This window comes from Callorhinchus milii, unplaced genomic scaffold (assembly GCF_018977255.1).
Source record: "Callorhinchus milii isolate IMCB2004 unplaced genomic scaffold, IMCB_Cmil_1.0 Scaffold1, whole genome shotgun sequence".
Lineage (NCBI taxonomy): Eukaryota > Metazoa > Chordata > Chondrichthyes > Chimaeriformes > Callorhinchidae > Callorhinchus > Callorhinchus milii.
This window is the reverse complement of record NW_024704742.1, coordinates 101,923,662-102,067,840: the sequence shown is the minus strand read 5'-3', so window position 1 is coordinate 102,067,840 and position 144,179 is coordinate 101,923,662. Positions and strand designations below refer to the sequence as shown.

General features: G+C 40.9%; 1 protein-coding gene across 1 annotated transcript; it reads right to left on the bottom strand.

Annotated features, from left to right (window-relative positions):
* Window positions 1–63,845: 63,845 nt before the first annotated feature.
* On the bottom strand, window positions 63,846–127,054 carry dtwd2 (DTW domain containing 2). Its single transcript, XM_007897366.2, has 6 exons — window positions 126,861–127,054; window positions 124,702–124,792; window positions 121,135–121,229; window positions 95,790–95,982; window positions 69,890–70,018; window positions 63,846–65,773 (listed from the first exon to the last, which is right to left on the bottom strand). The coding sequence occupies exons 1-6, from the start codon at window positions 127,052–127,054 to the stop codon at window positions 65,603–65,605; spliced, it is 873 nt and encodes a 290-aa protein (XP_007895557.2). The 3' UTR covers window positions 63,846–65,602.
* Between the last annotated feature and the right edge of the window lie 17,125 nt (window positions 127,055–144,179).

Genomic DNA, 144,179 nt, shown 5'->3' with positions numbered 1-144,179 from the left:
CATTGGACACCAATATCTGTGTCTATTAATAATAATAACCCTTCCATTTGATATAGCGCTTTTCAAGTCTTCTAGACGTCTCATTGTATAAATCAGTTGTACGCATTCTTTTTGCAGCATCAACAGTGAGAGTGTGCAGCTGCCTGTTTCTGTGGGAACAAGCTGAGAGAGAGAGAAAGAGATGGTTCCTATCTTCTCCCATCTAAAACGTAAGCCATTCTGATCCCAGTGTCTCCTGCGCCACAATGTATTAATTCCTTGGACAGACATTTGAATCAGTTAGGTTTATTCTCTTCGACACAAAGCAACTTTAATGTGGCAGCCATGAGTTGGCGAATTGCCTTCGACAGGTTTAAATCTGGTGCTTGTTTTCAGACTACCTGGAGAATTCATCTTCAATTTAACATCAATTATTTGAGTGCTGTATAATTAAGTTTCCACGTGTGCAAGAAGCACATAACAGTTACAATGACTCAATATCTTTACCTTGCCAGGCTGTGGCAACTTTGACTCTCATGCTTGAAGAATTCATCCACATCAATGATTGGAATCCAATACGAAGCCTCGTAAGCAGAGTGCAGCCACTCTCTCAGTAATTCATGCTGAAGCTTTCAGGTTATTTTTGGTCAGGGTGCAAAGGAAGGCATGAAGCTAGTTCCTGGAGGGTCTTTTAGCATGAGTTTTCAATGCGTTTCCACATCGGTATTCCACAAATCAATCAGACTACTCCTGAGCAATTGGTCTGATACCTTGAATAGTATGAACAAGAGGTTCACCCGTGTCTTCCTTTCTTCACTAAGTGACTTGACACATTCCTTAATGACAGACAAAAAGGAAGAGACTTGCTTGGCACACAATCTACCCGCTCATTGCAAGCTGTATTAGTTTCTTTCATTGCTCCACGAGCAGCTTCAAAGACTCACAGTCTTGCCATATCTGGACTAGCCAGCATCCATTCTATCACAGCACCTGAGTTATCAGTGAAGCCAGCTGCTTGCCAACATTCACTGACAAGGACATTATTCTGTTTCTGGGCTCAGTGGAGCAGCATTCTGGAGAAAATGGGTTTAGTCTTTGCACAGCAAAATTGTCTGCCAAATATATTGTGAGTACAACATCAGGAAGCTTATTAATTAACTTACCACGTCTCTCATGTGAAGATGACTGCCTGTTCCAGTGGACGTTAAAGATTCTGTTGAACTATTTGAAAAGGGAAGGGAGTTTCTAGTTGTGTCCTGGCCAACAACCCTCCAGATACAATTGATGATTCACTTCGTAAGTGTTGTCAACTAATTGGCTGGTGCTTTCATCTGGTTTTGACAAATTGTGCAAGTGTTAATTGGAAACAAACTCAGATATGCAAGGCAGCACTCCCCTCCCAGTCCTCACCCTGACATAGCTCTCAATGCTAATGCCCATCAAGCTACATTCCATTTTACTTCCTGCCCACAACATTTGATGTCCATGCAGGGTAGAGGAGAGGAACAAGTCTGATCCCCAGTGTAAATGGGATAAGCTCTGAAGACCGAGTAGATAAAATAGGACTCCTCAGCCTTGAATAGAGACATTTCAAATGGGAATTTATAAGAGGTATATATAATGCTAAATGGGATTGAGCATGTAACCCAAAAGCAATACTTTGAGATGTGCCAAAGAAGCAGGATAAGAGGCCACATTTGAGGCAAGCACCAGGAAATATTTCTTTACATAGAGGCACACAACAGCTGACAGGTTACCAATTAGTAATATAAGAAATAACATGATGCTGTAACAGTGTTCTGGAGGGATGAGATCAGAGCTGTATATGTGTCAGTAGCACTCTTGCCTCTGAGTCAGAATGTTGTAGGTACAAGCCCTTCATTGTAACTTTGAACATAGTCTAGGTTGGCAATTCAGTACATTGCTGGGAGAACCATCAAGCAAGGTTTTCTTGGTTTGTTCAGGTGGGCATTAAAGATCCTATGGCACTATTTAAAAAAGAGAAGGGGGTTTCTAGTGGTGTCCTGGCAGCTGTCAAAAACCCTCCAGATAACAGTGGTCATTCATGTCATGAATATTGTGAACCAACTGGCTGGTGCGTTCAACCACAAAATACACAGACATTACAATTTTTGCAGTAAATCCAAAAGCGCTTTGAGAATTCCTCCCAACTCTGTCTGTTAAACCTCCACCACAATTTGACTTGCTCCATTTGACTTGCCAGAATTCAGTTCACCGATGAGGAATTGCCACTTGGGTGAGGTATTGGAGAGCACTCAAAATTCCTTTCCCTTATTCAGTGGAAAAAACTGGGTGAGAAAACCAAAGGTGATGTGTATTAAAGCACTCCCTGTGTTAAAGAAGGAAGGCTCGATAATTACCAGAAGCAGTGCACCCCTCTCTAACTAAGTGGACTCTTCCTCCTTCAGCTCTCCCCACACCATTTCTGTCTCTGGCCTTGGGATCAATTCAATGTTATTTCTGTGAGACAGAGAGTTTAGATTTCATCCCTTTTCATCAAATCAAGCCCTGAAAATATATATTAAACAAAGATAATCAGTTAAAGTAAAATTTGCATTTAAAGAAATTGCATGGTTCAAAATAAATGGCATTAACTGTGCTGCACGGGGACAATTCCACTTACCTGGGAAGGGGTGCTCCACCTCTATATACATTCCTTGAATAAAAAAAGGAACCCTTTAAAACAACTGTACATTTTACCACACAATATCATAGAAATTACACAAAGTTCATGATTAGGCAATAAAGCCTGGCTCAGTTGGTAGCACTCCTGCTTCTGAGTCAAAATGCTGTGGGTTCAATTCCTGCACTTTGAACACATTTCTTCCAGACTGGCACTCCAGTGAAATGCTGAGGAAATGCTGCATTGTTAGAGGTGACACCAAAGCAAGGTCCTGTCTGCCTGTTGTTGAAGGTCCCATGTCACAACGAGAAAAGAGATTCACTTCATGGCTGTTTGTTGGACATTGTGGTGTTCAAATTGGCGGCTGATTTGCCTATAAAATACCCAGACACTACATTTTACAGTAAATCAAGTGAAGCGCTTTGAGACGTCCTCATGACCTGAAAGCTGTTGCATCAAATGCAAGGATTATATATTTTTATTATAAAATATTGGAGCATTCACATACTAATCTGCTGTGATTTGAGAGAGTTGATAACAGAGGTAAGACTGAAGGAGTTAAATGCGTTGTGCTGTCCAACTGTTGGATTTGAGTGGCTGTGCCTGTCAGGACAGCTGTCATAGCAATCTCAGCCACCCTAATCCCAGGCACATGATCCTCAGCTGTTATCATACCAGATCATCCCACAGTTCAGTCTCCTGCTTGGGGATATGGATACCTGAAGCATCTGTGCTGACTGCTGGCCAAGAAGCGGGGCTGCGATCTGTTGTTCACTTGTTTCCTGACTCAATTGGATTTCCTGTCCAATTTAAAAATAGTCAGAAGTATTCTGCCAGCGTATTTTATCAGTGGAATGAAACACAAACTGTCCATGGCCGTCAGGATGTCTCAATAAATGACATTTCATTTAAACTCAAATGTGTAGGAGAAAGGTATCAGTACTTACTCTTTGCTGCTGAATACATATTGCTATGTAGTGATATATCACTGGAAAACTGATTATATAATAAGACCAAATAAAATCTGCAGTTGACCTCATTGTCTTGGGTTCAGGAACAAAATATTTAGACAAGATACCCACTCCTGATTATTATTCAGCGAGCCCTGTTAGAGATGTTTGGAGCTGGATACAGAGGACAGAATCAGGCCTGGTGCTAAGGCTGCCACACAGTTGGTTGAGTAGCCTCCCAATCAACTACCTTCAAGGGTCACACGTAAATAATAGACTTTTAGGTATGGTACCAGAGGGTCACTTGTGGAGGTTTGCTCAAGAGGAAGGGAAAAATGAATCAGGGGTCTTTGGAAGAGAAGGGATTATATAATTTGTGCAGAAAAAGAATCAGCAAGATAAAAAAATTTATAGCTTGAATAGAGGATCTTATGAATCCATTATGTTGCACTAAGGGGACCGAGGACTTTTATGTTGCACAAATCACTGCACATTACTAAATGTGAAATATAAATCAGGGTTAATTCATCCCAATTCATTTCAGAGCCCCACTCGTGACACCCCTGGAATCTTGTTTGCAAATATATTAACTTAGATCTCATTTAAACTGTTGGAGAATACAGAAAGCAACCATTCAATTTACTTGGAATGCCACAAACAATTATAAACACACCACTTGTATTGCTTTGATGAAGATTTGTAAGATTTTGCTGTCGATTGTTGGAATAAAAACATTAGAAAATGCGATCTTCTTGGGTGTAAGAATCAAAGACAGGAAAACAAATTCAGCAGCAGACTCTGTCAGAAGTTCTTCCTTAGATTGTAGAATCAGCTTCTCAGATCATGTGGGATGTTTCTTTGATGAGCTTTGGCTTTTTTTGCTTGATATTCCTCTTCTGTTCTTGTTACATTAATTTTGTAATCGAAGATCTTTTTGTTCTGCAGCTGTGGACATATGCTCTTTTGAATGTTGACTGGCAATTTTCACATGTTCACATTGCCGCCCTTTGTCATAGTAAAATCCATGATTTCTTAAACAACCATTTTTGACCATTTTTTCCATTTCGAACAGTGTGAAAACTTTCATTTCAGAGTAGTAATGTTGTCTGTGCAAAGTCTCAGGTGGCATCTTCACCCTTGACAGCCACTAGTGTAAATAAATCACATTACTTGCAGCCTGGCTCCATTGGTAATGGGTTAACCTCTATCACAGAAGGTTGTGGGTTCAAGCCCTATATCAGGATGTTGAATTCACATAGTCTAGGCTGATACTTCAATGCATACTGGGAAAGTGCTGCATTGTCTGAGAGGCGGTCTTTTAGATGTAACTTTGAAGCTAGGTCCCATCCACCTGTTCAGGTGTATATTAAAGATCCCATGGCACTATTTGAAAGAGAAGAGAATGTTTCCTGGTGTCTTGGCCAACTATCAACCAAATAAAATTGGTAATCCATTTCATGGCTGTTTGGGGGACATTGCTGTGTGTAGATCAACTGCCACACTTGCCTTGAAATACACAATCATTAGACTTTACAGTGAAGTGCTTGAGACCTCTCTGCTGCCAGTCAATCACGCCATCTTCCTTGATCGCTACTCGTCCATCATCCACCTTAGTGGGACTGTTCAAGTCCTGCTTGAACCGTTATCATCACTTTAGGCTTTTTCCCTAGGTATTAGGACATCCTCCTGACGTGAAAGGCGCTTTACAAATATAACTTTGTCGTTATTTGTCTCCGCAAACAGTTTTTCCTCTCAGACCCTCCGGGTCATCTGCAGAATACCCGAGGGCTCCATCCCCGGCCACTTTCTCTTCCTTATTTATATGCTCCCTCTCGGTGACATCAGCTGCAGACATGGGGTCAACTTCCACAATTATGTGGATGACAACAACAACAAATTATATTTGTATAGCACCTTTCACATTGGGAGAACGTCCCAAGGCGCTGACGTACTCAAATCTACTCCTCCAGCCATAACCCCAGATTCACTGATGTTTTGTTCAGCTTGCTTGTCAGACATCAAGGCTTGAATGAGTGCCAACATTCTACAGCTGAATATTGACAAGATGGAAACCATACTCCTTGTTCCATCAATGTCTTCTCACCTACAGCTTTGATCTCCTCAACTTCCCTGGTCGATCCCTCAGACTTATTGAATCTGCCCACAGCCTTGGCATGAGGTTCGATTCTGAGCTGTCCTTTCTAACCCACATCCTGTACCTGACCTGGACTGTTTTCCTTCACCTCCACCACATGCCTGCCTCTGACCGTACCTCACATTAAATGCAACCGAAACCATTATCCATGCATTCATCACTTCCCACCTCAATTTTTTCAATTGGCCTCCTTGCCAATCTCCCCAGCACCAGCATTCATAAAATCCACTTAATCCTTGCCCATATCCTCATCAGTATTAAACTTCGACCACCCAACTCCCCAATCCTTGCCAGGCTCCATTAGCTCCCTATAGTAAAATGTATTGATTTCAAGATCTTCACACTCATGTATAGATCATTTCATGCCCTGACACCTTCCTACTTCTCTGACCTGCTTACACCCACTCCATGACCCGCTGCCTTGACCTCAGCTGGCTCCAGCCTTCTGCATGTCCTTCATTCCCTCCACTCCACCATTGGCAGCTGTGCTTTCAGCCATTACACCCCAAAAATATGGAACTCGCTGCCTCAATCCTTTAGGTTGCCTCCTCCTTGCCAGTCCAGATTCCCCTGAAGACCTTATTCTTCAACCATGCCTATGGTCACATCCCCCCGCTCAGAGTTAAGCTCCGTGTCAAGCGCTCCCAGACGTTACCACACATGAAGAGCACTATATAAATGCAAGTTGTTGTAGCTGAGACATTTTAACAAGGTGCTAAATCAAATGAAAATATAATTATTATCTTCAACAATAACTTGCAATTATATATGCCTTTCAGGTGGGTAGCACCATGTAAATCTTATTGTCATTTGTATACATTAAAAAGTTTACTTCTCCAGTTTCAACTAACTTATGGATACAATTGCAACTACTTGAAAAGCAGATCATCGGGTGGCGATGCAGTTGAGGAAAAAAGCCACTAATTTGTATTTCTGGAGGAATATGCTGAGAGGGTGAATAAACAGAGTTCAGAATAAAATGAATAGCAACTCATTGGCATGAACAGGCTTTTTCTAATGCTATAATTATTTTCTTCAGTAAACTGTAATCTGCAGGATGCTGCTCTTCATTACAGACCTGCCAAAGGGGAATGAGATTTTTGCAGATTACTCCAGCGAGAGAATTGGCACCAGCACAGACATGGTGGGGTGAATGGCTATCCTTCTGTGCTGTAAACATTCTACAATCTACATCTAGTTGGCATGGCAACCAATATACAAATATACAAAACTTTGTTTTCAATTAAAAGGATGAGGGAGTTAACCACAAGAATATATTCTTTAGACCAGATTGATCTTTCATGTACATAAATTTCAGAACTGCTCTTGCAAAATATCATCTGAACTCCTTATACAAGTTAAGGCTGTACGTTTAAGATATGTTTAAGTTATTCTTCCCATGTGAAGAGTGCTATAAAATGTTATTGTTGCTGAATTGGTGTACAGAAAATCCCTCTTCTCTCTCATCCATGAAACTGGAGAAATCTAGAATTATCCCTGTATGTGTTAAATTTGACAATTGAAATAAAATCAAGACAATGTTATAAAATGTTCATTTTCCTTCCAACCCTAAGTGAAACAGAATTATAAAAGTATGAAGTAAATCGCACAATGCATCTTATTGATGTTTTTCCACCATTCTCCCCAGTCCCTCCCTTTTAAACACTGCCACCATCTGGAGCGAATGAGTAAATTCATCCAGGTATGAAAAGGCTTTTAACTTAAGGCTCTAACCAGCTAACTACTGACAATTACAATTAGCAATCTTACCAACGGAGATAACTAGCGTCTTAAAATGTATCATGAAGCAGAATCATTTTCTAGACTTTCTATTTGGATCAATAGTCCTGTAGCTTAGTGGTTATAGCACTCGCCTCGCAAGCAAGAGTACCTGGGTTTGATTCCTAGCAGGGCAAAACCTTGGGTAAGTTTCCTTACTCCACACGCCTGTTTACCTAACAGTAAGTAAGAACCCAGTTGTTAGTTGTTTGGCGAATTGCTTTTCCAGTGGTAATAATGCCTCAAAAAAAAATATGGTCACTCAATCCACGACTTGTGTTTGTGGAACTTTACTGTGTGCAATTGGTTGCCGTGTTTCACCCACAAAATATACACTCAATTCACTTTATAGTATGTTCTGTGCAGTGCTTTGAGATGTCTCGAAGACATGATAAGACACTTTTTCAAATGCAAGGATGATTATTACTATCAACAATGCATTCCAATTCTCTAGTTTTGAAAGGATTGATTTATTGTTAGCTAAAACACAGTCATTGAAACAGTAGATTTCACTTTTTCACCAGGGACTTGACACTCCATTCATAAAAAGGCTTTTTCCTATAAACTTTGCATGAGAAAACTGTCAGCCTGGCTCAGTTGGTTACACTCCCGTCTCTGAGTCAGAAGGCTGTAGGTTCAAGCACCAAGTCAGGTTTTCCAATTCGCAGTCTTTTCTGACACTCCAATGCAGTGCTAAGGGTGTGCTACATTGTTGGAAGTGCCATCTTTCAGATGAGATGTTAACCCAAGGCCCCATATTCCTGTCCAGGCGGGTATTAAAGATTCCAAGGATCCTTTTGAAAAGAGGAGTTTCTCCTAGACACCAATCCCCCAAAAGAAAATTGGTCATGCACTCCATGGCTATGCGTGGGACATTAGTCTGTGCAAATTGGCTGGCCATGTTTGCCTACAACATACACAGTCACTACCCTTTACAATATATCCTGTGAAGCGGTTTGAGAGGTCCTTCCAATCTGCACCACCAAATTCCATATACAGGTGTAAAAACAAATTTGGAATGTTTTTTATAGATTTTCTCTCTCTGCAGCTGGCTTCTAAAATAGCTGACATTCAAAATCGCTTGCTTGAATAAGAAACCTATTCTTCTTACCTTTAAAATAAAGAAATAAATAACACTTACTAGTGCTTACAATTATTATTATTTTGCTTCTGAATCAGAAGGTTGTGGGTTCAATCCCTATGTTGGGAATTTGAACTTATATAGGCTAGGCTAATACTGCAATTTGTAGCTGGGCGTGTGCTGTCCTTCAGATGAGATGGTAAACTGATGTCCTATCTGCCTGTTCAGGTGGATGTTGGACGAATGTTTTGGCTTATTATGAACAAACACATAATATATAAAAATATGAAGAAAAAGTATATGTACAATATAAGCTGCACATTGTACCATAATGTGTCATTGAGTCACTCGGGGCATTGAATCCTAGATCAGTCAATTCAGAGCAGGATTTGAACCTGACACCTTCCTGGTATACATGGCTCAGAATCAAACAACAACAAGATTACATTTGTATCGCGCCTATCACAACAATAACAACAACAGCAAAATTACATTTGTATAGTGCCTTTCACATCGGGAAGACATCCCAAGCCATTGGACAGACAGAGTTTCGGACCTGAACTTGGGGTCGGAGAGGGTAGAGGCAGGGGGGATGCAGGGGGATCGAGCGCACGGTCAAAGAGGAAGGTCTTGACATGGGTCTTGAAGATAGCAACAGAGAGGGCGAGGTGGAGGGACTGCGGGATGGAGTTCCAGAGGGTGGAGGCAGAGTGGCAGAAGGCTTGCATGCCAATAGTGGGGCGGGCAAGGCGGGGGACGTGAAGCAGGCCGGAGCCCGCTGAGTGGAGGGAGCGAGCAGGATGGTGGAGGGTTAAGAGGTCGCAGAGGTAGGGGGGAGCAAGACCATGGAAGGCTTTGAAGGTGAGGACCAAGATCTTGAACTGTATCCTCTGTGTGATGGGAAGCCAGTGGAGTTGGGGAGAATGGGGTGATAGAGTTGCTGAACCTGGTGAGGGAGAAGACACAGTTTGTAGAGTTTTGGATGATCTGCAGCCTATGGAGGGAGGAGTTGGGGGGGCTGACAAGCAAGCAATTTGCAGAGTCAAGCCTCGATGTAATGGAAGCTGGGCGATGTTATGGAGGAAGGCAGAGTGGGTCATGGCGCAGATGTGGGGTAGAAAGGATAGTTGAGGATCAAACAAGATGCCAAGGTTCTGGACTTGCTTAGTAAGGTGGAGTGTGCAACCCTGGATAGTGATGCTGTCAGCACCTGAGGTGTGGAGGGCTGATGGGAGCCAATTAGGAGAGCCTCGGTCTTGTTGACATTCAATTAAAGAAAGTTAGCTCTCATCTAAGACTTGATGTTCGACAGACATTCTCTCAGGACAGCAGTGGTCCTGGAGTCAAGGGTGGAGGCAGAGAGTAGAGTTGGGTGTCATCCGCATACATGTGGAAATTGACCCCCATGTATGCGGATGATGTCACCAAGATGGTGATGTCCTAGACTAGGCGAAATAGAACATTAATTATCCCATTGCAGTTTTGAAAAAGAGAAGAGAGTTTTTCCCAATGTCCTCGTCAACAATCTCCCAAATAAAAATGCATTTCATGACTGGTACTCTGTAACACCACATTAGTGCATCCCATGAAAAGAGGCATACATGGGGGATAGGGTTTAGGAGGAGTGCAGGATCATGGTGAATATAAACATGGCTTAGAACTAGTTGGGCCAAATGGCCTGTTTGTGTGCTGTAATGTCCAATGTAATTCTTAGTAATGCAATGTCAAAAGTCCACTTCCAGGTCATAAGATGGTAGTTAATAATAATATAATAATAATCCTTGCATTTGATATAGTGCCTTATCACATCTTTGAGATGTCTCAAAGCGCTTCACAGAATATACTGTAAAGTGAATTAATTGTATATTTTGTGGGTAGCAGCAGCCAATTGGGCACAGCAGTGTCCCACAAATAGTCGTGGATTGAGTGACCAAATTTTTTTTTTAAGGAATTATTACCCCTGGAAAAGCGATCCGCCAATCGACTAACAACCAGGTTTTTACTTACTTTTACTTACTGCTAGGTAAACAGTGGCGTGTGGAGTAAGGAAACTTGCCCAAGGTTTCGTCCTGTCAGGAATTGAACCCAAATCTTTTGCTTGCAAGGCGAGTACTCTAACCACTTTAACAGTCAGGGGCATGTGCATTAGCCAAACACTGTCACATTAAAACATGGCATTACAGTTTGAATGAAAAGCGTGTTTGCCAGCTGTGATATCCAATTGCTGAATTGGATGAATGTGACGGTTCATGAATTACTCCAGTAGTTTTTTTTCCCCAAAAAATCCATATGTTTCATATTATTTAGAAAACGTGGTGTGCCTATTTTATTAAAGAATAATTTGTATAGGGCTATTGCCCTGCAGATACCATTAAATGTCTCCACAGATGTCATGAGGATAAAAAAAAGTGCAGAATTTGCCAAACTTCTTTGTAGAGTTTGACTGAGCCTTTTAATTGCTTCTCTTTATCAGAAACAGCCTCAACTGTGCTTGTTCTGCATTACAATTTTACTGCAAATCAGCAGCAAATTCACATAAGGTACAAATTTACAAGAACTGGGAGCTTCAATAGGCCTAATTGCTGTGAGGCTGCAATTCATGTTCAGCATCTCTTAAAGTGTAATTTACCGCAGTAAAATATGGCTATATTAAGTAACATACTCTATTAGCTTCCTTTTATGCATTGCAAAATAAGGCTCTCAATATCTATTGAGATTCCCCCTTTGTTCATGTCACCTTAGCTGTCTCAGCTCTGGTGTTGCACTCAGTTTCAGGCATTGGAAGACACTTTGCTTTTTCAGAAGAAATTATTATATTCCTTAAAAAACTATAAATAAACCATGTCAGGAACACATTTGATAAGTGTCAATTTGTAGGTACTTATACCTGAATTTAAATGCCCTTATTTGTACATAGCTTCAGTGCACAAACAGTGCTGTACAACCAGAGGAAATGCAGTGAGTATGGCAACTTGGAAAAACAATGCGTCATTCTGTCATTCTCTTGTTGCTAATGATCTGTTACAGTAAAATCCTAAGATCAATTCTTATGCATCATTTATATCAAAAAAAATTGATCTCAAGGGATTCTTGTCAAGTGTCATAAAATGAACAGTCACACAGTCCTAATGAAATGTGAAAGAAGCTTCCTCTTCCCAAATAATCTTCTCTCATCTCCTCTCCACAATAATCCAAATTCTCCAATATCTTACTTTAGTCGTCATTTTCCATGTGTAAAAATTCCACCGTTATCTAATAAACTAGTGGATGAGGATCAATCAGCTGAATGACCAATTCCTATGTATCAGCTTCATAAGGATTATCACGAAAGGCATCAAAGTTGAACCCAAACCTGCCCTCAACCAACAAAACCCAAGTTTATTTTAGAAACAGAGATAACATTCATTCATTATTATATGATCGGTTTACAGGAGATTGAGAATGTTTGGTTGAGTCCTGAGGTATTACACATCAACATCTTTAAGACAAAGGACTGATGACAAAATGGAGGCTCAGAATAGGTGTCCACAAAATATACAGTCAATTCAGTTTGCAGTATATTCTGTGAAGCGCTTTGAGACGTCGTGAAGACGTGATAAGACGCCATATCAAATGCAAGAATTATTACTATTTATTATTATAGGTGGGGCAAGGAAACTAATTTTGACTGAAGCTGCTTTGTACTGAAAATACGCAGATGTAAGTGAAACGTGATCTCCTCAGAGTTGCTGTTACCTGGGCTCTGTCCCTAATGTGATTGGTTCTATTGTATATATAATCCACTATTTCATAAGGTTTACTGCACACTATAGTTTCTCATGTTACAAATTGGCCTGGTTAAAGTACATTGGTTATTCCTGCTCAACAATCATATTCAAGCCTCAGCTCATAAAGTGTTTGTTTGGCTTAAAAACAAATGGTTTTCCAAAAAGTATTCTGAAAAAAAGCTCAATCACTTACACAAAGGCATCAATTGTGCAGTGTTTGTTAATATGCTTCTTAATTGAGTAGTGCGAGCTGAGACTTCTTTTGGTAACTGGGAGTACTTCCTCTTCATCTCTCCAACTCAAGGGAACCATGCTCTGAAAATAAATTCAGTTGCAACGGCATTCCCGTAAGTCACAAACAACCGGATTTCTTAATTAAGAAATCAATCAAGATATAACACAAACAACCCAATTACGTTAAAAGTTTGTTAGGTCTGAAATTCAGACTGACATATGACTGGCTTGATCCCAGTTTAAGTTAAGTTTCCCTTTCTACATTATTGTACGGCAATGCAAATATAAATTGGAAGATGTGCTTCTTATACTTTTTCCATATTGTTTCCACATGTGCAAGTGTCAGCCATAGATCCCACACACAAAGTCAGAGACCTGCATTGTTACCTAAATGTTAATATTAATGGTAATATTAATGCAAATGACACAAGTGCAAATCTTTCATATGCTGGTGTTTAATTCATACCAAGGAAGAGATAAGTTCTTTAATTCCTACTTTGATTCCTGTCTGAAAACTCCAAAGCTTAAAATACAATGGGAATGATAAGTGGTACGGATAGCTAATACTGTGGCCTAATGCAATTCTCATCATCTCTAAAGAGCTGAGTTTAAGTTGGATCCAGTTTTATTTTAAAAATGATTCATTCAGTACGGATAAGTGTTCCTTATATGAAACAAGTCAGTATGGCTCTCAGGAGACACAGACCTGCAACATCCAGGACCTTAAGTTCTTATACTACTTTTATTATACATATCACAACCTTTTGATCCTGTATATTTTAGACTTAAATTGCCTAGACATTTAATTAAACACTAGTTCCTTATGAGAGCTCTGCTTCTCAGTGGGACATAAAATGCAGCAAAGTATTCATTGCATTTATTGTGACTTCGTATTTCCAAATCTTGGATTGTGAGAAACCTGAATGGTGAATCGCAATTTATCAGCCAGAAAAATTCAAAAAAATTTCAGAGTGAAACAGTTTGTTCATGAATCTCCCTGCAAATTTGAGAATCCAATATGTAAATAATGTGTCAAAATCAATTTGCAACTATCGCATTTTAGACCCTAATAGGTAAAAAAATCGGGTCAAGTTTGCATTACCACACTCTCCATAAACCTAGAATAGTCATTTACTGAATAGTCAGCCAGGCTCATTTGGTAGTACTCTCAATTCTGAGTAAGGAGTTTGTTGGTTCAAGCCTTAGATCAAGACTTTGAACTAATAGTCTAGGTTGACATTCTGGTGTTGAAGAAGTGCTTCATTGTTGGAGGTGCCATTCTTTAGATGAACAACCAAACAAGACCTCAGTTTAACAATTAAAACAGAAGTAGCTGGGAACACGCATCTATGGAGAGAGGAAAATAGAGTTTCAGTTTGATAACCTTTCGGCAGTTTAACATCTCATTCCAAATGATGGCAACACTAACAATGCAGCACACCCCAAGCACTGCATTACGGTGCCTAGACTAAGAGTTCAAAGTCTTAAGGGGGACATTTGAACCTACAATCTTCTGACTCAGAGGCAATAGTGCTACCATCTAAGCCTGGCTGACATGAAAGAAAGAAATTCCATTTTATAGTGCCTTACATGTCCAAAATCTCAAAGTGCTTTACAGTAATTATTACCACAGAGAGAGTGCTCATTTCATTCCAACAATCTATCACTGGGATTTCCATGTGTAGATGGGATGCATGGAAACCTCAGCTTGGTTTGGATACTCTTGAGCACGGTGATTGGTTTCCACATATGTCAGACACGCAGCTGACCAAAACCAAAAAAAAATCAAGTGGTTCCCTGCTTTTCGTAGGCAGAGAAGAAAGTTGAAATCATAACATTTTCTCTTAGGCAAAAGATCTGAGAAGAACTACAGTGAAGTTGGAGACACAAACAGCTCTTTCCTTATATCAAGTGTTAGTGTCTAATTCTACTGCTGGTGCAACTCAAAGTGGCAACTGTAGTGTGCCCGCACGACAGTTGAATCTCAGTCGGAGTGACAGCTAGTACTAAATAGCACTGGCAGTAATTAAAGGGAACATTTTGCCCATTACCTTCTGCGAAAGTATTGTTTGAGGGTGAAAGCTGATTCATTCATTTGAGCTGAACTCACAACATTAAATGAGCTGAACATTGAAAGCACAAAGCATTGGAAAATCTTACATATTTAAAAATTAGGCTAGATCAAAAATTATAAATAATGGGAGTGAATGGAAGTGATTTTGTGAGATTGGATTGCTAAGGCTGGGTAAGTATGTGTTTATTTAGCTGGCATAGTGCTGTGCAAATATCCGGCTCATTATATCCCCTTACTGCTTAAAATCATTTATTTCTATGTCAACTGCAGCTCTGTATCTAGAGGGAGTCAAGGCAGAAAAGGAAATATGCTACTGGCAGAGAATAAAACTAAACTTGGTGACATTTTATATAATCTAAGTAAATGTTCAATGAAGTCACGCTGCAGCAAATTGTAGCTCCAAATTAATTCACTTCAGAGCTGCATTGATTAATGTTAGATTAACACCCAGATGCATTGTGCCTCTTTTGACATCCATTGGACACACTTTATTTTTGCTTTCCTGTTCAGGCTCCTACAAGGTCATTTATTCTGAACATTATGTACTGTACTACCTTAAAGTCCTGTTCCCATACTAATAACAAGTAATAGTTACGAATAGTCAAAAAGAGAAGGGAAGTGAGCAGTGGAGAGGTATATCTATAGCTATAATTTATCCATCTTGTAGAAGAAGCCATCAAAAGCCACCACTTCCCACTTTGGGATGAAAACATATTGGTGTGATTACAGGTTACCCAACAAAACATCTTAACATACCTGCACTAAATATGGAATATTGCTTTAAAATAATTGCCACATTTGCAAAGAGCAGATCATTGGTGAAAGCACTGAAAAACATTGAAATAAAGTGTGCTTTTTCCAACAGTCATTTTTTTTATTTTTAATGTAAATTATGGAGTCCTGTAGCTTGGTGATTTAAGCACTTATCTCGGAAGCGAGAGAATGTGGGTTTGATTCCTGGGCAGGGCGAAACGTTGGGCAAGTTTTCTTACTCCACCTGCCTCTGTTTACCTAGCAATAAGTAGGAACCCAGTTGTTAGTTGATCGGCAGATCACTTTTCTGGGTGTAATAAGCCCTTCAAAAAAATTAAAATAATAATAATTTGGTCACTTGGTCATTTGACTGATATGGAATTAGGAGCTCGGAGAGGTAGGGTGGAGCAAGACCATGGAGGGCTTTGAAGGTGAGAACAAGGGTTTTGTATTCAACTCTCTGAGGGATGGGGAGCCAGTGAAGCTGGACAAGAATGGGGGTGATTGAACCCACAACGTTATGACCCAGAGGTGACCAACTGAGCCAGGCTGACACCAATTGAGCCGAGTGGAAAGTGCATGAGACAGGTCATGTCCAGATTGCTAATTGCAAACGTTGATGTAAATGAACTCACTATCAACCTGTCCAAACCAATTATAATAATATAATAATAATCCTTGCATTTGATATAGAGCTTTTCATGTCTTCGAGACGTCTCAAAGCACTTCACAGAATAGACTGTAAAGTGAATTGACTGTATATTTGTGGGCGAAATGCGGCAGCCAATTGCGCACAGCAGTGTCCCACAAACAGTCGTGGTTTAAAGTGACTAATTTATTATTGTTTTATTTTCTTGAGGGATTATTATCAAGCATGTGGAGTAAGGAAACTTGCCCAAGGTTTCACCCTGCTGGGAATCGAACCCAGGTCTCTCACTTGCAAAGCAAGTGCTCTAACCACTGAGCTACAGGACTCTACAATTATCTGAAAGCACCACAATGTAGAACTTGTCCAACAATGGTACAATGCAGGCTGCATTTCCAGCACAAAAATACAGTCACTACACTTTATCATATATGCTATGAAGTGCTTTGAGACATGCTTCTGACATGAAAGCGCTATATCAAATGTAAGGCTGATGCTGATTATTATTATAATTCTCGCAACTTCCAGGAAAACAGATCTGCACCAAAATAGAGCATGATTATTTGTTTGTTTGTTTAGAAAAAACTATGATTTGACTAAAATCTGCTTTGTCAATACCCTGAATTTACAAGGCATAAATATATCCATGAGGTGTGACTCATACCAGATTTTACGATAAAAAGTATTCTATGATTCTATTCATTCAATCTGTCACCAGCCCTTCGGAACATAATCACTATTAAAGACAATTGTTTGTTTTCTCTAACACTGTTAAACATGTATAACCCATTCTGTGTTACCCATGCTCCACTATCTGATGCTAATTAGTCAACTTTGTTTTACTTCCTTGCATTTTCCCTTGTACCACCTCTGTGCACCTTGTTTGCTCTCCCCCGTCTGTTCAAATGTATATGGCCAACTCAAACTATAGGCACATCCTGTATTACCTCTACATCTGTGATGCATCTTGCAAGCCAGTCAACTGACTTGATGTTATGAGCTCCATTAGTGGTATTGGATACTTGTAAGCATCGTGATGGGGGTTTCTGCATGATCCAAAAAAGATGGTATTTTAGAAGCATAAATGAGTGAGAAGGGAATAGGGGATTAGGAGGGACGAATTGGGCAAAATGGTCTGTTTCCGTGGTGTAATGGTCTATGTCAATCCATATAAAATACTGTCACATAAAGGAGATAGACAGGGTAAGGAAGGAGAACTTCTGTTGAGGACACACTAAGAGAGCTAAATTAGATTAACAACATTTCTACCCAGTAATTATTGTGCGTTGGAAAATTGCATGAATGTTGTGAGGTTACATGAGGAGCATGATAAAAGATAGCACAGCCAATCCGAGAGTCAGTCTCCCAAACAACCTTTACTGGCTATTTATTGAATTGATCCCAAGGACATACCATCTCGGCAGCACACCTTCACCATTGAAAATTACTGAATTACTGAAGAGGAAATTACGTAATGTCTTTACACATTTGCCCTGAGAGGTCATCAAAGTAGGAAATCTAATATATATATGCATTTCGTTCCTGTCATAGAAATGACCCATTTCTTGCAGCAGCAGAGTTTTAAATGAAAGAAGTGTGTGTTTTGGGGGCGGTGAGGGGAGTGAGAGACTCCCACAAATGTAGCACATGGAATGGATTAATTATTTGGGGCACTGAAAATGAAATGAGATTTAGCAGGTGTTCAGTTTGATAGAGTTCTAAATGAGAAGACATAATTTATGGCCATAAACCTTGGCACTGATAAATGCTTGCAAGTATAATTTATTTTCCAAAGTGTCAGGTATTGCACTTATAAATGACCTTCTCTCCCTGCTTACAAGACTACAAAAATCAATAAAACTAACTAAGGTGTTAAAAATATTCTGAAGTATGGGATTCTGTGAGTAATCTCATAGTGAGTCATTCCTGAGTACTCTACTGGACTTTAACTCATTTAGTCTAAGATGATACTCCAAAGCAGTCCTGAGGGTGTGTTGCATTTGCAGAGGTGCCGTCCTTCAGATGAGACGTTGAACTGAGGATCTGTCTGCCTGTTCAAATGCACCTTAAAGATCGCATGGCACTTCTCCCTGGCCAACAATCCCCCAAGTAAAATTGGTCATTCATTTCATGGCTGTTTGTGGGACATTGTTGTGTGAAATTGGGCTACCGTGATCACCTACAAATATACAGTCACTTCACAATAAGTCCTCTTGAATGTTTTGAGACATCCTCCCAAAATAAAATTACAATTATATCAAATACAAGGATTAATAGATGGTCCAGTTAGCAGTTTTCCTGGTTTACCGATTGTTTTCTTCAACCCAAAAAGGCGTAAAAAAAAGTCCTATTTTTGAAAGACTTTACAATTTCCTGTCACATCCTAATTAATGGTCAAAATGTATTGTACAGAATATTGGTGGATACTGGTATCATTTAATTTTCATCTAAGAAATCCATCTTAATTAAGAGTGGATATTTTTCAAGGTTTTCTTTTATAATACTATTTATGCTGTGCTTTTTGAAAGACCAGCAGTAATGTGTTTTAAGAACTTCCAAACTTCTACATGTCAATGGGCCTCAGGCACATTCATGTCCATAATGTAAAGGTACAATCTCAGGAGAACAAGTGCAATTTCCAGTGCAACCTCAACAGAACAAGTGCTCTAAGAACCAGTCTTCACTTTACCACACATCTGAATGATAAAGATTTCTCACACTTTGCAAAAATGAATGATGAGCAGGGCAGAAATTCAGTCTCCTCACCAGCCGCAATAGAGAGAATAAAGGGTCTCAGGTTGTCAGTATACCACAAGTAATGTCTTTCTAATCAATTAGGCTCAGCAGTCAGATAGACTTCTATCACATCTTGGTTATAAAGCAGATATATATTTAATTTAAGAGTCATCAACCCAATGCCTTTCAACTACACTAACATACAAAAAGCATTTTGGTGGTTATATACTCAACAATCATCAATGATAAAGACCAATAAAAATGCTGAAGATGGGAAGCTGGCCATCAGATACTCGTGATAAATAATTATACCATTTGATACAGCGCCATTCACATCGGGAGGACGCCTCAAAGTGCTTTACAGGATTTTTCCTGTCGGACCTTTACTCCAGAGTAGATCACCTCAGAGCAGAATTCCAATGGGTCTGCATGACATACCACTTGTTACCAAAAGGAGTTCCCATTTGCAAGTCTCAAATTGCTTATTAATGAATCATCTGGAAAATTCCTCAAGAAATACCACAATAAATGAAAATAACTAATCAAGGCATTACTATACAAGGCACAATATTTTTACCAGTTTTCATGCCACATATGAGTTTTCAGAATGACTGTTAAAATACTTGAGATTTCCAAAAGAATAATAATGATTTTAAGTTCTGAAAAAAAAATCGAGGTTCTTCTCTTTTCAAAACAGAATTCACTGATTATGCCATTGAGCTCATGTAATGCTCCACTTGTTTGTAAATCTTGTTAGGCTGTGCTTATAATGGGATTTAATAATAATAAACCTTGCATTTGATACGTTGAAACATCTCAAAGCACTTCACAGAAATTGTTGTCAAGTGAAGTGACCGTGTATTTACTTGTAGGCAACTGCAGCAGCCAGTTTGCACACAGCAGAGCCCCAAATCAATGATGAAGTGAACAACTTGCCAGTAATAATAATAATAATCCTTGCATTTGATATAGCGCCTTATAACATCATTGAGACATCTCAAAGCGCTTTACAGAATATATTGTAAAGTGGATTGACTGTGGAGTCCTGTAGCTCAGTGGTTAGAGCACTCGCTTTGCAAGCGAGAGACCTGAGTTCAATTCCAGGCAGGACGAAACCTTGGGCAAGTTTCCTTACTCCACACGCCTAATAATAATCCCTCCAAAACAAAAAACAATAATAAATTGGTCATTTTCAATCTACGACTGTTTGTGGGACATTGCTGTGCGAAATTGGCTGCCGCGTTCGCCCACAAATATACAGTCAATTCACTTTACAGTGTGTTCTGTGAAGCGCTTTGGGACGTCCTCCCGACGTGAAAAACGCTATATCAAATGCAAGGATTATTATTATTATTATTTTGTATACAGTACATAAAAAGAAGTTCCCTTCTCTTTTCGAATAGTGATTTAACCTAAGCTTTATTTAAAAGCATTCAGCATAGTTAGAAAAGTTACCGACAAGCAGACCCTCTGAAATCTTGAAATTACTGCAACACAGTTTCTCTAGCAAGAGTGCTTAGCTTTGTATTACAAGTATTCTCCAATCAATGACAAACTCATGGGATCAGGAACAGTAGTTTTTCTCATCAACGGATCATGAGATCAATGTCTGACTTTTGCGTCCTCTGTAGCTGAGCTTTTCCTGTGATCAGGGGAATACAACTGTCATAATGAGGCTTGGAGTAATGCAGAGTTAACATTAATAAAGCTGCCAGTATATCAGGTTCCATCTACCCTGTGTAAAATCAATACAAGTACAACAAAAGACTTTTCATCACTATGTACGTTGTAAGACCCAGGTGGGTCTCCAAGTGTTGCATTACTTCATAGGGAAAGTGTTCAAACTATCTATGCAAGGCACAGCCAAATCAGTGTAAAATCCATGTACATTTCTTCATCGATTTTTTTAAAATCCTCAGATGGCATGTTTAATATGCATTAAACAGGAGTTGAAGTTGATATTCTGTATGGGTACACTAAAATGCATGAGAGCAAATCTAATTAGCCAAGACCTTCTCTGTTTCAAGAGCCACTCTTGGTATACTTAGTTTGGGAGGAAGAAAGAACACTTTTACAGGATTCATTCTAGTTGCTGGGTTTTCAGAAAAAACACAGTTATTAAATCACAAGAGAGGTATGACTGATGAAGGTTCTTTGTCCCATTTGATTTTACCCATCCAGAATATCAAACCAGTGTAGCATTACACATTTTGAATGCTACAGACAATTTCCTTTATATTTTTCAGCTTTGATTTTCATTACCACTTGAGCTGGCTGGAATGTGCAGATTCTTGTGCAGCTCAGCATTTAAGTTTTTTTTGTCAGCCAGGTGGCTAACACATGCAGAAACCCATCACCATGCTTACGAGCATCTAAACCAAACTAAGATTTCCATGAATCCCACCTACACATGGAAATCCCATAGATAGATTGTTGGAATGGAATGCACACTCCATCCTGCTTACCTAATTCCGGCGTAGATTTGCAAGAGCCAAGGCTCAGGGACCCTGGAATGTGCATCGGGGTACTGCTGGAGTCTAACAAGCTAAAGCCTGCCATTGATATTGCGGTCTGGCAAGCTTTCCTGCTGCCTGTCCAGCTGGGACAACCCAACCCGTTAGGGCTGTAGCTTGTAGGGTTAACAGGATCTGAGCGGGATTTTAAATTTCACATCTTTGTGAGAATTCAGGAGAATAACATGTTTCCTTAAGCTCATTATAATTATAATCGTTATACTATTCAGGGGAGTCAGAAAATTGTGGGTTCAAGCACTACGTCAGGACCTTGGAACTCATATAGTCTATGCTGACATTGCAATGCAGTGCTGAGGGTGTGCTGCATTGTTGGAGGTGCCGTATTTCGATGTGATGTTAAACCGAGGCCCTGTCTGCTCATGGAGATGGATGTTAAATATCTCATGACAGTACTCAAAAAGAGGAGCGATTGTCTCCTGGTCAACAATCCCCCCAAAAATTGGTCATTCACTTCACTAGCTATTGTGTGACATGCTGTGTGCTATTAGGATGCAGTGTTTGCCTGCAAAACACTGTACAGTATATATTGTGAAGCGCTTTGGGACTTTCTCCCGAAATGAAAGACGTTATATTAAAGGTAAGGATTATAACTGTTGGCTTCTACAAATGCATCATTAGAACTTAAAACAAGAACAGAAAGAAGTTGAAGTAAGGAAATGTCAAAAGTGGTAGTGCAGAATGTGGACTAAAGGTCTGCACTTCTCTACGTGACAAATTTATAGCCTTAGCCAAGGTGTGAAAGGAAGTGTCAAAGAAAACCAGGATTCTTTGGCAGAAGAGGAACAGTTGGGCAAATGTAAAGTGTAAAGTGAAATCATTCAGAACCTGGGAGGGTGAAATGAACACGTTACTTCCTGATCCAAGTCAACTTTAATCTGCATTGTGGGAGCTGAAGCAGAGCTAATCAGCCACCTTCTCCAATGTAAACATAATTCCTGACTCTTGACAAAGTAGCCTTTCTCTGTGTGTAAAGAGAAACTGCTCAGTGAAAGTTGGAATAATGTGTGCTCATGCCTCTTTTACCAGAACATGAATAAAATGCTGCTAACTAAACCGCGAACTGTAAACATCCACACAAGCAGCTTGCATTACAGGACAAAGAAACACTCTGGAAATATTTGTACTGGCTCACTGTGAGCATAAAGATATATGGGACATTTTGAGCTGCATTTCCTTATTTATACATCTCGGATTAACGCAGTCGACACTTATAATTTACAAGAGTCTAATTTACAACATCATGCATCTCAGGAAGAATTGCTTCCTCTCTGTGACTTGCCTTCCTTTAAAACTATTTGTTTAAACAAAGATTTTAATCAGAAATGATAGAGTAATGGGCGACCGAGGACTTTTTTTCCACATAATAACAAAAGAACCTTTGCTTAGACCATTTCCTCCAGACAACCAAATCCATGTTACTTTATGAGCTGTGGGACTTCTGACTTTCCACAGTTTGGGTTCAGCATTAGAAGTTTGCACATTTTCAGGAAGCCCCTCTGGCCAACAACACTGCCTTGCTCCTGGCAAACTTATAATAATATAATCCTTGAATTTTGTATAGCACGTCATTGAGACGTCTCAAAGCACTTCACAGGAAATACAGTAAAGTGATTTTGACTATGTGTATGTTGTGGGGACACAAGGAAACCAATAATAGTCGCTGGGAACACTCAGCAGGTCAGGCAGCATCTATCAAGAAAGGAAAGTGAGTCAATGTTTCGGGTCCACAACCCTTCGTCAGAACAGACCCAAAATGTTGACTCACTTTCCTTTCTCCATAGATGCTGCCTGATCTGCTGAGAGTTCTCAGCGACTTCTGTTTTTGTTTCAGATTTCCAGCATCTGCAGTATTTTGCATTTTGAATATACGCATATATATTTGCAATATGTGCAAAAAGCCAAGGAGCGAGTGACCAAATTTTATTTGGGGATTGTTGATGAGGATACCGGGAGAAACTCCCTTCTCCTTTTGAATAGTACTATAATAATAATAATAATAATCCTTGCATTTGATATAGCGCTTGTCACGTCGGGAGGACGTCCCAAAGTGCTTCACAGAACACACGGTAAAGTGAATTGACTGTATATTTGTGGGCGAACGCGGCAGTCAATTGCGTACATCAATGTCCCACAAACAGTTGTAGATTGAAAATGACCAATTTATTATTGTTTTTGGTTTTGGAGGGATTATTATTAGGCTCTGTGTGGAGTAAGGAAACTTGCCCAAGGTTTCGCCCTCTGCCTGGAATTGAACTCAGGTCTCTCACTTGCAAAGCGAGTGCTCTAACCACTGAGCTATAGGACTCCACAAATGGGATCTTTAACATCCACCTAAACAGGTAGACAAGTCCTCAGTTTAAAGTCTCATCCGAAAGGCAGCACCTCTGACAATGACACACGTCTCCAATATATTGAAGTATCAGCTTAGACTATGTGACTTCAATGTCAGGTTTGAAATTACTTAATATAAACAACAACAACAACAACACGATTCCATTTATAGAGCGCCTTTCATGTCGGGAGGACGTGAAACTGACACTCCAAAGCGGTGCTGGAGAGATCATCTGAAATGATTGGATCATCTGAAGCAATGCATATGCTGAACAAAAGTTACATAATCTTGGAGAAGCAATTCCTGCTCACAGGCTGCCCACAGAGACTGAATCTAACATGAGATTTATTGATCTAGTCACTAATCCTTGATTTTTTATATAGTGCCTTATCACATCGTTGAGACGTCTCAAAGCACTTCACAGAATATCATAAAGTGGCTTGGCTCTATTTTATGGGTGAAAGTGCCAATGTCTTGGAAAGTGCTGAGTGTGTACCCAAGTTACCACAAAACAAAATCCTTCCCAGCATCAGCAGCAGATACCTCAAGAGTGAATTCTTCCATCCAAGGTTTAATAAACCAACAACAACAACAACAAGATTCCATTTATAGAGCGCCTTTCACGTCAGGAGGACGTCCCAAGGCGCTGCACAGTTGGGTCATGACCCGAGCAGGGGGGAAATGGTCAGGGTGAGGGGAGGGAAGGGAGGGAGAGAGGAGGGGGAAATGGTCAGGGTGAGGGGAGGGAAGGGAGGGAGCGAGGAGGAGGAAGAGAGTCGAGAGGGGAGCTGAAGGCACGGTCAAAGAGAAAGGTTTTGAGACCGGCCTTGAAGGAGGAAAGGGAGGAGGCGGCGAAGGCACTGGGGGATGGAGTTCCAGAGCCTGGGGGCTGAGAGGCTGAAGGCCCGACCACCGATAGTAGGGCGGTTGGGGCGGGGGACGTGGAGCAGACCGGAGCCAGAGGAACGGAGGGTACGGGCAGGTAGGTAGGGGGATAGTAGGTTGGAGAGGTAGGAGGGAGCAAGGCCGTGAATGGCCTTGTAGGTGAGGATGAGGATCTTGAAATCAAGCTACTTGATAATCCCCTCTCCCCACACCCAGCTATAGTGTGTACTACAGCACCTATTACTTGAAAAGACCACCTTCTAGAGCTGATGTTAGGGACTCTTAATTGGCTGAGTGCGAGATATACAATTGTGTTTGTGGTAATGAAACATCAGCAGTCAATAACAGCACACCTACAATAACAGACAGTTCACGTTCGTGAAGCAGCTAATAAACCACTTGATCCTTATAAATTTAGAAAGCTCTGAGAATACAGCTGTGGAGTACCGAATTCCTGCCAAAAGTGTCTCAATGACAGCAGCAGAAAGGGCAATTTACAGACAAAGCCTTCTGAATATTATAACAGAGCATCCTAAGCATATTGACAGTTGGGAGAGCAGCAAATGGGAAAAATTGCAGGGATTAGAAAAGATCCGGATAGATCTGTGGATAAACAACCACAATAACTTATATTTATATCGCTCTCTTCACGCAGAATAGTGCCTCGGAGTGCTTGTAGTGCATCATGTTGCATGGTAGTGTGATACAATAATAATAATCCTTGCATTTATATAGAGCCTTATTACGTCTTCGAGACGTCACAAAGCGCTTCAATACCCTATGAAGTTAATTGACTATATTTGTGGATATAACGGAGCAGCCAATTGCACACAACAGTGTCCAATAAACCCTCATGGATTGAGTAACCAATTTATTATTGGAGTTCTACAGATCACTATTCAGTGACCGCTACCTATTTCCAGTCCCTGACTGTCTTCAGATGGACGTTAATGATCGTATAACACTATTCAAGAAGTGAAGGATTAATTAGGCATTCACTTCATAGCTATTTGTGGGACATTGCCTTGTGCAAAATGGCTGCTATTTTGACATTATAGAGACAATATTAAAAGCAAAGATTATTATCTCAGCAAAAGTCATTATTACTGCCACTACATCTGAATAAGCTTTATTTAAGACAATAGTACTGACAAATACAACACACCGTTTTATTTTTTAGACTTTTTTTGGATGAGACATTAAACTGAAGTCCCATCTATCTGTTCAAGTGGTAACATCAAATAATAATAACAATAATAATAATAATAATCCTTGCATTTGATATAGTGCTTTTCACGTCTTCTAGACATCCCAAAGCACTTCACAGAATAGACTGTGAATAGCAGCCAGAATACAGATGTTAAACATGGCGTTACACAAAAGAGAAGGGAGATTCTTCCAGATTCCTGGCCAACAATCCTCCAGATAAAATTGGTCATTTACTTCATGGCTGTTTATAAAAATATAAAACTAAACCTAGTTTACTTTTTACATTTGCACAGGACTTTGCTTTATGCCAACATCAAAGAAATATGAGAGGGCAGTACTCTCCATTCACGACACTGTGAAAATACTGCCCACTTTGCCCTTTTGGCACAGTTTAAAGTTTGCAGAAGAAGCTCAATGGCCTTGCCTTATTCTGCAAATTCACAATTATCACAATAAAAGGTATCTTTATCAGGAAGATGGAGGAAGCAGAGAAAGATAGGGAGTTACTAACTGATGTTCAACTGAAATGCAGAGCGCAATGCGTTCTAATTTCATTACAAGAAGCAGTTGATCCCAGGAGCCTTTTTGATGAAATATGGAATCATGATCCTGAGTGAACTTGACAGTAAATTTCATCGAAAGAGTACAACACATTGACTGCTCAATTCAGTTGAAGCAAAAAAAACACATTAAAGATTAAAGTGGTGTTAGAAGAGATTCAAGGAGACCAAATGCAAAAACTGAATGTTTTTTTTCTATTATTGTTGATCAGTTGAAAAAGAATCAATTGCAGCACATATATCCAACAGCAATTAACACTTGTACAGCGACTTGCACTTTCGGAGAACATCTCAAAGCACTTTACAAAGGTTGAGTTGGGAGCCCAGGCCGGGAGGGAGCGAGAGGAGCAGTGGTGGGAAGGGGGAGATGTTCGAAACCACAGTCAAAGGTGCAATTTGAAATCAGAGAGGGAAGGAGGAGGCATAAGGATTTTGGGAGAGTTTCCAGAGGTTAGGACATGAGGGTTTATCCACTGGTGTTGGGGCAGATAATGAACAAGGCCAGAGGAAAAGGCTGGGGAAGTAGGGTCAAAGGAGTTCTTAGAGACAGGTTGGTGCAAGGCCATGGCAACAGTCAGGACAAGGAACTTAAAGTAGATTCATTTGGGATGTGGGGTTCAATGGAGCTAGACTACGATGAGGTTGCAGAGTTCTAGACAGTCACTTCACTTAGAGAGTGATTTCAGTGTAACATTAGTCAATATGATGTTTGAATGAATAATAATTTAATTGCAGCAACATTTTTAATTCAGTTTTGCCACAAGTGAATCCATTAAAAAGATGTATTTAGATTTCATCTAGTAGGGAAGAGATCTTATTATCACTGACATCATGATATTCTTGGAATATTGCACCCCACAGCAACTGTATTCCAACCTTGTTCCAAAATTTAGAAATGTATTTCAGCAACATCTCAATCCACAAAAAAAAGAGGCTTTGACATATAACTACAAACCACTATTGCATTTTGCTTCATTGTTTTCCCCAATTATTTGGAAACTCCTGTCTCCCCGGATTTACCAGCTCTATACGTTGTCAGCTCATACATTGTGAATCTGAAAGAAAAATATCAATATCACTGATATCATAGAATCATAGTATTGTACAGCACAAAGGGAGGCCATTCGGCAATCGTGTTTGTGCCAGCTCTTTGAAAAGAGCTACCCAAATCAATCTCACTCCCCCGCTCTCTCCCTGTAGTCCTGAAAACTTCTCACCAAATAATTATCTACTTCTCTCTTAAAACTTGTTATCGAATCGGCTTCCACCACCCTTTCAGACAATGCATTCCAGATCCGAACAACTCACTCTGTGAAAAAATTTCTCCTCACCTCCCCTCTGTTTCTTTTAACAACTATTTTAAATTGGTGTCCTCGGGTTACCGACCCACCCACCAGCGGAAATATTTTCTCCTTGTTCACCCTATCGAATCCCCTAATAATTGTGAAAACTTCCATTAAGTCCCCTCTTAACCTTCTCTGTCTCCAAGGAGAATAATCCTAGCTTCTCTAGTCTCTCCTGATAATTGAAGACCCTCATTCCTGGTACCATCCTGGTAAATCTCCTTTGCATCCCCTCCAATGTCTTGACTTCCTTCCTAAAGTGTGGTGCCCTGAACTGTACACAGTATTCTAGCTGAGGCCTAACCAATGTTTTATAAAGAGTCTTCATAACTTCCTGGCTTTTGTATTCTATGCTCCTATTTATAAAGCCTAGTATCCCGTATGCCTTTTTTTAACAGCTTTATCTACCTGTCCTGCCACCTTCAAAGATTTACTTGTATGAACCCCCAGCTCTCTCTGTTCCTTCACGTCCTTTAAGATTCTACCAACTAGCTTATATTCCTCTCCTCATTCTTCCTCCCAAAATGCATCACTTTGCATTTATCCACATTAAACTTCATCTACCCTAACCCTAATTTTTTGGTTCAAGTCGCTTTATTTGCAGACAAATGAGTAAACATTTTACAAGCGAATTGTCTGCCCATTTTACCAATCTGTCTATGTCCTTTTGCAGTCTTCTACTATCCTCCTCACTGTTTACTACTTTTCATCACCTTGGAAGTCCTACTCTTTAGCTTGTTCCCTAACTTCTGATACTCTCCTTGTAGGATCTCAGTCCTTTTTTTCCTTACCTCATCGATCTCAACATGGACCACAAATTCTGAATGTTCCCCTTCCCCCTGTAAAATGTTTTGCATCCATTCCATGATGTCTTCAACCCTGGCACCAGGGAGGCAACATGCCATGCGAGAGTCACATCTTTGGTTGCAGAAACACCTGTCTGCTCCTTTCACTGTTGTGTTCCCAATGACAATTGCATTGACACTCTTACCTGTCCCCCCACTGTGAATCCATTTGCTTTTGACTCCCCTCCCCAGAAGTGTCATCACCCTCACCGGTATTCAGTACAGAGAACTGGTTTGTGAGTGCCACACTCTCAGGGGATTTCTGCACTGCCCATCCCCTCTTCCTACCATGCTGGGTGGTCACCCATTCACTCTCCTTCTGAACACTCTGTGGTTGAGGGGTGACCACCTCCTGAAACGTTCGATCCATGAACTCTTCAGCCTCCCATACGCTATGTAGTGACATCAGCCTCTCCTCAAACTCAGAAACCCTGAGTTCAAGCTTGAGCAGCCAGACGCGCTTCCTACATGCATGTCTGTCCAGGACACACAAAGCATCCTGGAGTACCCACATGGTACACGTTGTGGATGCAACCAATCTCAGCTGCCCTGGCATCTTCCCAGACATGTTTTATATTATTTTAATATAACTACTATATTTTATAATTATGCACCTCTTTCCCCCTCTGCACTGAATTCCCACTCTCACCAAATTCCTTAACAGAATGCTCACTCTGTTCCACCTCAGTTTCCTCCTCATGCTGTTGGGCTGTCAGCTCAAATGAGGCTCTTGCAAGTCTTCCTCTTTATTTAGCACTCAAACAAAAGCACCTAGTCTTGACTAGTAGCAAATTTATTAATCCCCAATACCTGGCCTACGATTAACTGCTAATTGACTTGCTTGCCTGCTTTTATATAAGGTTATCGCTACTTGAAGAAAGATTTCCCACTCTTCTGCTGAATGAAAGAGTTCTCTCTTGTTCTCTGGCATCTCTCTTGCTGAAGAATTCCCACTCTCACCAAAGTCCTTAACAGAATTCTCATTCTGTTCCACCTCACTCAGTTCTCTCCTCACATTGCTGGGCTCTCTGCTCAAGATATAAAAACATTTACACATCAACATAGATTTATAAATATTTACTAATCCTCAACTATTAAAATGAATGCTAAAAGTGTGATTCAAAATAAATGTTATGTCTGTCTTATTTAAATATCATTTTCATATTCTACACTCCTAACCTCTGGATCTCCCTCCCTCTACCCTATTGTTTTACTGCTCTCTATCTGTATTCAATTCCAACCTATCTATCTCGCCAACCAACTGTATAATCACCTCCCCTCACTGTTCTCCCCTCTCTAGCATTTGACACCATTACTGAAAAGTACTACGAGATGCTATCCTATGCGAAGTGTGCTATATAAATACAAGTTGTTGTTTTAAAAATTGTATTTTGTTGGTTTAGTTGAAAGTATTTTTCTAGGTGCAGCATCTTAGTTACCTTATAAGGTCCCCTCTTTTAAGGCTGAAGAGCCCTATCTAATCAATCCTCATAGCTTATCCCTCTAGGACTGGTGAGCATAGGCACAGGTGTGTATAGGCACAGCTGTGATTCTTTCCATGGTTGAATACCCACCCTTCCAATTCTCACTGTCTATGCTCAACAATGAAAGATAACCACTAGGGTAAGGTACTGGAGATTTGCCAGAGACTACGGAAACCAATATTATCTTCATTATCCTGTTTCATAAAGTCATTGCTTAAATGTTATTATTATTAAATTCTTTATGGATACAAGGCTCTTAAATATTACCTTCCAAATTTCCAAACTCCATTATTTAATACAGCATGAAAAATATGATGATGATAATAACAATAATATTTATATTTGATATAACTAATTTCATGATGGGAGGATGTTTCAAAGCTCTTCATAGTATTTACTGTAAAGTGTAGTGACTGTGTATTTTGTAGACAAAACTCACTAGACAATTTGCATACAATAAAGACCCACAAACATCCATTGAAGTGAATGACAAATATTATCCGGGGGATTATTGGCCAGAGCAGCGGGAGAAAATTTCCTTAATTTCATTACCGATAAAAATATACAAACAACACAACAACAAAATTACACTTGCAAAGCATCTTTTACATCGGGAGGACATCCCAAGGCACTGAACAGTCGGGGATCAGGACCCAAGTGTGTTAGGGGTGCAGAGTTGGGGTGAGGGAGGGCAGAGAGGATAGGAGGATGGCTGAAGGCATGGTCGAAAAGGAGGGTCTTGAGTTATGTCTTGAAGGAGGCAAGGAAGAGAGCAAGGCGAATGGATTATGAGATGGAGTTCCAAAGGGTGGGGGCAGAGAGGCTGAAAATATGATATACAATATTTTATAATTTCCCTTACCTCCCTCACTCCCTGCCTATAAAGCTGCCACCATCACTTTCTGTTCCTAGAACAAAATAATCCCACACTCCCTCTCCACTGCCCCTGAGGCTAAAGATCTTGAAGCATGAGGTGCTACTTGTCTGCTGAAGGTCCAATTCACTTCGTAGCCAGGTTTTGCAGATTGCAGTGATATATTATGCCCCAGGTGCAGAGGAAGAGCACACAGGGTGCCAAGACCAACTCTTTGAAACAAATGTGACAAGTGTGAGATTAAAGTTGATAATTAATCTTATCTGAATTTCAAAATGTTTGAAACTGATAAAGTTGTGTAGGTTGATTTATTCAGTGCTGTACAGTTCTTGCAAATAACATTTCCATTAATACCACAGCAGTATGATAACTTAAAAGCAAGGCCCAATTCTAGTCGGAACTCCTATTATGTCCATATACAGAAGGTCTGACTGAGTCGTGCAAAGCTGCTGAATTTGATCAAGCAGGTGTTATTCAAAACATATCAGATGCTGTTTGAAAGCACTGGTGTCCCACAAGCACATTGAGAATAAATCTCCAGGACTAAGAACGCTGAATAGTTTTTAATTCCAACAATCTGGAGTGACAAGGAAGACAAACAGGAAAAAGGAGTCCAGACTGTGTGAAAATCAATGCCACAAGAAAGATGAATTTGGTAGGAAGCCAATATTATTTCAGGTGATGCCTGTGTTGCACTTTTTTACAGTTACAATTTAGATTAAAATCAGAGTGCATTGATGCAAATTTAGTGTGTATATTCTATATAAAGGAACTCTCCATCATTATTGAATCTCCTGGTATTAATATTGTTATCATAACAATTTTGATGTGAACTTGCAAATATAAATCATCGCACATATTTGACATCATGAAGATCTTCAGTTTACTTCAGTCATGAAGTAAGTTATAATAATAATAATAATCCTTGCATTTGATATAGCGCTTTTCACGTCGGGAGGACGTCCCAAAGCGCTTCACAGAACACACTGTAAAGTGAATTGATTGTATATTTGTGGGCGAAGGCAGCAGCCAATTGCGCACAGCAATATCCTACAAACATTTGTAGATTGAAAATGACCAATTTATTATTGTTTTGTTTTGGAGGGATTATTATTAGGCGTGTGGAGTAAGGAAACTTGCCCGAGGTTTTGCCTTCCCTGGAATTGAACTCAGGTCTCTCGCTTGCAAAGCGAGCGCTCTAACTATTGAGCTACAGGACACCACGAATAGTTATGGTCAAAAAGCTAAGAGAGAAAAAAAACCTCAGGCTATTCACAGAAAATGAAGGAGGAATCATGCTGGAATTCTATTTAGTGAATGAGAAATCCTTTGCACTGGACTAATGTGGGTGTTTATCTATAAGGTTAGATCATTGTAATCTAATTGTACCTAAAGGTATAACTACTCCACACTTACTGTATAGGTTGCTGTCTAGTGGAGGGAAAGTGGACTCAGCAGAAAACATCAAACATAAATGAACATTTTTATCGTTCAGCAGGATGTACAAGGAGCCAGGCTTGATGTCTACCCAGAGGATCTTACAACTCAATAAGCAGTAAAATATTTATCATTGTCACAATGTCTCCAGCTGCTCCGTGTTGTTATTTGTCATCTGGTCAACAAAACAGAAGCTAAGGCGAGTGGGGTGGGGTGGATAAAAATACTGCAGTATTTTCGAGGCTAACATTCCAGTTTAGTGCTGGAGGAACCCTGCACTGTTGGAGCTCTACCCTTCGGATGAGATGTTAAACCGAGGTCCCGTCTGCCTATTCAACAGGCGGCACTATTTATAATAATAATAATCCTTGCATTTGATGTAGCACCTTATCATGTCTTCAAGACGTCTAAAAGCAGTTCACACACTTCACAGAATATACTGTAAAGTGAGTTGAACGAATATTTTGTGGGTTAAATGAAAAGTGAAAAGAGTTTCTCTTGGCTAGCAATCCCAAAGATAAAAAAAACTGGTCATTCACTTGAACATTTGTGGGACATTGCTATGTTCAAATTGGCTGCCATGTTTGCCTATGATTACACAATTACTAGACTTTACAGAAAACTTTGTGAAGTGTTTTAAAATGTTTTGATGTGATAAGGCACTATATTAATTATATAGATTGTTTTTATTATTATTATAAAAAACTACAGATCAATTTTTTCCAATTGTTGAGTGGGTAAATACACCCTTCAGTGTGCTGCTTCCACCAGGTGCACTAGAAGGTCCCAGGTCCCAATTTATTCATGCTCTTTGGTGTGAATAAATTTCATCTTGGAGGGACAACCGAAACATTACAATTGTCTTCAGTACTCTTGTACCAAGGGATCCTGCAAGTACATTAAGAATACATTTTATTGCAAATCTTCTGCTTATTCACCATGTGCAGTTTTAGAGTGTGTTTGTAGGTGGATTGCAAATCAAAGCAAGATTCGTTTTGGCTATCATCTCTCTCATAGCTTTGTTAACACCCAGTGTCCAGGCTCACACGTGAAGGATGGCCCTTGGGAGAGACATTGTATGTTTACGGTGGCAGTTAGTATTGTACCCAGCATTGGTCGCAAAAAAGGGAATAAATGGGAATAGTGTGTGCTAATCCCAAACCATGTGCCTAAACTACAGGACAACATGGTGCAGGCTGTATAGTTTGGATTTCCTATCTTTTTCTGGTCTCATGCACATCACGGATTGGCATTTTAAGTAGAAAACCATGGGAGTGGTATTTCATTGTCATCTATAGCCGACACACAGCTGGTGTAATATTCAGTGCCAGTCACGTTTCACCCATCAGATCACACCCAACTTGACGCTAGGGAAGGTTCAGACTTACAAAATGGCAGATACAATATGTGGTCATAAATCAGAAGCAAGCAGCAATAAATGCCTCTTCTCTAATAAACAGAGTATGGCGCTTCATTCAATAGGATATATTAAGCAACTGAAAATTACATAGGTTTGCAATGCTATATAGGAATGCTCCTTTAACCAGCCCAGATAGAAGAGACTGAGAAATTGATAGTGGGATCTAACGCCAAGTTTGCAGGATGTGGAATGCCTCAATGCAAATTATTACTGCTAGTTCTACAGACAGACTGCATATACCAAGTTGCAAATGAATTATGATTAACTTCACGTTGAAAGTAACAAATTAGTAAGAATATGATACTTTTACATCTTAGAAGATGAACAAGTGTGACAAATCAGCACATTGAGCACATCATCATTTGGCAGTGAATTGGAAGAAAAGGTTTGAGAAGAAATTAAAATAAAAACAAACTTCACAAAATTAGTGAATCTAGGTGAGAACAGAGTGATGCTAAAATTGATTAAGATTTGCTAACTCAGTATCCTTTGCAAATGACTTCAGAATACAGATTAGTAGAAAACTGTGACTGAACCTCAATAAATTGATGGAACAAACTGAACTTTTGAGTGTTGTATAAAGAGCCCAAAGGAATCACCTGTGCAGGAATGTTTTAACGAGAGATTTGTGGAAGGAAAATGACCTGGGAGAGGATTTTAAATGTACAATTTTCTAGTCATTAATTAATTCTTTTTTAAAAAGGCAGACTGCTGTGGCCTGTAAATACTGATATTTTAAATACTGTTTGGAAATGTAAGTTTAACCCATTGAGGGATTCCAGCAGAAATTTGGCGCCACAATACAATAACAACAAATTACATTTGCATAGCACCTTTCAAGTTGGGAGGACATCCAAAGGCTCTGGATTTGGACCCAAGTTGGGGCTTGGGATCAGGAAGGATGGATGGCAGAGAGGTTAGGGGTAGGTGGGTGACCGAAGGAGCGGTCGAAGAAGAGGGTCTTGACACGGACCTTGCAGGAGGCAAGGGAGGGAACGAGGTGAAGGGACTGTGGGATGGAGTTCCAAAGGATGGGGGCAGAGAGGCAGAGAGGCTGAATACCTGACTGCCGACAGCGGGGTGGGCCGGGCAGGTGACATGGAGCAGGCCGTACACCACTGATCGAAGGCAGTGGACAGGTTGACATGGAGTTAGCAGGTCACAGACACACTATACAACAATCAAGCTCCCTTTATTTTGGGAAGATAATCAATTAAGTCGTGGCTTTCAGGTCTGTTCATTTTACATGTTCAATTGAGACATCTCAAAGCGCTTCACACAATATACCGTAAAATGAATTGACTGTATACTTGAAACGTTGAATACTTGAAAAAAAATAGGAGCAGCTCTCCTCCCACCAAAAGCATAGCAAATGTTGAGATACAATATTTGTTTTGTCTAATTTCTTCCTCGTACTCCTATCCTGAAGTAATTGGGTATAATTCCACAGGTGCCTTGAAACCTACTGGGGTTTTTTGGGGTTAGACTCCACTCATCCCCTCAAAGTCAAATTAAACAGAAACACTTTCCTCAATGGGAACAAGAGTTATCACCCAGACAGACATTTTCCCCTACACACAATCTAGCCCTCAAATTGCAAAGGACCAGATTCCGGTCTTCACGACCACCTGAGTAACTCAGGTGACAGGATCATCTGTCTGGCCCAGGCAAGCCTGGCCTGAACCTAGTGACCAAGCGCTCAAGTGTATTCCAGGTCTCCACTCCTCTTTGTGGTACTTCAACTCAAGTGACTATTCTTCATGTAGGAACCTACTCAGCACATATTTGAGTGTGGGAGGACACCATTCCCAAACCCCATCTTGTTTTCACTGAATGTTGACACACAAACTTTCCAGCAAGGTTTACTGGATAGCAATGAGGTGCAAGAATCCTGGCTGATTTTTCATTTCCTTAATTCCACTGGCAATGTAGCCGATTGTGAAGCTCCAACTGCTGCCCTGGCTGAGATCAGCCAACTCAGCTCCACTCGGGATTCAAACCTTTAACATTATACAGGCTGTATGGCCTTGTGCTGAACCTGGTGATATCTTTACCCACTGCACCATTAAGGGCATCCCTCCCTTCCCCCATATCAAACAATTCTCTCTTTGGTAACATTCCTTCACTAACAATAAATATTCATATTGGTTTTAGAAGTTAAGTGAAAGAAAGTGACTATTACCCACAGAAAGGAAGAACGATAGACTCCACACCAAAGAAAGGTTACTAGTTTAAAAAAAACGCAAAATACTGCAGATGCTGAAAATCTGAAACAAAAACAGAAGTCGCTGGGAACACTCATCAGGTCAGGAAGCATCTATGGAGAAAGGAAAGTAAGTCAACGTTTCGGGTCCATGACCCTTTGTCGGACAAAGGTTACCAGTTAATCCATTACATGTCTGCAGAGAAATGTCACTAGTTAATCAATTATATGTCTCCAGAGCAGGTTATTTACTAGGTTTTTTAGAGACCAAAGCAATGTTTTTCTGAGACTAATGGACTGTCTGCTGCTTTGACTCTTTATCGTGTAGCTTAATAGAGTCTTTTTATCCCCTTTTGTTTATCTGCAAATGAGTGAGCCACAACTTTACCGCACCTCAGGTATCCTAGTGTTTAAAGACCTGGATATAATTGTCACTGAATGCATGACAACTAATGAGGCCATCACTTGATCAGATAAATAATGCCATTAACTAGTGTTCTGGAGACCCGGACAGAATGAAGACTGCGATGAAGGCATTTACAAGTAGTGTTATTAACACTCTTGGGTGCCAATAAAATCACCATAATTTCAGGGCCTACACCAGGGAGTTTTTATCGACACAGAGAGTAATTATTAACTGGAACAGATTGCTGGGAAAGGTGGTAGGGACCTGGACATCAGACATTTAAAAAGCAACTTGAAGCCAGTGATGGGGTGTGGTGGGAGTGGATGGTGGGTGTTCTAGAGGGATGAGATCGGATTAGCCATAGGGCCTTTTTCATCCAGACCAATCTTCTGATCTTGTGAATTGCCAAAGCAGCAGTCAAACTTAAGACAACAACAATAGCAAAACTTGCATTGATATTGTGCCCTTCACGCGGGGTAACGTCCCAGTGTGCTTGACAGTAGCGGAGTCTGACCCCAAGCTAGGGGGAGAGGGAGAGATGAGATGACCGTAAGCACGATCAAAAAGTAAGATCTTTAAGTTGGATTTGAAAGTGGGGAGGGAGGTCACAAGTCGGAGGGATTGAGGGAGGGAGTTTCAGAGCTTTGGGGCGTAGTGGCTGAAAGCCCAGCTGTCGATGGTGGAGCAGAGGGGACGAGGGATGAACAGGAGGCCAAAGCGGGCCGAACGGAGGCTGTGGGTATCGGAGTCTGGGGTAAGCAAATCGGATAGGTAGGAGGTGCGAGGGCTTGAAGGGAGTTGAAAATGAGTGAGAAGAACTTGAAGTCGATCCATTAAAAGACAAGATAAAAGATACAAAATGTAAGTTAACTTTGGTTGTCTAGGTTTCTCTTTCAAACTCATCACATATTTTCTTTGAATTATCACTAGAGCCAAGCATGACACAATCCTTCATATCTGAACATATATACGGTATATAAATAAAGCTAACTATATTTATCGCTAACTAAAGAATGAATATATTTGTTAGTGCTTAATTTTTTTCAGCCTAACTCAGTTGCTAACACTCTCGCCTCTGAGTCAGAAGATTGTGGGCTTAAACCCCACATTGGGACGTTGAGCTCACAGTCCAGGTTGACACTGTAAATTCAACACTGGGAGAGTACTGCATTGTTGGAGGTATTATATTTCGGATAAGATGTTAAACCAAGGTCTAGTCTGCCTGTTCAAGTGGTCATTAAAAATCCCATGGTACAAATTGAAAAAGAAAGTGTCCTGGTCAGCATTCTTCCAGATAAATTGGTCATTCACTTCAAGCCTGGTTTGCACATTGATGTGTGCAAATTGGCTGCCGTATTTGCAAAGTGAATTCTGTAAACTGCTTTGATACATTTTAACGTTGTGATAAGGCGCTGTTCGAAATACTAAATGCAAAGGATTATTATATATTATATTCTTAAAATGACATTGGTACAAAGATGTCCAAGTGTTACAGATCAACCGTAATGGGCAAATAAGAATATTGTTTAATGATGGACCACAAGAGAACTGGAATAGGTGAATTAATTAAGCCATTAACAATTATTGACGCACCACATTGAGTGCATATTTTATCGATTTTTTTCAGCTATATTATTTTGTGGGATTTTGATATTGCCTGAGATTCATTAATAATAAACTGCAAAACAGATATTTTTAATCTTAATTTTTGTGAGTGTGCTTTCATTTAGAAATCTCAGTCAGGTACCAAGGGAACTGGAGGCTTCGTCTTTCAGATGAGATGCCATCTGCCTGATCCAATGACTCAGATGGACATTTAAAACCCCCATGGTCCTATTTCAAAGAAATGCAGGGAGTTCACCAGCAACACAATACCACAATACTATTTCTTTGAAGGCTTGATGTTGTAAACTCTCCTAAGAACGTAGAAAGAGGAGCAGGCCATTTGACCCATTGTCCAAATCATGATATTTCATTAACACTCTTTTGTTTATCTTTTTAATCCCGTTTCCGCTTTATGTCTCTTAACATCCTTACTTCCCTAAAATCTATCTGTGGATTGCATATCAGAATCTCTACTTTGGTAGGAATAGATGTTGCCTAGCAACACAGTCCCTACCAGGGACACATCAGTGATACCTGATCTCCAAACGCCAGTGTCATCACACTGTCATCACACCCAGCAATGAGGATTGGTGTCCTGCTGTGTCCATCGTGTCAGCAGGGTAATCCAGATTCTTTATATCAAGTGAACTTTACCAGATTCACCCCAGCATGAAATTGCTTAGTGTAAATGGGGCATTTCAAACATCTTCTTCCCTCCCTGCACTGTAGCTCCTGCTGTCTGGTGCTACACAGCTGTTGATGCCACAATAATCCATGTAATGTATTCCACGTATTTTTTTTCTCTCTGATTGTCAATTCATCTTTTCATTTTTTTTACTTATTATACATAGTCGGGGAACCGTAACAGCAGTTTTTAGACAAAAGCTAAATGAAATAAAACAAAATATTTTTCTGCAAAGATAACCCTCATCCTGATAAGCACAACAACACAACACACACCAAAAAACACACCTTAGAATAAGAAATAAATCCAGATAGGTGCACAGAATGTTGTAAAAGTTGCCAAGTCCATGCAGGCCATTGTGAAATGCAGGATTTGACTCGTGTTTCTCTAGGGAGAGGAAATCAAAACAGCCAGGCTGTCATGGAAAGAAAGGCAATCACTGCCTTCTCCTCAAAAGTGCAACAGCTCCAAAAATATTTTTAAGTGCTAGTGTTCTCACCTAGATGTCAGTCTGGCTCAGATAGTAGCATTCTTGCCTCTAAATTAGAAGGCTGTGGGTTCAAGCCTTACATTTGGACTTTGAGCTCACAGCTTAGGCTGACACTCCAGTGCCATCTCTTGGATGAGATGTTAAGCCGAGGTCCCATCAGCTTGTTCAAAAAAAAGGTAAAGATCCCATGGTACTATTTAAAAAGATAAAAAGACTTTCTCCTGATGTCCTGTCCGATAACTCTCCAGATAAAATTGGTTACTCACTTCATGATTGTTTATGTGCAAAATGGCTGCCGTGTCCTCCGTGAAAGCACTAAATAAATGTAAATTTGTAATGTATTACAGTTGCCTACAAAATACACAGTTACTACACTTTACAGCAACATTCTGTGAAGTACTCTGAGACATCCTCCTGAAAGGAGCTCCATCAAATATAAACATCATTTTATTTCTCCAAGGATGATGGGTGCATAATTGTTGAGAATCAATCTACTGTACCAAGGCATGTTGTGACAGAAGAGAAACACCCCTGCTGCTGATTTCAACCATGAATGCCTCAAGCTTCCACATTCACTTTCAAGGCCCTCCATGGCCTTGCCCCCTCCTACATCTCTGACCTGCTGACCTCCTATCAATCTGCCCGCTCCCTCCGTTCATAATGCTCTGGCCTGCTCCAGGCCTCCCGCCCGACCCACCGTGCCAACGGCGGTTGGACTTTCAGCCTCTCTGCCCCCACTCTTTGGAACTCCACCCCACAATCCCTTCAAGGCACGCCTTAGGACCCTCCTTTTTGACCGTGCCTTCAGCTGCCCTTCTACCCTCTCTGCCCTCCCTCATCCCAACCCTGCCCCCACCCCTATGCTCAGGTCCTGATCTCTGACTGTTCAGCGCCTTGGGATGTCCTCCCGACGTGAAAGGCGCTTTACAAATGTAATTTTGTTGTTGTTGTTGATGTAAGTATCTCATGCACTTTTCATAAAGTATTTCATTCTTTCAGAATAGATCTACTCAGTGCATACAGGGTCTACTTGATATGTTATCCCTTTGTAGCCTCTGAGGTAATGAGCATGACACACATCCCAGTAAGGACATTGAACAAAATCACTCATCGCTTTACGCCCCACCCCACCCCCAACCACACCCTGCCCGAATCCCCCAGAAAGAAAAGGGAGAATAAAAGAGAGTGTTTATCCTACTCTCATATTTCATTTTTCCCCTTCAATTCTTTCCCTCATCTGTTGTAGCTGACTCATGGAGGAATGCAGTTCCAAAGGTGCTCAATATTCTCTGATGGAGTCCTATAGCTCAATGGTTAGAGCACTCACGAGAGAGAGACCTGGGTTTGATTCCGGGCAGGGTGAAATCTTGGGCAAGTTTCCTTTCTCCACACACCTCTGTTTACCTAGCCTTAAGTAGGAATCCAGTTGTTAGACGATTGGGGGACCACTTTTCTGCCCACACATGTGTACTCTCCAGCAGGGGTCTCCCAGTAGCAACAACAACAACTTGCATTTATATAACGTCCTTCTTGGAGCGCTTAGGAACTGTAGCAGTTCTTTCTCCCTCCCACGGCCTTTCCCTCTTAGCTCGGGTGCTCTGAGACTAAATGTATTATCTCTCCCCCTGTACTGCTGCCCTGTTTAAAACCATTCAGCTCAGGACAAAATCAGGAATGGAAAATAACTGGGTTGTATGGGAGCAGATGTTCTTAAATAATAGTTCAGCAGGATAGAAGCTGGCCTGCTTTGTTTATTGTGGGGAAGGGAACAGAAGGGAGAGAGAAAAAAAAATGGTTTAGTTAACTAGTGTTAACTAAATGTGTGGGAAAGGAACAAATCTTTTGTTTGTTCTAATTCAGGAATGTTATCACTGTGGAACGCTCTGGCTTGAATGTGAAACAATCGATTCTGAACAATCTTTATCTCAGTTCCTCTCTCCCTATTTTCAGAACCCTCCTAAAAATATTTTGTTTCATTTATTTTAGTCAACATTCGTCATCTTTTTTCCCCCTTTAAATTTGAGCTTTGAGACGTTCGCTCTACAAGAAATATGCCATAAGTGCAAGAAGTTGTATCTAGTTAAATATTGGTAGTTTTTTTAAAAAAATTATTCCTTTAATTTTCTCCCATCCTCTCCTGAAGGCATTGATTCAGGCTGGAGTACAGCTTCAAAGCCAAGAGACACTCTCTAGGAGGGCAAAACTGGGTTCTGATTAGTATATCCTATCATTGCAATACCTGACTTACACTTGCTGTGTACAATCACCCATGAATGATTAAGAAATGCAATAAAAGATCTGCCATAATCTAATAAATTGGAATGGTCATGAATGGCTGTGTTCTGTTCCGATATTCCTAACAATAAGTGTCAGTTAACTATAAACTCATAGGAACATCATAACCAAACTCGTTCCTTTCCTTCTCCAGTATCAAACAGTTTCTAGCAGGTGTGACAGAATAGTCATAAAGGCAGGAACCCTGAGAGATTTGCTCCATCCCTACCCCAGAGCCTCTGAGACTAATGGAAGCTTCTCAAATCTCGATCACGTTTGAGGGATCAGCAAACTCAGCACAGATGGGCATTGAACCTGAGATCTAACAAGTCAGGGGTTAAGCTCCACTGGACAGTGCCTCACCAGCTACGCCATCGAGGGAGCCTGCGGTTGTTTTTAAATGTTGTACTCAGGATAACAGGTTATTGAATATAAAATTACATATCCCTTCAATCATCTCTTGTGGTGGAAACTAATTGGGAAAAGGAACTATGCCGTGTTTTTGTTTCTCAATTACAAGCAGGAATCAATAATGACTGGTGTTGAATAAGGAATTCCGGAGCTCTTACATCGTTCTTTCTTAGCTGCAAACAGCAATGATTAAAGGAGACGGCTAAGGAATGTCAAATCACTGGTATGGCATTCTCAATTACAAGCAGCAACCACAAACTGCACTTACTAACAAAAAGGGCTCTATACGAATAATGTGCTGGTTAGAATTCAAGGAGGTCTTGTCAAAAAATTGTACAGCTTGAATTCAGTGGCAGTATTTCTGCACGAAAGTGAAAACAAAACAAAACAGGATTGTAATTTCCTGGTTTGTTCGAATGCTATAAAACAAGCAATGCTTTTTGTTTCTGTGTATCTTATCAAATCAGCATATGACTCTCACTAGAAATGCTGAAATCAGAAGGTTTAGTAAATAATACCCCAAAGGGTCAGGTACTGAACCATAGACAAGGTCCTAGGTTTGATTCCTTTGTTTATGATGAGTTAAACACAGACTGCTATGGATACCGCAGTTAGTCTCAATATTACAGGGTGGAGAGGCTGAAATTCAGCCAGCACGTTGTTTCAGATGGATTGCTATCCAGTGCCCACTTGGAGTGTGTTTGTGTTGTTGACAGGTTAGGACATGGTGTGGCTGTCTTCAAATCTGGTGCCCTCATGATGAAACACCCTGCCCTCCAGGCTCACATATCATTTTTAGGCTCTCTCAATGGTTCAGTGCGTAGCTGCCTGCCCAATGTGGTATAAGCTATGCAGACCATAAAGGGACCAGATTTAATCCTACTAAGCATCGAGTCTGGAGGTTCCCATACAAGGCAATATTATTGCAGAGGCCCTATAATTTAATTAAGCATCTATGATTTAAAGATGAGTAAAATCACTCAGCTTCTAATAGGTTTCTGGTGATTCCTGTTAGTAAGTGTGTGTGAGGAGGTTGAGTGAAAGAAAGGTTGTTCCCCTTGAACAATTAGCATGCACACACTCACTATCTGTGGTTAAAGTTCAGTGACCATGAAACTGTAATCTAGCATTAATTATACCCTTCAGGAGTAGAGAAGATACAGTTGGAAATCGAAATGTAAAGTTTAGTGACTGTATTTTGTAGCTGAATGCTGCAACCCAATTTGCACACAGTAATGTCACAGACGACCATGAAATGAATATTATCTGGGAGTTGTTGGTATACTAGAAGGAGGAGATCAAAAGGGCTGAAAGATCCTCTTCATCTCAACTGATCTTGCAACTTGGTAAAATCATGCTCTGAATTCATAAGTACAAGTAAAAGCCTGCAGCCATGTAACAAGAGACAGAAAGCATTCCCAAACGTTAGTATCTCAATTGATAGGGGAAGCACATTAACTGCACTGTCCAGGATAAGGAGGTTTGTAAAATAAAAATTCTGGAAAATCTTTCAGTAACCAATGCGATGAAAATAAAACTGAAGATTCAATTATTGCTATTATATTTATTATGAAAATAAATCTAAAGACTAAAAGCTGACTGGGAAAATAAAGCAATCACCATCCTGGAGGTCTCAATTATAAGTAAAGGACACTGAAAGGCACAATTTGATATAGTGCTTTATCACGACTTTGAGATGTCTCAAAGAGATTCACAGAATATATTGCAAAGTGAAATGACTGCATATTGTGTGGGCGAAACGCGGCAGCTAATTGTGCACAGCAGTGTCTCACAAACAGTCATAGAATAGAATTATTACTTTTTTTAAAAAAATATTCTTTTTTGAAGGGATTATTACCCCCGGAAAAACGATCCACCAATCGACTAACAACCAGGTTCCCACTTACTGCAAGGCAAACAGAGGCTTGTGGAGCAAGGAAACTTGTCTAATGTTTTGCCCTGCCCAGGAATTGAACCCAGGTCCTCTAGCTTGCAGGGCGAGCGCTCTAACCAATACGTTACAGGGCTGCACATGAACAGCAAAGAGGCGGTCTACAAAAATAAGATTTTATTTCCTAAGAAATTCTGTTGCTCCTTTTTGGTCCAACTATTTGTTTACAAATAGAAACCTCTATTTATATTATTAACTAGGGAAATAAAACATTTACTGTGCCTTATCGCATCACACAAGTCTTCAATTCCAACAACTTGCATTCATATAATAACTTTTATGTAAAAGAACGTCTGAGTGACTGTATTTTGTAGGCGAACAGAGCAGAAAACTTGTGGACAGCAGTGTCCCACAAACTGCCATGAAGTGACTGAACATTTTTTTTGTATCTGGATAGATCCAGACTTAATTAGAAGACAAGGAAATGCCACTAATTGCACAAACCCACTTCTTTGCTGTACAGTTTAAGTGAGCAGGAGCTTCTGGGTCAGAGGGAAATCAATTTTGACGTAAGGGGGTAATCAGACAGAAGAATCATTGCTGAGAAAGGTTTTGTAAGACAGCATCGATTTGAAACACAGTGGTAGGAGGTCAATGGTAGCATCTGAAATCCTGTCAAATACAAAACATTTCAAAACTCCTTACACCAGAAATTTTCAAAGAAAAAAAACTTCAGGCAAAAGTGAAGTAAAGCATTTTCCCTGGTAATAGCAATGACTATATGATGATCTGATGAATTAATTCTTAATGGCTTTATTTACATTAAAATGATCAATAAATAGCAAAACATAATTAAATGGAGCGTGCATCTGTACAACAATAGCCCTTACTTCACTTCTCTAACTAGAATATCAGTAGAAAGCTAAGATTGGCAAGGGGCTTGTGGCTGAGGACTGCCTTTCAGCTAACCAGGCTAATTAGGTCTTCAAAATCATGAAAGGTTTCGACAGGCGAGATAAGGAAAAGCTGTTTCCGCTGGTAGGTGTGTCTGTGACCCGTGGTCACAGTCTTAAGATATCTACCAAAAGAAGCAGAGGGGAGGTTAGAAGAAATTTTTTCACTCAGCGAGTTGTTCGAATTTGGAATGATCTGCCTGAAAGGGCAGTGAAGTCCGATTCGATAACAGCTTTTAAGAGAGAACTGTATAGGTATCTGGGGAGGACGGGTTTGCAGGGTTATGGGGAGAAAGCTGGTGATTGGGGTTAGTGAAAGTGACTTGCTCTGTCAAAGAGCCGGCACAGACTCGATGGGCCGAATGGCCTCCTTCTGTGCCGTAACATTCTATGAATCTATGAATCTATGAATTGAGTTTCATTGAAGAGTGTGGTCTGATATCTAGTTGGTTATATGGGAACATGAGTGAACTTTTGACTTGTTAGGCCTCCTGCACAATTACTTCTGGACAACTTCAACCCTTTTATCACATTTTGCTCCAAATCCTCAAATATCCTTACTTACCAAGAATGTATCTCTCTCTCTTTTGAACATTTCAGTTATGGCCATGGCTTCCTGATACAGTCCATTCCATATTCTCACAGTTTTCTCTGCACATAAATCTTCTCTGAATTCCTTTTTCACCGGCTTAGCTCTAGCTTGTGGAGTCCTGTAGTTTAGTGGTTAGAGCACGTTGGGTACGTTTCCTTACTCCACACGCCTCTGTTTACCTAGCAGTAAGTAGGAACCTGGTTGTTAGTTGATTGGCAGACTGCTTTTCCGGAGATAATAATTCCTTCGAAAAAAATAAAATAATAATTTGGTCACTCAATCCATGACTATTTGTGAGACACTGTAGTGTGTAATTGGCTGACGCATTTTGCCCACAAAATACCAGTAAATTCACTTTACAGTATATTCTGTGAAGTGGTTTGAGATGTCTTGAAGACGTGATAAAGCGTTATATCAAATACAAGGATTATTATTATTATTAACTTGACTCTATCGAGATTGAAGTAAAGAGTCCTCCCAAATTACTCCCATGGAAATAAAGTACATAAAAGTGATGTATTTTTTCTGTGTTTTTTTATGTTTATTGATGTGTAGGAGTTTGATGAGTCGACCATGAACATAATCTCTGGTGTAAATACCTGGGAAATTGATTTGCTATTTCAAAATACATATTGTTGGGAGAGGGGAAGAGTAATTTTCTCTGTTTGTTGCTTCAGTTGTTAACCTTGGTCGATAAGCCTGTCTGATTTTAAATTGATTAGAAAATGTACCAGCCTTGGCTCAGAGACTCATTAATGAAATCGGGATTCACGGTCTGAGCAAAACCATCTAGAAATAGACAGAAAACATTTATCTTTGAAAATATATTTCTTTGGAATGGGCTGATTTTTAAAAGGAATGCTGATGGTGGGATTGAATCTTAAATATTACATTTCAAATTGCGGTATAATAAAAATATTTGCATACTCATGTTCAGTTAGGTTAATAACAACAAAGACATCAAAACCAGCATTGTATGAATGGTGAATGGCTCAAGCAAGCACATTGTGTATCTCATGCACTTTTTATAAAGTATTTCATTCTTTCAAAATGCATCTACTCAATACATGATATCTCAAAAACAACAACAAGATTACATTTGTATAGTGCCTTTCATATCGGGAGGACGGCCCAAGGCACTGGACAGTATACAGCATTTCAGACCGGAGCTGGGGTCAGGGAGAGAGAAGGAAGGGGAGGGGAAGGGGGGTGACCGATGTCATGGTCGAAGAGGAGGGATTTTGAGGTGGGACTTGAAGGAGGCTAAGGAGGGGGTGAGGCAGAGTGGTTGGGGGATGGAATTCCAGAGGTTGGGGGCAGAGTGGCTGAACACTCTCCCGCCAATGGTGGGGCGGGTGGGTCGGAGGACATGGAGCAGGCCAGAGCCGGCTGAGTGAAGGGAGCGGGTGGGTTGGTAGGGGGTTAGGAGGTCACAGAGGTAGGGTGGGGCGAGGCCATGGAGGGCTTTATACGTGAGGACCAGGATCTTGAATTGGATCCTCTGAAGGATAGGGAGCCAATGGAGTCAAGCGAGAGTGGGGGAGATGGGGTCACAGAGTTTGCTGCAGGAGAGGACACGGGCTGCAGATTTCTGGATTATCTGCAGCCTGTGGAGGGAGGAGTTGGGAAGGTCGACAAGCAGGGCATTTGCATAATCGAGCCTGGAGGTGATGAAGACATGAACAAGAGTTTCAGCGGCCTGAGGGGTGAGGTAGTGGCAGAGTTGAGCGATGTAACAGAGGTGAAGGAAGGCAGAGCGGGTCATGGCTTGGATGTGGGGAAGAAAAGACAGTTGAAGGTCGAACAAGACACCTAGGTTCCTGACTGGCTGGTGAGTTGTAGTGTGCAACCATGGAGGTTGATGCTGCCAGAGCCTAAGGTGCTGAGGCGCTGGCACGAGCCAAACAGGTGGGCTTCAGTCTTGTTCACATTCAACTGTAGGAAGTTTGCCCTCATCCAGGACTTGATATCCGACAGGCAGTCTGTCAGGACAGCAGTGGTCCTGGAGTTGAGGGTGGAGGCAGAAAAATAGAGTTGGGTGTCATCCGCATACACATGGAAGTTGACCCCATGTCTGCAGAAGTCACCAAGGCGAAGTATGTAGATATTAAAGAGGAGAGGGCCTCATCTCTTTATAGCCTCTGACAACTTAAAAGCCCTTGTGACAAGATAAAACAGTAGGGTAATAGACCATCAGCCCAGTTTCATACCAGACTATATATTATAGATTTGACATCTCTTAAAGCTAAAGGAGAATCTTTCAGAAAAGATATAGTATTGGAGAAGAATAAACAAAGCTTATTTAACAGCACAGGAGGTCAAACAAAGGATGTTGCTTGTTAATTCGCTCCTACTGGCTCTGACCATATATTGCTCGCAAAGAATACAGACTAAGCATAAAAGGGTTAATAAAGAAGACTACTTCTCTGAATAGCTCATTGCTCTGCTGCGGGACTTAGGGTTGTGACTATTCAACAACCTCAGAGCTGAATGGCTGGAATGTTCAGTGGTTATGAGGCTAGTGTCAGCATACCTTGTCTGCTCCAATGTTGTTTGTACAGCACATAAAGTTAGCTGTTTGGGATATTATTTATTAGGATGGGCATGCAGTCAATTTGCAGAACATTTGATACTTTTTACATCCAATATACCCAGATGCAGGACCTTTGCCATGTCCTACCCTCCCTCCACTCCTATCCTCAATACAAATCGGTAATTAAAAAAACATGAATTAAATCTAGGGCTTTCCTTCTCTGTGGTGCTCTGCTGAATATTACATTGTGCATTTATTCACTGAGCCATGCCGGGATGGGGGTGGCATGAGGGTTATGAGTTGATTCAGGGTTTTCATGAGATGAAGAGAAAATACTATCAAGTACTATTCTAAAGTATAAGAATAACTTTACAAGATCACAAGATTGTTACCTTGTCTTAGTCCAAGATTGGTTGGTTGAAGAAGGCCCTTCAGCCCATCTGATCTCATCCTTCCAGAATACCCACCCTATTGTTCCCCCAAGACTGCATCCAGCTGCTTTTAACTTGCCATTTACTGTACTCTTTATCAATCACTGATTTAACTACATTACGATAGTGAATAATGGAAGTTTTGGTAAATACATTGAAGAATCCAGATGATATATTTTATGGCACCCTTCCGAGTCCAAGCCCTGAAATAGTCCTAAGACTCAGACATGAATCTTTATTAGGCGACTCTGATCACCAGTGATCTGTTCTCACAGTGCTGTTACCGTGATTTAATTATCAGGCAAGGTCTCTTTCCTGAGCTGTTCTAAGTGACTGAATGTACTAGCATTCTGAATAGTAATTTCCCATCATTTACCTGAATCCTACTCATTCTCATCACATTAAGATATGATTCTGGTTTTAACTTTCTGACAAATTTTATAACTAGATTTTTCTCTCCGTTCTAAACTGACGAATATATACCACGCAAGATTTATCATAGCATTTAAGTGGGTGATTCCTCTCCGTCCTGATTTTTACAGACAGGATCTCATTGCAAATGAGCAGTTGCCATTGAGATTAAAGTATTCTCTACATAGATTATAAGCAACCAAATAAATTAAGGTCTGAGATGTAGATGGATAAATCATTGGTAGCCATTGAGCCTTACATTTGTTAAGCAGAAAAGTATTGAGGGTTAACTTTTTAACTGAGACATAAATCTTAATCCATATAATATTCACATCTTTCTCTTGGAGAATATTATCACACTGTAGAATACCAAATTCACGTTTTCATTTTTTCTTGTCAAATTTTACAAAATGCCTTACAGCAAGAAAAGTCATTTGAACGTTTTAAGTGCTCATTTCAAAGGATTAGAACCATTTATTGCATTGAGTCACTGGGTTGAATTGTTTCAAAATACATAACTGAGTAAAAACCTAAAATGTTTAGTGGTCAATAAATAAGCTTTTCCATAGCTTTATAGAGTGGTTATTGTAGCATTATTGCACCATTAATGCATCTTATGGGCAGGACTCTGTAATATTGTGGAAGAGCTGACTAGTCATTCACAGCATGCTGTCTGGTAATATGGATAGAACTAGTGATCCATTAAAGCTACTGTACATTTCAGTCCACCAATGCCTGGGAGCAAGCAGGACCATTGAAAAATCCATTGATGTTACCACTCCATCTCCACAATTATATTTTATCGTTGCTTTGGAGAGACATGGGCATGAGCCTGGCAATATATATAAGACCACCTTGAAGGCAACATAACCATGGAATTGGTCTACTATTTTTATTTGTAACCAGTAAACACCAAACCAAATCAAATGCTACTTTTCCTTAGCCTTTAAAGCCTTGTTGTCTTAAAATTTAAGATTAAAGTGTAGAAATTCCTTAAATTCAGTCTTAATTTGAAAGCTGATTTTCTGCAGTAGTTCTTAAAAACAGCCAGCTTCCAAATTAAAACTAAATTGAAGGAATTTCTACACTTCAATTCAATCTTAAATTTTTAGATAAAATGGTTCTAGAGGCTTTGACCAGATGGCATTTTGGCCCTCCTCCTGTGCCTCATGTGCCATTGATTGCAATTAAAATTTAAGACATTTTGAAGGATTTTTAACTACTACTACTATATCTAACTACCCTCCTTCCGCCTTTTCAGAGCATGCCTGAAAACCTTCCAGTCACACCGTGCTTACAGTCACCTCCTCTCTCCCCCCAGCTCGGGATAAGATTCACCACTGTGAATCGCTCCCAGACACTACCCTCCATGAAGGGCGCTATATTATACAAGTTGTTGTTGTTGTAATAGTCAAACATCATAGCTATAAACAACAATGAGATAAACAGTCAATTAATATTAAATGGAGGAGGGGGAAATAGGATTGTGAGATGACGATTGGCCAGATTGAAGAAAGACTTCATGTCCTGTAGTGTAATGGTTAGCATGCTCACTTCACAAGCGAGAGGACCTGGGTTTGATTCCCGGGCAGGGCAAAACCATAGGCAAGTTTCCTTCCTCCACATGCCTTAGTTTACTTAACAGTAAGTAGGAAACTGGTTGTTAGTTGATCAATGGATTGCTTTCTGGGGGTAATAATCCCTCAAATCCACGACTGTTTGTGGGACACTGCTGTGCGCATTTGGCTGCCATGTTTTGCCCACAAAATACAGTCAAATACTGTGAAGCAATTTGAGATATCTGAATAAGAAATGCCAAGAATTATTATTGTATTATCATGTTTCATTGAAATGGATCATCATTGCTTAAGTATTGAGTTGGAAAGGACGGTCGGTGATTTGGAAAACCGGAAGAAGTTAGCTCATGAAACCGAATTAGGAAGTATAGCAACCTGTGAAGAGGAATGCAGGAAAATGCAGGAAGATGCTGAGAAGAATAGCAGATAGAGTTTAATGTTGAGCAACACAAATTACTATTATGCAAGCTATTCTGAGGTTTGTCTTAGTAAGAACCCACTATCCCACTAACTGGCAGTTCAAAGCTACAATATGTGTGCCAGAAGCCCAATGCTTCACAGACTTTACCATCGAGAATGATGTTGTGTGGGGTGGAGGGGATGCCTCCAATACACTCAATATGGTAAATATCAAATGTACAATAATTGACATAGTTGCTTGGATTAGGTTATTTAAAACATTCAATACTTTATATATTTGATATAACAAACTGATGCCTTGTAGTTCATGTCAGGAGGAGACAATTCCTCATCACAAAAACGTTACCATAGCTCTCACATTATAGAAAGAGAGAGTTTTGTTAGAAACATGACTGAGGGTTTGCTAGCGTAGCTGTACAATGTGAGCTGAAGAAATTTCATTTACCACTTTAGTAACCTGTATTATTTGCCCTACCAATATTGAGTTGCATGAATGATGAATATCAGCTTAGCTCCAGAGGGAATTGTACTCAGCATCTCCTACCTGAGTTCTTGATACACTCAATTTTATAATTTGCATATGACCTTGCATCCAGCTGTAATATATGCGCATACAGATGTATGCAGATGGTGCCGTAATTTATTATCAAGTTAAAATCCATAACTCACTTTAAATTCTTTATCATCCTAGCCGACTTCAAGTGAAAATCGTGCCATCAGGCCTTTAAAGACCAATTACATACATGATCTCTAACAGTAACACCCTTGGCTCAAATCTCTAGCTCTAATATGTGGACTATTTGATTTACTCACTCCTCTGTGCCAGCTCTCCCAACAACATCATTCCACTCACCGTTTAAACAAAAAGACCTTGGAAAAATAGGTCAATAATAAATCTTTGTAAGTTTAGATATTTAGTCTCACAAAAAAGCCCAAAGTGAGATTCTACCTTCTCTCCCTTTTCTTTTGGTGAATGTGTTTGCTAATTAAAGTGAAAGAAATAGAATATATTTCCTACTTTAGGCCCCCTTTATCTGCATCAAGCACTCCCAACCCCTGCAGGATCATAATATAGTGCAGGTCAGATGCAGACTGATGCTTCATTCATTATATATCAATAACAGCTTGCACTCATATATTACCTGTCACAGGATGGCATCTAACGGTGGGTTACAGAGATAAAGTGAGAATCCGAGCAAGGTGGTAGATGAAGTGTAATTGATGATAATAATAATAATCCTTACATACGGTATAGTATCTTTCATTTTGGGAGGATGTACCAAAGTGCTTCACAAGATACTGTAAAGTGCAATCACTATGTGTTTGGTAGGCAAATGCAGCAGCCATGAAGTGAAGGACCAAGTTTATTTAGGAGATTGTTGGCCAGGACATTGGTGAAACTCACTTTTTTTCAATAGTGCCATAGGATCTTTAATGTACAACAGGCAGAACAGGCAGATCAGGCCTTGGTTTAACATCTCAGCTGAAGAACAGCACCTCTGACAATGCAGCACACTCCCAGCACTGCATTGGAGTCAACGTAGACTATATGAGTTCCAAGTCCCAATGTGGGTTTGAAACCAGAACCTTCTGACTCAGAGGTGACAGTGCTATCGACTAAGCCAGGCTGACATGGTTAAGGGGAGGCACGTGTAGGAGGCAGGTGATTAGCAGCAGACTGGCTACACAGGATTTCAGGAAATTTCCTGAACACCTCCATGATTGGAGCTGGAGCACCTCTTGCGAAGCTCCTGAGACCCCCCCCTCCCACCCTCATGAATCATGGCATTTATTTTACATCAGAATCCCAAGTCCTTTCAGGTTGCCAGTTAGCTGCTGCAGTTGACCACAGGTTTCAGAAGATATTGTACAAAGTGAATTGTTCTGTTTCCCACATACCATCTCTTTACCACTACTAAATGAGATTGTCAATATGTGTAGTACTAGTAGAAACTGGGCTGAGATGAACCAAACTTGGTTTTGAGTTTGACATTCCATACTGCAGAGTAGATAATAATAATAATCCTTGCATTTGATACAGCACCCTATCACGTCGTAGAGACATTTCAAACTGTTTCACAGGATATACTGTAAAGTGGATTGACGGGGTACTTTGTGGGTGAATGCGCCAGCCAGTTTGCGCACAGCAGTGTCCCACAAACAGCTTATAGATCCCAGCCAGACTGAAATATCTGCAAAAAAATGCAACGAAAGTCTTGATTTTTGTGTTTTAGTGAACTTCAGTCTCTTCATTACAACTCACTTGTGTGTAGACACAACAGAGTGAATTCTCCAAAGGTTGGTAAACATAGGTCCCGAGTGAGATTGTTAACAGGTTTAAAAGCACTAGCACTTAGTTTTCACACATCCTGACAATCTTACTCAGAGGGACTAAAGGGACAGCATGTAAGAAACAGAAACATTCACATTGTTACAACAGGCGGTTGTAACTAAATAGGTTGTCTACGCCTCAACTCCCGCCTTCCTCAGCTATTACTATTGTCAAGCATTTTAAGATGTTATCCTACATTTGCTGGGTAAATGGTACATTACCTTTGAGATGCGATAATGCGCTGTATCAAATGCAAGGATTATTATCATTATTATTGCCAAAGGTCTGTAACTACAGACTGCAGAAGAATCAAATCAATAAAGGTATATTTTAAATTATTATGAACCATTATTCAATATGCAACTGCGCTACTTTAGAACTCTATAAAGTGAAATAAATCCTGGAGAAAATTGAGCCACAAACAGTGTGCTTGTTTTCTTCAACACCATGTTCAGATAAACTGCCTTCTATGGTAAAAATATGGTTTCAATAACGCCGAGTGCCAAACAGCTCAAACATATTTTCACAAGTTTAAACCTTGGCTTGGAAATGGATATTAAATTGTTTAAAAATGGGAAATATTTACAAACTGTAAGTTTTGATTTGTTATTTTTTTTCTTTTCACAAACATTCGCATCTATAAACTAGCCCCAATTAGTTAAGTCATGGGTATCTCTACACTTTATGTACACAGATTAATTAACTTTACCTTCTCTAGTAATCCAGTAAACTGTACCAAAATGATATACAACAACAAGTTACAATTATTATGCACCTTTCACGTTGGGAGGACGTATAATTACAGGTATAAATGCCAGTTTCTGTGGATGCCAATTTCTCCAGACCTTCATGTAGAAAACAAGTTCAGAGTAAAATATTGGCCAATTCCATTTAACGTGAAAGGCGCTACACAAATGTAATCTTGTTGTTGTTGGTCATTTACACAGACTAGTTTGCTGTAGCTGTTGACTTATGCCTCAACTGATTTTGAAATATTTAGCATTGTCAGGGAAAAGCAATTGGGGAGCTGCTTTCTTCAGTGCTGTAATCCCCAGAAACAACAATAAGGTTTTAAACCTATGGAAGCACACATTGGTGCATCTGTAGGAGAGGAGGGGAGCCAAGAAAAACAACTCCCAAATGTACAATTTTAAAGTAAGTAACATACAAATATTATTGTGACCCCAAATAAAAAACTTACTGTTACATGTCAGTGCCACATTGCAGGCTATAAACACTGCCGAGTTAATACAATTTGAAATTCTATCTGGGTGAAAAAGTGATACCAGCTAAGAATTCTTGTTTTAAAAAAACTGCAAATGTATTTTTATGTGTTCTGTAACTACACTGTTGACACTAATTCACTGATCAACCGCATACCAGTGTTCAATGATTAATAGTAATGATGATTATTATCAGAAAGGATTGACAGTTGGAATACATAGAATACTTTGTAATAACATTATATATTACACAAAAAGTCACTGGTCCCTTAACCTCAACAACTTTTTATATATTTTTTCAGAGGAATGTGATAAACCTTTTTTTTAAACATTCCTGTAATGTATTACTGCAATTTAGAAGGATGGTATTGACTTGTAGGCAAAATGTAAGCATTCCTTCATTGATATTGCTGACTGATTCACCGGCTGAATCTATTGAAAATGAAGAATTCTATTCAACATTACTGCTTCACGTATTTAGGGAGTTTGCAATGTTGTTGATATTTTTTAAAATGGCCCCTATGGACAACCCAAAAAGCTAGTTAAAATAATCAAGACTGCTGAGTCAGTAAAGCTATGGGTTCTCTTATGTGTTTCACTGCTGTTTCATCTTCACTTGTCTTGAACAACAGATGTAATTTAATGACAGAAAACGAGTGTGAAGAAAAGGGAGGAAAGACAACAGTGGAAAGAGAAAACAAATTGGGTGAAATTATCAACAGTTTACTGAAACTCCTGAATCAATGTGAAGCTTTTATCAATCAGGTTGATGTGAGATGCACTGCTCCAGGAGGCTGTAGAGACAGAATCAATTTGGATGTTTAAAAGATAGATTGGTAATGATGGGAATTAAGGGTAGTAAAGGAGATAGGGAAAAGATAAGGAAAGTGAATTAAAAGATTTGCTTGATATATTGAACTCACAAAGGTTGATTCCTGAACTATAACACTTACGCCACCCGTGTGTATGCGCAATAAGCGTTGCTGTCGTCACTCTCAAAGTTGTTCATTTTTTAGTACTTTTGTATGAAAAATGGGGAGTCTGTGGAGTCTGGCAAGGACTGGGCTGATGGTGATGTGGAGTGTAGTATGGGTGAGGATATGAGTGGTGGAGTTTTGAATTAATTGAATTTGATGAATGTTGGAGCAGGGGAGATCAGTGAGGAGGCATTGGAAAAATCGAGTAGGGGTGACAAATACGTGGATAAAGTTTTTGGCTGCACTGGGTGTGACGTACCGTTGAAGGCATGCAATGTGACAGAGGTATAGATAGCGGTCCTGGTCAGGGACCGGATATGGAGTAGGAAGGATAGCTGAGGATCAAACCTGATGCCTAGGTTCTGCACACGTTTAGTAAGTCTAAAGTCAGATAGGTTAAGAAGGTTGGAACTGCAGGTAAGAAGACGTTGATGGGAGGCAAGGAGTATGGCTTCCGTCTTGTCAACATTCAGTTACAGAATTTTGGCGCTCATTCAGGCCTTGATTTCTGATGACGAAGTGGACAGAACATTGGTGAAACTGGGGGCACAACTGAAGGAAGAAAGGTAGGTTGACTAGGAAAAGTAGAAAAGTAGAAAAGTATCATCTGCATACATGTGGAAATTGACCCTATGTCTACAGATTACATCATTGAGAATGAGCAAATGAGGAATGGAGAGGGTCAAGGATAGAGCCTTGTGCTCACCACAGGTGAATATATGGTATTATAAGGTTAATGATTTCCATTTCCTCAATAATGGGATTGATTGTACTGCCAGATTGCATTGTAAACAAAACAAGGGGAGAAGTTTCTCTATCAAGAAATTTTGCTCTGCAGTCATATTAATATTCCTTTACTATTACCTTTCCTCACTCCATCCTGCACCAGACGTGTCACATCCATCATGAATATTTTATGTAGGGTCAAAATCAAAATAATTTTGAGCATCTACATTTAATCAATTACTCACGAGTTGATTGATAAGTACACTCCAGTATCTTATGTGAAAGAGTGAACAGCAGTACTGGATGGATTCTCGTAACAGATCATCAGTGCAGAACAATTTTTCAGTGTCTGATGAAGTTTGATAGACAATGTTTAATACAGGCCCCATCTGCTAATCAAATTTTGATAAAATATTCAATCAGCTTAATCATCGATGGAAACCCATCACCATGCTTAAGAACATACAGACCAATCTGAGAATTATGTTTAGTCTGGATAAATTTTATCTGCACTTATTCAATAACGGAATTCAGACTTCAACACAAAACATTTTTGGGCAGAAATAGTAATACAATAAAAAGTTAGTTTTGTAAGCCCAACTTCTACATTAATAATTATCTTTACAATTGGTATAGCACCTTTCATGTGAGGAATATACTTCAAAGCTTTTCACAGGATATGCTGTAAAGTGCAGTGACTGTGTGTTTTGTGGACGAATGTAGCAGCCAATTGCGCACAGCAATGTCCCAAATATTAAATACAATTATATTGCAGTGCAGAAATGCAAGGATTATTATGCAAGATTTATTATTATTATTATTATTTCAACAAGAACAAATTACAATGGTACAGCGCCTTTCACGTTAGGAGGAAGTCCTGGGGTTCTGGACAGTTAGGGATTTGGACCCGAGCTGGTGGTTGGGATCAGGAGGGCAGGGAGGGTAGGCGTAGGAGCGTGACCAAAGGCGCGGTCGAAGAGGAGGGTCTTGAGATGGGCGTTAAAGGAGGCAATGAAAGTAGCAAGGCGAAGGTACTGTGGGATTGAGTTCCAAAGGGTGAGGGCAGTCTGAAGACCCGACTGCTGTTGGTGGGGCGAATCGTGTGCAGTACATGGAGCAGGCCAGAGCCTGCTAAGTGGAGGGAACAGGTAGGTCGATATGGAGTTAGCAGGTCATAGAGATAGGGAGGAACAAGGTCGCAGATGGCTTTGAAGGTGAGGACGACGACTTTGAACTCTAGACTCTGGGGTATCAGGAGCCAGTAGAGCTGGGCAAGGATGGAAATGATAGGATCACGGAGCCTGGTGTGGGAGAGGACATGAGCTGCAGAATTCTGGATGATCTGCAGCTTGTGGAGGGAAGAGTTGGGAAGCCCAACAAGCAGGGGGCTAGCGTAGTTTCACCTGGATGTGATGAATATTATTGTCAAATGTTTAATGTTAATCTAAACACAACCATCCATAGTTATGAAAAGCCACAATTGTGAAAATTCTTCGATTGATGGTCAATTCTAAGAACAGTAAGGAACAAGCTCCTGAAGTCTCTAGAGCAAAAATGGATGTTCAACTAAACAAATTAGAGTAAATCAATATAAGTGACAACAAAATCATTCAAGCATGAAATCAGCTCAACCAAAATAGCGTCATAGAGTTTCACAGCACAGATGGAGGCCATTCGGACTGCAGTATTGTGTTGGTATGGGTTGTCCAACTGGAACTTTCTACTCTATTTCTTGTCCTTAGCCTTTATTATTTTCCTCAATTCTAATTTCTTAATTATTTTAACAATTTCAATTTAATATTTTACCTTTTAAATTCTCCTGTGGGAGAATTTAATGGTCCTGCTGGGTTGGCTGCCCCAGCCCCAGCCTATGGGCTAATGCCATCCACCTGACCGCTCACTCCCAGTCCCCGCGTGCGCACTATGGCTGCCGCTCTGACCCAAGCCCCCTCACCCCTTCCCTCCCTCCCCCCTCCTCTCTCCCACCAAACCCTCCCCCCTCTGCATCTCTCCCGCTCTGTCCTCCTCTCTCTCCATCCCTCTCGCATTCTATCCCCACTTGACCCTCCCACAACCTCCCTCTGTTCCAGCCTGGGAATCCTCCGCCGGGCTCACCATGGCACTCGGTGTTGGCTGTCCAGCAGCAGCCACACTGACTGCCCCATTCCCCACCACACTCGCCAGCCACCCCGGACACAGACCCGGGGAGCCAACCTCTCCTCTCTCATCCCCATTTCCCCCACCCCTGCCTCACAACCTGGACCTCCCTCCCTCCCCACACAGCCTTCTGTCAACCGCCCCTTTCACATCGGACTACAGAACGTCCTCTCCCTCTGTAACAAGGCCCTGGTCATCAACGATCTCATCCTTGATGAGAGCGTTGACATCATGGCCTTAATGGAAACCTGGCTCACCCCAGGTGACACCTTCCCCCTCACAGAGGCCACACCACCCGGCTACACCTCCCGCCACATCCCTCGCCCCAACTGCAGTGGCGGTGGTGTAGCCTTTATCTCAAGGGCACCACTTGCCCTATTCCCCTACTCCTCTGGCTCTTTCCCTTCTTTCGAGCACCTCACCCTCTCCCACCCCTCCTTCCTCTCACTCAAAATCCTCCTCCTCTACCGGCCCCCTAAAACCTCTCCCACCTTCATCTCCGATATTTCTACACTACTTACATCTCTCTGCCTCTGCTCTGATCGCCTCATCATCCTGGACGACTTCAACCTGCACTTCACCCCCTCCTGCTCCATCTCCTCGGACTTCTCTTCCCTGCTCTCCTCGCTCAACCTCTCCCTCCACATCAACTCCCCACTCACAGTCACGGCCACCCACTCGATTTGGTGATCACCCGGGGCCTCAGTGTCTCGGATGTCACTATTACCGACAAGGCCATCTCCGATCACCACTTCATCTCCTTCACCACCTCCACCCCCTCCCCACCTCCACCAGACCCACCACCATCTTCTACCGCCCCTGGAAGAAGTTACCCCCACAATCCCTAACCGATGCCTTGGAGTCCTCTGAACTCCTCTCCCTCTGGCCTTCAACCCTCACTGACCCCTCTTCTCCTCTCACCCTCCTCCACAACACCCTCTCCTCCACACTCGACACTCTTGCCCCCATCACCTCCCATACTGTCTCGTACTCTCGCTCCTACCCCTCGTTCACTACCCACCTCCGCTCACTGAATGCACCTGCCTCAAATCTGGCCTAACGGTCCACCGACAAATCTGGCTGGACCTCCTCAAAATCTACTGCTCTACTCTAGCCTCGGCCAAGTCATCCTTCTACTCCAGGATAATACTAGAGGCGAAGAACAACCCCAGGCTACTGTTTTCTACCACATCCCGACTCCTCCGTCCCCCCGCCACCCCGCGCAGGTCATCTCCTCCAACCTTCACTGCGAGGAGATGCTGGATTTCCTTGAATCCAAAATCAAGGGAATCCGCTCCGCGGTCACTCCCCCTCCAACTTCCACCCACCCCCCAACCCCTCCCTCCCACACTCCGACTCCTACCCATCCTCCCCTACACACCTTCGAACCCGTTTCCCCACCCTCTGTCACCAAACTCATCCTGTCCCTGAAACCCACCACCTGCTCCCTTGACCCCATCCCCACTCCACTCCTTATCTCCCAGCTCCACCTCCTTGCCCCACATATCACAGACATCATCAACCTGTCCCTCTCCTCTGGCTCTGTTCCCATTCCCCTAAAAACTGCCATCATCACTCCCACTTTGAAAAAACCCTCCCTTGATGCGTCGCAGCTATCAAGCTACCGGCCCATCTCCAACCTCCCCTTCCTGTCCAAGGTCCTTGAAAGAGTTGTCGCCTCCCAGCTGCGTTTTTTCCTCTCCGCCCATTCATTATTCGAACCCCTTCAGTCGGGTTTCCGTGCTGCCCATAGCACAGAAACTGCCCTGGTCAAGGTCACCAATGACATCCTGACCATCTGCGACCAGGGCTCCCTCTGCCTCCTCGTCCTCCTCGACCTATCGGCAGCATTCGATACGGTCGACCACGCTATCCTACTCCACCGCTTGTCCTCCCACCTCAACCTTCAAGGCCCTGTCCTTGAGTGGTTTAGGTCGTACCTCTCCCACCGTCTTCATTTTGTTTCCACAAACGGCTTTTCCTCCAGCCCCGCACTGTCTCGTGTGGTGTCCCTCAGGGCTCTGTCCTCGGTCCCCTCCTCTTCACCCTCTATATGCTCCCCCTTGGTGACATCATCCGCAGACATGGGGTTAACTTCCACATGTATGCGGATGACACCCAACTCTACCTTTCCTCCTCTACCCTCAACTCCACGACCACCGATGTCCTGACAGCTGCCTGTCCGACATCGAGTCCTGGACGAGAGACAACTTTCTTCAGCTCAACGTGCGCAAAACTGAGGCCCTCCTGATTGGCTCACGTCAGCGCCTCCGCACCTCAGGCGCTGACAGCATCAGCATCCAAGGCTGCACTCTCCACCTCTCAAAGCCAGTCAGGAACCTCGGGGTTCTGTTCGACCCTGAGCTGTCCTTTCTCCCTCATATCCGCACCACAACTGGCACCGCCTTCCATCACCTCCGAAACATCGCCAGACTACGGCACTACCTCACCCCTCACGCTGCTGAAACTCTGGTCCACGCCTTTATCACCTCAAGGCTGGACTATGGGAACTCTCTCCTCGCCGGCCTTCCCGCCACCTCCCTCCACAAGCTGCAGGTCATTCAGAACTCTGCAGCTCGTGTACTGTCCCGCACCAGGCTTCGCGACCGCATCACTCCCACCCTCGCTCGCCTCCACTGGCTCCCCATCCCCCAGAGGATCGAATTCAAGATCCTCATCTTCACCTACAAGGCAATTCACGGCCTTGCTCCCTCCTACCTCTCCAACCTACTATCCCCCTACTTACCTGTCCGTACCCTCCGTTCCTCTGGCTCCGGTCTGCTCCACATCCCCCGCCCCAACCGCCCTACCATCGGTGGTCGGGCCTTCAGCCTCTCAGCCCCCAGGCTCTGGAACTCCATCCCCCAGTGCCTTCGCCGCTTCCTCCCTTTCCTCCTTCAAGGCCGGTCTCAAGACCTTTCTCTTTGACCGTGCCTTCAGCTCCCCTCTCGACTCTCTACCCCCTCCCTTCCCTCCCCTCACCCTGACCATTTCCCCCCCTCCTCGCTCCCTCCCTTCCCTTCCCTCACCCTGACCATTTCCCCCCTGTTCGGGTCCCGACCCAACTGTCCTCCCGACGTGAAAGGCGCTCTATAAATGGAATCTTGTTGTTGTTGTTGTTGTTGATGGACTCCGCAGTGCTCTAGCGTGCAGCCCTGTCAAAGATTACTAAATTGGTGTTGAAAATCAAGGAACTATTGAAATTTGGGATTTATACTTACTGAGAAGTAGATTTCAAGTGACCAAACATGTTTGTTAAAACTTTAATATCACAACAAAAATATCTTGATCTTTACTGTATAGCCTCTGGCTGCATCAACTCATGAAAGTTAATTTCCGTCTCAGATTAGTTTCTGTCTTCATGTGTACTCCCAAAGTAGGATGTGGAAAAGTCTTCTGCTACTTTTCTTTTCTCCCAATAAAATACCCTTTGCTGTTTGGCGTGAGGTTGGATGTTGTAGTAGAAATAGCTGTCAAATGCTCGAAACATGAAAATATGTTTATTTGTAATACTTCCTAAATCTAGATATTTACATAGAAACTTGTACCAAAAAACAAGGATTAATCTTCTCAAGGAATATGTATTTTCTGAAAATTTTAGCCCATCAGGAGTGTGTTGATAAGTCTGACGACTGAGTTCTTAAGAGTTATTAATTTGAGAATAGTGGGTGCCTAAGCAAATGCTGAGAAAAATTGATACCAAAATTATACAGCAGATAATGAATATCTGAGTGATGCAACTGAGAGGATATCTGAGAGTGATTACACAAAGAATAATGGCTATCTATATAATTATAGGCAATAGACAGAATGATTATACAAAGACTAACATTGGAGAGTGAATAGTGAAAATAATGGATATCTGAGTAATTACATAGAATGTAATTACATTCTCTTTGACCGTGCCTTCAGCTCCCCTCTCGACTCTCTTCCCCCTCCTCGCTCCCTCCCTTCCCTCCCCTCACCCTGACCATTTCCCCCTCCTTGCTCCCTCCCTTCCCTCACCCTGACCATTTCCCCCTCCTCGCTCCCTCCCTTCCCTCCCCTCACCCTGACCATTTCCCCCCTGCTCGGGTCATGACCCAACTGTGCAGCGCCTTGGGACGTCCTCCTGACGTGAAAGGCGCTTTATAAATGGAATCTTGTTGTTGTTGTTGTTGAGAATAATATCCAAGTAATTGCACAGAGAATAACAGATATCCGATGGTACTATAATTCCATAGAATGGATATCTGAAAATAATTGCACAAAAAATAGATATCCAAATGTAATCACATAGAAAATAATGGATAACTGGGAGTATTAAACTTATACAGAAAGCAATCGATGGCTCAGATTAATTATACAAAGAATGCATCTCCAAGTCATTTTACTCCAAAAATGAGAGGATTTCCACTTACACAGAGAATACTCGAAAGTACTTACTTACATGGACACCCCTGAGAGTATTTAGAAATAAGGGAAATCCAAGGGATTATACAGAGAATAAATATGTGGGAGGAATTTAATTGATACTCACTAAGTAATGGATATCTGAAAGTACTGGATATCATGGATATCCAAGTGATTATACAGAGAATAACGGATACTTGAGATTCCACTTACAGATGTATCAAAAGAGCAATGGCACTGGAACAATGTTTATATTGGGTGGGCTGAGCGGCCAGGAGTTATGACAGGGGTCATACTGCATTCCCAGCACACCAGTTTCTGTATAAGAGAGATTCAGATGAAGAAGACCCTTCGGCTCATTTTATCTCATCCTTCCAGAATATCTGTGTAGAGTCCTGTAGCTCAGTGGTTAGAGTACTCGCTACACAAGTGAGACCTGGGTTTGATTCCCGGTAGGGCGAAACGTTGGGTAAGTTTCATTACTCTGCACGCCTGTTTACCTAGTAGTAAGTAAGAATCCAGTTGTTAGTCGATTGGCGGATCATTTTTCTGGGGGTAATATTGTCTTCAAAAAAATAATAAATCGGTTACTTCAATCCATGACTGTTTGTGGGACACTGCTGTGTGCGATTGGTCTCCGTGTTTTACCCACAAAATATAGTCAATTCACTTTACAGTATATTCTGTGAAGCACTTTGAGACGTCTCAAAGACGTGATGAGGCGCTATATCAAATGCAAGGATTATTATTATTATCCACCCTACCATCCTCCCATTAGAGCATCAAGCTCTTTCTTAATTGAGTCCAACTTCCTGACCTCAGCCACGTTTCCTGGTAACTTATTTCAGTAATGAATTAACCCTTTGGATAAAGAAAAACCTGGTGTCTGTTCTGAAACTTCCCTTTGCAACCCTAAAACTGTGCAGATCCCTGACTTTCCAGCGTCTTAGGACATCCAACTGACTGAAAGGCACTATACAAATGTAAATTTGTTGTTGTAGCTCCCTTGAACTGCTGCCTTGGCATCTCTGAAAGTATAGTTTGCAGTGCACATCTGAGAAGAATTATAGAGAATGGATATCAAAATGACTAATGGATATTCAACAGGAATAGAGGGGAAAAGTCCTTAGAATGACATGGACAATAACACAAATCAACAGTCTCATGAAGGAGTTCAAATCAGGTAAAGAATGGTTCAAGTGTTTTAAAACAATCATCCTCACACAAAACCCAAGATGAGAATGGAGCCTTGAAATCACTTCTGCATGTCTATTATAGTTCATAATACAGTATATACTGCAAAATTGTGGAAATGCTTTTATTTTATTCTTATTTTGGTTGACAAAGCTGATATATCAGATGCTGACAGTTAATATGGTGTATGTTGTTGAGATATGGCAATGTCTGCACTGAAGCACAGTAATAACACCTGAAGTAATTGCATCAATTTTATCAATGTTTCCAAATAAATATAGCAAACAAAAAGCAGCATTAAGGCCCTTTTGGAAGAAGTGTTTATTAAAAACATACAGAAATGTTAAGATATCAGAAGCTGTATTTGGAGTTATAAATGTAATATAATTCTATTTCAATTGCTGTACGTGTGCCACTAAAAGCAATGGAATACAGCATTTCCATTTGATTCGGCAGGTTTATTCACTGTGATGATATTAAACATACATCAGGAAATTAACTTGCTAAAATTGGCAAATTCTTATTTCCATGTTTTGCTCACCCTCCCCAACTCCTCTCCTCCACACTTCTGGCTCTTTACTAGTTGTGAGCACAGGGTGATTGGTGAGCAAGATGAACCCTAGGGCCTCATGCATCAGATCCCACACAATTGAAAAAAATGAAAGAACTGCAGAAAAACAGCTTTCAAGACCGAACTTAAGAATTTTAAAAAATTCAGCTCAATCTTAAATCTTAAGGCAAAGATGTGGATAAGTTTGGGACCTCTGGTTTGTATTGTTGCACAGTTAACATAAATAACTTGTCTAGTGGGAACAGGGAATCCCATCTATTACATTCACAGAATCCTTAACACTTATTTTTAATTTCACTCATGAAAAGAACTGGCACTTGATTTCATTACCATGTTTTTAAAAAAATATCTGCCACAATTCAAATTAAAGTTTTTAGGGCATAATTTAGTTTGGCTTCAGTTAATGATTCCAATGCATTGTTCTTCCACCTTGTACCATTTTCATTTGCACTGGCACACATCAGTCAGTGCTGGAATCAGTCTTCACAAATAGCTAAGACGCAAACCATCTTAGGATGCTGAGTGTGCCTCTGTACACATCAATTTCTATGAATCTCTTTCTCATCCTAACCTTCAATAAGTCGCACAGATCAGACAGAGTGATATTGGGAGCTAATTTCAACTTCTCTAGACAGCCCTGGGAGAAGGCCCCCAATGAATAATGCTGTGTGTATAAATGCATCTCTGGTATGTGCAATACTTATTGATCTCACATAGTTACTGCAGTCTTTGGATTTCTGTATAATTTTATAAGAACTCAGACCTGAATTGCTAAATATTTTACATGCACAGCTCTGACTTTGTATCATGGGCCAAAGCCTATGGAAATACCAAATTATTTCCTAGAAGGTCCAGGGTCACCACACATAATTAAACCTTTTTTAGAATGGAGGAACTTTTAGACAATCTTCTCGTGCTTTAAGTAAGACCTGGATTCTCACTTCTTACTATGCTAAGCTACATTTAGACTATTTTGCTTATTTAGCCTAAACTGGCCAGCGTTCAATTGTCCCAGACACAATACTGAATGATAGAAATCCAAACAGGCACTCACAAACCAATTCAGATTGAGATATTTCCTGGGCAAGATTTGCTTATCTTGTCTGAAGTAGGTGAACTCTGCGCGAGGTGAAGCTCAGTAAAACTTTGTGTAACTGGGCCGCTCTATCATCTTACCAATGTGACCGCAGCATTCTGAACTGGATCCCAATAAAGAGGATAAAGAAAAGGCAGTTTTAATCCTCTTAAGTTATTAACAGTTCAGTAAATCCGATGGTCATATCGGAAAGCCAATCACAAATGGATCTGCTGTAGAGAAGTGACGTGAGGTTGAAATAAGGATCCAAGGTACCCAACAGTATCAGAAAAATCTAACGTTCAGAAAAAACTTCTCACAGAAGTAAAATCATATTAAAACTGTACTTTCACTATATTTTTTCATTGTTTGCCAAACGCTCCATTCTATTGAGCTTGCGTTTATTCTTTGGCATTGGTTTTGCGTACATTCCATTCTTAATCAGGTGTTCCTTGCTGTGATGGATCTGAGCTCCGTGCTGCAGCTGGAATGAGCACAAAGCCTGAAGTGGTCGCAGTATAACCTGCAGTTTTAAACAGACAAGATAAGAACATTAGTGTCAGAACACAAATACCTATGAATTCACAGCATTATTTGAGAAAATGAAGACATTATTCCTGGTTCTTTCCAGTTACGCTGGATTGTTCAATTTTTCTCTGGCTGACCTACCTGGGACGGAGTTAAAAAAAACATGTTTGAGTATAATGATGGCTGCCATTCAATGAAAAGGCTCCTCCCCTCTTTGTGATATTTCAAGTCAGACATAACATAAACATAGTCATTTGTACCTATCCTGAAAAAATTCACTCTTGACCGCAATATATCACTTTCATTCATTCAAACTTTTTGTGCATTACTTTAAATGGACATTATTATTTGTGCCCCACTATCTGTGGACAAGCTTTCAGCCATTCTATCCCCGCTTCCTGGGATTCCCTCTGCCTTGCCGCTTCCTTGCTACCTTCAAAATCCATCTTAAGACTTATCTGATTAACCACACTCTCAGTTACCATTTCCCTCCCTCTTCCCCCCACCCCTCCACCCTCCACCCCATTTGAGCACCAGTCAGCGCTGTGAAGCTCTTTGAAACGTCTTCCTAAAGTGAAAAGTCGTGTATAAATGTAAATGATTGTTTTGGGATGTAAAAAGGGGTGGCAGGGGCTGATGGATTTGTAAAGCTACAGGGTGGAATAAAGTGCTAAACTCCCAGATTGTATTCTTGATCTGTGCATCTTAATTTGCTGATTTCTGCCAGGTTAGCAGTTGGGCCACTGGAAATGGCCTCAGCGCCTGTGAGCTGGAAGTCAGCCATTTTCCCACTCTGGCTGCTGATGGCTAGTGTTGATGTCAGGTGAGTTCAGAATTAGGCTCTAGCTGTGATGCCCCCCCCCATTGCCGAATAGCCCGCAAACACTAACTGTCTAGATTCACACATCACCAACAGCTACTCGGGCAAGAATATTGTTCGAGAAAAACAGAGGGGATAATGGTTCCATTTACTAACACAAATATTCCTCAGCCTCAAAGAGCATAAAACTGACCAATATTTTTTTAAATCAAAAGCTTGCAACGCATACAATTGAAGAACGCAAGGAAATTTCATATCTGGATCACTCAGGCTAATATAATAATAATAATCCTTGCATTTGATACAGTGCCTTATCACATCTTCGAGGAAACAATTTGCAAATTTTAACTAAATGAAACATAAAGTCTCACAACCAAACAACAACAACAAGATTCCATTTATAGAGCGCCTTTCACGTCGGGAGGATGTCCCAAGGCGCTGTACAGTTGGGTCAGGACCCGAGCAGGGGGTTAAATGGTCAGGGTGAGGGGAGGGAAGGGAGGGAGCGAGGAGGGGATAGAGAGTCGAGAGGGGAGCTGAAGGCACGGTCAAAGAGAAAGGTCTTCAGACCGGCCTTGAAGGAGGAAAGGGAGGAGGCGGCGAAGGCACTGGGGGATGGAGTTCCAGAGCCTGGGGGCTGAGAGGCTGAAGGCCCGGCCACCGATGGTAGAGCGGTTGGGACGGGGGATGTGGAGCAGACCGGAGCCAGAGGAACGGAGGGTACGGACAGGTAAGTAGGGGGATAGTAGGTCAGAGAGGTAGGAGGGAGCAAGGCCGTGAATTGCCTTGTAGGTGAAGATGAGGATCTTGAATTCGAACATAAAAACAAGCAGAAAACTAAGTGTGGAGAAGACCTGAATGACCAGAAACTAGCTTTCAGCAAATTTTGAAGATCATAAATAATTATTCGCAGTCTAGTAATATTGTTTTTTCTTCTAAATAAATGCCATCTAAGTTTATGTTTTAAAGACAGTGTTGATAAACAGAACAAATTAATGATTGCGAGACAAGTTATTGTTCTGATGTATAATTCAAATGAAATGCTCAACAACAACAATAACAACTTGGATTTATATAGCGCCGGACGGCGTCTCAGAGCACTTCACAGTAATGAATCACGGGGCCGAGCCAGGGGGAGGGGGAGGAAGGTGACCAAAGGCCCGGTCGAAAACTTTCTTCTATTGTTGCTCCCAAATCCAAGTCTGCATGCTGCACCACTCACTTGTTTAAAGACTTGTTACATTGACTAGAACTCTACCTCAAGATAATAAATTCCTCAGCTCCCTCGCCTTCTACAATATACTTGCTTTAAAACTCTAAACTTTGTGTCACCTAACTACTTCTTACCACATTTCATTGTCTCTTGACTCTTTTCAACATTGGTGATGTATTACACTATGGCCCTTGGATCTGCATGTCAGACTCTATTTTAACAAATATTTTTTATTAACTTTAAATTTGAATCACTCAGGCTAATATAATAATAATCCTTGCATTTGATATGTCGCCTTCTCATGTCATCGAGACGTCACAAAGCGCATCACAGAATATACTGTAAAGTGAATTGACTGTACATTTTGTGGATAAAATCTAAAATGTACATTCTTTAAAAAAAACTTGGTTATTGTTCTTGTCACTCGCTACCTCTTGGTGTCAGAACAGACAACAGATGGGAGAATGTCCACATCCTGCAAACCTCACCATATGGGATGGGGGAGGGCAAAGTTATAAAGATCTCCCTCCCTATCACATTCTGTGATCTGTGCTCCATCCCCACAAAGAGTCTCTTGGGTGAATGACTTGTCCTTCATCTCGCTCATTACAGAGTGGAAAATGCCACAGCATGTGCTATGAATCCCTACACATGCAGCGCAATGCAATGCAATAATTGTTGGCAACGGGATCCATTTCAAGAACCAGCTGCAAGATAAACTCCACTCTAACTCAGCCATACTCCTCCCTAGCTCCTTCTGTGGGGATAGTTGACATATCCCGAATGCTCCCACCGCCATTTACTGGATTCTACTTGGATAAAGTGTATAGCATGGTTAAGTGACTACAGCAGTAGCACACTTTAGACTAAGAGAAAAAAAACACAACATTGCTTCTGGTGCTCAGGACCTGTAAATGATATATGCACTTCATGAGAGCAATACTGGTCCTACTTAAAAAAATATTCTAACAAGGAGAATGTCCTAAGGGAAATGCTGCATAAATGCTCTCAATCCCCAAAGGCAAGACTTTGTTCTGCATGAACAAATCCTTGCAATAATACAATGCTCACCCAACTGGTATAGTATGACCAACAAGGTTAAAATAATAAGTAGGGAAAGGAATAAACAAGATTTAATGTGTATTAAATTTATTATATAAATTGCAGCTGTACCCTTGCTACGCTTGTAACCAAAGGATCCAATATGGAATGTAGATTGACACACGGCCAGACACACTTACTTATCCCTGAAAAGTTTGATTTTCGCTTAGGCATCTTTATAATGATAAATATAAATGTATAATTTATAATCACTGGACATCCTCCCGACGTGAAAGGCACTTTAAAAATGTAATTTGGTTGTGTTGCAAGACCGTTTTGATGAGGCATAAATCATGCCTCTACATCAATCGGTTACTGAGATCTTTCTTGAAGTGCAGGCAGACAGACATTGTTGTTTTATTAGTATAGAAGAAGATGTAGTAAATGCTGTGAGTGTGCAGACATGAAAGCATCAGAGCACAACAATATCATCCCCATCGTGGGACAATGCTGTGCCCAATTGCCTGCTGTGTTTCACCCAGAAATTATATGATCAATTCACTTTACAATATATTCTGTGAAGCACTTTGAGACATCTCAATGACGTGATATGGCACTATATCAAATACAATGATTTTTATTCATATTCATACAAGTCCACATATTTATAATGTCCTTATTATTCCAGTGTGCTATTCCAGAAATGTGGATTTGCCAGAACATGAGAGTCAAAGAGCAAAACCATTGCAATATGTTGTGTCCCTTTTGTAAGATGCTAGCTGACATCTGATTCCACAGTTTCCCCCTTACTTGGTGCTGTCCGCAAACATAACCACCCCTTGCACTGAATGTGTGAATCCAGGTCATTAATGTATAAAATGAGAGGGGAGGGGGTGGGTCAGGCACAGCACATCACTAAATTTATTCAGACCACAGAACCAATAAATCCACACTTGACTCCTCTAATCCTCGTTAAAACCAGTTTCACTAACATAGACAAAGTAAGATGACCTGTGTGGTGTCAAGCAAATTCTTACCTCATGAATGGAATGGTTCTTTTCTACTATGGACAGTGCTATGGCTGCACACTCCAGCGTCGAGAGGCAGGTGTTGGTTGGCTGAGTTCGGATTACATACTGGCTTGATAAATTGGTTTTCAGTTGAACCTAAAAACGACGGTTAGTTATTAAATGTTAATTTCTTCTAAAACTGATGGTTCAAGTTTTCTTATCATCACAAAAAGAATCACCACATTATAGCACGGTCGTCTGGGTCCAATGCCTTACACCCAACACTATGGGGAGGCACAGAAAAATGGCGGATCTCCAAATCATCAGGTCTCCACTACTCTTTCTACTTGAGCGTTACATAGCTTCCTGTGCAAATAAAAGGTCAACCAGGGTCATCAGGTTGCCATTGAGGTAACTTTGTGTGCACTGTGCAAGCAGCAAGTGGGGCTGACATCACTTCCTTTGCAAAGTAATGTAAGTGGCACTTCCTGCATATATCAAGCGTGCACAGTGTACAGGAAGCGATATCGGAAGCAACCTGAAATTGTTTTTTTAGCATGCGTGCACTGAAGCCAACAGGGCACTCACCTTATAATGGAACTCACCTTATAAGGTGTAATACCCATTGTATGAATAAGATACCCAGGGAAGGATTGAAGGCAGATTGTGTTAGCAAATTCAAGAAGGAATACAATAGCTATCTAGCAAACAACAACAACAACACGATTACATTTGTATAGCGCCTTTCACGTTGGGAGGACGTCCCAAGGCATTGGACAGTGTACAGCATTTCAGAATTCAATTGAAGAGTTTCAAAGGTAGATAAGAATAGGGTTTGATTTTCGGTTGCTTTGCGACCAGCAGATAGACCGCAGTGGGCTTTTTCAACACATATATTCCTATGTCCTTATAAACCACAGAAGGAAATACTTTTACAACTAAAAGTCACTTGAATACAGTGATGATTAATAAGATATTTACAAAGCCTGACATACACGTAAGTGAGAGGACCAAGATTCTATAATGATACATGGACTAACAATTTATTGTTTAATGCCTGATGTAATTTTTCCATTGGTGTAGGTTTAACAATGGTTAAATTCTGCTATGCCACTGCCAAAGATCACTAAATAACTCGTCCCACAGGAAAATGCGACAAGTGACATTGATGCTTTTCGTGTAGAAGCACTTTGGGCTTTTAGTCGCCACGTTTTCACAACAACAAAATTAAAATCCAATCCCAATAAAGGCTGACAGCTGAAATAGCCTTAACCTTTACTTCTTAACACACACAAAACACAGAGAAGGCACCTTCACAGTGCTAAACATTGCCATCAACACATAAATAAGTCAAGTTTTTCCAGTGGGAAGGAATAAAGTGGCAGTGATTCAAAGTGACAGTTTAAGAGCCCTCTGTTTGTAGATTCTGCAGGGATTTGCAGACATGCAATTGTCGCAAATGGATGTCACAAAACACTTTCTTTGAGTCACGCCGATTAACCGAGTCTTCCACCCCCCACAGTCAACAACAAAATGTCTGCTGTTGGAAAGCCTCCAATGAATTAAACACCTCAGCTCCCATGATTCCAGAGGTGCGTGTGCTTTTCAACACAATTGTCTTAATGTTACATACAAAGAGGGTGACAGACATCTGGAACAGACTCCCAAATGATACTGCCTGTGAAAATAATACTTATTCATTCAAAAATAATAATAATCCTTACATTTCATGTCAGGAGGACATCTCAAAGTGCTTCACGGGATAAACTGAAAGTGCAGTGTCTATGTTTTAATAATAATAATAATCCTTGCATTTGATATAGCACTTTTCACGGCTTCCAGACGTCTCAAAGCGCTTCACAGAATAGACTGTAAAGTGAATTGACTGTATATTTGTGGGTGAAATGCGTCAGCCAATTGCACACAGCAGTGTCCCACATACAGTCGTGGATTGAAGTGACCACTTTATTATTGCTTTTTTTTTGAGGGATTATTATCAGGCATGTGAAGTAAGGAAACTTGCCCAAAGTTTTGCCCTGCTGGGAATTGAACCCAGGTCTCTCGCTTGCAAGGCGAGTACTCTCACCACTGAGCTACAGGCCTCCAGTTTTGTGGACGAACCGACAGCACACCAATGTCCCACAAACAATGAAGTGAACGACCAATTTTATTTGGAAGATTGTTGGCTAAGAGAAAAAAACATTCTTCTCTAGGAGTGTAGACAGATTCTCAGGGAGGAAAGGATTGACAGCTACAGACACAGAGCTGAAATTTGTTTCACTGACACACTTGTTAATAGCAGTGTAGTGAAGGTCAGGCTCAATTGAGCTGTGTTGGAAGAGGCCACACCTCCCCTGGAGCTTATTCACTTGCTTTCGGGAGTTGGGGAGAATTTTTCCTGAGTCTTTTCACTTCATGTTGGAAATTTTTGGTTCTCTGTGTTTTTTAAGCCTGGGGGAAGAGGAGGAATGTGTAGCTAACAGCAGGAGGGAAACATTGTTATGAGTATAGGTAGGATAGGGGAAAATCTTGTTGGAGTTGATCGGATCTTGGGGCCTTATTCAGCTCATTTCTTTGTATATATCTATATAATGTGGAGTTCTGTAGCTTAGTGGTTAGAGCACTTGCTTCGCAAGCGAGAGACCTGGATTTGATTCCTGACAGGACCAAATGTTGGGCAAATTTCCTTACTCCACACACATCTGTAAGTAGCAGTATGTAGGAATCCAGTTGTTAGTCATTAGTGGATCCCTTCTCAGCAGGTAATAATTTCTCTAAAAAAACTGTCAATTCACTTTACAGTATATTCTGTGAAGTGCTTGGAGATGTCTCATGATAAGGTGCTATATCAAATGCAACGATTATTATTATTATAATGGAGTGTAAAGCGCAGAAAGTGGCAGAAATTATACAGCTGTTGCAGCTAAATTGATCTGGGCCCAAGCAAAAGATCTGAATTGTGCATTTTATAAATCAAAAGAATCTGCTCTGCAATGCAGGCTTGGAGCTGACTGGTACACTCCCTCAGAACTCTCAAACAGGTCTATCTAATTGATGGGCATATTACGTATTGCATCACATGCCACATTTCCCCCAGTATAATTTAAGGGTATATATCCTCTCAACGGCAAGCTCTTCACAATCTAAGACCAATTATTAACTAATTGTAAATTTTCCATTCTTTCAAAATGCAATGCTCCAGTGAACTCTTTAGTTCGGTCTGAAGAATACAGGCAAGTAGCAACGTGTCTTCAAATTGTTTAATATCTGCATATCAGCATTGTGAGTGAGGAAATGAACAGGTCACTGCTTATGAACAAAGCTTACATTCGCTTTCTAGAACAATACCTATTTTAGTCAAATATTTTATAAGCCCTTTCTTGCAATTATGATTAGCTGACTAAGAAAGATTACAACAAAAAAAAGACATTTCAGATTGGGATTAATTCATTCCATTCTCACCTCTTCAATTGTGCAAATTGACTGAGTCTGATGTTCTGAAAGCCAGAGGCATTTTAATATCTAATGTCTTTAAAGTCAGATCTGCGTTTCAATCAGACAGCTACCCATCCACCCTACAATCAAATCATTACTTCTTGGTAAGTATAAGAATTTGCAATGCTTTAGAGTACCTGATGCTAAAATATCTCAATCACTTTACAATGTGTAGAAATATTTTGATGGCAGAATCACTATACAGTTAAGACACTGCAGGCCACAAACATGGCAGGCTACATTGCAGAGTGGTATAAATTAGGTCTGTACCCATTACTTCTATTTTACCAACAATATACAGAGTCACTACACTTTACAGTATATTCTGTGAAGCGCTTTGAGACGTTTCGACTCAGTGATAAGGCTCTATATCAAATGCAAGACTCATTATTATTATTTTCTACATGGCATGTTCTTCGTGTCAGCTGTGGAAAACAGAACCCTGAAATTCCACCTGTTTCAGCCGTAAGCCCACGGTCTTAAAATCAAAGATTGTGGAGTACGCATTTTGGAAAAACTTCAATTCAGTCCTCACGCAATTTGGAAAGCTGTTTTCTGCAGATCTTTTGACATTCTTTCCCATTCTGTCCTCTCTCAACACCCACACATGTTTACTTCTCAACAATCCTCACTGGATAGCAAGATTCCTGACTAAATGAACATCTCCTCAGATATGCTTTTCAAATGTTCTTTCAAGCCCACTGACTGCCACCTAATGTATCAAGTAATGAATAGCAAGCATATGGATATAAAGCAAATGCCTCAGGGGAGGGGAAGGAAGGGAGGAAAGATGGAAAGAAAATGTGGAAAAAATTAAAAGCCCGTATGACCTTCTCCATATTATACCTGTTACTGTCAAAGTCACTGCGCTGAAAAGTCAACCAGACATCTGACGCTCTGCGCTCACATTTCATTTTTTTTAAAAAATCGACTTCAGATAAGCGCATATCTGAGACAAGCAGAGTTGCTGATCCATGTAATAAACCACATCCCAGCCACTCCCATTGCACAGAATTCCTGATCTAAGCATAAACCATAATTACAAAAATCTTAATTCCAAACCCCCCACCTCCCACTTCCACCCTTCCCTCTAAAACAACACTGTTCTATTGTCTGCCATTTAATGCTAAGGCATCGCACCAAATACAGGAGCATATTTCATGTGGAGATACTGGTGGATTTTAGAAGGTCTAATCAATTTTGTGTGAAATCCAGTTTTTGAAAGTGCCTTTTCTTGCCTCATGCCTCTGCCTATTGTGGTCTGTTTGGTTGGAACAGGGCTGAATTGCTAAGTGAGTGATTAAGTAAGCTGGGATGCTAAACCACCACAGCTTTTATATTGTTATCTGCAATACACAGAAATCCCGAACCATGCATAATCCAGTATTTCTCAGTAAACTAGTTTGGGGTTAAACAGAATGCAGCCATGTGTTTTATTATCCAACAAGAAAACCAGTTGGGTGAAGAATGCAGTTTCATAAGAAATTCAATGTCAACAAATGTGTTATCAAATCTGTTAAGAAACATTGCCTTTTCTCATCTCTTCCTGAAGACTGACTGTGGCTGTGATCCCCCCACCGCACACCACACACTTTGGTTTGATGATTGTGTCCTATGTGATTAAACAGAGCTGATTTAGAGGTCATATAGTCACATGAGACGGGGCAAGCTAATCTATGAAGTTCAGCCATGTCAATCTCACACAGGCTCTTAATTTTTTGATCCCTTCTTTTTACATACTCCATTCTGTTTTACTTCCACACACCATTCCCCAGCTGAGGACAAGGGCTGAAAATTCTTGCCTCGTGCCTCTGCCTATTGTTGTTCTTGAACCCTCTGTTAAGGTGACAAGTGTCATCTGTTACTTGTTCACCATCTTTGGAAAGTGCACAAGCCCCAGCATGTGGAGAACCACAGCCATCAATTTTCAGAGCTCCCGGTTGAATCTTAGCTTCCCTATTTTATCCAACATATATTTCATAAACGTTCCAAATAGAAAGTTACAATCTTTTAAAATCAGCATCGCCATTGAAACATCTTGGTTGCTTTGTGATCCGTTCCCATCAAGGATCACCTGATCAAGGAGCAACTCAGTCTTCAGAGTGCTTTTTAAACTGACATAATGATAATCTTGTTCAGCTTCAGTATTGCCCTCGAAGTGCAGAATAAAACTGAATATTTCAAGTGGAATATAGAAAATAAGTGTGAGTTTAAAGCTGTCACAACCAGAAAGAACAGGGCAATTTTATTTTCTCCCTCCAGCAAGGAGGGCCTCCATAGGGGCCAGGTGACCTAAGATACCTTTGCCAAATGTTCATTTATTCTTGTACGTGTTTGAGTTCAAATCTCAACAGGTTATTTAACCATTCCCACCTCAGCCGACGCACAATAACTTCCATTTATACAGAGCCCTTCACACAAGGTAGAAACGTGGAACCCTGAACAATGGCATAGTTAGATGGCGAGCCAGGCAGAAGGTCGAGGTGATCCTCGGCCCAGTGAAAGAGAAGATCTTCAGGTGCGATCTACATTTCCATCAGGGCTCGCTCACTTCCTCTTTACCTAGAAATGGGAGCTTTGGTTGTTCGTTCCCTCTCTGACCAGGATAAATACACCACTAGTGTCATCCCAGCTAAGATCATCTAACTCAATACAGACCAGGGAATGGTTCAGCTACTAAGTGGACCATCGAATGAGTCTGACCTGGAGGCGCTAAGCAAACAGTTAAAAATGTTAACATCTGTTTGTTATTGCTTGTTACCCTAACCTGTCAACAAATAGAGTTACATGGAAAGTAGATCTAACAGCAGGAAATTATTATTAAAATGGTTGCCGCGTTTCACTCACACAATACAGTCAATCCATTTTACAATATATACTGTGAAGCCCTTTGAGATGTCTCAAATACGTGATAAGGCGCAATATCAAATGCAAGAATTATTATTATTATTACAGCCGCCCCATTACCCCTGCTGAGATCGATTAATGCAGCCCAAACTCGGGATTGAAAAAGGGAATCTTCTGGCCTGCGTGATTCAGGTTCACTCCAGCTGAATCACTGAGGAATCCCTGTTTTACCTACACAATAATGAAGCTGTTGCTTTGACACTGAAATAAATATCATCAGTGCCCGCATGTGATCATACTGTTGGACACAGTCAGGGTTCCCCCTTCAGGATTAATGAGTCCTAAAGATACACATTTGATTTTGCCCGATGACAAATGTTGAATTGTTATTTTGTTGGATTTACTGGCATGGTCCGTGGTATTGATAGGAGAGGTAAGTCAGTCGAAGGTTGAGCCTCACACCTGAATCAATTAAACAAATAAAAGATTGCTGCTAATAAAAATGTGTCCAATAGTCTGAACTCCCTGAAGAGTGTATACACCAGTCTGCCCGCAACTATCAGGAACTTTTAACGCAGTATTTTTAATGGTAATACAGTTACCCGTTTTGCCCTGATGTGCATGAGGCAAATTGAATCTATCTTTTAAAATGTTTTTATTACCTGACAAATGCATTCATTAATTCGCTTGCTCTGTTTTATAAGATTTCCCAATGCTGTGTACTCTTCCCTGACCAAAGGAAGAGCGCTAATCCTCTCCTAAGATTCTACCTCACTTTCCCCTTATTTAAAACAGCCCAGTTGAGATTGAAAGCTGTTCAAGCGGGTAATGGTGAACAAGATAAATGACATTTAAGGAAGCGGGAAGTGGAAAGGTGGCATTCTTCTTGGGGATCAGTATGGAGCATTCTAAGGTTTCTGTGAGATCTATGTTCTCTATAATCAATGTCGCAGACCCAGGTTTGCAGCTAATAAAAGCCTCTTTGAAGATGTAAATTACAGGATATTCTGTAATTTACTGCAATTTATGTTCACTATGGTGATGTCATCAACCTCTCCTTGTCCACCAGTTCAGTTCCCACCCCCCTAAAAACAGCCGTCATCACCACCATCTTGAAAAAACCTTCCCTCCTCTCCAACTACCTCTCATTCCTCCCATTCCTCTCCAAGGTCCTGGAACGAGTCGTCGTGTCCCAGCTCCGCTCCTTTCTCTCTCGCCATTGCCTCTTTGAACCCCTCCAATCCGGCTTCCGCGCTGCCCACAGCACGGAAACAGCCCTGGTCAAAGTCACTAATGACATTCTGAACATCTGTGATCAGGGCTCCCTCTGCCTCCTTGTCCTCCATCCTCATACACCGCCTCTCCTCTTTACTCAATCCTCACGGACCTGCCCTTGCCTGGTTCAATTCCTATCTCTCTCACAGTCTCCACTTTGTTGCCTCTAACGGTTTCTCCTCCAGCCCCTGCACTGTCACATCTGGCGTCCCCCAGGGCTCTGTCCTTGGCCATCTCCTCTTTAATATCTATATGCTCCCCCTTGGTGACATCATCCGCAGACATGGGGTCAACTTCCACATGTATGCGGATGACACCCAACTCTATCTTTCCGCCTCCACCCTCAACTCCAGGACCACTGCTGTCCTGACAGACTCCCTGTCGGACATCAAGTCCTGGATGAGGGCAAATTTCCTACAGTTGAATGTAAACAAGACTGAGGTCCTCCTGATTGACTAGCGCCAGCGCCTCAGCACCTCAGGCTCTGGCAGCATCAACCTCCATGGTTGCACACTACAACTCACCAGCCAGTCAAGAACCTAGGTGTCTTGTTTGACCCTCAACTGTCTTTTCTGCCCCACATCCAAGCCATGACCCACTCTGCCTTCCCTCACCTCCGTTACATCGCCCGATTCCGCCACTACCTCACCCCCCAGGCCACTGAAACTCTTGTTCATGCCTTCATCACCTTCAGGCTTGACTATGCAAATGCCCTGCTTGTCGGCCTTCCCAACTCTTCCCTCCACAGGTTGTGGATCATCCAGAACTCTGATGGCCGTGTCCTCTCCTGCACCAGGTTCCGTGACCCTATCACCCCCATCCTCGCCCGACTCCACTGGCTTCCCATCACACAGAGGATGCAGTTCAAGATCCTGGCCATCACTTTCAAAGCCCTCCATGGCCTCGTTTCCCCCTACCTCTGCGACCTCCTAACCCCCTACCATCCGGCTCGCTCCCTCCGCTCAGTGGGTTCTAGCCTGCTTCATGTCCCCCGCCTCACCCACTTCACCATTGGCGGGCGGGCCTTCAGCCATTTTGCCCCCACCCTCTGGAACTCCAACCGCAGCCCCTTCGCCTCACCCCCTCTCTTGTCTCCTTCAAAACCTGTCTTCAGACGTCCTACCTATGTGAAAGGTGCTATACAAATGTAATTTTGAATTGTTTTTGTTTAAATTTACACATATTCTGTGCTTTCCTGATTGACAAACCAAGTGGATTCTGATAAAGCTTCGATCTGTGCCATGCAGCAATAGGCACAATAAAGTACATCTAAAAGCTGTTTATATATATAAAATATATATACCATATATGAAACATAAAAAATGTCATGACTAAACAAAAGAGCAAATCCTGAAAATCTAAATTTAATGTAAGATGTGCAGTAATGTTATCTGTAAAGGAGTTTCAAAGTACAGTACTATAGGAGGATTGGGAGATTGCAAATGTAATGCCATTATTCAAGAAAACAAAATAATTTTAGGTCAGAGACTTTAACACCAGTAATGAGAAAATTATGAGTGATAAAGTAACTGAGTACTTAGATAGGAGTATGGAAAAGTATGAGTTGATCAAGGAGTCAGCAGGTTTTGTGAAAGGTACATCATGTCCAGCTAATCTAATGGAGCTCTTTGATAGAATCACCATATATAGTAAATGGTAGATAGAAAATTTATTGATGTTATTTAGATTCATTTTCAGATTGGTGTGAATCGTAAATTGGTTGGGAGACAGGAGACGAAGATTTGAGATACAAGGGAAATGCTCCTATTGTCAGCAACACAACTCGTGCCAGGGTCCCAGAATTCCAATCTTTTTATTAATGACCTCGAGAAATAAAAGGAAGCTTGTCTAAATTTACAGGAAACACCAGCTCTGTGAGGTGAATTGTGAAGAAAACAGCAGAACATTGCAAAGGAGGCACACAGATTGAGCAAGTGTGAGTACAGCAGGTGTCCGTGTTCGTAAGTCATTAAAATCTAGTCTGCAGGTGCTAAATGCTAATGGAATCTTTTGTTTATTGCAAGAGATCTAGAATATAAAACCAAGGAAATACTGCTACAGTTTAACACAATTAAGACCAGACTTGATTTGGAGAATTGTTTTCAGTTTTGAGTGCCAAAACATTAGTAAGGATGTACTTAAAACAAGCTCAGTAATGATCGAACAGAATGAAACCTCAGATGAAGATATTTATGTAGATTAATAGTCTAAATAAACCTAGATCTGAGGAAGTTAAGAGTGAGCTAAATTAGGTGCTTAAAATAATAAGTGAAATGGACTCTTCTTTCAAGCAGATGAATCTCATCACAAAGGGACATAATATTAAAATGAGAAATAAGTAAAAGGGTTATAAATGTAGAATCATTTCACTGTCCCATAAATGAGAGACATATGCAGACAGACTTGAGTATGTAAGAGATATAAAGATATAATGTATAATGTAGAGGTATAATGTTTAGGAGAAATTCCACCTGGGTCTAGATTTAGAATTTGGCAATTTCTTAAATACGACCTTATTATTGAAGCTGGTTTTCCATGAATTATTTTAAGAAATACAGAAAAGAGGCTTCAAAGTTAATTTGCCAAATTCTGGACATTCTAAAATGCTACATAAATAAGAGTAAATCTGGACTCTTGTGAAATTCCTCCCCAATAAAGACAGTGTGGAGAAATAGGATTAAAAATATGAAGAGCTGCCATGATCGAAGGAAACACAACAGCACACTTGATGAAATGAAAGGCCTACTAACCCTACTCCTGTTCCTATTCTTTAAAAACAACACCATAGCTTAGTATCTTGAGAAAAATTAATAGTAGTTCCCTCCTGGAGTTGTAGCTTGCAAGGTCTTACAATTCTCAATAATCTGATGCACATTATTAGGCTGCTGGCGAGTGTTGAGTTTTACGACTGAAGTCAGAACAAGAGCAATAAGAACAAACACCATGCTCTGATACCCTGGTAATAAATCCCATACTTGTCCATAACGCACAGGCCTCAGGAATGACATTTGATTTTACGTCATTTATTTTGTAGGTGTATTAGCTCTGTGAATCCAATGAATCAGTGTTTCACTAGCTACTCTCAAATGGTCTGAGAAGCAAAAAAGTACACCAGGAAAAACTCATTTTAAGCAATTCCTCCCCTCCTCCAAATGAAGTGAAAGGCAGCTAACTGAATGAACCCAGCATTTACTGCACAACGTCAATTTATGACTTTGATTTCTTTATCTACCAGGCAAGAAATGTTATAGGTTGGCAACACAATCATGTAGGAAAGTGTACATTGTCTATCATTTCACATTTTAGCTGTCAAATAAAGAAAAACAGTTCATGACCATAAACCACAATTTTTACTAAAATATTTTGACATCAGGTCAATGCTGAATGAAAAGATTTGCCAAGAGAACGTATAGCAGTAGTGAACATTCTTCACAGAGTGACAATACTGCTTATATTCTGCAAACGCATACATTTTCAAAACGAGATGCTGTATGAATCTTTTATGCACTGTTTAAATTATTAATAAAAAGAGTAAAAAGTGCTGCAAGAATATTTTGCCGAAGCGCAGAATAAAGGATAAGGCAATGGCTTTGAGAAGGAGAGAAAAAGAAAAATTAATTGCCTCGTTTTTCTAAATTATTCAAGCTTTCATTAGTCAGAACATCATTAATTCTTTTCTACCAGCTTTTAGGTCGAGAAGGGCCTGGCAAAAAGAGCAAGAAACAATATACAGTACAAAGCTTTCCTGAAGAATGCCATAGGAGCTGAACTGTCAGCTGCTGCAATATTTGAAGCCACAAAAAAATGGAACTGAACGGTGTCTCATTTCTGTTAATTCCACATAGAATAAAATATATTCCAAATAGTACTTAGGAGAATTACGATATGAAAAAAAAGCCCTACATTTTGATAATTAGTTATTAATACACTTTTGAAATGTTGAAATTGGGAGCCTTCAGCGCTTTCCAAAAAATGTCTGGATTGTAAATAAGCTTCTGATTTATACCACTGGGAAAAGGGTTAGAGATGAGCCCAGCTTGGTGCCTGATCTTCAAAAGAAGGCTGAATCTCTAAGGAAATACAAAAACCCATCTGCTTGCCAGAATCAGGAAGCTTTACCTAAACCAACATGTCAGGAGAAAGAAAATGAGAGCACAAACGAGCAGCACTTTAAGATCTGACCTACAAATACACTTGGTCATAAGAAATAGGCAAACTCCCCAATAGATAGGCCTGAATGATATTGCTGTAAATTAAATCTAAGCCTTTGATCAAGAGGTTTAATTCTTCAGATGCCAAAACGATGAGGCAATCTTGGATTTCAATCCTAGTTAATTAGCGAAAGGTAGAGAGGGCACCAATTACAGCTGCATTCAATGCGTACCAGTTCATGTTGAAGACCAATGACTTTCATGATAGCCTAATAGAAATACTCCAGTCTGGAAACTGAAAGGTCTAACACCTGCACCACATTCACAATGCGTCTGTGACCTTTTATTTGGCTTCCAGTTTTGCATTTCTAATTGTGATATTCAAGAGAAGGGAAAATAGTTAACATTTTTAATCACTATCTAGGGACTGGATGGATTAAGAGCCAGAATAGTATCTAGCTTAACTGTAATGCTCCCTGCAGTCTAAATATCTGCCATTATTTAATATCTAGGTTCCCACGTAAATATGTCATATTGGAAAAGTTATAAGAGGATGTTCAAAGCTTGGATCAGCATCTTAAAGAAAAGAAGGCAGAAAAGACAAATAGATGGTATAATGAAAGCTCCCATTTGAACTTTCTGTTTTGCTTTCAGATGCTGGTCTGCCTACAATGAATTTCTATCGTTTTCTGTTTTTACAAAATTTATAAGATTTTATATATATCTCTCGTATAGTTCTTCCTGGCTTTATCAAAACCAGATTTCCCTGGTACTTGCTGCTCTTTTTCCCAGATGCAATTTTAATAATAATAACCCTTGCATTAGATACAGAGTCTTATCACGTCTTTGAGACGTCTCAAAGCATTTCATAGAATATACTGTATGGTGAATTGACTGTATATTTTGTGGGTGAAACCCCAAATTTAATTGTGCACTAATAATTATGAATTATTATAATTATTAGTGTAATATTCTGTTACATTAATAATTATAATAATTCATAATTATTAGTGCAGCAGAATATTTCTTTAAAATGGAAGAAATCTTTACCAGAACTATCGAAAAGAAAGCAAACCTGGAAACAGAATAACACAGCTAAAAATTGGCTAAAAAGTAAACTAAAAAGCTAGATTAACCAGAAAATAAGTTCAAACTCCAAGTTTCTCTGTTACAGACATTTTAAAAGCATCCTAAAAAGCCATCATGTTTGAAAATTTACCTTTCAACTTCAATTTCTACACAATTGTGAATGAATACTACAAGGTATTTTCTTTTTAGGTCACATACATCTTTTATACAATTCACAATAAATTATTTTGAACATGAGCAAGTTGGACAATTATCATAACCTGGATTACAGAAAGGAGATACTCTACTAACAGTCCATTAAACATAACAGTCAAAGGGCAATGGCAGAGAATTAATACCAGCCACAACCAATGATCCCGAGATAGGTTTAAACCTCAGTGGCCACTCCTTCCCTCTCAGTACTGTAATACGTCACTGTACACAACAGGAAGGTTTAAGGTTTAATTCTTGTTCTGTACTGAGTGCGCTGATATCAGCTGAAGCAGCAGTAAGTTTATTACAATCGGCCTGAGTAATGCAGGCTTGAAAGGAAAAATCAGCCAGGGTTACAGGAGGTTGCTACTCCTCATTATAGTCAATGACTATAGTAAACTGCCTATGTGTACGGTCGGCCCACATCTATGTGGACACATTAGGAGAGGCCAGTATCGTCTTGGCCTTAATAATTGTCTACTTTTAGACTTCTGAGAAAGGCACTGGGATGCTTTTCAAACAAAGATGTGATCACATTTAAAGCTACCATAATAAAGCAGCATCCTCTATACTGGGCAAAAGTGGCAATACGTTGCCCATGGAGCTACTATTCACCTTAATTCCATTAAGTCCCTGTTTCGGTTTGTACTGCATCTAACTGGTACTCACACTAAAATGTAACAAATGCACAATGCGATCTAAAATGTAATGATTCTTTAATAATGCGTCAACTTGGCTCAGTTGGTAGCACTCTTTCCTCTGAGTCAGATGGTTGTGAGTTTTATGCGCCATGTCAGGAATTGAGCTCAATGCAATACTGCGAGAGTGTTGCATTGTTGGAAATGTCCCGAGGTCCCATCTGCCTGTTCAGGTGGACGTTAAAAATCCAATGGCACATTTCGAAAAGAGAAGGGAATATTATCCCTGTGTCCTGACCAATGATCCCCTAAAATTGGTCATTCACTTCCTGGCTGCTTGTGGGACATTACTATGTGCAAAATTAGCTGTTAATGTTCGTCTACGAAATACAGTCATTAGACTTTACAGTAAATCCTTTGAAGTGCTTTTAAGACACCAAGACAACATGATAAGGTGCCATATTAAATGCAAGGATTAATAAGATCATTATAAAGATGCAATCTACTTCCAGAGCAGAGTTCTTACTGATTGACATAAAATACTTACAGTTAAATGAAGGATTCTCCATTTGAGACTAAATCCTAATTAAGGAATTTGGGTTGAAGTTGCTGCACTTTAGCCCCCATCATGAGAGAAAAATAAAAGCTCTTCCAACAGCTTAGCAGTGAATCTGTCCCATTGCTGGGACATACAGAGTTAACTAATCCCCGTCAGAGCAGCAGTTCAGAAACAACAATTAACCTCAGTGTGTCTGGGGTAAGGAAGAAAAATCATCCAAGGATTTCATTCTTGATCACAATTCTGGTGCCCCTGCAGGAACGTACACATATATGGTCTTTGATAATGGTCAGGTTTGGCCTTGGCTGTAATGCCCCCCAGGTTAATTATCCTGCTAACCGTTCAATGGCGAAATGCCTTGGTGCAGAAAAACATGGAACAGAGCCTCATCTACAAATAATGCAATAAGTCATTGCTTTCATTTATTATTATAACTTTTTGATGTTTACCATCTGGTTTAAGATTACCAAAATGATTCTCTGCAATAATAGTCTACTCTATCATCATACAGATTTTTCGACCAGCTCTGAAACAAATATAATTTTACTTAACAATAACAACAAAATTACATAATGTCTATGCCCCAAGAAAACATAATTTCTCCTGACTGCATACAATTTACACAATGCTATTATGTTACTGACTTTACTGGAAAATAAAAACAATTCTGAATAGAAAATTGTTTCTCCCAGAAAGCACAGTTACTATCAGGAGTTCACAAACTCATAATACATTGGCATGTTACTATATGGTGCAAATGTATTGCTTCTCTAAAGAGCATAGAATGCTATAAGAGTAGTTAACATTTTAACCTTTCAACAGAACAAAAAAAAATACATTTCTATAGCTCCTTTCCCCTTGGGAGGACATCCCAAGACTGGGATTTGGACCTGAGCTGGCAGCTGGAATCAGGAGGGCAGGGAGAATAGAGGTAGGAGGGTGATTGAAGGCACTGTCAAAGAGGAAAGTCTTGAAACAGGCCTTGAAGGAGGCAAGGGAGGGAGCAAGGTGAAGGGACTGTGGGATTGAGTTCCAAAGGGCGGGAGCAGAGAGGCTGAAAGCCTAACGGCTGATGTTGGGGCAGGCTGGGCAGGGGATATGGAGCCCGCTGAGCAGAGTGAGTGGACAGGTCGATATAGAATTAGCAGCTGACAGAGGTAGGGAGCAGCAAGGCTGTAGAAGTTACAAATGTAACCTGACCACAAATTCCAAGCAAACCAACAATTCCTAGGGGTAACAACTCTGCAACTCCAAAGCATCGATTTGGGTGAACATAACTAGCACTGTGACAGTGGTGACATCATGGCCAAGGGGTCTGCAAACTTGTTAGAATAGAGCCACACTGTATGTTATTTCCATCCCGCAGGTGGTAGGAATGCTTCACCGTCTGTAAGAACGTTGCTTTCCTGTTTGCCTCACTGTTTTAGCTATTTCCAGCCCGCAGGAACTGTCTCAGTCATTTCAATTGGTTAACTTGTTTGCAGTTGCAGTTGTTTGCAGTCCATTAGGATGTTGTTGAGTTGTCTAAATGGGGCCTAATTTGCATAGAGACTCACTGTCTAGTTATTCCTGTACTTTTTGTGAGTGTCAGAGTACGTGTATAAACACTGGTTGTTTCAGACAGGCAAACACAGTTGTACCTTGGAGTGATTTTTAGCAAGTAGTTGGTCAGCGTTTGTCCACCCATAAATACCATAAGTACCTTTATGTATTGCGAGTCGGACTTAATTTAAGGCTTTGGGTGTCATCAAATTGTATGCTTGTGACCAATGAATATCTTGAATTTATTTTGAGTAGTGAGTATTTTAATTTGTTCATATAAACAGGATACTGGTTTTGTCCTCCCAATTCAAAAAACCCTGACTTTAAGTCACTGGAGGAATGGCTATAAAATACCAAGCTATGTGACAGCACACTATTCTACACGCTAAAATTAGATAACAAATTATATATAAGCTCACTTTTACTTTTACTGTTTTTTTCTAAAGAAAAACAAGAGGTAGCCGTAAACAGATATACAACAAAGAGATCTATTATGTTTCATGTTTAAAACTTGTGTAAATGCTGAAAGATTAGGCGCTTTGTGTAGCCAGATGTGTACAGTGGGAATTGCAGATGTTCTTAATTATTTAACCAATAACATTGATTAACGGTTAGTTACATAATTAAGAGCATTTGTAATTCCCTCTGTACCCATGTGTATGCCCACAAAATACACAGTCACTACACTCTGTATACCCAGTATATCATTATTATTATGACACATAGTATTCCTGCATTTGGACACTGCAAGCTATAAACTCCATTGTTCACTTAAGATCGCAAGAGAGGTATTGGATAAAGAGGCCCTTTGACCTGTATGATCTTATTCGTCCAGAATACCCATGCAACTATCCCAGTATCAAGCTGTTCGCTGATGTCACATCCTTACGCTATGCCCAGAAAGGCATGACCAATCGCTATCCAATAATCCACGCTGGAAGTATGGATGTCAGGTGAAGTCAGATTGTGTTTGGATTTGAAAAGCCTGCCGACACTCACAATCAAGACTCGTACTTGAATAATGCCACTTGGCATCTAAATCTATTCCCCAGCTACAAATGGCATTATATATCATGTCTTAAAATAACCACATATGTGAAAACTTGCTGATGCATAGTAGATTTTCTATTGTGTTATGCAATCCAACCCACAATATTAATGCTTCTAAAGCACACAGACTTGTAATATTGGAGAAACAATTCTTAAAGTTATTCTATGATTCTAATAGTTTGCAGGGCTATGGGGAGAGAGCGGGGTGTGGGATTGATTTGGATAGGTCTTTTCAAAGAGCCGGCACCCTCTGGAACTCCATCCCACAGTTCCTCCACTTCACCCCCTCCTTTGTCTCCTTCAAGACCCATCTCAAGACCCTCCACTTCGACCGTGCTTTCGATCACCCTGCTTCCCCCCACTGCCCTCCACTGTTATTGTTGTATATTTCTATAATTCTATAAGAACAGTAAAAAGGCCATAATATTGCTTGACATTGTAATTAATTATTTCATGAAACTAATTAAAGCTGCTAATGTTAGAAATTTGTTTTTTTTCAATCCGGGCTGTGAACAAGAAACGTTGATGCACAATAACAAACAGCAATGCTTAACTGAGCCCAAACAAAACAATTCCTGTATTGGCAATTGTTCTTTATAAGGACAATTCTAAGGGAGGTGCTGTTATCCTCTAAGATACAGTCACTACACTACTTTAAAACATTCTGCATGTTATAGGTGCTAAATCAAATCCAAAGATTTTTGCAATTGAAGTGTTCCTGTCTTAATATTATTAAGATTGAATTAAAATAATACATTTTGGTTTAATGCATGACCTTTTTCAAATACGGATTGCATGAGAATACATTAGAGAAACATTGGAAGCTGTTCCTATTCACCAACGCAAATGGCCTACTTTCTGTTTCATCTCCAAGTGTGTCAATTGGACACTAGTGAGGTGGTCTTTATCCCAAACTCAGTAGCCTGGCTTCAGGTAGATTATGGATTCAAGTCTGGAAGATGCAGGATTTAACAGACCCATTAACATTAAGAAAATGTGAGGAGTAAGATTTAGGATCAAAAAGAGTGAGAGCGACTACAAATTAATTTAACGACATGGAGCTGCTCATTTTTAGATTGAATTTTTAAACAAAAGTTAGTACTCCTGCTTTCACTCTATATCAGTGACCGTCTAACAGCTTGTCTTTTATGAACTTTAAGGTAGTCTTAGGCAAACATTGAGCACAGCACAGAGGCATAGAGTGCACACAACAATATCACATTTCAGTAAACCCGTAATGATGATTATGGATAAGAAACAAGAATCAATAGGATGAAAATGAAATCACTTGAGTATGTTTATTTGAACTAGTTGGGCCTGTGTTTAGACAAGTTTAACTCAACATCAGCTCTTTAATGTTTGGAGCAGTTGGCCATAAACATCTCTAATGGCTTTACTTCATAACATGCTTAACTTTACAATATCCTTGCCTTTCATAATGTGGTTAGTCTTTGCCCTGAAAAATATAGTTAAGGAACATCCACTGAAATTTAGCAAAATACATTCAGAAATATTGTAGTGTCTGAATCTCCTGAAATATTTTTAGATCAAAGAGCCAGCACAGACTCGATGGGCCGAATGACTTCTTTTTGTGCTGTACGATTCTATGATTCTATGAAATGTTACATTGTAAGTCTTGCTTTTGAAATCCTAAAGTATGGATCCAAGCGATAATTTTTTTATCCGCAAAGGATTTCGTAAACTGTCTTTATTACTGAGGAGACATCATACATTCTAAACTCAAACACTGAACATAAAGCATCCTCTACCACAAGAGTTAATTTATAGTAAACCCTACTTTATCTAAAACTCTACTGCCTGCATTCTCATCCGCACTACACTCTGCATACAGAGGATACTTTTGCTCAGTGGTTAGAGCATTCGCCTCACAAGTGAGAGACCTGGGTTCTATTCCTGCCAGGGTGAAATGTTGCTCAAGTTTCCTTACTCCACACGCCTCTGTTTACCTAGCAGTAAATAGGAACCCGATTGTTCCGATATGCAAATTGCTTTTCCAGGGTAATAATTCCTTCCCCAAAAAATAATAATCATAATTTAAATTGGTCACTTCAATTTATGGGACACTGCTATGGGCAATTGGCTGCAGCGTTTCGCACACAAAATATACAGTCAATTCACTTTACAGTATATCTGTGAAGCCGCTTTGAGATGTTTCGAAGACCAGATAAGGCGCTATATCAAATACAAGGATTACTATTATGATCATTATCGCAGCTTCACTGGCTCCCAGTGGAAAAATTTCAAGGTCTTCACTGTCACCTATAAATCCCTTCACTCCTTAACACTTCCCTAGCTCTCTGATCTACTCCTATCTCATTCCTTTGATAACCTCCTCCACTTGGTTACCTTGGGCTTGTTGCAAGACCCCGTCCTACCTGCGCCTCCATCTATAGCCTAACTTTCAGATTCTACACACCTAACCTCTTACACTCCCTCCCTCCGCCTTTCTGTCTCGTTCCTCCTATCTGTCTATCTTCAAATTTCTATTAAACCTAACTCTTCGACTGAACCTAGGATAATCTCACGCTTCTCCCTGCACAGTATCTGCTGACACTTTGATGCAGTGCTAGGGGGTGTTGCATTGTCGGAGGTGCAGTCCTTCAGATGAGATATTGAATCAAGATCCCAGCTGTCTGTTCAGTTGAATGTTAAAAGATTCCATGGCACTATTTGAAAAAAGAAGGGAGTTTCTCCCAGTATCCTGGCCAACAATGCCCTAAATAAAATTGATCACTCACTCCATGGTTGTTTGTGGAACATTTCTGTGTGCAATTGTGCTGCCGAATTTGGCTTACAAAATAGACAGCCACTCCAATTCACAGTAAATGTTGTGAAGCGATTTGAGACATCCTTCCGATATAATAAGGCACTCTACCAAATGCTAGGATCATTCTTATTATTTATAAGTTGTTGTAATTTACTTATTGAATACCACGGTTTAATCTAGTCAAAAAGTGCCAAATTAAAAAATGTTTTTGAGCATAACTTTAATGAAACACTTTGTACTAAACAAGATATTATTTAATATATTATATGTAAGACAATTTTTTAGTGTGATATTGGATCTCTTTCTGCAACAAATATTGCATGTGGATTTTTATGTGGAGTTGAGACACAAATGTGTTGTGTTCTCTACTTTGCAAGTTTCCTGAGGCTTTTTGTTTCATTCCATGTTTGAGGCTCTGGAAGGGCAGACAGATGTACTGTGGAAACATTCAGACATTTTGCTGCCAGTCACTGCGAACAGCTGGCAGGAGCTGAACTCTGACTGACAGCGGCTATTACTGCACACACAGGCTACTTCGATCATTGTGGAAGAACTAAAAATAGGCACATTTCTCCTTCAATTGTTACAGCACTCCCTTTGACTAGAAATTGATCTCTTGATTCACCGGGGGTACTGATACGTACTGATAGATGTTTTTTTGCAAAGGATCTGTGATTTGTCAGCAACATGTAAATAGCGTAGATTTTGTGTCTACTGTGCCATTTATTTGCCCACTATGATGAATGTTTCCTTCTTGTCCACCCTACCCATTAGTGGTTTGGCTTCCAGAGTTAACAGGAATCAAGTAGGAAGAATCTTTTCTCCCCATGATTGGTTTCCCTCTATTAGAAGGAGGGAATGAAGGCTGGGAAATTTACTGCTTAGAAGACAACATAGTTTAAGAATTTACACCTAAAAATGAATAATGCACATTTTTCTTTCTAGACCTATCTTCAAAATACTACAATGGGTACATCTTCAGAGGTAGTAGTGTGTGTTAGTTTGGTGCAGTCCGTAGCACTCGCCTCTGGGTCAGAAGTTTTCGGGTTTATGCACCATATTGTTAAACTGAGGTCTCGCTTACCTGTTCAGGCAGACATTAAAGATCTATGGCATTATTCAGAAAAAGACGTTTCCCCCTCCCAGTGTCCTGGTCGGTTAATGGTTGTTTGTGAGCTCTTCCCTTCCTACCACTGGCATTTCATCTCAGGAATGTCATGATGTGTAATACTTTATACTGCTCTCTCCCTTCTTCAGCCACTGTGTGGCTGTTCTCTACAACTCTCATCCAAAGCATTCTCCCAGTCTTTAAACATTTTCTACAAACATATTTGTTTGATCATGCTTTTGTTCAACATTTAAATCTCATTTCTCTGCTCTGCCATGTTCCTTTATGTGAAAGGCGCTATACAAAAACAAGTTGTGGTTAAGAAACGTATTAGCATGTGCAATGCAAGCCATCAAGTGAATGTCATATCAATTGGTTTCTAAATGCATCCGAAAGCCAAACCTTTAACATTTACAAAGTTGACGTATTTCCCTCTGTTTAAATTAGATTTGGGAATTTAATGTCAAATCTTGCCAGAATAATCCAACATAATCCAGATGTCAAGAACAAACTTCTCTAACAAACTTTTTGCTCTACAAACTTCGTCCAAACTATTCAACCAAAGAAGCAGCAGTAATCCACAGCTAAGCTGTTATTAAAATGATTATCAAAAGACTCGGTCAGGCTGCCTCATTAACATGCCTTCTGGAAACAATCACAGCACATAACGTATTAAAAGAGAACTAAGGAGCAACCAGACATTGTATCTGAGCCGTTTTGTGCTTCTGCTTTGAGATTTGCTGGATGCTCCTCACCACCAAATGCATTTCAGTGAAAGGCCATCTTTAACGTACATGACACATAATGAGTTTGTTTCTAGGGCACTGCGGAGGTGACATTCACAGAAATGTCTCCAGCATCACAGAAGCTATGCACTAAGGCAAGCTCTCCTGGTAGTACACTAAATAGTTTTGACAGTATAAATTCAGCCCAGGCCTTAGAATCCTTTTTGGCTCAAGTGAAAAGTTCAGATTTTGTCACATAATGTTAAACAAGATGCTACTCATTAAATTCATGCTATGATAAAGTAAGACAACACGACAACATCATGTAAAAGCCCCCACTTCTGCATAGTTAGAGCAATAAAAAAACAACTCAAGTCTGGCGAACGTGTAAAATAATTGTCAGATTTCAAGCATAAGCTATTGGCTTTATTGTGTATCTCCTTCTTTCTCAGGATGAAGAAGAATCCTTCTTTTATTATTTTCAGGCTCAGATTGGCATAAAAATATAAATTGTATTTTGACTCATCTGGAAACAAAATGCATCATGAAACATTGCTCCAGCTATATTTACTACTAGTCATTTTGGTTGTTTATGTCTTATCCTCGGATGAATGATTCAGCATATTCTCCTCTATGCTTCCATTCATAACCTTTCAATAAAATCTACGTTTATGAACAGTGCAATTTAAAGCTGCAAAACCATCAAAAAAACAATTTCTTCACTGAGGCAACACAGTGAGAAATAGGCTTTAATCATAAACACACAATAAAAAAAATGCAACATTATCCTTTTCCAGATGAAAAAGTGAAGACTATGAGACCAGAGGCTGTGGTCAATAGAACCAGCAGCACATTTCACACTTCCAATTATACACCATGTGATGCTGCATAAAAAGGATGCACTACAGGTGGCAGAAAGATTGTTTCAAGCCCATATAAACATTCAGAACCATCTCCTCCGGTGAGATATTCATTATTGCATTCAATTGCTATTCTAACATACGGCAACATGGCGATCAAAGAAAAGTCAAAGCTTGATCACTTGTTACTGATCTGCAAACTGCAGCGACAAATACTTAATCACCTATTTTGCAGTCGAGGTTTTGTACTTGAAAGTCCTTAAAAGTAGGAAAGCTAACACCAACCTATCTTTGTTCAGTAACAGAATCCTGGCAACAATACCCAAGGAGATCAGCATGGTTACCACCATTGAACAGTACTGTTGCTATGCTGTTCTTAACATGGAGGATGGGAGGAGGAGAAGGGGTCTTCAACAATAACTCAGGAAGCAAAAGCGTAAGAGAGAAAATGATTATGATCACACTCTTGGTCCAACTGACCTATCCTTGATTTGTGCAAATGTCTCCACTCAGCAAAGGTTCAATTACTTAAGAACAAAAAGGCTATACAAATGTAATTTTGTTGTTCTTCTTTCCAGAATTTCTAATACATATGCAAGAATCATATCATGCTTTCTCTATTATTCCATGATAAAAACTACAGACTGTCCGATTTCATTAAATAACAATATGTAAGAATGTTTTAATAGCTAGCCCAAAACATGCTTTATGAAGGTTAGAGGTCTCACATATTTCTGATAACTTGGAGCTACTGTAAATTTTGAAGGCAGCTAAATCAGTAATATCACTTTTGCAACCATATCATTGTTATTATATTATGTGTGGTAGGAGAATTAGCTAAATTCCAGATCCTACATATCGGAGCCTTAAAACTTATTTAGCCAGGCAGTAGTTTGTTTGGCTAGAATTTTGGCTCGCCGCAAGGGACTCTCTCTTCCTGTTGTTACTCAAGTAGTAATCTACACTATGTAAAGGAGTCTGTGAATGAATAATGCTAGACTACCTTACCTAAACTGTGCTTTGTTCTTTGAAGAAAATATATTCTTCAGACACCCAGCTGTCTGCCGTACATCCCCTCAAGGCCTTAGAGGGACTTAAGGCAGGAGTAATGCGGAGTGAGAATAATATTTCACACATACACAGTTCTCTCTGATTACCTGCCTCAAGCCTTTGCAGAGTCTACATCGATTAAAGGAGGAATAATGATGGGTAAGAATAAGATTTAAGACAAAAATAACATGAGAACCATTATAGAGACCTGTCTCATACTCTGATATTGTGATATCACAACAGGTATATCAGCTTCAGGGGAGACAGCACTCTTCATGGATTCTTAATGTTTTGTGGAATTCGCTCTACGCTGTGTGGAACATGTCTTCAATTTAAACATTGAAGAATTAACTCCACGAAGGTACTCTTACTTTTCTGAGAATTAAACCTTGAATAGAGTTTTCACAACATCCTAAAATATTTCCTTCACTTCTGCTGTCCCTTCACTCTCCCCTTTCTAATTCTGCCTGAAGACCTCTCTCTTTGACTGTACTTTCAGCCAAATACCTACTCCCTCCCAGCCCTTAGCTCTCTCCCACCCAGAGCTCCCACTCACTCTCTGTAAAGCTCATTGAGACGTTCTCACAGTGTGAAAGGTGCTGTATGAGGACAAACTTGTTCTTTACCCTTATTTGACAATGTATTTTCTTCCATTTCATTTTCCTTCAGGAACCCCAGTTAAGAATTCCTACTCTGTTTTTAAACTGGCACCCAGAGATGGGTACAATTGGACTTTGCAGGATGTCAAAATATCAAAAGGTCACAAATTGTGATGATTTATGAAACTGGAGGCCTCAGCATTCCACTGTGCAGTGAGCCAGTGACATTGGCACTTTGTACAAGATAGCTGAGTGCAGCCTGAGAGAATTGAGATGCTTTTGCATTTGTGAACGTAGAATTTGCAGAGCTGTTTTGAATCACATATCACAGCAACATTGATATACAAAAACCAGTAACGTATTAAATAAAAAATAATATCCCTTTGCTAACAGACTCCAATATATAGTATCCGTTTTAACCCAAACCTCCTCCCCGAAGGATCTTACCGAAGTATGAAAGTTATTCTAATAAGCAACCTGACATATGTTAATACATGCTTCGCTTTATATACAAGTCTATTTGAAGAGGGACATGATCTCAATTAAACAGGACAAAACATTACTGAACTTTTTTTCCAAAAAATGTGATTTGATATAGCTACAACAGCAACAACAACTTGGATTTATATAGCGCCCTCCACGCCAGACGGCATCTCACAGCACTTTACAGTCACGGATCCCGGAACCGAGCCAGGGAGAGGGGGAGGAAAGCGAGGTCGAAAAGAAAGGTCTTCAGCAGAGACCTGAACATGGGAAGGGAGGGAGCGAGATGAAGGGAGTGAGGAAGGCAGTTCCAGAGCCTTGGGGCAGAGTGGCTGAAGGCATGGCCACTGAGGATGGAGTGGGGGACTCGGGGGACGAGGAGGAGGCCAGACCCAGAGGAACAAAGGAAACAGGTACTGTTTTGAGAAGAGAGGAGGTCAGAGAGATAGGGGGGTGCAGAGGAGTGCAGGGACTTGAATACAAGGGTGAGGATCTTGAAATCGATCCTCTCTGGGACAGGCAGCCAGTGCAGTCTGGCAAGGACTGGGGTAATTGGGGAACAAAGTTTTGTGCGGGTGAGAATGCGGGCGGCAGAGTTTTGAATGATTTGGATTTTATGAATGGTAGTGGATGGGAGACCAGCGAGGAGGGCATTAGAGTAGTCCAGCCGAGAGGTGACAAAGGCATGGACCAGGGTTTCAGCGGCTTTTGGGGAGAGGTATTGGTGGAGACGGGCGAAGCGTCAGAGGTGGAAGAAGGAGGTGCTGGTGAGGGACCGGATGTGGGGGAGGAAGGATAATTGGGGATAATAATTATCTCTGCAAATTTCAATGTTGCTCACAGAGCAAGTGGACTGACCCTTTACCTACCACAAGGGAGAAATTCAACCACATTTAGCTTATTTATGTAGCACTGCAGAACATCCAAAATCTTGCAAATTGTTGAATTCAGTCAGTTTGAGGTCTGTTTCCTACAGCTCTTAAAAGAACTTACTGAAAATCAGCTTTAAGATTAAGGCTGTGTTTAGAAATTTTTGGGGCTTTCTAAAATGCTACATAAATAGTGCAAAACTAGACCCAAATGAAATTCCACCCATACAGTGGCGTTCTTCCTGCTACTTAATAATGCAGCAATCATCCTGGCAACCTTGGTTTGGAGACAGTGTCACCCAGTGCTTGGTTACCATACGATATAGCCTTCCCTGATTTTGGATTTAACTTAGCTAAAGCTACACAAAACACTTAGGCTCTACACGTGTCCATTTGATTTGCTCTCTGGCCTTTATCATTGCACTCAGTTGGCTTTTGGGAACAATAATTAGACTTTTTTGAGCACCATAAAATATGATGGCTTTCTGTATTCCCAAGCGATAATCACGATTTGTATGTTGAAGCTGAACCCACTGAACCCAATTATTGTAAATGCGATCCCAATATCTACTTTTCAGAGATGCAGAAGGATGAGTTCACTACTCACCTGTTTCGGCAAGTGGAAGAGGGAGTTTCCATAAAACATACCCTTCGCCTGGCTCCATGTCCCGTCTATGATAATGATGTTGTATGGGGACAGTGATGGGTCAAGTTCTAACTCTTCCAGATTATTTGCCTCTGCCCCAGGATACAAGATTAACGTGCTAAGGCTCTGGCAAACAGCTCCGAGTTCAGGGTGTCTTTAAAACAAACAAAGCAGTCATTATTTTTACATTTTGTTTAACTTTAAAAAAAAACGTCTAACACCTTATATATATAATAAACTATGTTTCTGTGAAATTCAATTCACTTGATTTGACAGTTCCACAATAATAATAATCCTCTTTGTATTTAATACGGCACCTTATCACTTCGAAACCCCTCAAAGTGCTTCACTTTCTATGTATTTGTAGGCAAACATGATAGCCAATTTACAGAAATGAAAGTGAGAAAATTAAACTAATTATTAACTAAACCACAAGAAATTGAGAGCACTGCACTTCAGTTCTGTAATAACAACAGCTACTTGCATTTACATAGCACCCTTCACATGGGTCAGCGACTCGGAGTGCTTACCTGGGAAATAATATATATATTTTCCAGATTTCAATTTTATTTCACATTGCATTCATTCCACTTGGAAGCAGAAACATTTCCAGTGCAAACAGAGCTATAAAAAATCCTTTGGTGCCACATCCCAAAACCCTTTTAAGATTAAAACAGAGCCTGGGAACATTGCACTGGATAGGTCTTGTCAAACATCCATAAAGTGATATTCAAACAATTATCTTCAGGGATTAAGGTAGAAATCCATCTCTAAAAAGGAACATTAATATTAACAGCCTTACATCTGGTGCCAATTTATTTCCTCCCAAATTTCACTGAAATATGAAGCTGCTATGACATTTTACAAGATGATGGAGGAATGTGTTCTGATGTAAACAGTGGGGAAGATCACACCACAATTAGTCTAATATTAAAATTTCAGATTATACTTCCTTCTATTCCTAACCAATTATAAAAATAATAATTGTTACCAATCCGATGTCCAATGGTGCAAAGTACAGCATTTTGAATAGCTGAACAATATACCATCAAAAGTGATTGAGAGTGCCACAGAGGGTTGAGTTGGCAAAGCCACTGTCAAAGTGAAATTGAGAAAAACAGATTTCCTGAATTAGCTGATTGCAGCCAGTTTTGTTATAGGGCACTGCAACTGGTCTCAGTGCTCCAGTGAGCGAGGGGAAATAAGTAAGACCGGGTCCCTGCTCACAGTCGCTATTCAGTGCTCTCTACTGGAAAATCCATGTGTGTAGGTAACAGAAGAGGTTAGTATCAGGTTTGGCTGTTGTGTCCCTGTTGACATTTGGGGTGGGGGGGGGCGGGGAAGTTGAATAAAAGTTCAAAAAGATGTAAAGATCAGAAAGGACCCTTAGCAACGTAAAGTGAGTTTTTTACAAGTATCTCTTGCAAGTCACAGGACTTGAGAGCTCCTAGCTATGAGACCACCTTTGGCTAGAATCAAGGTTCCTAAAAGAAAATGACCATTTGGAAAAGTCTTGAAGGAAGGGACTGCCTCCTGCACAAACAGACCTCATCATGAGTCAGTGGCTTCAGGAAAACAGGGGAGAAAATTGGGAGAGGAGGGAGAAGATAAAGTAATCTGCATATGATCGTGACTTATCACAACAGTGAGCAGTTTGGGGTCCAGTTGATGGAACTCAGCAGAATTAGGCTATTCATCTCGACCTCTCAGTGATGAATACAGAATTATTTACCACATTTCATAATGCAATGAAACATTATTTATTGTGGGAACTATTTCACTAATCGTCTCACATCACAAACTCAGAATGGTGACATAGTCTGCAACCCATAAGAGAGTAGTTGACATGATATAATAAGAGTCCTTGCATTTGATATAGCGCTTTTCAAGTCTTCTCGACGTCTCAAAGCGCTTCACAGAATAGACTGTAAAGTGTAATTGACCGTATACTTGTGGGCAAAACAAGGCAGCCAATTGCGCACAGTAGTGTCCCACAAACAGTCGTGGATTGAAAAGGATCAATTTATTATTGTTTTGTTTTGGAGGGATTATTATAAGGCATGTGGAGTAAGGAAACTTGCCCAAGGTTTCGCCCTGCATGGAATTGAACCCAGGTATCTCGCTTGCAAGGTGAGTGCTCTAACCACTGAGCCACAGGACTCCACAAGGATTTTTGGCCAATTTTCTGGGGAAAGTTCTTCGTGGATAATGCCTGATTCCCAAAAGTATTGAAGCAAAAACTGCAGAATATTCATCTATTCTCATATCTTCACTATAGCTTTACATGCAGTTTCTGACAATTTCACAATTCAGGCTCACTATCTTAGTACAAAAGTTCGATGTTAAACCTTTTTTGAGGATTATTTACAAATGCGCAGTGCAATGATATAAATCACTTTGAACAGCATTCTTCAGACAAGACATAAGTCTGACCAGAATTATAGAGGGTCATTGTGGCTTTTCTCGTTCCCTAAACAAAGGTTTGCCAAATGCAGCTTCAATAAGGGAGTGCCCCTTAAAACTGGCATTAGTACATACAGTGGGACATAGAGAAATGGGAGCAACTTAGACTTTACTAAAACATTTGTTTTTGATATACAGTATATGGTAAATTCAAATGTTATCAATATTGGAAGTACCTCTGTACAAGGCAAACCCAATCTGTTAGTCTTAGTCTGGAGTTCAGCAGTTGTAATTTTGGCGTCACAATAACAACACTCCACTGGGAAGTTACACGCACAATCGTAGCAGTAACAGATGTGCTTAGTAATTATCTTCACTCCTGGTGTGTGGCTTACTAGCTGACACTACAAGTATATTGTACAGTAAATTCAGCAGTAGGCTTTGTTTTACAAATGCTAGTTTGTAAAGAGCCAGAAAAAGAAACATATAATCAGGATTCTTTTTAAAATATAGTTGAGCCCCATACAAAATGAATTATAAGAACATAAGAACATAAGAATTAGGAGCAGGAGTAGGCCATTCGGCCCCTCGAGCCTGCCTCGCCATTCAATACGATCATGGCTGATCTTCAGACCTAACTCTAATTACCTGCCCTCTCCCCATATCCCCTAATCCCTCTATTTTTAAAAAATCTATCAGTCTCAGCCTTGAGATGTTCAAGGACTGAGCATCTACAGCCTTCTAGGATAGTGAATTCCATAAATTCACTGTCCTCTGAGTGAAGAAATGTTTCCTCAACTCTGTTCTAAAAGGCTGACCCTTAATTTTAAGACTGTGACCCCTGGTTATATATGCTCCTACCAGGGGAAACAGACCCTCAGTGTCTACTTTAACCAGCCCTTTAAGAATCTTATATGTTTCAATAAGATCTCCCCTAATTCTTCTGTACTCTAGAGAATACAGCCCTAGTTTATTCAGCCTATCCTCATAGGTCAGTCCCCTCATCCCAGGAACTAACCGAGTGAATCTACGCTGCACCCCCTCTAGGGCAAGTATGTCCTTTTTTAAATAAGGAGACCAAAACTGCACACAATACTCCAGGTGCGGTCTCACCAAGGCCCTATACGGTTGCAGCAAGACTTCCCTACTCTTGTACTCTAAACCTTTTGCAATGAACGCTAACATGCCATTCGCCTTCTTAGTTGCTTGTTGCACCTGCAAACTAACTTTTTGAGACTGGTGTACAAGGACATGCAAATCCCTCTGAACACTAACACTATCTAATCTCTCCCCCTCTAGAAAATAATCTGTTTTTCTATTTTTTCTACCAAGGTGAATAACTTCATACTTCCCCACATTAAATTCCATCTGCCACCTACTCGCCCACTCCCCGAGCCTATCTATATCCCGTTGCAATCTTTTTGCATCATCCTCAGAGCTTACTCTCCCACCTAGTTTAGTGTCATCCGCGAATTTAGATACGTTACATTCAATGTCCTCGTCTAAATCCTTGATGTAAATTGTAAATAGCAGAGGCTCAAGCACTGATCCTTGTGGCACTCCACTAGTCACATCCTGCCAATTCGAGAATGACCCGTTTATCCCTACTCTCTGTTTTCTACCTGTTAGCCACTCTTCAATCCATGCTAATATGTTCCCATTAATCCCGTGGGCCTTAACCTTGTGCAATATATATTCTGTGCCCAATTGGCTACTGCATTTCACCCCCAAAATATACAGTCAATTCACTTTACAGTATAGGAGTCCTGTAGCTCAGTGGTTAGAGCACTCGCTTTGCAAGTGAGAGACCTGAGTTCAATTCCAGGCAGAGGGCGAAACCTTGGGCAAGTTTCCTTACTCCACACGCCTAATAATAATCCCTCCAAAAAACCAAAAACAATAATTAAATTGGTCATTTTCAATCTACGACTGTTTGTGGGACATTGCTGTGCGCAATTGGCTGCCGCGTTCGCCCACAAATATACAGTCAATTCACTTTACAGTGTGTTCTGTGAAGCGCTTTGGGACGTCCTCCTGACGTGAAAAGCGCTATATCAAATGCAAGGATTATTATTATTATTATTATTATTATTCTGTGAAGTGATTTGAGACGTCTCGAAGACGGGATAAGGCTCTATATTAAATGCAAGGATTATTATTATTATGAATTCATGGTAAGGCTTTGCATAATCTATGAAGTACAATCCACTTTTACCGACCAGTCTAATGATGCTTTACCAATGTGACACTGTCATTTAAATGGAATTTTCACAACTGATCCAGAAGCTGTCATGAAGTTAGGGAAATGGAAATGAAGCACTTTCCTGTAACCTTTCCTTCATTTCACACATTGGATCTATTCTGGCCTTGATGTTAACACCACATGGCAGAAGGTGTAAATGAGCATGGAGAATTGAGAGTAAGCTGTAGGCCATGGCATTAAAATACTCTTATTTCTCCTGCTGGCATTGTATCAATAGGAATGGGAAGTTTGCCAGTCAAGAGTTTGCAGCAGAAAGCTGCGCTGTTTTCGCTGGTTAAACTCAAACAGTATTCCAACACTTAAGCATAGGCTCCCAAGTCTTGTGTCCTGGCAACCTGTACCTAATACATTCTGGGATTAGGTGAGCAGGGTGGGTCCTTCCAGGGAGAGAGTGCACTCTGTTTCAGGCAAACAAAAATTTCCATGTGTATGTGTAACTTTCAGTAGTTTGGTTTGTGCTCTGAGACTCTACCCTGCGTGGAAGGCGTTATTAGTGGAAGATGTTGTTGTTTTCATATTCTTAAACATCGTGGTGGATTTACGTTTGTGTCAGATACTAGTCTGACCAATTTTGAAAAAAAATAGGAGAAGGAATTAGTAATGAATCAGTGGAATAGTCAATTGTGGACTACAGTAGTTATCGACAGATATAATTAGTCATGTCACTGTACTTAAAACCAGTGACCAATTGAGGCTTCATTATAACCACAGAGTAGTTTCATGTCAAATTACACACAGTCCTGTTTGTGATCAGCCGGACATCTAATACATGAGAAATAATTTCCATCATCATGCTCAAGAGTATCGAAACAAACTGTTTGTGATGATTGAGCTTCATGTACCAATGTGTCAATCAAGCTGCTATGCTCCCAGTGGAACAGCCCCATAAATAATAGACTTTAACTATAAGAAATACATTGCTACAGGAAGGACTCTTGTCTTGTATGTGTACTGAGCTAAAGCTACTTCTGCTGGCCACATATAAGGAAGCACATTGCAAGCAAAAAAAAGGATATTGAAAGAATCAATCTTTTGGATGAGATGTAAAATTAAGCTCTCGTCTGTCTATTCAGGTAGATGGTAAAGATCTCGTGACACTCTTCGAAAAAAGAAATTAATTTTTCCTGTTGTACTGGCCAAAAATTCTTCCAGATTAATTGGCTATTTAACTCATGGCTGCTCATGAAACTTTGCTGGCACAAATAGCTGGATGTTTTCAGTTACTACATTTGACAGCAATTACTTTAAGGCAATAAAACTGTGATAAAAATCTATAAAAATAGTTACTTTCTTTATATAGATCACAAGATTGGATTGAATGACCACCCTTCCTGGCAAACAGTTCCAGTCATTCTTTACGCTCTGGATAAAGAAAAATCACCTGACTCTTGGTGTCTTCCCTGAAATTGCCCTTTGCAACTCTTAAACTATGTCACTTCTTCCATTGACTGGAACTATTTGCCAGGAAACATGGTTGAGACCAGAACATCAGCCACATTTCAAAAAAGCAGCTTTATAATGTGATGTGAGGATGATAGGGTGGGTATTCTGTAAGGATGAGTTCAGAAAGGCCGAAGAGCCTTCTTAATCCAAACCAATCTTGTGATCTACTTAAAAAATAGCCAATTAATCTGGAAGAATTTCTGTCCAGTACAACAGGAAAAATTAATTTCATTTTTCGAAGAGTGTCATGAGATCTTTACCACCTACCTTCATTTTTATAGATTTTTATCACAGTGAAATATCTTAAAGTAATTACTGTCAAATGTAGTAACTAAAAACATCCAACAATTTGTGCCAACAAAGTTTCATGAGCAGCCTTGAGTTAAAAATGCTAAAGTATTGTTCTGGGTTTACTTTTTCAACCCCATTAAAAATGTTATACACCTTTACAAGGTCCCGTCTGAGTCACCTTCTCTCAAGACAGAAAAACTCTGGCTTGTCTAATCATAGCTCATAGTTCATTCCTCTAACACTGTTGATCATTCTTGTTACTCTCCTCTGTACTGCTCCTAGGGCCTGGGTAGCTCCCCCACCACTTAATTTGCTGTGACCAGACTGTACGCAGTACTTTAGATAATAATAATAATAATAATAATCCTTGCATTTGATATAGTGCTTTTCACGTCGGGAGGACGTCCCAAAGCGCTTCACAGAACACACGGTAAAATGAATTGACTGTATATTTGTGGGCGAACGCGGCAGCCAATTGCGCACAGCAATGTCCCACAAACAGTCGTAGATTGAAAATGACCAATTTTTATTATTGTTTTTGGTTTTGGAGGGATTATTATTAGGCGTGTGGAGTAAGGAAACTTGCCCAAGGTTTTGCCCTGCCTGGATGCGCCCTGACCAGAGCACCATACAGCCTGAATATGATGTCTGGGAATCTAAACTCAATTGATTTAGCAGAACAGAATCCCAATTGTCTTATTTATTCCAGCCTCATACTGCTTTGACATAGTGAGCGATAGTCAACCCGTAAATCTCTTTCAGCTTCCCCCTTAGCAACTTCTATCCAATCCATGGAGCACATGTGTTTCCTGTTCTTATTTCCTATATGTAGTAACTTGCAATATTGAACTTAATTGCTAGTTATCTGTCCATGTGCACACTCAATTAAGCTCTCTTTGTTGATTTAAAACATGCCAAAAAGATGAATAATAATCAATTAAAATTAATCAATTTAGAACCTTCAACTACATTCTTCATCTAAGAAGTATAGAAGGGATGTAAAGACACTGGAGGGGGTGCAAAGGAGATTCACAAGGATGATCCCAGAACTGAGAGTTTATACCTATCAGGAAAGGCTGAACGTGCTTGGATTCTTTTCTCTTGAAAAGAGGAGGGTAAGGTGAGACCTGATAGAGGTCTTTAAAATTATGAAAGGTTTTGATAGGGTAGACATAGGGAAGATGTTTCCACCTGTGGGGGAGACCAAAACCAGGGGCCATCAATATAAAATAGTCACAAATAGATCAAATAGGGAAGTTAGAAGAAATTTCTTTACAGAGAATAGTGGGAATGTGGAACTTGCCACCACAAGTATTTGTCGAGGCAAATAAAATAGATGCATTTAAGGGAAAGCTAGACAGTTACATGAGGGAGAAATGAATGGAAGGTTATGCTTGAAGGCTTATAATAATAATAATAATTTGATATAGCGCTTTTCACGTCGGGAGGACGAGGAAGGGCAAGGGGAGGCTCATGTGGAGCATAAACACCGGAATAAACCAGTTGGGCTGAATGGCCTGTTTCTGTGCTGTATATTCTAATGTATTCTAATGTCTACACTTTGTTTGTGATCAGCTGGGCATCTAACACATGGGAAATAATTTCCATCATCATGCTCAAGAGTATCGAAACAAAACTGAGAGTTCCATGCGTCCCATTCAAATGCAAATTCCCATGACTGAAATGTAATGCACATTCTCTCCCTGGAAGGACACAACTTGTTTTCCTAATTCTGGAGAATATTAGGTACAGGTCAACAAGAGCCCAAATTTAAGGGACCCTAGAGTGTGCATTGGGGGTACTGCTGGAGTTTAACAAACTAAAAATGCACACCTTGTCATTGATATTGCTGCTGGCAAGCTTGCCTGCTCCTTGACCAGCTAGCACCACCTCCGGCTGTTGGGCTTTGACTTTTAGGGTTAACAGGAGCTGAGTGGGATAGCTAATCAGTTCAGTTAAAAGGTATGTATTCGACTCGCCAACATGGCATGGAAAAGGTTTCTTTCTGTGTTTGCACCTTTCTGTATACATGTTATTTTTAATTCTCTGCAGATTGACAGGTGTTGTTTTAGTTCTCTGCAATAAAACTTGTCTCTGTTTTGTCAAATGCAAATATATGCACTAATCTCAAAGGCACAGTGCACAACATGAAGCATTACTGTGAAGAAAATAGAATTGAAAGCGCCTGGTTCAAAAGCAACCACTTGTTCCCGAAAGAATAATTATTGCATTAGGGGATGCTAATTATACCCCAGCATGACTACTTCAGATTACTTTGCTAATGGTGAACCACTGTAGAATGTCTGCCAGGTAGCGCAGATTAAGCACTGACTTGTATTACTACCTTCAAAAAAATCTTTTGCGTCCTTGAGACTTAAAAGAGCAAACCAAAGTATAAATTAATGCTTTGAAAGCTTTGAAAATAACTCTGAATCATTCCAAATACGCTTGCAAAGTTTCTAATGTAAAATATTAAAGTGGGGGCACAAAATATCAATAATAATAATCCCTCAAGAAAAAACAATAAAAAAATTGGTCACTTCAATCCACGATTGTTTGTGGGACACTGCTGTGCGCATTGGCTGCCGCATTTCACCCACAAATATACAGTCAATTCATATATTCTGTGAAGCGTTTTGAGACGTCTAGAAGACGTGAAAGGCGCTATATCAAATTCAAGGATTATTATTATGATTATCAAGTATAAACATTTACTAATTAACAATATGTGCCAAATAAATTGAATAATTTTTTTTAAATGTTGCAATAAAATGTAACTGAATGAAATAATTAGATTTGAATAATCTATCCAGATACAATCCCATGCAGACAAAATAAAGGGCTGCAAGGGCACAAAAGTCCAATACGGGGAAGAAATCAAATGAAAACACAGAAAGTCTTTGATGAAATCCCCATTCTGAACGATTCAATGCTCTAAAATGCCTGTGAATATCCAGCAGAAATGCAAATTGGTGCCTCTTGTGGTAGATAGTGGTTACTACTATTACTGCATTTTCCTAATTAATTATCACTGCTCCACTGATTTGTGTTTTTACAGACTTGAGTATCCTCCCCTCCTCCCTAGGGAAAAGATCCTTGTTTCTTACCCTAGTTAACTTTAAACCTCTGATCATATTTGTACATGCGCCAATGCAACAACAACAACATTGCACCTCCCTAATAAAAATATGTAGAACCATCTGAGTCTGATGGATTAAAATAATGCATCAACACAGAATGAAAATATGTTTTGTTATAAGAAAAATGAATTGAAATTCATGTGGTTTGACATTTTAGTGTGTACCTGCACTTCCCAGTCATAAGAAGGCAAACAGTTTGGTGGATCCGTGAGGAAAGATGCATCATCATGTTTTACTAAATGACCACAAAATGACCCAGGAGACAGATACTGATAAGAGTTTTCCAAGTGTGAATAGAAAAAGTAAAGATTGGGAATTTAAACAAAACAGAGGGAAAAACAGAAAAGCATGGTTTCATTGGTGTGTTTTTCTAGATCAATATTTATTTGTAAATACAATACTGTTTGTGCAGTCTCCACGGCACAGTTGGTAACACTTAGGGACTATGAGCTCAAAGTCTAAGTTGACACTTCAATGCAGTGCTTGTGGAACGCTGTATTGCTGAAAGTACCCTTCATTTAGATATTAAATTAAGGTCTCATCTGCCTATTCAGATGGGCATTAAAAGATATCCCATGATAACTTGACCCTGCTTAACTAGTCACTATCAGTTAAGTTGTCAATATCCTGGCCGTCAATATGATGTCAATATCCTGGCCATTTCCCATGCAAAATGTTAATAAGGAACTCCACTTTACTTGTTACTCCTCTTAACATGTAACTATTTGCATTCTAGAAGTTCTTGTTAGTTCTTACAATCTAAAACTGATCAGATAACTCGTTCCATAACATGGCACCTTGCATCAATGAGGCCCCCCCGCCTATCCTATGACTAGTGTGGAAGATTGGTGGAGATTGGAAGCGGTGTCTCGCTTGCAAGGCGAGTGCTCTAACCACTGAGCTACAAGACTCTACAAATTATTTAGGATATACTGTAAAGGGGGGTGGCAGAGTATTTTGTGGGCAACATGTTTATGTTTACTATTTAATTCAGTTTGCTGCATCAATAGATTCCAAGATGTATATCTTGTAAGTGAACCATTGTCAGATTGTAAGGGAATAGAAAAAGAAACATATAATCAGGAGTCTAACATGAAAAGTATACAAAACAATCAGGGATTTATTTCAAAGATGTGCAAAATAAATTATACATTCTCTACTACACAGCTTTAAACAACCTACTTTTATCTTTCAAACTTTATTCGGTATTACCAACAAGGCACTTACATTTAAATCTATTTGTTTTCACAATTTTGATCCCACTCCTGTACACTCCTAAGTTCCTATGAACCTAAAATTCACAGCATGTCAATCATCTTAGCCCACCATTTTTTCTTAGCATGAATGAATAAGCACCACCAATTATACAAGTGTAGAAAGAAGCAAGCTTATTAACTGGTGCTTTGACTCCTTCAGTACTCAAGATTGGTGCAGAGTTCAGTCGACTGACACCAAACAGTTAAAAGAAGCCAATGTATAAAAGGAACATTTTTAAGTGGGTGTTGCCACTTAAATCTTTTTTTTGTGTAGAGAAGGTCAGCCTTCAGTCCACAGGCAATAGAATAAAGCAGACTTTTTTACAAAAGGTTTATCAAAGATATTGAATAAAGTCCATTGTACCTGATATAAAGTCCTGTAAAATAACATTTCATTCAAATAAAAGATCAAAGTCTGGTATGTTTGGAGGTTAGAATGCAAGAAGCCGTCTGCATTGTCTGTTTAAAGCAGTAAAAAGTAAGAGAGAACTGGACAAATTATCTTTTTCTCTCGGAGTGCGATCAGCAGGTTCAAACGTCAAATCATTGATAACTGTGGAACTGCACTCTCTGATTTACAGTGATCAGGTTTACCTTTAATGCATTTACTGCATATTTCAAAGACGTGATAAGATGCTATAACAAATTTAAGGATTATTATATTTTGTTCTCACCCATTTGATTTTACACTGGTAATAAAGCTGGCGCATGGCCTATAAAACCATATTCTAACCTGTGAATCTTAACAGGTTTGGGGCTAAAATATAATATTAGAGGTAGAAGTGGTGGAGGTGGGGGGTGGTGGGTAAATTGACACAAAGCTCTATAGACCTTTCTCCCTATATTGACAGTTGACACAAATGTGATTTCAAAAAAAGCTCTCTTGATTTTTCCCTCTCTCGGTCCTGGAGAACTGGAAGCAAATTAAACTGCTGGAGATTGCAATAAAAGTAGTGGGTGTTTGGCAGATACATAGATTGGTTGTGGAGTGCGCTGGTCAGGCGCTGACATGCACAACTGGCTTCCTGCTGAGAACTCTTGTTGGGGTTTGAGGGCACCAGCTGATCCAGGCAGCCAAATGAGGTGTCCCAGTATTCATTCCTCAACAACACAGCAATGCTAATGACATCTCTGTCAACGTCAAGCCACTTTTGAACTTCCTTGAAGCAAAAAATGGTTCGATCTATTTGTTGGTCTGACACAAATAATGTGTTGGTAGCACTCTCCTCTCGGGGTACAAAGGGTTTGTGTTCAACCCCTATGTCGGGTTTGAGTTCAGTCCACTTTTTGAAAAGGGAAGGGACTTTCTCCTGGTGTCCTGGCCAACAAATCGCAAGATAAATTCATCATTTACTTCATGAGTGTTCTGGGAACTTGCTTTTTACAAATCAGGATTTGCCTACAAACATAATTACTACATCAGGCAGCAAATATCTATTAAGCACTTTGACATTTTTCGAAGTTATAGGGACATATCAAGGGTGATTCTTATTTTGACTGTTAAGCGCCACGACTGTTTTCGTTGGCATTTCCGCCAGTAAGGTTCCACAAACACTCATGAGACGACTGACCAATTTATCCAGGGAATCATTGGCCAGAAAACCAGGAGAAAATTCCCTTCTCTTTTCAAATACTGTCAAGGAATCTTTAACCTCCATCTGAAAACAGGACTTTGGTGTAACGTGACATTTCTGAAGTTGTGAATGCAGCAGCACTAGCATAAAGGTACTTTCTCCAATGACAGTGGGCATTTGACATCGGGGAGCTGACAAAGCTGGAAATTTTACACAGCACTACTCAGTAAATTACCTTTATTTCCACATCATCTCTAAGGTGCCTCCACAAGTAATTTCCTGCTGTCGCTGCTATTTTGAAAATAGCTTGAAATATTATTTGTGACTGCGTGCAGAACTTTTTTTTAAATCCCTTTGCTTTGCATTAAATGATGCCATAAAGCAAGTGGTACAAAACCAAGAAAAAATTCATTTTGGACTTGGCAACCTCATTCATCCCTGAAGATTACTGTCTTCAAAGGTCAGGCAGAATTTTACAAAATTCTTAAATTCAGTTTTGAATTTCCTGCCTGTGTTCTGTGGTGCTGTTGAGAACTAATAAGAAAACAACTTTGCACCTGATATATCCCACTTCATGTTGGGAGGACCTTACAAAGCACTTCACAAGATTTACTGTAGAGTGTACACTGTGATCGTGTATTTTATAGGTGTGCTCGGCAGCCAATTTGTGGAATTCTGCAGTATAATGTTTAGAGCACTCGCATTGCAAGCGAGAGGACCCGAGTTTGATTCCCGGGCAGGAGAAAATTTCAAGCAAGATTCCTTACTTCACACGCCTCTGTTTACCTAGCTTGTTAGTCCATTGGTGGATTGCTTTCTGGCAGTAATAAGCCATTATAAAAATAATAATAATTTGATCACTCAATTCACGTTTGTTTGTGAGACACTGCTGTGCTCAATTGGCTGCTGCTTTCGCCCACAAAATATAGTCTATTCACTTTACATTATATTCTGTGAAACGTCTTGAAGACATAATAAGGCGCTATATCAAATGCAAGGATTATTATTATTATATATCAGTTTCACATAAACCGTCACCAAATGGGACCAACCATTTTTTCCCAATTGCTGTCAACCACCAGTGGGTATTCCTAGAGAATTTTTTAAAATTAGTATGTCCCAATTAATTTTCTTCCTCTTGCCTATGCCTTTTCATTTCTCATGCTGGAGTGCGGATCCACGGTAGCTTATTAGAGAGGCCACCTCTCTACGCATCCACACTACCAAGATGGGCTGCTGAACAGGGATCAGAACCAGGAAACTTGGTTGATTTTGCTCTTCCTAACCCTGGAAAGGCCATAGCCAATTTTGCCTAACTGTTGCAGGCCTGGCTGAGACAAGTGAACTCAACCTGGTTCTAACCTCAGCTCTAAGCTGTGGAACTCTCTCCCTCAAATCCTTTGCCTTGCCCCCTTTCTCCCCATTTTCAGGTTGCGCTTGAAGATCTTCCTTTTCGACCATGCCTATGGTTACTGTCCCCCTACTGTATTGTCAGAGCTGCCGTACTTGTTGAGTCGCAGCTCTATCCACTATGTACATTGGGGATGTACTTCCTACAGACTTTTTATACATGCTGTGCAGTCAACTAAATGGCCCTTACGACCAATTTGATTTCCTCCCGTAATATCCTCCTTGATATTACAGACAATCATGAGCTCACCTAAGAGTGATGTTTTTAATCTCTTAACCCTCCTTAACTCATGGGAATTCTGGTATAATTAAATCTCTCTGCAGTGAAGCATGAAGTGACAGGCACATTGATCAATCTTGTATTGTGTCATCAAGCCCAGGATATCAGATAGCAGTATCTGTTCATGAAATATTATGCAGATAAGAGTAGAATGTGAAATATCAACACCTCCGCATATCAACAAGCACGCTGTGATGGAGCCTTTGGAAAATGGCAACTGTCTATCCTGCACAATCTACCTTGTTAGATAAGCAAGGTTACCTTTTGGAGGATGCCATTATTACTGTAACACTTTTTTTATTCCTAACCAATGGGGATTTGATTTCGCTTATTTGGGAAAATTATTCTGCCAACATTAGTGGAGGAATATTGTAATTAATAATAATAATCCTTGCATTTGATATGGAGCTTTTTACATCGTCTAGGCGTCTCAAAGCGCTTCACAGAATATACTGTAAAGTGAATTGACTGTATATTTGTGGATGACATGCGGCAGCCAAATTGCACACAGCAGTGTCCCACAAACAGTCGTGGATTGAAGTGACCGATTCATTATTTTTTTTCTTGAGGGATTATTATTAGGTGTGTGGAGTAAGGAAACTTGCCCAAGGTTTCGCCCTGCCGGGAATCGAACCCAGGTCCCTCACTTGAGAGGTGAGTGCTCTAACCACTTAGCTACAGGACTCCACAATTTCACAATTAATGTGAAAAGTGGCACTCATTTCCATCCCAACCCACCCAATTCAACTCTTTTTGGCAGGGGTGTTCCCAAAGAAATTTGGAATCCCCATCACACAAAGTAATCTTGAGAAACGTCCTCCTCTCCCCCTATATATTGCATCAGAAGAGGGAAATGTGTACTCCACTCCGAAATACTGTGCAATGGTGTTCCTCCTGACTGCCACTGACACTTTTTGCTATAAAGCACATACAGCTAATACCACTTTCCTGTATACTCTGTGAAATGCTTTGAGATGTATCGATGACATGATAAGACTACATCAAATGCAAGGATTTTTATCATTAATCAATGACTATCCCAGTGCAGGACATTATTCACCGCATGACTTTTATATTAGAAATTCATCTGCAATGATTCCTTTACCTGTTTTATTAATTTCTCCCTTTGTGGCCAAATAACCTATCCCTTTATTTTGTCGATGGAAAATGCGTCATCATGTTACATTCACTCTGACTAGAACTGTGGTGTAATCACCAACCAATAATTAGCAAACCCGAAACTAATATACATAAGATATGTATAAACTAAAACCATCACAGCAGTAGCACGGACAAGACCTCTGACCGGGCTTCACTGATCCTTGAGCAACCTTTAAATAAACTGCAGCAACACTGTGCAAAAACAAGTGGGGGGGGGGGAATTCTCCTCTTGGCAACTAAATTCCCTGACCACTAGTTTTAACTTCACTAATTTGCATTGGTGCTGAAATTATTGGTGCAGCCATTTTATACTTTACTGAAATAAAACATGGTTCCTGTAACTGACAACACCCCCCTTCCCAACACCACTCATACTGTTATATCTCCTTAGCAAAATTTCAGACACCCAATCGCACACCAAATTGCATGCAAAATTAGCCTTTCAATTAGATTCATAGTGTATACTTGTCAATTTCAGGTAATTATATGGGAAACAAAGTTGGGGTTTATAATCATCTATCTCATCTTGTTGAAGAGGCATTATCCAACATTATCCACATTTTCAAACTGCTGAGATGAATGTATAATATAGATGTAATCGTCTTATTTCATTTGGATTGTAAACACCGAATTTGAAGCCAAGATTAACCAGCCTTAAGCAAGACTTTAAATTAGAAGAAATTTCATTCCCCCCCTCCCCCAGGAGGATATATGGAAATTAGACTCTAAGATAAAGCAGTTAATGCTGCAGCAATTAACATCTTTAAGGAAATAGCAGGATGAATATCTGGTTAGGAACAAGATATAGATTTATAAAAAAAGTAAAGAAATGCTAACTAAAACTCATTGGTTCCTGGGCTGCTTGAATCATGAAAATGTCATGCCAAGGAAGGCAAATATTCAAGGCTAAATAAAATAGGGTGCAAGATCAGATTCTGGAGTGTAGATTGATATAACTTTGAAAAATCATTCCTCAAAGCAAGATCAGATTCTGGAGTGTAGATTGATATAACTTTGAAAAATTATTCCTCAAAAGAATCAATAAATTTGGTAGAGTCCATGATAGAGTGGACTGTAGTTGGTTTGTGAAACCAATCCACTTGATGGGCTGAGTGGTCTATTTTTGTTTCATACTTATGAATATTCTTCTTGTGAACTTTTGGGACATATAATAACTTTCCCGGGAACATAATAATAATCATTGCATGTGATTTAGTGCCTTTCTTGTCAGGGAGACTTCCCAAAGTATTTTACAGAATTTACTGTAAAGTGTAGTAACCGTGCGTTTGTACACGAGCATGCTATTCCCTTTAATGCCAAAACTTTGGAAGGGTAAATTATCACCAACTAGACGGGAGGAAAAGAAACTGCATAATTCCAACAATTTTATTTAGCATCCATCATGCACATTGAAAAATAACTATCCACAGCTGGAGTCTGTACATCATGAGCATATCATTCAAATTCACATAATGGCCATGCATTTCTTTAATGAGGGCTGTCCCATGTGCACAATAGTAGAGGCGTACACATTTTGTCATGATACACAGGCAATAGCAGAATCGCTCCATCTTGAAATTGTTACAGCCACAGGGGGAATGAGAATCAAGACCTTTACATTTTATCTCTTAATACAGTGTTGGGTTTCTCAAATTCCCATTAAAAAGTTATTTTTCCAGCATATGGATTTAAGCATTTGAGTACATTTGCAATAGGCTAGAAATGTCACACAAATATTAACGCTTGCTGGCAGCTATATAACAACACTGCTGAATAGTGAATACATTACCTTCAGCAAAGTCATCCTACCCTACTATGAATACTTTATTTTGAAATGCAAGCATGCTGTGATAGCAAAGACACAAACTCAAGTTCATGTGTGACTGCTCCTGAATTTTCTGCTTAGCCAAAAAGGAATTTTAGCAATAAAATCCAAAATAAAACAACTGGATTACACCCTATGTAATGTAAATACAACATAAGCATCACATACAGCACATGAGTATTAAAGGAATGCACCTACATATAATGAACAGAGGCCTTATTCTGGAACATTTATCTGAAAAGTTCATCACAGTAAGAATCCAAAAAGAATCTTTTTGTTCAGAAAAAGATATTCATGTTTCTTAAAATGATCACAAGATCTCCTGAATTAGACACCATCTGCACCGTACTTATCCTTACATTTGATACAGTGCTTTATCATGTCGTTGAAACATTTCAAAGTGCTTCATAGGCTACATTGCAGAGTGTATTTTGTAGGTGAACACAACAGCTAATTTGTGAGAGGCAATGTCCCACAAACAGCCATGATATAAATGATCAATTTTATCTGGAGGATTGTTGGCCAGGGACTGGGAAGAATTCACTTCTCTGTTTGATTAGTGCCATATGATCTTTAACAACCACCTGGACAGGCAGATGGGACCTCGGTTCAATGTCTCAAACGTAAAAGAAACTGAAATCTAGAATTTTTAAAACATATTTAAGAAACTTCAGTATGCCATTAAAGAGTGTTGCCTGGAGTATTACTTTGTTTCATAAAGGATTTTACAGTGTTCTGATGTGACAGCACTGGAAATGATGATGTTGGCTAGGATTTCCTGAAAAATAGCAGCCCTTTGTTATCAGGATTAACATTGGATCAAAATGTGTACATTAGGATTTGTGTGTCAATGAGCTATTTATTTATATTGAAACATATAACCACTGGAAAAAATGGGTTACTTTTTTTTAACCTCAGTAACATATTACACACATCATAAATTTTAGTGAACATCATAATTCCTAGTGGGACATGACCAGAGAAAAAAACTAGCATTACTATCGTGTCAGTCACGCAAAGCGATCTCTCTTGAGAGCCAGCACCACTAATCATCTTTTATTAGCCTTTTGTCTCTGCCACGGTGTCTGCACTGTTTGGTTAAAAAAACCTCCAAAACAGACTTCTCATAAACAGAGAACAAAACAAGAAACACATTTTGGGCAGGGAGCATAAAATACAGGGGAACCTCATTTTAACATAGTCCTCTGGGTCCAACATCTTAGAGGCCACGTTATAAGCAAAGCGTGAAAATATTACCAACTTCCAAGTCATCGGTTTGCTGTTGATGTAATTTCCTGCACGCTCGACAAAGACACGATTGTCTGAATGGCCTTCTTCGGTGCCGTAAATTTCTATGGTTTTATGGCTGCACGTGCATGATATCATTTCCTTCAACTTGGTGTTGACACAAGTGAAGACCCCATGCTTGGCTCCTGATACCTCCTCCTCACCTCTTGCTGCAACTGAAACAAGGTCCCTGGCTTCTCACTCCAGTGCACAACTGCAGCGTTGTGTTCAATCTTCAACTCTTCTTTAAACCTTACATTCAGTCCTTCAACAAGTCCGCTTTTCTTCATCTCTGCATCATCGCCCACTTCTGTACCTCTCTCACCCTAACACAAACCTCCTAGCCTCAGTTTTCATTTCTCTAATATCCTCCACACTGGTCTTCTCAGAAAAATCCTCCGAAAACTCTAGATCCTCCAGAACTCCACAGCATGCATTCTCTCCTGTGCTAGACTCTGCATCAATGCCATCCTCGCCAAGCTACACTGGCTTCCTTCTCCTACACCTGTCTCCCTGCCCCCCTCCCCCACCCCACTTAAGATTCTCGTTCTCACTATCAAATGCCTCCACAAAGTGGCCACACCCTATATCTGGGATCTGCATCCCTGTCCTACACTCCGCTAACTCAGGTCTGCTTCATGTCTCCCACCCTTCACCATGGGTGTCCTTTCAGCCTCTTTGCTCCCTAAACCTGGAACTCTCTCCCAATATTCCTCATCACCTCTCATCATTCCAATCAAAACCAACCTAAGAGCCCTCATATTTACTTGATCCTTCAGTTACTTCCATCCTATCCCCCTACCCCCAAACTCCCACTCAGTTTCTGTGAATCACTTTGAAATGTTTTCCTGGGTAAAGGCACTATGTTTGTATTTCCCTGCTATATATATGTATATATTAATTTTTAAAAGCATAATTAGTTTTAGGAAAATCTATCTCCTCTCCAGCTCAGGTGATAGCGAATCCATTACACCAGGGCGATCCAACCTTTTGGCTGCTGTGGGCTGGATTCTTTATTGCTGCTGCCCTGGGAGGACGTTCATCAGGGAGGGAGGCAGCGGAAGTTGGAATGCTGGAAATGGTCTCAGGCCGGATAAACTCACCGGCCAGGTCAGATGTTGCCTGCGGGCCGCCTGATTGACCTCGCTGTATTAAGTCATCAATGTATCATATTCTGGGTAAGATAAAGGGTTAGAGATGCAGGATATGGAAAGGGTCTACTCAGGCTCATGTACAAAATTGTGACCGGCAGCATAACAGGACTGCTATTCAATTGAAATTAGGTACTTAAAACATCTTGTTCAGATTTGTACTTGGCACCACTTGTAGGAATTCTATCGCCAATACTGATTATATTAAAGCATCACTAGAAATAAAGAAATGTTCTGCACAAAGGAGGCTTTTGAGCCTATTATGTCTGTGCCATTTATTCCTTTTAAACCTGAAACTCTGACCACCAGGTTAATGTAAAGGGAACCCATTTTCTAAATGATTATGTCCATAAAATGGGAAACACCCCATTATTGTTGCTCCTCAGTCTTCATTATGTTCTTTCACAGAAAGCCAGCCATTTAGCTGTGGGCATTCCATGACCTTTCTCCACTGGGTAATTAGCAGTTTCAGGCCCAATAATTAATTAGAAGTGACAAGTACTCTTGCAGACAAGTGGTTATACTACATCACCCACTGCTGCTAATAGGGCTTGTAGAACACTGAAAATGACAGCTATTAATACTTTGACAGTGACCAAGCATTTCCTTNGGGGGGCGAAGGGGGAGGGTGTCACAACAATTAAATATTTTTTGAAAAAAATTGAATATATTAAACATCATCTATGCAAGCTGAGTGGCTGGTGTATATTAAAAGATTAGAAGTTAAAGTTGCACATTTTCCAAAATATAGAAGCTGCAAAACTACACTCTTTCAATTCATCCCCATTTTATCTTCCTCATCCAATTTCCTCACTTTCTCTTCTGAAGGCAATGATAGGCTATGATACTGAACAACTACTAAAAATGGTGGTCATTCTTCACATGTGAGCGTAGATGGTAAATATCAGCAAGCTACTTGACAGTGGAGAGATATCACAGTCAGGTTTGATTTTGTCCTCTATGCCTACACATGACCTTTCCAGCAAATATCAGCTATGGCTAATCTGCACCACTACAATTATACAACTCAGGAAAACTATAGGATCACATGATCAGTTTTTGAAAGGGTATTGATTGTTGCTAGGATTTTCTTTAATTTCACAAAAGACCAATCAATATATATATACCCCACACACACACATATATAATAATTGAATGATGTAGCAGCATTGACAACACTTGGAAAAAAGGATACGTCAACTGCTAAATACTATGTCATAACCTTTGATTTTGAGTCAAACATTAAAATGTCACAGTTCTTCATCGGGACATTTCAATATTAATAAACCTTACATTTGATATAGCACTTTTTACGTCAAGAGAATGTCTCAGAGGGCTTCACAGGATTTATTGTAAAGTGTTATGACTGCAGTTTGTAGGTGAATAAATCTAGAGATTAATTACTAGGTTGATATGCGACAAAACAAACACTTTATACTCATTATACTAGCGTCACATATGAACCTACTAACTAAATTGTAACAATCTAGATTTGCTGATAGATTGGTCCCATCACAATCAAAAGGTACACCATGTAAATGTAACAGCTGAGTACTCAGCCTTTTCTTTTTCACCTGGGAAAAACTATTTAAAAATTCTCCTCTATTTCACAATCTTGATGAGTTTCACTTGCAAATGGATATACTTAACCAATTGAATTACAGCATTGATGGTACAGAGACACTCTGATGTCTCATTATTTTTAGTGATAAGCATCACATACAATAAGGTTCTGCTATCAAAAGTTGGTTGGAAAAAAATCTGATTAACTTGATTTTTGTAGCTTCCCTGATGGCCTTGTGCATAAAGATACTGGCCAATGCAACACTAGTCCATGAAGGTTGAAGATTACGGATTCAAATCTTAATGTGTGCTGAGCTAACCAATCTCATTAGGACACTATAATTGGCCTCGGTCCTCCTGGGTTTGGGAAGAATTCCCACTCTTGATCACAATCTAGAAAACCTGATGGGTGTGGATTGAATCCAGCAAATACCATCACGCACTGACAAGGTTCATATTTGAAGAATGGCCCCTTGTGTGAGTGATAATAATCCCTCAAGAAAATAAAACAATAATAACTTGATCACTTCAATCCACGACTGTTTGTGGGACACTGCTGTGCGCAAGTGGCTGCTGTGTTTCGCACACAAATATACAGTCAATTCACTTCACAGTATATTCTGTGAAGCACTTTGAGACATCTAAAAGACGTGATAAGGCACTATATCGAATGCAAGCATTATTATTATTATAGTGACAATACACCTGTGAAGCCATACCCCAGCAGCAGGAAAAAGGCATTAAATGTGTTCATGAGTGCAAGGGAGTGAAAAAAATTGGTGGGATTTAGTTTAAATTTTTTTTTGTCTTAAGATACCGTTAAGAAGATTTAAAAATGGCAAACATCACTGGCAAAATCAGCAAAACTGGTAAGGAAGCAGTATTCCTATTACAGATGTGGGCAATAAATTGCGAAATGACAGTTATTTCAGTTACCAGACACTGTTCAGCAAAAAAGTCAAAATGCAATTTTATATAAAAAAAGCAAAACCAAACAAAACAATATTAAAATGGACAAAACACAAAATACTGCAGAAGTTGGAAATCTGATACAAAAACAGAGAGCTGAGAAGGTCAGGCAGAATCTATGGAGAAAGGAAAGTGAGTTAACGTTTCGGGTCCATGACCCTTCGTCAGAACTGGGGCATGTTGGGAGGGAGAGGTTTTTAAAGACAAGTGAGACAAAGAAGACCAAAAATAAGACAAAGGAGAGAATGTGTTAGTTGATGGGTTAAAGAGGTGATAGTGGCATGAACCAAAAGGCGGGTGGGGAGGGAGGGGGTTTGAAACAAAACTGGGGAGAAGAGGTGTTAATGGTGCAGAACAGGCCACACACCAGAGAGAGACAAAGAGTGTCTGGGGTGATGATTGTATTAATAACAGAAGATAACTCTTCTGGTAACAGAAAGAGGGGAGGGGGGAAGATGAGCTGTTATGGTCTGAAGTGGCTGAAATTGATATTAAGGCCAAAGGGCTGTAGGGTCCCCAGCAGATAGATAAGATGCTGTCCCTCAAGCTTTCGCTGAGGATCATTAGAACAGCGTAGGAGACCATGGATGGAGAGGTCAGACTGTGAATGGGAGTGTGAGTTAAAATGGCAGGAGACGGGAAGATCAGAGTTGACCTTGCGTACAGAACGGAGGTGTTCTGCAAATTGGTCACCCAATCTCCACTTAGTCTCCCCAATATGGAGGAAACCACACCATGAGCAACGGATACAACAACAAGATTACATTTGTATAGCCCCTTTCATGTCGGGAGGACCTCCCAAGGCCCTGGACAGAGTACAGCATTTTAGACCCGAGCTGAAGTCGGGGAGGGAAGGGGAAGGGAATGGCCGATGGCATGACCGAAGAGGAGGGTCTTGAGGCGGGACTTGAAGGAGGCTAAGAAGGGAGCGGAATGGAATTCCAGAGATTGGGGGCAGAGTGGCTGAAGGCTCTCCCTCCAATGGTGGGGCGGGTGGGTCAGGGGACATGGAGCAGGCCAGAGCCGGCTGAGCGGAGGGAACAGGCAGGTTGGTAGGGGGTTAGGAGGTCGCAGAGGTAGGTGGGCAGAGGCCATGGAGGGCTTTGTATGTGAGGACCAGGATCTTGAACTGGATCCTCTGGAGGATAGGGAGCCAATGGAGTTGGCCGAGGGTGGGGGAGATGGGGTCACAGAGTTTGGTGCGGGAGAGGACACGGGCTGCAGAGTTCTGAATTATCTGCAGCCTGTGGAGGGAGAAGTTGGGAAGGCCGACAAGAAGGGCGTTTGCATAGTTGAGCCTGGAGGTGATGAAGGCATGAAGGCAGTATACTACATTGGTTGTAGTACATGTAAACTGCTGTCTTACATGGAAGCTGTGTTTGGGGTCTTGGATAGTGGTCTGGGAGGAGGTGAAAGGGCCTGTATTACATCTCCTGCACTGGCATGGGAAGGTGCCAGGGGAAGGAGAGCAGCTGGTAGTCTGACGGTGGAATGAACTAAGGAATCCCGGAGGGAACGATCCCTTCAGAATATAATAATATAATAATAATCATTGCATTTGATATAGCGCTTTTCACGTCTTCTCGATGTCTCAAAGCGCTTCATAGAATAGACTGTAAAGTGAATTTACCGTATATTTGTGGGCGAAACGCAGCAGCCAATTGCGCACAGCAGTGTCCCACAAATAGTTGTGGATTGAAGTGACCAATTTATTATTGTTTTTTGTTTTGGAGGGATTATTATTAGGCGTGTGGTGTAAGGAAACTTGCCCAAGGTTTCGCCCTGCCTGGAATTGAACCCAGGTGCCTCGCTTGCAAGGCGAGTGCTCTAACCACTGAGCTACAAAACTCCAGAATGAGGAGAGGAATATTAAAATGGAGTTGAATTTCTTTTTAAATAATCTGTCATTGAGTTATGAGGATTTCCAGGCTCTGTTGGAACTTCCAGGTTATCTGCACATGTTTTTATATTATGGATAAATGTAATGGAGCTGTTTCAAATACAGCAAGATACTTGAATCTTTCATTTGTTTGAAGTGTAGGACTGACAAGTGCTGAATGACAAATCCATAACTGTTCAAAAACCTTGCAGCAATTCATGTATATTCCTTTAAATGAGCCTAAAATTAAATTAAATTAATACCAAGGGATAAAGTTAAGTCTGCATTGCAACACATGTACTGCTTTAATAAATGAGCCAGAGATCGAGTGTGTTTTCTAATTAACCCAGATCTAGCCCTCAAAACGCTAAAGCAACTTTGCATGTTCACCACTTGAACGGCTGTGATGACTGGGGAGGAGTGATCTGGTTTGAGAATTCAAACTCTGCATTCAGTCAGATAAATACTCTAAATACTATAGTCCAAATTATAGGACTGCAACAAGAGCCAGCCTGGGAGTCAGTCCTGGCTGGTTCTGGTGGATTTACTTTTTTGGTGCTTCCAATCGCAAGTTACGTGACTTTAGCGGTAACCAGCAGGGCCTCAATGCACATTTTGGGCTCCCTAAGTTTTGGTTCTTGTCAACCTTCACCTAATACCCTCTGGAATTTGGTAACCAAGGTTCAGGGAGAGAGCGCACATTCAATGCTAGACATGGGATGTGTAAGTGGCGTATATGGAACTCTTAAGCCTGCTTTGGAATCATAGGTGTGGCGATGGGATTACACGTTTACCATCAACTGACCAAAAAAATCTTCTGAATCAGAAGGTTGTGGACTCGAGGGATTTTGAGTTCACAGCTGCTTAATGGCTGACATTCCAATGCAGCAATCAGATGAGACATTAAACTAAGGCCCATCTGCCTATTCAGGTAGATTAAAGATCCTGTGGCCAAAAGAAAAATTGGTCTTTTACTTAATGGCTGTTTGTGGGACATTGCTGTGCACAAAGTCGGCTGCTCTGTTTCACCACAGAACACAGTCACTACACTTTACAGTATAACCTGTTAAGCACTTTGGGAGTCCTCCCAACGTGAAAGACACTATACCAAATATAAGATTATTATATGAATGACAGTGCCACCCAGCAGAAAATGTGCAGTTGTATGTCTTTCTGACAGCTGATTTGGAGCGTTTTATATTATTTCATACTGAATTTTTTTAGTACGATGTGTTATTCTTCTAGTTTTAGAACTGTCTTGAGATGATGTATCAGTGGAATTCTTTTCCCTGGGCAGCCAAGGAGGTTATCCATGGTTGCTTTCTTTGGTGGTCCAGCAAAGTTGTGCACCTGGCATCTATTTCCTTGTCAATTTAGATAACAGCAACTATAGAATAGATTGCATCTTTACCTGTCCTCGTTAAACCGGCGTCCAACAAAGACTTTGCATTTGTCTGGTGGAAGGCAGGCAGCTAGCAGTGGGACAGTTCGCAGTACTCTACTCTCCTGATTCAAAGATAAACACAAAGGGATTTTAAAGTTCCAGCCATTAAACTGGTAAAATCAACTCAATCATCAAATGTCAATTCACAATTTTGAAGTCCATTACAGGTTATTATCTTCTCTTTGCAGTTCATATTATGAAAATGGAGCATGCATACCACAAATGACTCTTGAAAACTGCACAATGATGAGAAGGATCTGAGAAATCAACCCTACTTTAACCATTTTATATTCTCCCAAAGCTAGTGCTAAGTTTCTGAGAAATCCTTTGGGAATTTATAAGAATTTATTGATTGGGAGCAGGCATTTTTCAACTCAACTCATGTTAATCATGCAAGCTAAAACCTTAATGGGTAGGGTGGTTCCAGCTGGACAAACAGCGAGAAACTTGCTAGACAGGGCTATCAATGGCAAGCTATTTTGTTTTTAACTGGTTGAACTCAAGCAGTACCTTAATGCACCCTTTTTGGGTCCGCAAACTTTGGCTCTTGCCATCCTGCACCTAATGCTCTCTAGGATCAGCTACATGCTGCATCCCTCCAGGAAGAGAGTACAGACACAGGGAAATGCCATGTGCAGGTGATATATATATATATATATATATGTGGAACTCTCAGTCTGTTTGGGATACTCTTGAGACATGGTAAGGAGTTTCCGAATGTGTTAGACATCTGGCTGACCAAACAAATAATATGTTTGTATAGAAACAATCCTGCTTTAAATTCAGGTTGGGGGAGTGGGACAAAGAAGGGGAAAGAGAGAAAGGAATGAGCGAGACCTTTACTTTGCTTTTAAGAATTAATTAAGATAAAATATGGTCAACGTGTTACAACACGCATGTCGTGGCAGGTCAGCACAGTCCTGTGCTCCACAGGGAACTTAAGCGTGAACACACATCGCACTCCACTGCACAAAATCCTGGAACACTAGCATACTGTGCTATAGCGATAGTCTTGGCCAGCTTTGCTGCCTTGTAAATTATTAAATTTGTACAAATTGGTGGTTGCAAACTTCTTTCCACCTGAGGTCATGAATTAAAAGAGTAACTGTTGTCACATTCTTATTCAAGTTAAAAATAATAGTTTTATTGGTTGAATATGTAAAAGAAAACGATCGGATAACTATACAACAACATTCATTACACTTTAAAGTAACTTCTTGTTAATCACTTTGAGACATTTTGAAATTTAAGTATTATTTATAACTAGAACCTTACTAACACAGTGCTAATATTCTTTGAAACACAATGAATATTATGTTCTCTCCTCCAATACACTGGAACTGTTTCTGATCCAGGCCTCAACCCTTCTCAGTGTGCATGAATTAGCCCCAACCCCAGACCCCAAACCCCTTTGATTTTTACTCAGGTTTTTCTTTTCTCTTTTTTCCTTTCATTCTCTTCTTTTATTTTGATTTTGCTCACTGTTTGTGGGATTGGTGCTGGCGCAGACTGACTATTTAAATATCTGTTTTCATTTCTATTGAGTACAATTTTATTATTTATTTTCAAATCATATTCTATTCTTCTTAGCTTTACGCTCCATTTACGTTCATTTGTCTTGTGATTCGTGTAGACATAAAGAGAGAGCCCTGGAATCACTATGTCAAAGAAACATGCAGTTTTCTCCCAGTTATCCTGGTCTGCAGCCCTGTCCTCTTTTATATCAAGCGTCGTGAGTCTTAAGACCTCCATCCTCACATGGCTCATTCAACCCTCACCACCCCCAAGCCCCCGGTGGATCGAACTAATGATCGTCATCCTCAAGTTCAAATCCCCCCACAGCCTTGCTCCATTTGTGTGACCTCCGACTATCCCACAGACTCCCTCCACTCAGCTAACAGCAGCTCACTTCATGTTCTTCCCCCGACCCATCCCATCATTGGATAAAGTAATTGGATAAAATGTGGTCAAAGTTGCAACAAGTTGTAACCTGACGTTTGGATCTAAAAGAAAATTTAAAATGTGATGTAATGAAAGGGGAGTTTTGATCGTCTAAATCGAATGTTCTGTGCGTCTGCATTTAATGTCAACTTGTTGAAGCTGCAAATGCCTGTTCTGAAGCTAAAGCAAAATGAAAGCAATTGTAGCACTTCTACAGCACTGCTGCCTCAGCTGAGATCAGCTTACATCAGGATTTAAACCTGCAGCCTTCCTAATTTGGACAATTCAGGGTCACACTGGGAATTCGTTCACTGAGCTCAAGTTTTTGCTGTTCTGCAGAGTCTATTTACAGCAAGAGAAAGTAAATATTTATTTGGCAAACCTCAACTGCAAGCTAATATTTATCCACAACAAGAAAATACTGTCACTTTGTTCAATATAGTCAGAAACAGAAATATGGATGCTGTAAATATCACCAATTTCAAAATGAGCACTCTGTACCAGTCCAGCAGATACAAGAGGGGTGCAAATTTGACTCCCAGCTCTATCGATTTCTTCCATCTCACATTGCTCAAGATACTGACTGAAGATCAAATCCCATCCTCAAACAGGAAGAGAGGGATTTTGTAGTAAGTCGCCTCCATCAGGCAGAATAGGCAATGATGAAATCACAAATAGATTACTACACCCAAACTCACTGTGAATTATTCCCCAAAATATTACAAAATAATGTTATAAATATGGCAACACGGAGTCTATATCTGAGAAGCCAATATCAAACTAGTGGGGAGATGGTTGAATGCCAATGAACATTAAACCAGTAGACTGCATGGTAAAGCATGGTGATGCTTCACTATACTGCACCAAATTATTGCAGAGCATAGATTTATGCCTTTGACACATATTTATGAATACAGCACAGATGTTTCCCCTCAGGAAGGAAATTAAATATTGGAAGACGAATCACTTCAGGCTGCTCTTGCTTCCCTCCCGTTGAACTGTGAGTCAGGGGCCTGAGTACCCTCTCGGCTAAGCCAGGTGCAGTTTGGATGCCTTCAAGGCCAGGGATGTTATAGCTTAATGTTTTGTAAGATAGCTATCTCCAACCCCCAAGTGTGACCTTTTTCGTCTGTGATACAGAACAAATGCCAAACCCTGCAGACTCACTGCCAGATTGTACTCAACATTTTTTTTTGTTATTATTATTTAGGCACTATTGACAGGCAGCTGTCCATCAGCAAGTTTAAATGAACCGGTTGCTTTATTCAGCGAATGATAATATTGCTGGTCACACAATATTGCCTCTCTACAATTAAGCAGCTCCAAATGGCTGGAACAGGAAATTGCAGCAAGGTCACTGCAACAAGTTTCAAAACAACAGGGATGACGTTACTTTATTATGATGAGAGCGTGCAAATAGTGCGGAAGACCACCGGTTTTAGACAAATGTGCAGATTTTGTAATAGCTACACCCCATACACAGCTTGGAGAGACTGATGGAAGTCACAGCTGATTTATATGAGATTGTTTCCGCTTGCCCTTTCCCATACTAAACGGATGCTGATCTATGCCCCTTCCCATAGCCTCACTCACCTCTGCTGGATGCTGAACTATATACAGGCACGTCGAGACATTCAAGGGGTGAACTGGCAGGAACGGGCAGAGGCACACCTTCTGAGGGCGGCTGCAATCAAACAGACACTTTAATCAGTTACATATTGTGCTTTTCAAGCTTCAATACCTCAGAACAACCTACCATCCATCTGCAGAAACAAAGTCATGCTTTTTGCCCTTGAAATCTACTGTTTTTGTTGAGTTTATTTTTCACCTGTGACATATTTCAAATCAACCACAATGGAGTCAAAAAGCTCTTGCACAGAAGTGTAAATGCTGCCTTATATAAGATAAAGTAATCCAGGATGTAAAGTACATCTCTTCCAAGGAACCTCATGTCCATCACACCTATGTGAAAGAGCCAGGCTCCAAACCGATCTTCGAGAGAGCAGAGGTTTCGTGTGTTGGTTTGCTACATTTCATTTATTGTTTACTAAAAATGTTCGTGAGCTTTGACTGTCTCAACTGCAGTGGCATTCAGAATGCACAAATAACCTTATTCGGTTTAACACAAAATTAGTAGTGAGCCAATGAGCTATATACAGATGGCTAGCCCCCTACTCTTGTAATTTGTCCAAATTATTTGTTTTGAGTTTCAGATTTCAGTGCCATAACAAATGTTTTGACATTTTAAAAAAAATCTCAAAAACAATGGAAGGAAACTGAAAAGTCTCAAACGTGTGCCAGATGAACAGAGTACATTTCTTGGCTTCAGATCATGGAACAGAGGTCAGCCTGTGATTTTGACACATCTATGCTGGCAGAAAAGGACTTGGCAATATTAACTAAAACAAATGTGTGCCTGCATTTGTACAATGTCAAAATATTTTTTCAGATGTAAAGTAATCATTGTCTATTGTATTCTTTTATTTAAACTTTCTTATTTATTCTAAATCTATTTTTGCATAAATGTTTGGAGGCAGCATAAAGAGCTGTACAGCAGTTATTTTCTGTACAATTTTCTTTACCTCTCAAGTAGGAATTCTTTGAAATTTATAGGACTTCACTGATTTAAAGTGCATTTTGGATTTTGACTCTCACAAGAAAAGTGCTGACTCTCACTGCTGCAGAATCCACCATCTCCCTACTGGATATATTTTCCTTTCTCCCCCACCCTGAAGCGAAAACACACGTTACAGAAGTAGAGATATTACAGATAGTAAGCAATCTTTGCCTACGGGATACAAGCCTTGCAAAAGCAACATTTTCATTGGTGGAACAGTGAAAAATCACTCTTGAACAAAATGTGGTCCCGAAAGAATGTGCCATTTACTTTTCCTCATTCCTACCAGATCTACCCTCCTGGCACACACTGGTTGGGCTAAGTGGCCTGTTTCTGCACTGTACTTTCTGAGTAAAGGTTCTTAGTAAATATTCCCTATCCCTTCCTGTGTTTCCTGGACTCTTCTGCCATCTCACTGAAATCTAATTTTCATGCTTTTTTATCTCTTCCTGTTTTATTTATGGGTGAAATATCCTATCTGTTGATAGGATATTAATAAAATAATAATAATCCTTGCATTTGATATAGTGTCTTATCACTTTTTCGAGACAATTCCTTCCCCAATTCCAGGATACCACTCAACCAAAAAATGCACATTTCTGATACATTTTAGGTGTCAGCTATGGTAGCACTCTCACTTTGACCTAGAAGGTCATGGTTTCCAGCCCCCCCCGCCCTGCCCTGCTGGGACATTCCACTTCAATACTTAGAGGAGTGCCTCACTGTTGGAGGGCTGCCCTTCAAATGAGCTGTTCAACCAAAGTCCTGTCTGCTTGTTTGTTAATAATTCCTTAGAACCCAGGTTCATGGCCACCTGGTGATAACCTGGGGCCTCAGTGTCTCAGACCTCACAGTCAACGATAAAGCCATCTCAGATCACCATTTCATCTACCGTAACTCTTCAATTCCTCTCCCCACTGCCACCCAACACATCTCGGTCTCCTACTCCCCTGGGAAAGAATCTCCTCGCACTCCCTCTCTGCTGCCCTGGAGTCGTCCGAACTCCTCCCCTTCTGGCTGACCTCCCTCACCAACTTATCCTTCTCGGTCACTCTCCTCCACAACTGCCTCTCCACCATTCTCGATGTCCTTGGCCCCCTCACCTCACCCTGGTATACCAGCCACCTCCGCTCACTGAAGGGTCAGGTGCATGCCACCGAATGCACCTTGGCTCAAATCTGATTTAACCGTCCACCGGCAGATCTGGCTGGGCCACATAAAAAAGGCCTCGCCTCTGCTAAATCGTCGTTCCACTCCAAGGTAATCTTGGAGGCCAAGGACAACCCCAGGCTCATCTTCTTCACTGCCACCCTCTGTCCACCCTCTCATGTTTCGACCATCCTCTCCTCCAACTCCAACTGCGAGGAGATGCTGGAGTTCCTTGAGACCAAAATCGAGAGGATCTGTTCAGCTGCCTCTGCCCTCCCATGCTTGACCTTTTGACTGAAGTTGATGCTGACAGGTTTCAAAATATGCATTAGGGGCTGGGTTGTCATGTTATTACATTATTCTTTCATCTTTGAGGCCTAGGTACCTCAAAACTATCTCTGTATGACCATGCTCTGACCATCTGAACTCAATATAATATCAAAGTATTACAACAAATTGAAAACAGTCATCATTTGCTTCAGATCCATTTTAATAATAATAATAATAATCCTTGCTTTTGATATAGCGCTTTTCACGTCGGGAGGACGTCCCAAAGTGCTTCACAGAATATACTGCAAAGTGAATTGACTGTATATTTTTGGGTAAACACGGCAGCCAATTGCGCACAGCAATGTCCCACAAACAGTCGTGGGTTGAAAATGACCAATTTATTATTGGTTTTGGTTTTGGAGGGATTATTATTAGGCTCTGTGTGGAGTAAGGAAACTTGCCCAAGGTTTCGCCCTCTGCCTGGAATTAAACCCGGGTCTCTCGCTTGCAAAGCGAGTGCTCTAACCACTGAGCTACAGGACTCCACAAGTAGAAACGTTGCATTTCTTTATATATCCAGCTGCGCACTCAGTTAATTAACACCATCATTGTTCATTATAGATGAAGTTTTTTTCTTCAAATGCCAAAGCAATTCATGCAAAGGGATAGAATAGAAGCAATTATTCAAATATATCTGAAAATAAATGATAATAAAAAGGTAAAAGAAAGTGGAAGAAAGACATACAAAGAGTGAAAAGCTTGCTGTGTTCTAAAAGTATGAATATGAGTTTTTTTTAAAGAAATCAAAATCTGATGAAACACAAATATTTTCTGTTTGCAAATGTTTAAATTATTTGTGAATAAGAGAAAATCCAAACTTTCTATCTGCTGATCCAATCTGATAGATTTGACTTAACTCAGATAATATGAAATCCTAAAATCACAACAACAACAACAACAAGATTCCATTTATAGAGCGCCTTTCACGTCGGGAGGACATCCCAAGGCGCTGGACAGTTGGGTCAGGACCCGAGCATTGGGGGGAAATGGTCAGGGTGAGGGGAGGGAAGGGAGGGAGCGAGGAGGGGGTAGAGAGTCGAGAGGGGAGCTGAAGGCACAGTCAAAGAGAAAGGTCTTGAGACCGGCCTTGAAGGAGGAAAGGGAGCAAGCGGCGAAGGCACTGGGGGATGGAGTTCCAGAGCCTCGGGGCTGAGAGGCTGAAGGCCCGGCCACCGATGGTAGGGCGGTTGGGGCGGGGGATGTGGAGCAGACCGGGGCCAGAGGAACGGAGGGTACGGGCAGGTAGGTAGGGGGATAGTAGGTCGGAGAGGTAGGAGGGAGCAAGGCCGTGAATAGCCTTGTAGGTGAGGATGAGGATCTTGAATTCGATCCTCTGGGGGATGGGGAGCCAGTGGAGGTGAGCGAAGGTGGGAGTGATGTGTTCCCGAAGCCTGGTGCGGGACAGTACACGAGCTGCAGAGTTCTGAATGACCTGCAGCTTGTGGAGGGAGGTGCCGGGAAGGCCGGCGAGGAGAGAGTTCCCATAGTCCAGCCTTGAGGTGACAAAGGCGTGGACCAGAGTTTCAGCCGCGTGAGGGGTGAGGTAGTGCCGTAGTCTGGCGATATTCCGGAGGTGATGGAAGGCGGTGCCAGTTGTGGAGCAGATATGAGGGAGAAAGGACAGCTCAGGGTCGAACAGAACCCCGAGGTTCCTGACTGACTTTGAGAGGTGGAGAGTGCAGCCTTGGATGCTGATGCTGTCAGCGCCTGATTATTGTATACAAAGCTTACAATAACAATAATTCTTGTAATTCATATAGTATTCATGTAAGAGTGCTACCAACTAAGCTTAATTGTACTCTGTTCTTGAGCATGCTGTGTGCGTTATACTTTTGTATAGTTGGTGGAGGTGGAATACATTTTATTGTAAATTAGTTGCTCTTAAATCACACAGTTGCCTGTATACAACCACATCGTATGATATGGCATGGAAACAGGCCATTCAGCCCAACTAATCTGTGCTGGTGTTTATACATCACAGAAATCCCTTTATTCCTTCTTTAATATAATACAAATTTACATTTATATAGCAATTTTCACGTCAGGAGGATGTCTCAGGATCCTTAAAAGTACAATAGAGGTTGAAATAATAATAATAATAATAATAATCTTTGCATTTGATATAGCGCTTTTCACGTCGGGAGGACGTCCCAAAGCGCTTCACAGAATATACTGTAAAGTGAATTGACTGTATATTTGTGGGCGAACGCGGCAGCCAATTGCGCACAGCAATGTCCCACAAACAGTCGTGGATTGAAAATGACCAATTTATTATTGTTTTTGGTTTTTGGAGGGATTATTATTAGGAAAGGGGGAAAGATGACTGTTTGAGATGAACTTTGATCAAGGTGAAGAGGCGAGTTGGAAGAACTCCAGAATGGTAGTTCTGGTAGGGAGGGGTGAGACCACAGGAGTATCTATAGGTGAGAATGCAGGTCTTGGACTCAGTCTCCTGGGGGTTAAGAAGCCAACAAAGCAGAGCGAAGGAAGGGGTCATAGGCTTTCGGAACCTGGTATGGGAAAGGATATGAGCTGCAGAGTTCTGAATAGTTGTAGGGAAGAGCTGGGGAATCTGGCAAGCAGAGCGTTGGCATTGTCAACCCTGGACGTGTTAAATGGATGAGAGTGTCAGTGGTCATGGCAGAGGCAGACCTATCTATTCCCTTCTCCCTCATGTTTCCTCTCAAATACTTTTTTTGCTTCAGTTACAGCTTCCAACAACGTTCTCACCACCCTCTTTATAAACAAGTTCCTCCTAAACTCCCTTTTAAATCTGCTACTGGCTCTCGTGTGAGCACAACGGCTATCAAAGCTGAAAGCCATCACAGTCACATTCGATCATATTCACACTTGATATTTACACTGTGAAAGCAGACAAAATTTGCAATGGCAGAAACACAATTGGGTTTGCAGTTTGATACATCCTACACCAGGCAAAGCACCATCATCCCTTATCCTTACTAGAACCCTTAAACAATATTATCCCAGTGAAAATTAAATAACTCAAGACTGCTGCGTGATTTGAATAGTTATCCTTTTACAAGCTAACAAGCCTGTTTGTTAGTGGATTGAGTGGACCCTTTTTTTAAATGCAAACCTAACTGGTTGTTACACCGGTACTTAGAAAACTCATTAAAGATAATGCTTTTAAAATCTGTAATTCAGGTTTGTTCAATTACTCCTCCCATCTGATAACATTGTTAATTATAATAACAAAAAGAAAATGAAAACATTACAGCCATGTCCCTGAGGTAAAACAAACTGTTTTGTCACTGCTTAATCTTAGATCACCACTTCTTATTTTATCAGAAGTGTCATTGCAGTTTTTCGATTGGGTAAGGTTTAATATGCGATTTGCTGTGCATACACGTGTTGTCAGACAACAAAAAACTCTTAGACACAGGTTTACAGTTAACTCTCCAGGAGACACTCGTATTGTAGTAACAGAACATTTAAAATGCATCACCAATATAGTTGGAAAAATAACAATCTTTGGATTTGCATTTCACGTTTGGAGGATATTTCAAAGCACTTCAGATTTACTGTAAATAGATCTCACTAAGGTGTAGACTGTATGTGTATTTTGTATGTGAAAGCTATATAATAAATAGTCATAAGTACATAGATGGCTTGGGGTAGATTCTGAAAGGGAGCTTAGGAAAAACTTCTTTATGCAGAAGGTGTTGAGACTGTGGAATATGCTGCTGGAAGCTGTGGTTGAAACAAAAAGCATCAACAGATTGAAGAGGAAACTTTTTTGTAGACACGAGAGAGAAGGGAACAGAGGGGTAACAGTGTGGGGACGAGGAGGCTTATGTGGAGTATAGATTCCACTGACTAATTGGGCCGAATGACTTGCTTCCATGCTGCAACACTCTGTTTTCTATCAAATATTTACACATGCAGAAAGAATTGCAGCAGCTTTTGTCTGAACAGTGAGACAAGCTTTTTTTTAAAAAAGACACCCCGAGAGAGAATGAGAATAAACAAGATTGAATTGAACTAAAATGTGAACAGTGTAACAGCACTCCTAAAAGTGGTTTTATAATGATTTTGGATATCCTGAGAGTCAAGCAAACTGAGTTATTCTGTGCTCTTGCAGGTCTCCAGTCCTGTTTCAATCATGAACTCAGTCGCATACATTTGATTAAACATCCGTGGTGGAAAATACAGTATAAAGATCGTGTGTATGTTAAAATAATTATATATATGGGATTTTACATATGTAACAATTAGCAGCGCAGAAAGAGACGAAGAGGTACAAAATAGGATTAAAGAAAAAATAAACCAAAGGTTTTCTGTTGCAAATGGCTAAGATCCCAAACCAAACTTAATACTGTATTAAATGCCAAGGGGGAAATCAAATGGGGGGGAAAAAAAGGTTTAGGTGGAATATATCGTGTTCAATGTACTTCCTACAGCTATATATGTAGAAATTGTAATAAATGTCACTTTTTCTAGTTCTGTAGGGTAGTTGTTAGCAACTGCAAGCGAGAGACCTGGGTTCAATTCCCGGCAGGGCGAAATATTGGGCAAGTTTCCTTACTCCACACCCCTCTGTATACCGAGTAGTAAGTAGGAACCTGCTTGTCAGTCAATTGGCAATCGCTTTTCCGGGGGTAATAATTCCTTCAAAAAAAAATTGGTCACTTCAATCCACGACTGTTTGTGAGACACTACTGTGCGCAATTGCCTGCCACATTTCAGCCACAAAATATACAGTCAATTCACTTCACAGTATATTCTGTGAAGCGCTTTGAGACATCTCAAAGATGTGATAAGGTGCTATATCGAATGCAGTGGGAGAGCTCACATCAGTACAAATATGTGGGCCAAAAGGCCTCAATCTGTTTTACAATAATATTTTCTTTGGTCAAGTGAATGTCTGACATAGGTGGAAACCTACCACCATGCTTAAGAGTATCCAAACCCGACTGAGAGTTCCACATATATATACCACCTGCATACGGAAATGTCCGTGTCTCTGTCTCTGGAATGGAGAGAGTGCTGCTTATCTAATTCCAGAAAGTATTTGGTACAAGTTGTTGAGAGACAAAGCTTGTAGTTTGAGCAGCTAAACCCATGTAGCTTGCCATATATATGGATCCCACACAAAACTGTAAATTAAATCTTTAGACTTTATTGGAGTAACAGATTTCCGACATTGGTAAGTATTCTTCATTCTGCATTAAATGAGAGCACGAATAATAAATAATAATATTCCTTGCATTTGATATACCGCCTTTCACTCAAAATCCTCCTCCTCTACCGGCCCCCTAATACCTCTCCCACCTTCATCACCGATATTTCTACACTACTTACATCTCTCTGCCTCTGCTCTGATCGCCTCATCATCCTGGGCGACTTCAACCTGCACTTCACCCCCTCCTGCTCCATCTCCTCGGACTTCTCTCCCTGCTCTCCTCGCTCAACCTCTCCCTCCACATCAACTCCGCCACTCACAGTCACGGCCACCCACTCGATTTGGTGATCACCCGGGGCCTCAGTGTCTCGGATGTCACCATTACCGACAAGGCCATCTCCGTTCACCACTTCATCTCCTTCACCACCTCCACCCCCCTCCCCACCTCCACCAGACCCACCACCATCTTCTACCGCCCCTGGAAGAAGTTAACCCCACAATCCCTAATCATTGCCTTGGAGTCCTCTGAACTCCTCTCCCTCTGGCCTTCATCCCTCACTGATCCCTCTTCTCCTCTCACCCTCCTCCACAACACCCTCTCCTCCACACTCGACACTCTTGCCCCCATCACCTCCCGTACTGTCTCCTACTCTCGCTCCTCCCCCTGGTTCACCACCCACCTCCGCTCACTGAAGAGCCAGGTGCGGGCCGCTGAACACACCTGCGTCAAATCTGGCCTAACGGTCCACCGACAAATCTGGCTGGACCTCCTCAAAATCTACCGCTCCACTCTAGCCTCGGCCAAGTCGTCCTTCTACTCCAGGATAATCCTGGAGGCGAAGAACAACCCCAGGCTTCTGTTCTCTACCACATCCCGACTCCTCCGTCCCCCCCGCCACCCCGCGCAGGTCATCTCCTCCAACCTTCACTGCGAGGAGATGCTGGATTTCCTTGAATCCAAAATCAAGGGAATCCGCTCCGCGGTCACTTCCCCTCCAACTTCCACCCACCCCCACCCCTTCCCTCCCACACTCCGACTCCTACCCATCCTCCCCTACACACCTTCGAACCCGTTTCCCCACCCTCTGTCACCAAACTCATCCTGTCCCTGAAACCCACCACCTGCTCCCTTGACCCCATCCCCACTCCACTCCTTATCTCTCAGCTCCACCTCCTTGCCCCACATATCACAGACATCATCAACCTGTCCCTCTCCTCTGGCTCTGTTCCCATTCCCCTAAAAACTGCCACCATCACTCCCACCTTGAAAAAACCCTCCCTTGATGCGTCGCAGCTATCAAGCTACCGGCCCATCTCCAACCTCCCCTTCCTGTCCAAGGTCCTTGAAAGAGTTGTCGCCTCCCAGCTGCGCTCTTTCCTCTCCACCCATTCATTATTCGAACCCCTTCAGTCAGGTTTCCGTGCTGCCCATAGCACAGAAACTGCCCTGGTCAAGGTCACCAATGACTTCTTGACCATCTGCGACCAGGGCTCCCTCTGCCTCCTCGTCCTATCGGCAGCTTTCGATACGGTCGACCATGCTATCCTCCTCCACCGCTTGTCCTCCCACCTCAACCTTCAAGGCCCTGTCCTTGAGTGGTTTAGGTCGTACCTCTCCCACCGTCTTCATTTTGTTTCCACAAACGGCTTTTCCTCCACCCCCGCACTGTCTCGTGCGGTGTCCCTCAGGGCTCTGTCCTCGGTCCCCTCCTCTTCACCCTCTATATGCTCCCCCTTGGTGACATCATCCGCAGACATGGGGTTAACTTCCACATGTATGCGGATGACACCCAACTCTACCTTTCCTCCTCTACCTCAACTCCACGACCACCGATGTCCTGACAGCTGCCTGTCCGACATCGAGTCCTGGACGAGAGACAACTTTCTTCAGCTCAACGTGCGCAAAACTGAGGCCCTCCTGATTGGCTCACGTCAGCGCCTCCGCACCTCAGGCGCTGACAGCATCAGCATCCAAGGCTGCACTCTCCACCTCTCAAAGCCAGTCAGGAACCTCGGGTTCTGTTCGACCCTGAGCTGTCCTTTCTCCCTCATATCTGCGCCACAACTGGCACCGCCTTCCATCACCTCCGGAATATCGCCAGACTACGGCACTACCTCACCCCTCACGCTGCTGAAACTCTGGTCCACGCCTTTGTCACCTCAAGGCTGGACTATGGGAACTCTCTCCTCGCCGGCCTTCCCGGCACCTCCCTCCACAAGCTGCAGGTCATTCAGAACTCTGCAGCTCGTGTACTGTCCCGCACCAGGCTTCGCGACCACATCACTCCCACCCTCGCTCGCCTCCACTGGCTCCCCATCCCCCAGAGGATCGAATTCAAGATCCTCATCCTCACCTACAAGGCCATTCACGGCCTTGCTCCCTCCTACCTCTCTGACCTACTATCCCCCTACATACCTGCCCGTACCCTCCGTTCCTCTGGCTCCGGTCTGCTCCACATCCCCCCCCAACCGCCCTACCATCGGTGGCCGGGCCTTCAGCCTCTCAGCCCCAGGCTCTGGAACTCCATCCCCCAGTGCCTTCGCCGCCTCCTCCCTTTCCTCCTTCAAGGCCGGTCTCAAGACCTTTCTCTTTGACCGTGTCTTCAGCTCCCCTCTCGACTCTCTACCCCCTCCTCGCTCCCTCCCTTCCCTCCTCTCACCCTGACCATTTCCCATTGGTCGGGTCCGGACCCAACTGTCCAGCGCCTTGGGGATGTCCTCCGGACGGGAAAGGCGCTCTATAAATGAAATCTTATTATTATTATTATCACGTCTTTGAGACATCTCAAAGCGCTTCACAGAATATACTGTAAAGTGAATTGACTGTATATTTTGTGGGCAGAACATGGCAGCCAATTGCATACAGCAGTCGTGGATTGAGTGACCAATTATTCTTTTTTTTGAAGGAATTATTACCCCCGTAAAAGCGATCTGCCAATTGACTAACAACCAGCATCCTACTTACTGCTAGGTAAACAGACCCGTGTGAGTGAGAAAATTTGCCCAACGTTTCGCCCTGCTGGGAATAGAACCCAGGTCTCTCGCTGGTGAGGCGAGTGCTCTAATGACTGAGCTACAGGACTCCACAATATGTATTCTTTCCAGTTTTGCTTGCACGTGGCAGTATTATTATCTACTCCTTCAGTTGAGCTTTATTAACTGAAACCACGTACTTTGCCACCTTGTACAATCTGGCAAGCTTTCCTGCTGTCTTGTTAGCTAGGACCACCCTACCCATTAGGGCTTTGACTTGCAGTGTCACTTGAGCCAAATCCTGCCAACAAGCCAGGCTGGCTGGTCTGTTATCAGCAGTGGTGTACTGAAGACCCATCTGACTCAGGAACAGGAATACTGAGATCACCAGAGAGAATTGAATCAATTCCTGCATTCCCTTGCCAAGCTTGTCACTGTGGAGCCAATTCAGCTCCAAGGAGACCGCGCTTAATATTAATTAAATTTGTTGCTTTCACGGAGAGTTGTCATTTTGAGTTCTTTTCCTCTCAGCTCCTCCACATTCTGGAGATGGGCCATATGCATCCTACAGCCATGAACCCAGCAGTCTGGACTAGTCTGGGAGCCGGACTTAAACCCAAGAAAGCATCTGCTGCTCACTATCCTTACGTTTTGCACTGAGACAGAGTAACAAGAGGAAGTCACCAAGCCTACTCTACCAGTTTCCTTCAAGGCAATCATCCTCCTATCCCTACCCTCCCTGCCCTCCACCCCTCCAAACCCGGCTTGGGTCCAAATCCCTGACTGTCCAGAGCTTTGGGACGTCCTCATGACGTGAAAGGCACTATAAAAATGTAATTTGTTTTTGTCTTGGTAGATCTTTAAATCCCCTTTCCTGTACCCTTTATTACCCTTACTTCCCAAGTATCTGGATGCAGTAAACTCCTAATAACTTTTCATTCCAAGGGAAACGACCCTGCACACTCTTCTATATTATTAGTTAATCTGAAACTCTATGACGAGTTATGTGGTGAGTTAGTGGTGAGTTAGGCATATGTATAAATACATACATACATAAATGTTGCCAAGATATTGACAGCACCATGACTTAAATTGTAGTGACAAGTCAAGCCAGGGTCGAGTTATCAGGAGTTTATTGGTAACTCAGTGATTCAGCCTCTGGGGCAGTCCACTCCACATTTTCACAACTCTGTGAGGTTTCTTTTTACATGATCTCCATTTTAACTGTCTTAGTTCTAACACTATGATCATTATAACATAATGCAGTTCAGTAACATTCCTCTCTTAAAAAAAAAATCAGGAAAAAAAACACTGACCAAACTGAATGCTGAAATGTATTGTGGCTGTTTACTGCCACATAACCAGCTCTGCTGAATGAGTAACCTTGCAACTGTCTCTAAAGGGCTTTGGATTTGATTCAATGCTGAAACAGATTAAATGCACCCTCAATTATTCATCAAACACACAGTACTATATAACTTGGGAGCAGCAATATGAAAATCAACACACCAAACCATGGCAGGATATCACTCAAACTAAAAGCCTCATAAACAAAAAAAACCTTCCATAGAGTTTCAGATTAACTAATAATAGAGAAGAGTGTGCAGGCTCTTGCCAAGTGGATTACAGTTGGATAATAAAACAAGTGAAGTTCCTGCCAGAACACTTTACTTACACAGTGGTCCAGAGACTTATTGAAATATTACAAAGACCTGTATGAAACTTCATTCCCTTTTTTAAAAAAATTATCCTTCAAACTAATGCTTCACAATGGAACAGAATTATACAACCATCCAGTTGGTTGTTGTCTTGCCTTTGGATTCAAGCTCCCCCACTCGCCCCAGCGGGACTTCAGCCTCTAAACTAGGCCGACACCCCAGTGTCTCATCAGATGAAATCACAAGAGAAGTAGAGATGAAAAACGTCCTTTAACCCATTTAATCTAATTCTTCCAGTAAAACAACCCCTGTTGTCTACCCAGTAGAGCATCAAGCTGTTTCTTAACTGACAATTTTATGAATTGGCTGCACACAAGCTGGATGTTAGCCTTGATACTTATATTACTTTAAATTAAATTAATTATAAATTAAAATTACTTGATACTGAAGTTACATTAAATTAAATTAAAATTAAAATTATTTGATACTAATGAGGGTAAAATCAATGATGCCCTGTATCTTAAAAGTACCACCAATATTAGACCATTTGATAGTAGCAGACAGTGTAAAACCTGCTTGAAACTAAATCTGATGATTTCCTGATGGTGAAAAATACCCAAATTAGTGGGGAGAACAACAGTGAAATTTAAAGAGATTCAACGAACGTTAGTAATAATAATATTCCTTGCATTTGATATAGTGCCTTATTACGTCATTGTGATGTCTCAAAGCGTTTCACCAAAGTTAAACTATAGAATTTTCTGCAAGTGAATTGACTATGTATTTTGTGGACGAAACTCGGAAGCCAATTGTGCACAGCAGTGTCCCACAAAACAGTCGTGGATTGAGTGACCAATTTTTTTGGAGGGATTATTACTGCTAGGTAAACCGAGGCATAGTATCACACAGGGAAGAGGGATTGCGTTTGTGAGAAGCCAATATTGGACTGAATTACACAAGAGAGTTCTGGCTTGTGTTTGCCTCTGGAAGTTATATAAAGCAGTGTTGGATGTATTTGGCTCTGAGACTTACAGAAGACAGTGCTGGGATGTGTTTTTTTATTGTAGTTTTGCATCATACCTTATTTTAGGAGCTATTAAAATATAGAATTTTCAGTATTTCAGATTGATATCTTCTCACAAGAACACTGGTCAAAAAGGTTTATCTTCCAGTTTCCAGTGAAATATACAGGAGCACAACAGCCCTGTCATTGCCACCACCAGTTAAAAAAAATCCACCTTTGGCAGATGTTACAACTTGCAAATGAGGGAAAATAATTCCAGCCATTACCAGCACTCGTGGCTACTTTCCTGAAGAACATAACTCTGGGTCATTGTAGGGGAATCTACGACTAGAAAAAGCTTCCCCCTGGATTCTGCCTGAAGCAGTAATCTGTCAACACCAGCAACTGAAGATTCAGAATACAACTCAGTTAATCTTTCACTGAACTCCCTTTTCTGGCCCAATAATGGCTTCAAGATCTCCCTCCAAAGTAAATAAATATTTGAATAACGTATTAAGATAACCTTTATTCTGTAAGATTTCCAACTTTTGAAAAGTATCAAATTCTGAGGACCTAATGAAAGCGACTTGCAGTTAGAAATTGCTCCTGTAAATTACTGCCACATTTGCTAGGAAAGGTGACATTTACAGGGAGGAAAGGCTTGTTAGTATTTTTCAAGATTATTAGTTGTTCCATTTATAAAATCACGATTGCAACTAATTAAAGTGCCAGCCTGGGGCTGCATCCAGATGTTTCCATCAGGCAGCAGATGCTAGGTATTTTCAATGTGCAATTTACCGTATACTGTGAATACTGAGGTTGAATTTAACCCAGACTGAAAGGAAGAAAGTCTCCTGTCTTTGCTAGATATAATAAAATTGGTGCAGTCGCAACCTAGTTTCCAATGGGCAATGATATAAAATTATTAGTAACTTCGCAGTTTGAACTAAACTAGAAATCTCACTGAAAGTGGGGAAAAAAGTTTTAAAAATGTAAATAATTACTGAACTGGAACAAAAACAAAATACTAACTTTCAGTTGAAATGAGAAGATTTTTACTCATCAAGACTGCTGTTCATTAACTAGTAATGGATTTCACATGGGCAAGCTACAGTATCAAATATTTATGACATGGGAATCAGAAGGACAGCCATCTTGGGATGTTCACATAGCCAAACCAGATATAAGCTTGTGTCTGCCTACTCATTCGGCAAGGTAGGGCATGTTAAGTCATAAAGAGGAAAGGGCAAAAATAAATGGAATCAGGCAACAGGAAAATTAATCCATTGAAAGCAGTAAGCTTTTCCTTGAAAACAGAAACTCTGTGGTAAAAGTAACAATCTGGTATTGATTATTGATTTAACTTTGGTCTAATTCTTTGGAAAATACAAAACATAATCCTGTCTGATTAAGAACTAAACTTTCTTTAAAAAAGTACTTAGTTGCGAGGCATTCACAATTCGACATGATACGACTGTCAAGTGTAATGACCAGTTTTGTATTCAAATACAACAGCCAATTATGCCAACAAGATCCCACAATCAGCCTTGAAATGAATGAGCAATTCATCTGAATTACTGATCAGAACAATGGGAGAGATCCTTTCCCTTTTCGAATAGCACCATGGGATGTTCAATATCCACCTGAACAGGCAGACAGGAGCCTATGTTAAATATCCCATCTGAACGATGATAGCATCTATTGCAATGCAACATCAGTAATAAAAACTTGCATTTATATAGCGCCTGCCTCATGGGGCAGCATTTCAGAGCGCTGAAATTCACCCCATTAAATAACAAAATGAAGAGGTGTGTCCTTACGAGGAGATGAAGGAAACAGTATACAAGCTGATTGTGTACATTAGCATCCTGTTTAAATTTGTGTTGCTGTTTTTTCCCAACATATTAAAAAATACAAGAGTGACCCCTAGTGACCACAGATACACATTTAAATGCATCAAAATATTATGTACGTTATTAGGTATTATTTTCTTGCTCAGGTTTTTATTATCCTTGCATTTCATATTGCACCTTACCACATCAAATATCTCAAAGAATTTCACAGAGTTTCTTGTAAAGTGTAGTAAATTTCCGCATGTATGCAGATGACACACAAATCTACTTTGCCTCCTCCAGTACCAACTCCAGGTACGCTGATGTTCTATCAGCTTGTCTGGCAGACATCAGGGCCTGGATGAGTGCAAGCTTCCTGCAGCTGAATATGGACAAGATGGAAGCCATACTCCTTGGCTCCCGTCAATATCTTCACTCCTGCGATCTGAACTCCTCAACCTCCCTGGGCTCTCCCTCACTCACCGAACCAGTGTGCAACCTGGGCATCCGGTTCAATCCCCAGCTGCCCTTCCTCCCCCGCATCCAGTCCCTGACCAGGAGCGCCTTGTTCCAAATTGCCCACTTCCTACCGTACCTTACCCCAAATGCAGCCGAAATCCTCATGCATGCGTGTCACCTCACGCCTGGATTATTCAAATGCACTCCTCGCTGGTCTCCCCAGCTCCACCATTCAAAAGATCCAGCTCATTCAGAACTCTCCTCCTGCATACTGACCCGAACCAAACTCCATACCCACATCTCACCAGTTCTGGCCAGGCTCCACTGGTTCCCCATCACTAAACGGATCAAATTCAAGATCCTCACATTCATGTTCAAATCCATTCACTCCCTGGTACCTCCCTACCTCTCCGACCTCCTCACTCCCCAATCCACTTGCTGGCACCTCCGCTCGACTGGTACCGGCCTCTGCTCGTTCCTCGCACCATCCACCCCACCATCAGAGGTCGGGCTTTCAGCCACTATACCCCAAAACTCTGGAACACTCTCCCTCAATCCCTCCGCCTTGCCCCCTCTCTCCCCTTTCAAGTCCCACCTGAAAACTTTTCTCTTCCACTGTGTTCACTGCTACCTCCCCCCTCCCCGGAGCCAGGCTCCGCCACTGTTAAGCGCTCTGAAACTCTACCCTGCGTGGAGGGCGCTATGTAAGTGCAAGTTGCTGTTGAATGAGATAGTTGATTTGCAATATCCAACAAACAGCCATAAAGTGAATAACCATTTTTTTTGTACCTGGAGAACTGTTGGCCAGCACACTGGGAGAATTTCTCTTCTCTTTTTGAATAATGTCTTTAACACTCTCCTGAACAGATAAACAGGACCTCGGTTTAATGAGCACACCTTAGCCTACACTATGAGCTCAAAGTCATGATCTGGGGCTTGAAGCTACAACCTTCTCAGAGGCAATAGTGCTACCAACTGAGTCAGGTTGACACCTACAAATATAATTCCAATTATTAGCCCGAACCAAACCAAGATTCTTGTATCGATAATTAACTAATTTCAAATAGAAAGCAATTTCATTAAAGGTGCAGGATTTAAAAAAAAATTCGTCCAAAGATCTGCCTTCATTTACAGAACCTTATCAATCCCAAATTAATGCGTGACCCAATTTGTTGGGACAACTGCATCTGCCATCCGAAAAATATACGAATTAATTTCTATTGTGAATATTCCATGAATGTTTTAAAAGATACTTCAGTCCAGACACATTTTCTACAATTCATAGCCAATACAGATTATAGAACTCGAGTCCTCCCCCTCCCACCTTCCTGAAAATGCTGAATTACACTGAGTTGCCATTTCACAGATGCTGGCTGTCTTCTGCTACCTCTCCCAAGTGATCATTCTTCATTTGTAAACCTGTTATATTGTCAGCCAGGTATCTGTCACAATTGGAAATCCGTCGCCATGTTAAGAGCATTCAAACCATTAAGATCATTCCACGTATGCAAGCCACCAACATATGGAAATGTTCCTGGTCTCGAATGATGTGCAGTCCCTTTCCAGAGGGCATACCTTGCTTAGGTGCAGACCGGCAAGAGACAAGGCTTGGGGTCCTCAAAGTGCAAGTTGTGGGTACTGCTTGAGTTTAACCAGCTAAAACTGCAATGCAATTGCAAACAATGTCTGGCAGAACGTCCCGCTACCTGTCTAGGTAGGACCACCCTGCCCATTAGACTTGCAGTGTTGATGGGAACTGAGTGGGAAGAATCCCTGCCTTCAATACCGCTACGCGTCCTGCCGATGAGCCAAGTTAGCGAGTCTGTTATCAACAATGCCTTCTGAGTACTGCTGTTCCACCTAAATCAGGAAAGAGATGACTGAGACGACGCAAAGGATAGACCCGATTCTGATATTCCATTGCCAGGATTATCACCTTAGAGACAACTCAACTTAAAGGAGACTCCACTTGCTTCCCACCCAAGAGGCCAGGCTTGTCCTCACCAGACTTCCATACATGTTCTTAGCATCAGAATTCACTTGATGGGGACCAGGAGTGAGAATTAAAATTAATTTCCCCCACTCTTGACCCAAAATATCAGCACAGTACAGCCCAGGAATTGAACCTGGGACCTTCTGGTCTGCATGGCTCAGTTTGATACTGGAATCAGCTTTAACAACTGAGCCACACTGGGAATCACAATGAGGAATATTCACAATCGGAATAACTTCAGCTTTGAGTTCAGATTACCCACAATTCTAATGAGTCAAATCAGCTCCAAAACCTGACTGTTTGGCAAGAAGCTCAGGGCTGGCAGCCTCAATAGCGCTTTACTTCAACAACGTCCCATATATAAACCATTAGTATATTCGCACAGTAAAGTAAATCTTCTCTAAAATGGCAGTGAGATAACTACTTAGTAATAAAAATAACAATCCTTTTGAAGTTATTTTAACTGCAATCCTTCAATTGCTAATGCAAGATTTGGAAGGAAGTCTCTGGTGTGACTTTGCACTTGTATGAGTAACCCAGGCCTCCCAGAGCGTAAAATAGCTCCACTCCCTTCACTTGGTTTTTGCTCTTAAGGGAGGTGGCACAGACACAATGGGCTGAATGGCCTTCTTCTGTTACATGAGGAACCAAGAAGGAGAATGAAATGTGGAAAATTAGAAAAGGTAGAAGAAGGCTGTCGGGAGGAGAGTTTTCACTGGGCCAATCCATCCTATTTGTATACATTTTTTGGAAAGGGGAACAATTGAGTTTCAATTTCACGTGACTAAATCAATGCAATATGCAGTTATTTAGAGAGCTATTTTATGTCCTGGACATTGCTTACCTAAAGGGAAAATGGTGTGCAACAATACAACAAATTACATTTGTATAGCGCCTTTCACATCAGGAGGACATCCCAAGGCACTGGACAGTCAGGGAATTGGACTCAAGCAGGGTTGGGATGAGGCGGGTGGGGGGGGTGGGTGGAGGAGTGAAGGGCAGGGGGGTAGGGGTAGGAGGGAGGCTGAATGCTCGGTCAAGGAGGGTCTTGAGACGTGCCTTGAAGGAGGCAAAGGAGGGAGCAAGACGAAGGGACTGTATAACGGAGTTCCTAAGGATGGGGGCAGAGAGGCTGAAGGCCCGACTGCTGATGGTGGGCCCAGGCCTGGCGGAGAACGTGGAGCAGGCCGGAGCCTGTTGAACGGGGGAAACAGACAGGTTGATATAGGGTTAGCAGATCAGAGTTGGGAGGGTGGCGGGGGCATTGAAGGCGAGAACAAGGATTTTTAACACTATCCTCTGGGGGATGGAGAGCCAGTAATAATAATAATCCTTGCATTTGATATAGTGCTTTTCACGTCGGGAGGACGTCCCAAAGCGCTTCACAGAACACACTGTAAAGTGAATTGACTGTATATTTGTGGGCGAACACGGCAGTCAATTGCGCACAGCAATGTCCCACAAACAGTCGTAGATTGAAAAATGACCAATTTAATTATTGTTTTTGGTTTTTTTTTGGAGGGATTATTATTAGGCTCTGTGTGGAGTAAGGAAACTTGCCCAAGGTTTCGCCCTCTGCCTGGAATTGAACTCAGGTCTCTCACTTGCAAAGCGAGTGCTCTAACCACTGAGCTACAGGACTCCACTGTAGATGGGCTGTAGAGCCGGGCGAGGGTGCGGGAGAAGACACGAGTTGCTGAGTTACTGGGAAAGAGCCAATCTTTCACATTTAAAACTCATATCTGCATCCAAAATAATCCAAACATGAGAAATGCGTGGGCTCAAATCACCTTCTGTTGAAACAATCCTCCCTTAAGTGGAGCTGCAGTACTTTACTAACAAAAGTATTTTACTAACAAATTTGACAGCATACAATAATACATACACAAAGTACTTACCCCTATAAATACATTT

Bases quoted from the DNA above. Each gene is read 5' to 3' on its own strand.
- dtwd2 (XM_007897366.2), bottom strand. From the start codon at position 127,054: ATGAGAGGGTGGACAGAGGGTGGCAGTGAAGAAGATGAGCCTGGGGTT. The intron at 124,793-126,860 runs GTGAGCGGAGGT...GTTTGATTGCAG, and splicing joins GGCATGCACCTGACCCTTCA to CCGCCCTCAGAAGGTGTGCC. The intron at 121,230-124,701 runs GTGAGTGAGGCT...TCTTTGAATCAG, and splicing joins TAGTTCAGCATCCAGCAGAG to GAGAGTAGAGTACTGCGAAC.